Genomic DNA, 144,179 nt, shown 5'->3' on the forward strand with positions numbered 1-144,179 from the left:
CCTTAGGGTAACTAGTATGCATTTTATGTTTTATTTGTTTCATACTTACTTTTCTTTTATTGTTTTTAGCTCACCTTTCCTAATTGCCACGCAATACTCTCAGAATGCTGGATACTATACACACTGGTTTGTGTCCACACTTATTAATTATACTTAAAAAGCAAAAGAAAAACTTTGATGAAAAATTTAAAAAAAAAACTACAGGTGAGCGATTCAGGCTCTTGAGAGCCTCTTGTTTTATTTCATTTATTTCTTAAATTGTTTTTTTTTAAATTTTCATTAGTATTTCACTTTACTTTCATTAGTATTTCACCTTATTTCCCCACTTTTTAATGTTTTTTTTGCAATTATCTTTAGGATTTAAAAAAAATATTTTCGACCCTATCTTTTTTTTAGTACGATTGCAAAAAATTTCCATTGGTATAATGCTATCACGTCGTTGTTGTCCTAAGACATTTGGTTTCAGGACAATAACTTTAGTTTAAGTGTATGGATCTCTATGAAATTTAACCAAAAAGGTTTAATACCACAAAAGGAAGGTTGGGATTGTTTTTGGGGGTGATGGTCCCAACCGTTTAGGAATAAGGGGCCAAAAAGAGGCCCAAAACAAGCAATTTTTTAGTTTCAGGACAATAACTTGTTTATAAGTATTTTTGATTGCTCTAAAATTGTACTACAAGGTTCAATACCACAAGTAGAAGGTTGGGATTCATTTAGGGGGTAATTGCCCAAACCGTTCAGGAATTAGGGGCCAAAAAGGGGTCAAAACAAGTACTTTTTTCTATTTTTCAGACAATGCAACCTGTGTTTAAGTGTATGGATGTCTCTGAAATTGTACCACATTTTACAAAAAGAAAATTTCTTCAAATATTATTTTTTTTAGAAGGGGGGGGGGTAAAAAAACGTTTATTTGGGGAGGGGCAATTTTTTTTCCTCAAGATTTAAGAAATTATCAATTTTCCAAATAAAAAATTTCACAATTTATTTTGCAAATTCTTTGTATATACCAGTAGTCTGAAAACAGATTTACTAAGTATTGAAAACAGATTTACTAAGAATTGCGCAACAGCACAGTGTATTGCACAACAGCAAGAAATCTTCAATTGAATATAAATTCAAATCATATAACCAATTTCAAGTTCTTTGACTACATTTATTCTGTGTCAGAAACCTATAATGTGTCAAATATTTAATTACAATCCAAATTCAGATCTGTATCAAGCTTGAATATTGTGTCCATTTTTTGCCCCAACTGTTCAGGGTTGGACCTCTGCGGTTGTATCTATAAATACCGCATCAGTTGTAAAAGTCACGTGGTCAGGTAATCAATACACAAAAAGAAAAGTATCACGTGTATTGATGATCAAGTTGTACTGCAATTAAAGCCAACATCAACAGTTTCAAATAAGATGGCCTTAATTTACAAAGTGTTAAGTACTCACAGAGAGAAGATAGATTATATAAACAGAAACAAAAACACGAGAACAGTCAGGTACTGAAGCTGATTGATGCAATGATGGTTACTGTATTACGATACACAGAAAAATGACACAATACCGAGGATAATATTTTATTTATTTTTAGAATGAAGAAAACAAAACAGTTATAAATAATTTTATTGCATATAACACTACTAATTATTTAGATACATATATCAATTTATGCATCCTTTCAGTTACATTTAAGTATCCAGCTGATCATTGACCATCAAAAATATTTCTTTGAAAAATGTCCGGCTGTCGTCAGGAAATTTTGGAAGCCCTGATCATGATGGTGATGATAATAGACAAATATCTTGGGGTCTGCCATTTTATGGACATATATACCAATGAGTAATAGGATAACTATTTTTGGTATTTGAGATCCTTGCAAGGACATTCAAGTTCGTGTCTGTCAGACAGGGTTCACTTGACCTTGACCTTATTTCATGGAGCAGTGATCAAGCCATCAAGGTCAAGTTTTTGTGGTCAATTTAAAGTCCATATTTATTTTAAAGCAGTGGCGGATTTACCGGGGGGGCACAGGGGGCACGTGCCCCCCCCCAGTCGGGGTCACCAAAAAATTTTCTAACATAGTTTTATTGCTACTGTATCTGCTTATCTAGATATCTAGATCAAAAATCAAGACACAGCTTGATCTGACTTCCTAAACTGGTCGTTAATTAACCCCAGCTTCAACATGCGTGATTTATGACAACTTATCGATGGGTGTGTAAATATTGACACCTTTGTGTAATGTCTATATCCAAAAGCATTTATGTAAACTACATGTACATCTACATGCTGATTGGAATTAATACGAATATATTTATTGATTTCTTATACAATATTACAGGATCAAGATCGATTAACAAGAGAAATCTTCTGATCAGGAAAGAAATTACCAACTAAAATCGGTCTGAAAAGAATATGTAAAAATAGATGTTTTGTGTCAGGAATGTTAGTATCGATATGAGATACGTCTTTATTACCAAGCACTCACATTGTATACGGTTTCTGGGGAATGTGTCTTTCTCAGAACAGTCTTTTTCGGACTTTATTAAACAACAAACTATTTTTTTTCAATGCATACATCTTTTTTTTAAACTGAATGTCGTGTTTTTTCCCTTTATTTTTTTTATGGAAACCAATGATTTGTCTTTAAAAAAAACCCTTAAGTCCCCCTCCACAAAACATGAATGGTCTGTGCCTTATATATATATCATTAATAAAATGATATTGTACTTTTAGAAAACCTATACTCATATTTGAGATAAAGAACAGCAATAAAAGCGCTGTTCCTTTGCTTATTGTGTGTTTTTTTGCTGTGCATGTACTGATTTTGTGTCGTGGATGGATACCCAATATCCATTCTTTTTCTATTATAGTACAGTAATATGTGTATACACATTTTTTTCTTGTTTTAATTACCATGTATGAGGGTATGAATAGGTTACCATGAATGAGGGTATGAATGGTTTACCGTGAATGAGGGTATGAATGGGGTTTACATATTAGAGAATAATGGTCAAAAAGTAGACTAGAAAAAAAATGTGCCCAAAAAATATAGAAAACAGATTAAAGGTGTGATGAACTATAAAGAATAGAGGACAATTGGCAGCAAATAAAAGAGTAGAAAGAAATGGATCCAAAAATAATGAAAAGATATAGAAATGAAGACCTACCCCCCCCCCCCCTTTCCACGACCACCATCATCCCTAATACATGACACCACCACCACCCACACTCGCATATATACATATCTTAACAAATCTTTAATTTTGGTTTCATGGTGCCCCCCCAGACTTCGAGGTTCTGGATCCGCCCCTGTAAAGATACTATAAGATAAGGTCAACTATATTTGATATATGGAATGATTCTAAGTTGAGCATGTCTGTCTGGTAAGGTTCATCTGACCTTGACCTCATTTTCATGGTTCTTCAATGTGATGTTTTTATGTTTATTCTAAATCCCAACTACTATAAACTCTAGTTGATTTGTTTTTGATTTATGGAATGATTGTAAGGTGTCAAATACATATCCTTTTGACAAGGTTCATCTGACCTTGACCTCCTTGACCAGTTAATGTGATACTTGTAGTAAAACCTTTATGTTCATATATTCATAAATACAATCATGAGAAGAAAAGCAGGTGAGACATTTAAGTATGTTCACTCTCATGGCTCTTGTCTTTGTGAAAATGAAAGCTTACCAATTTCTGCCTCTTTTATTTAGGGTAATGGCTCAAGCTCAAGTACCTGTTACCAATACATGCACTCATCATCCAATGCAAATTTACCAGTTCTACTGTGAAAATGACAATACACTGGCATGCAGATTATGTGTAACTAGCATACACCAAGGTCACACCTTATCTGATCTCAGTGAACATGCAAAATCAAAAAGAAGGGAGTTGAAAGATCACCTTCAAAGCATGAAAGACGAATTACAATTGATTCAAGATGAAGAAAAGCAAAATGATCAGCATCTTGATGAAATGGAACGGAAAAGATCGTTCATTGTACAAACCATTTCGGACAAAGCTGAATATGTAAAAGAAAAAGTTGAAGAAGCTAAGTGTAAACTTGAGGAAGAATTCAAGGCATTGCAGAAGATCGACAAAACTCTTTTGGGTAATTGTAAACAGAAGGCTGCAGCATGCAGAGAAAAGCTTCAAAAACACATGGAAACTGTAGAGAAGCAGCTATCTAATAATGATACTGATTTACTTCATTGGATATCTAAAAATAGATTTGATCCACTTTGTTTTGATAGGTCATTTTTAACTGAAATGGCATTGGGTAAACCATCTGAATATAGATTTGATTCAATAGAGATTGATGAAAAGCGTATGGCACGTATGATTGGTCGTTTTCAAAATGTCTGTTATATAGACCATGTTTGCTCAGATGCTGAATTTCAAGGTCAAATAGAATTGAATAGCTCAATTGATTTTAAAAGCAATTTTCCAAATTATCAACATGTTGGGACGGTCTTTCCTGTTCATGGGGAATTGGCATGGATTGGATTTCAGCGCCCTGAAATTTTACATTTGGTAACCAAAAAAGGCAGTGAAAAGATGAAAATTCTTGTAGGTTTTGATTTCAAAGATATGAAGATCACAAAGTATGGTGATATACTAATATCAGAAGAAAAAGGTTCAAAAGTTTGGAGATTTACCTTTTGTGGAAGGAAACAGGAATTTTATGATGCATCACCATTTATAACTAGATGTATGTGTGTCACAAGAAATGGCGAAGTTCTGCTTTGTCTTCATAAGAGTGGTACTAAAGGTAAAATTGTAAAATTGAGTCCCACTGGTAAAGTTATGGCTGAATATTCAGAGAATCAAAATGGAAAAGAAATGTTTCAAAAACCTGATAGAATTATTCAGAATGTAAATGATGATATTATAGTCATTGATTGGGGAACAAAAGCAATACAAGGATTTAGTCAGGATTTCACAAAGATTAAGTTTACGTATAGTGGATCTCCAAAACCAGCAGGACCAAAGCCCTTCACACCATATGGCATAGTAAATGACAGGATGGGTCATTTATACATAGCAGATTATGAGAATCATATAATCCATGTTCTTCGACCAGATGGAAATTTCTTATCCTTTCTCCAATTCAAGGAGCTGGAAAAAAATTGGCCCAGAAGGGTTGCAGTAGATTTGAAAAGTTTCTTATGGATTGGGTGTAATAATGCTAAATTGTACAGAATTAGTCTCCATAATTTGGGATTACAGATTTAAGTCTCACTGCTCTAGTCAGTTACAAAATGTATATATTCTGTCAAATTTATTGACTAGATGTGCAAAATTTATTCACTTACAGATCATACCTTTTCACTTGGTCTAATCTTTTTAGTGTGAAATGTGTTCGCATTTAATTGCCTGACCTGTCGTAAATAAATGGGTGTGTCTATTCATGTCTCTTGTCACTTTTGTATAACAAGTGAAATTTTTTTATGAATTTACCCGAATTCAAAGAAGTTAATGGGTCAGGCAAGCAAATCTGGTAGCTCGAAACAAACTGACAGATTCCTTATAATGTATTAAAATTTACATTGACATAACTAAATGATGTGTGATGTTTTGAATGCCTTTGTTTTCATTATACCTCAGTGTAAGTTTTATGATTTATATAAACTTTATTATGATAAGTTAGATATTAAAAAGCAATGTATAGTTTTGTTTTTGTTATTTTCAGTATTTCTAGTGTAGCAAGTTTTTTTTCACATGTACAAATGATGTATGCATTTTTCCAATACGAAAAACAAACTTTTTCATTACATTATATATTGTTTATTAGGGTATTAATTTATGAGCTTTGTTCACTTGTTTTTCTAGTTAAAAAATGTATATTTTTAACAGAAAAAGTCATATATTCTGCTGAATCTCCTATGGGATACAATGTGGTTTGATTTTTTTATTGTACAAAAAGTAGAAAAAGAGGTGGAAATATACCATAGGGCATGTAGGGAGAATCAAAATTCATAATTGGAAGAAATATACACACAATCAAGGCAAAAAAAATAATAAAAGCCATAAAAAGACAACAACAAAAAAACCACACCATACCAAAAGCTGAATGATTCTCAGGTGCTCCAAAAGGGTAAGGTATCTCAGCTCCACATGTGGCACTCATCATGTTGCTCATTGTAAGTGCAAATTCGGTGCTAAGTCTAGAATTAAGATTGGAATTGTTTTCAATGGTGGCAGTTGAATTGAAAATGGTGGTTTGACAAGCATTTCAAATATTTATGATCTTATTTTTTAAGAGTGTAGTAATATCATATACAGAACTAGGTATAGCAGTCATGTTGGGAAGAATCTGTTTTTTTTCTAATGATGTTTAGAACAATATTTACGCATTAAACTTTTTATTCATCAAGTATGGTCCTATTGTAACATGGCATCATAGTCACACTAATTAAATCAGAGGCTGGTGATAAAAAATTTTATCAATAAAAATCATTGAACTTTTACAATAATTTGGAAAAATCTCCCTCTGAAGATATGTCTCCTGTTTCTTGTGAATAAATTCATTAATGATTGTAATCCTTTGAATTTTTTTTTATTAAAAATGTATTAATATAATTTAACGGCTAAAAGTAAAAATATTGTAGACAATAAGTTGAAAGATTTCAATCACAAAAAACTGCCAGGGAATTTACTCATTTTAGAAGTTTGTTTTTTATTATATTTTGCAACTTTGCAGATGTGATTACCAGACAATTTGCAATTTTTGTCTGCAAGATCTTTTTTTTTACATATATGATATTAATTTTATATATATACACATTATAGTTCACAATTTGTTAATACATGAACAGTTTACAAATGGTATAATTTCTCATGTTAAATTTTTTTTATTATATTTTAAATGACTGTTAAAAAGCATTTACTTTCAAATAAATAATTTTAATAATAAAAACTTACTTTTTATTTATTTGGTGTCTTTAGATCTGTAATGGCCGAGTTTAAATAGTGGTAACAAAATAAGTTGACCAATTGAAAGCAATTTGTCATAGCATTCAGTCTGCAGAAGGAATTTCTTTCAATATTTGGTTGCAGTTTTGGTGGCAGTTCCAAAAATATTTCAACATTTATTAAACCAAAAATCTTCATATGGAAATTACCAGAAAGTGTTCTGTAGGTGCCCTGATGATATCAGTTGGCCAAATCACAGTCAAAACTGTAACACTCACTAAGGAAAGCACAATTAATCTCTCTGTCATATTTGGTAGTAGTTTGTTGAAAGGTTCTAAAGATTAATTTTTTAATCACATATTTCCATGTGATAGTCTGAATTGGACGATGGAGGCATAGACAATTACAAGTATACAGACCAATTAATTGAAGGTGTGAATTTGTGACTTCAGTTTTAAAATCTCTCCAGCAAATGTTATAATGTTTAATAGTGAACCTAGAGGCTCTAAAGAGCCTGTGTCGCTCACCTTGGTCTATGTGCATATTGAACAAAGGACACAGATGGATTCATGACAAAAATGTGTGTTTTGGTGATGGTGATGTCTTTGTAGATCTTACTTTACTGAACATTCTTGCTGCTTACAATTATCTCTATCTATAATGAACTTGGCCCAGTAGTTACAGTGGAAAATATTTTGTAAAAATTTACAAAAATTTACAAAATTTATGAAAATTGTAAAAAATTTACTATAAAGGACAATAACTCCTTAAGGGGTTAATTGACAATTTTGGTCATTTGACTTATTTGTAGATCTTACTTTGCTGTACATTATTGCTGTTTACAGTTTATCTCTATCTATAATAATATTCAAGATAATAACCAAAAGCTGCAAAATTTTCTTAAAATTACCAATTCAGGGGCAGCAACCCAACAACATGTTGCCTGATTGGTCTGAAAATATTAGGGCAGATAGATCTTGACCTAATGAACAATTTTATCCTGTCAGATTTGCTCTAAATACTTTGGTTTCAGAGATATGAGCCAAAAACTGCATTTTACCCTATGTACTATTTTTTAGCCATGCCGGCCATCTTGGTTCGCGGGCTGGGTCATCGGACACATTTTTTAAACCAGATACCCTAATGATGATTGTGGACAAGTTTGGTTAAATTTGTCTTAGCAGTTTCAGAAGATTTTTGTAAAAGATTACAAAAATTTATGAAAAATGGTTAAAAATTTACCCCTTAAGGAGTTATTGCCCTTTATAGTCAATTTTTAACCATTTACGAAAAATGGTTAAAAATAGATCTTACTTTGCTGAACATTATTGCTGTTTACAGTTTATCTCTATCTATAATAATATTCAAGATAATAACCAAAAACGGCAAAATTTCCTTAAAATTACCAATTCAGGGGCAGCAACCCAACAACGGGTTGTCAGATTCTTCTGAAAATTTCAGTGCAGATAGATCTTGACCTGATAAACAATTTAACCCCATGTCAGATTTGCTCTAAATACTTTGGTTTCAGAGATATAAGCCAAAATCTACATTTTACCACTATGTTCTATTTTTAGCCATGGCGGCCATCTTGAATGGTTGGCCGGGTCACCGGACACATTTTTAAAACTAGATACCCAAATGATGATTGTGGCCAAGTTTGGTCAAATTTGGCCCAGTAGTTTCAGAGGAGAAGATTTTTGTAAAAGTTTACGGACGACGGACGCAGGACCCCAAGTGATGAGAAAAGCTCACCTGGCCCTTTGGGCCAGGTGAGCTAAAAAGCATATAATTAATTGATTGATTTTCAAAGATTTCTCTCCAGTCCATCATTCCCATATCCATTTTCCCCTTATTGTTGATTTCTATAAATCTTTCCATTATTCATTTACACTTACACTGTACAATTGTGACAAGTCATTGTAAAACATCAGCAAAATATTTCATAGTACAAATGAAAGGTTTAGGCATTATTAATTATTCAAAATTCATTTGTTTTCTATTTTATTACATCAGATTTAATATCATTAGCCTGCATACATTTTTCATCTAGTTTTAATTTTTTAACCTCTGTAACATCTTCTGGCTGTCTACCTTCCAAAACTCTTTTAACAGATTTACAGTTATCATTCTCCCTCTTTATGTCTGTATTTCTACTTTCACTATCTGTAAGTCTACTTTCACTTTTACTTGTAGAATTTGTACTGTTTTGTACTTTTTTATCATTTGATACATTTTGTTCTATAATCCATTTGTCTTTTTCTTCTAGCTTTGTTTTATGTACAACTCCTACTGTAGACTTCGTTATTTTTCTGGATTCTACAATGAAAAAGTTTTATGAAAATATTCATTACAATAGTTGTATTAAATGAACCAGAAGTGGGTCCAGCCATTTTGAAAAGGGGGGGAATCCAACCCCTGGAACATCATGAAACATTCACATAATTAATAAATAATTGAATAAAGAGCTGCGCTATGAGCGCATGATACATCCTTTACTCTTTCAACAAATAAAGTTCCATAACTCCTCAATGTCAGAAATTAATAACAAGAGGCTGTCGAGTGATAGAAAACCGGATTTTCCTGCAGAGGTCAAACCCTGAACAGTTGAGCAAGTATAAACACAACATTTAAGCTTAAAACAGCTCTGAATTTGGATTGTGATTGAATATTTAAAATAGATTTTTAATGAAAATTATATGTGCAAATCTGAACCCAAAACAGGATTATGTAAAAAAAAAACTGTTATCACAGAGATATGTCTCGCCTTTTTGTAATTTTGATAATGCAAGTGTTGAAATTAAAATTGCAATACTTTAACATGTAAGTAATGCAAATATTCAAAGTCGATGAACCTTGAATGAGATGTGCCAATGCTAATACAACTGCATACTAAATACCATTGACTTATTATAAGTCGTTCCCTTTAAACAAACCTAAACACAAACATTAACTTGCATTTTGTATACTATGTAAAAGTTTCAAAAGTCAATGAACCATGATCAGGGGTGGGGCTATATAATCTCCATGGAAAAGATACTTGCAAATGCCAATAAATTTGCATACCAAATATAAATGACTTAATAGTAGCAGTTCATCTTAAACTGATCTAATCACAAACTAATACATGTAAACTAATCAAAAGTTTCAAAGTAAATAGACCATGACTGAGGGGGCGAGGCTAAATATCCTCCATGGAAATGAGATGTGCTAATGCTTATACAACTGAACACCAATTAACATTGGCCTACCACTAATGGTTCCCCTTGAACTGACCTAATCACAAACTAATACATGTTAACTTAGCAAAATTTTCAAAGTCTATAGACCATGACTAAGGGGGCGTAGCCAAATAATCTCCATGGAAATGAGATATGCCTATGCTTATACAACTGCATGCCAAATATCATTGACCTACCACTAGTGGTTCCCCATGAATTGACCTAATCGCAAACTAATACATGTTAACTATGAAAAGTTTCAAAGTCAATAGACCTTGACTGAGGGGGCGGGGCCAAATAATCTCCATGGTAATGAGATGTGCCAATGCTAGTACAACTGCATACCAAATGTCATTGACCTACCACTAGTCGTTCACCATGAACTAGACCTAATCACAAACTAATACATTGTTGACGCCGTCGCCGCTATCGCCGTCGCCAGAAACACCTATGTCTCGCTTTTTGACTCCGTCAAGGCGAGACAATTAAACATTAACACACACAACAAAAATAAAATACCGCATAACAACTGTGACATCTACCTTCATAACACACATGACTTAAAGAAAATAGTTATAAAGAAATTTTGACAACTAATGACTAAAATTAATTGAACAGAATCTATATATTTAATTTATCATTACTGGTTCTTCATGGAATAAATTTAAGTTAAATCCCTTTGAACAGAAATATGGTTTAACTAATAAAGCAAACATAGTTCTCTAAAATTAGATATGATTTAACTCTCTAAAATTAGATATGATGTTACTCAATGTATACCTATTTTCAAATTATAATCAAATATAATTAATAGTTCCAAATATTTTTTCTTTCATTTGTCACAAACTAATAGAGATCTGTAACTTATCTATCAATGTCAATAACTTTATCTTCACAATGTAATGTAATGAAATATATCCCTTTCACCAAAAAAAGTTACATATACAGCATTCAGAAAATTAGTTTATACAAAATAACAAACAAACCTACCACAAAATTCTTCAAACAATTTACCAAAGAAAAGAAAAAAAATCAAAAAATCAAAATGGCATTTATCATTAAAACAATGTCTTTTAAAAATCTTTTAAAAAATGAGTTATTTCCCTTTGTACAGAAATGGAATAATTCATTAAAAATTGAATTCTTTGGAAAGGGCTATAACTCAACAACGAGAAAAGCTACAATCCTGAAAATTGTACTTGACCTTCCTTTAGTCACAGGGAACAACATATCTATTTCGTCAAAGCGTTTTCATGTTAATGAACAGACACTGTTTGGCAGCCGCCTGCCCGCCTTACATCCTCAAATCAATAACCTATTTTTACACCGAAAATCCAGTTCAAAAACTAGAGGGAGCTTATTTTAATAAATATAAATCAGTCACCAAAGTTTCATGAAAACAGCTCAAAGCATTTTTGAGTTATTGTCAGAAAACTGGAAAATCCCCCTTTTTAATGAATAAAACCCCATTACTCAGAAACATAAAATCTAAAATTTATAAAAATTAAAAGAGAGCTTACGTCAATAGATATAAACAATTCACCAAAGTTTCATGCAAATTGGTTAAAGCGTTTTTGAGTTATTGTCCGACATGTTGACGACAGATGGACAGATGGACGTATGGACAACAGTATACCATAATACGTCCCGTAAATGAGCGTATAAAAAAAAGGGGGTTCAAATCCCGAGAACACCCCCTGGATCCGCCAATGTGAACCGTCAATACTTTGCAAAACTGCATTTAACAAATGAACCCATCTAACTGATATTTCTCACATGTGTTTACTCAAACAAAATTTAGTACTGCCATATAAAATACTCTAAAACAAAAAAAATATACTAATATACATGTATCACCATAAGTGTCTGAGAAAACAAAACTTCAGCTTACAGGGTGTGAGTTTACTCACTGTTGAAGGTGGTACAGTGACATATAAATGCTTATACATCTACATAATTTTGGACTCTGGTTGATAGTTGTCTCATTGGCAATCATACCACATCTCCTTATTTTTATATTATGACAAAGAAAACGTCTTGCAGTACAAGTTGTGAAGGCAGCTTTAGGTTTTTATCCTACACGGCCACATATACAAAATCATGTAAAATGTGATTGGCAATTTAGCCTATCTTTTTAAAACATACATATCCAATAGTGACTTATAGTGGCAAGTTATAAAGGCTAAAGGCTTTTTTTATTATGATGTTTGATAAGGGGGTGTGCTCTTGTTTAATTCTGTGCCTGGGCATGTCGGACAGCTGTAATATTAGTTTAGGCCTTTCTTTTTGTATTTCCCTGAATGTTACAAAAGTGTTGGACAGTTGTAATACTAGCTTATATTAGATTAGTTTATTGTCTTGTACAAAAATTAGGCCGTTAGTTTTCTTGTTCAAATTGTTAAACATTTGTCATTTCGTGGCCTTTTATAGTTTGCAATGCGGTATTGGTAAGATTTTGCTCATTGTTGAAGGCTGTATGGAGACCTATAGTTGTTAACCATATATGTAATTTGGTCTCTGCTGTAGAGTTGTCTTAATGGCAATCATACCATATCTTCTTATTTTTCTATAAAGCCTATTTAAGTTGACTTACCTGAATGTAACAAAAGTGACTGACAGTTAGTTGAGATGGCAGCTTTCGCCTGTTCCTGTGACATACCAAACAACAAACCTCTGATTGATGTTAAGGATTACATATACATTTATTCTACATAATATTGGGGCCTCGGTGGTCGAGTGGTCTATGTAGTTACTACAGTAATCACTAGCCAGTCAACACTGAGATTGTGAGTTCGAACCCTGCTCTTGCGGGTGCACTCGACTCCAATCTTAATTGACTAGAATTGTCAGTTTTCCTATCGAAGGTCGGAGGTTTTCTCTGGGCACTCTGGCTTCCTCCACCAATAAAAACTGGCCACCACGAAATAGCCCAAAAGCGGTGCTTAAAAGTGGCGTTAAAACACCAAAAATCAAAAATCAAATCTACATAATATTACTGTTTTCTGATGGTCTGACCAGGAGTTACAGAATAGAGAATAAAATGCTTCACAGAACGTATCCTGATACGACTGCAGAGGTTGAACCCTGAACAGTTGGGGCAAGTTTGGACACAATATTCAAGCTTGATACTGTCTGAATTTGGATTGTGATCAAATTTTTGACATAATATAGGTTTCCAACACAAAATAAATGTGGTCAAAGATCTTAAAAATTTGAAATGGGACATTTAATTTACCTAGAATGGTCTGATATCCCAAATCTAACAACATGGTTAGATTCAGCATATAAAAAAACCACCAATAATTTAAATTTAGTTGAAATCAAACAAAGTTTCATTTTGGACCCTTCAAACCTTAATATGAACAAATTTGAAAGCAGGTCCCAAAATAAAAATCTAAATGCACAATAAGATTCAGCAAATCATACAGCCGCAATAATTCAGTTTTTGATGAAATCAAACAAAGTTTAATTTTGGACCCTTTTGACCTCAATGTAGACCTATTTAAAAATGGGGCCCAATATCCAAAAAAATTATACAAGGTAACGCTAACGCTCGGTATAAAGATATTGACAAATATAATGCCTACCCATGTTAAAATGAGCAGAAAATATGGCATGAAAGAATTATTTCTTAATTGAGGTGCACTTTGGGGATTTCAGTTACTGATAAAACTTCAATAAAGGAGTGAAATAAACAATAATAGAACCCTGATATGATATAAATATTATGATATAAGGCCCCAAAAAATTATAGTTCTATATCCTGCCACAGTACCTACCCCTATTTTTTCATGCCTACTTTAATATTAAACACATTTTAAGGACATTTTTGGTTTAAGCAACATTGAAGTCCATAATTTTTTCCTTTATATTCTATACAAAATATTTTAAAATAACATCATTTTACCTCCCTACCTACCCTATTATTTCTGCCAGGAAAAAGGAAACAAATTCAAAAATAAATGGAGAATACATGTCCATCGTACATCATGTACATAGATGATGTCCTCGCTTGTATATAACATTATAAAGGGAAAAATTCAGTGCAACCACCCAAATTCAAACTTGATCTGTGTTTTGTGGTAATAAGTATTGTGTATAAGTTTCATTTATTTGAGGCAAACTAAAGTTAGAGAATGGAAACCAATTTCGGGAAGTACAGATGGACAGACAGACAAGGGTAACACTTAATATCCTCTCCACTGTGGCCGGGGCATAAAAAAGCATAATAATATTGGCGGATCTGGATGTCCTTTATTTCTTTATCCTTTAATCTTTTTAGACCATTTTTCTCTTTTCTTTAATCATTCTGGTCATTGGTCTCTATTTATCTATATTTCAGCATGCTATTATTCCCTATTCTTTAATTTGTTAGCCTATTTTATTCTCTATTCTTTTAATTATTTTGCTCTTTATTCTGCAAACCCCATCCAGATCCTTATATTGTGATGGGTCTTCTAGAATTTATTGTGTGTTGTATCCTGTCATACCTGGATCTATTTATTTTCAACCAAATACAAACACAATACATTTCCTATTCTAAGTTTTTTTTAAAGATTGAAGACATAATTATTTGCAATATTAGAAGGCCTGTTAACTAATAGATGCATGTGAATATGTTTCCTGATCTGATCAGTAGAACTTGTTAAAGAATTTAATCATGAGTTGACTAAACCATTAGAATCAAAATGTCAAAGGATACAAGTTGGCAACATCATGAGGTCCTCTCAAATCCATTGCCTAAAAAATATACAAATTTGTTATATGTCTTGAGAATCCACAAAAAGACTCTTTATTCAGATAGTTACTTCCCTTTGTTGATTTTTTTAAATCTGATTTTTTCGAATTGCTTTCGTTTTCTTACAGTTGTGTTTGTACCATTTAGTTTTATCAATCTGACTGAAAAAGGGATCCTGTGTCACAAAGATCTTACAATGCTCCATTCTACTTTCTGCTTCAGGATCCTCTGGTTTTATGCTACACACCTTATAAAATTTGTAGGCAGTAATATTTCATTGGCTGATGTAATAATTACCAGTTCAGAAAGTAGAACAGAATATGTCAGATCTTTGTAAGCAAGTCGATGACACAGGATCTGTATTTCAATCAGATTGTAGTTATGTTTATTTCTCTTTTTAGTCCCCTACCGACGAAGTCTAAGGGGACTTTAGGTTTGCACTCTGTCCGTCTGTCCATCTGTCTGTCTGTTCATCTGTCCGTCTGTCCATCTGTCAGTCCTGCAAATCAGCTTTCCACACTTTTTTTCTTCGTTCTTGAAGATATTGATTTGATATTTGGTATATAGTTTTATCATGACAAGTTATAGATCGAGTTCGAATTTTGTTCCGGTCTGATGATTTAGTCCAGAGTTATGGACCATAACTCTGGACCATGTCTAATGTTAGAGTACTACGTTAAACCATATTTCTGTACAAAGGGAGATAACTCATTTTTTAAAAGACATTCTTTGTTAAATTATTTGAAGAATTTTTTGGCAGGTTTGTTTGTTATTTAGTATAAATTAATTTTCTGAATGCTATATATATATATATATATATATAATAAAATTATGAAGAGAAATCCTTTAATTAGATAATAATCTATTTTTATTAATGTATATATTTCTATACGTTACATTCTGTAGATAAAAGTTGTTGACATTTTATAGATAAGTTACAAATCTATATTAGTTTGTGACAAATGAAAGAAAAAATATTTGGAACTATTAATTATATTTGATTAAAATTTGAAAATAGATGTACACTGTATTACATCATATCTAATTTTAGAGAACTATTAATCATATCTAATGTTTTTTTTCACTCATATAATCAGTTTTCCACAATGTTTTTAGTCATGCTTGAAGATATTGACATGATATTTACTTTTTGTTTACACCATGACAAGTTATAGAACAAGTTAGCAGTTTGTTCCAGTAAAATGAATTTTTACCAGGTAGGGGACTATGTATTGCCATGCAATACTCTTAGAATGCTTGTTCCCTTTCATGTCAGTCTTAGTCATTTTATTTTTTTCATCATATGTTTACACTGCCATTTCAACAAGAATTATGAGAGTATTGCATGGCAAAACATAGTCACCTACTGGTTAAAAATCATCAGGCCCAAACAAAATTCGAACTTGATCTGTAACTTGTCATGATAAAACTATATACCAATAATCAAATCGATATCATCAAGCATGACGAAAAAAAGTGCAGAAAACTGATTATTTGAGTGCATTTACTAAGTCCAAGGACCATAACTCTGCACAAAATCAGCAGACCGGAACGAAATTCAAACTTGATCTGTAACTTGTCATGATAAAACAATACACCAAATATCAAATCAATATCTTCAAGCACGAAGCAAAAAAAGGGTGGAAACATGATTTGCCGGACTGACGGATGGACAGACAGACGGAGTGCAAACATAAAGTCCCCTTCAACTTCGTCGGTAGGGGACTAATAAAAGAGAAATATTGGAATCACAGAAGTACTTTAACAAAACTTAAATTATTGTACATGTCCTAAACCAAATTTAGGTAAAGTATACTGTTTTTGTCTGTTCAATCTGTGTGCATGTCTTGGTGATAAGAGCAATTCTTTCTACAATTTTTTATGGTGCCATCTTGTAAGAATTTTCTTATCACTTAGAATCTTGCATTTATTTAAGGAATTTCTGCAGCATTTGTGTATTTCATTCAATCAAGGGACAATTCAATAGCAAATCTACACCATGTACACAATCATGATGTGGTTAACAAAAATAAAAAAAACCTTCAGTGGATCATCTTTTATAAAAACAAGAATGTGTCCACAGTACATGGATGCCGCACTTGCACTATCATTTTCTATGTTCAGTAGACCGTGACATTGGGATCAAAACTCTAATTTGGCATTAAAATTGGAAAGATCATATCATAGGGAACATGTGTACTAAGTTTCAAGTTGATTGGACTTCAACTTCATCAAAAACTACCTTGACCAAAAACTTTAACCTGAAGCAGGACAGATGGATGAATGGACGAACGAACGAACAGACGCACAGACTGAAAAAAATAATGCCCCTCTACTATCCTAGGTGGGGCATAATAAGTACTTTGCCTCCTTTAAATGTCAAAGATATGCAAAGCTGTAACCATGATGGTTGCAAGGACTTTTGAATGGTTCAAAAAAATGGTTTCAACCTAGATAGGGGAAACAACTCATCAAAGATACAGAACTGATTTCAACATATACTGCAACTAGTTGTGTTTATTTCCTAAATATAATAATACAGCTTTATCTTTTGCAATGTCAATTTTAACATGGATCACTTTTTCCACAGTCAGGGGTTCATTAAGGGATGAAAATAAGTTTGAAATTTGTGTTACAATTTTAATAGCTATCATTGTATCAATTTAAGTTGCAGTATAAAAACAATATTAGGTCAATGTCAGAAAAATATAAACTTTTTTGTATGAGGCTAAGAAACTGGGGAAAGGTGAGGTTTTACCGAGACATGTACACCTTACAATATATTCCATACACCAGATTTAGCTGACCTTTTGCTATTAATTTTTGTAAATCAGACCAAAACACAAAAACTTAACATTGACCAATGAACCATAAAATGAGGTCAAGATCAGATGATACCTGCTAGACAGACATGTACACCTTACAATCATTCCATAAACCAATTATACTTGAGCTTTAGCTTATAGTACTTGAAAAACAGACCATAACACAAAAACCTAACATTGACAAATGAACCATGAAAGTGAGGTCAAGATTAAGATGAAACCTACCAGACAGACATGTACCCCTTACAATCATTCCATGCATCACATATAGTTGACCTATTGCTTATAGTACTTGAAAAACAGACCAAACACAAAAACTTAACACAGACCAATGAACCATGAAAGTGAGGACAAGATTAAGATGAAACCTACCAGACAGACGTGTACCCCTTATAATCCATACACCACATATAGTTGACCTACTGCTTATAGTATCTGAGAAACAGACCTTATCCCATAACTTTAACCTTGATCACTGATACATGAAATGAGGTCGAGGTCAGGTGAACCCTGTCTGATGAACATCTTGTTGTTGCAAGGAACCCATATACCAAATATAGTTTTTCTATTACTCATAATAAGTGAGAAATTCACATGACAAAAAAACTATTACTTTTTTTCAAGCAGTCACTGAACCATGAAAATGAAGTCTAGGACAATGGACATATGACAGACAGAAACTAACTTTGAAACATTAGGTATCTACATACAAGGTATGAAGCATCCAGGTCTTCTACCTTCTGAAATATAAAGCTTTATGCAAATACTTGACATCACCGTCGCCACCGCTGTCGGATAGTAATAACTATGTCTTGCATACTGAGACTTTGGTCACAGGTGAGACAAAAACAGGGACAGATTAAAAAAGGTGTATCTGACAGCTGACTCCATTATTATGAATATGCATCAAACAAGTTTTGTTTGGTTTCCCTCATTGATTCCATTTACAAGTACCTTGAAAATAAAACTCACCTTTTGACAGCCACTGCTAAAGATCACATTCTGAAATAGAAATTAACAGCTCAAGAAATTAACTTTTATCCATATTGCAGACATCATTGCTGAATAAATTTAATTTTGTTTTCTCTAATTTTCATGATATTTTCACATGTCTCAATTGGTTTGAGAAAAATATTTCTCCTCTCTAGAGAAAACTTTGTTCTCAACAAATGATTGCTCCAAATTTCAATTATGCCAGCAAATTTTCTGAATTTCCTATTGTGACGTCACATATAAAGAACACAACTTTATGCAAATCTTTGAAGAGGAAGGATAAACTTGTTAAGATATCGTCTTAAAATCATTAGAGAAACAGATTCCACCACTATATCTCATGTATTATGATATTTCTCTACTCTCAACAGTTACATTCTTAATATTTAAAAATTAAATAATTAAAAATTAAAAAATTTAACTGTCTCAAGTGGAGAAATATCATAACACACTTGATGCAATGTTGGAATCTATATTTCTCATCTTATATTTCCTTGGTTATTTTTTTCAATTTAAAAGAAAAATATAAAAAAAATTATTTCATTGTCATTACTATAAAACATATTCATTTGAAAGATACATATTGTGTTTGGAGGAACAAATGAAGTGATGAATGAAGACACAAAAATCACCATATGCCACTGCTACACAATCTACATTGTTGAAAAACAAATATCATTAATAGCTTTGGTCCAAACAAAATTATACTGAATTCAATTCAACCTTGAGTATCATATGGATTATCAAGGAAATCTCCATGTGGATATAACTTGTGACCATTAATCCATTATGAAATTTCTGCTCATGGGGATAAATACATGTAATTATTCTGACAAAAGTTTAAAACCTGTATGACATAAATGTAGACCTTACAAGAATCCCATGTATATAACTATCCTTTTACCCAAAGAATCCCATCATGGCCATGTACCAAATATAACTATCCTTTTACTCATAATAAGAGAGAAATTCACATGACAAAAAACAATATTCACTTTTTTTGAGCAGTCGCTGAACCATGAAAACAACTTTGATATTTAGTTTAACTAACCTTTCCTTTGCAAACTCTTATCAAAGTCTGTGCATTTGCTATCATATATTTTCTACTTGTACTATCTCTTATAGCAGGACTATACTGGATTTCAAAGTATATTCCACGTTCTAATGCCTGAAATAAATTCAGAAATGTCATTATTAAGAATAATATTCTATCATGTCTATGTTTTACAAGATATTTAGGGCTATTCCATTAAAATGTATGTGGGAGTGTAGGAAGGGAAGTTTAATTATTGAATGTGGGTCATGGGTCTTTCTTCAGTATGTGTCTATTACCATTATGCAAAATTATCTAAATAAAATGCTCCGCAAGGCGCAGCTTGATACGACCGCAGAGGTCGAACCCTGAACAGTTGGGGCAAGTATGGACACAACATTCAAGCTTGATACAGCTTTGCATTTGGATTGTGATTAAATATTTGACACAGCATAGGTTTCTGACACAGAATGAATGTGGTCTAAGAACTTAAAAATTTTAAATTGGACATTCACCTATTATGGTCCAATATCCAAAATCTAAATACATGGTTAGATTCAGCATATCAAAGAACCCCAGGAATTCAATTTTTGATGAAATCAAACAAAGTTTAATTTTGGACCCTTTTGACCTCAATGTGGACAAAGTTGATAACGGGGCCCAAAAATCAAAAATCTAAATACATGGTTAGATTCAGCATATCAAAGAACCCCATATATTCAATTTTTGTTGAAATCAAACAAAGTTTAATTTTGGACCCCGATTTGGACCAACTTGAAAACTGGGCCCATAATCAAAAATCTAAATACATGTTTAGATTCAGCATATCAAAGAACCCTAAGAATTCAATTTTGTTAAAATCAAACTAAGTTTAATTTTGGACCCTTTGGACCTTAATGTAGACCAATTTGAAGATTCGGCATATCAAAGAACCCCAATAATTCAATTTTTGATGAAATCAAACAAAGTTTAATTTTGGACCCTTTGGACCTCAATGTGGACCAATTTAAAAACGGGGCCCAAAATCCAAAAACTAAATACACGGTTAGATTCAGCATATTAAAGAACCCCAAGAATTCAAGAATAAAACCCCATTGAAATTGGTCAAGAAATAAGCAATTTATATGAAGTATCTTCTTTTGCACAATACTGTGCAATTAAATATTTCTTGCTATTGCGCAATACTGTACAATTGACAATTTCTTGCTATTGCGCAATATTGTGCTATTGGATATTTCTTGCTATTGCGCAATACTGTGCAATTGAAGATTTCTTGCTATTGCGCAATACTGTGCAATTGAAGATTTCTTGCTATTGTGCAATACTGTGCAATTGAAAATTTCTTGCTATTGCACAATACTTATTAGATAATAATTTACACATCCTGTTTGGTGTGTATCTCCTACCATATCATTATTATTTGCTTTTAAATATTAATCAGAAATAACCAACTTAAAATGGAAAATTTTAAAAGAAAAAAAAAAGGAAAAAAAAAAAAATCCCCCCCCCCAAATTTTTTGAACCCCCTTATGATTCATCACCCCCAAACTCAATCCTAGCCTTCCCTTTGTGGTATGGTACCTTGCAGTACAATTTCAGAGAGATCCATACACTTGAACACAAGTTATTGTCTGGAAACTAGAAAAATGTGTTTTTTGGCCCCTTTTTGGCCCCAAATTCCTAAACATTTAGGGCAAAATCTCAAACCCAGCTTCCCCTTTGTGATATGGAACATTGTAGTACAATTTCAGAATAATCCATACACTTACACACAAGTGATTGTCCTGAAACTAGAAAAATGCTTGTTTTTTGCCCCTTTTTGGCCCCTAATTCCTAAAATATTGAAGCAATTACCCCCATCATCAATCCCAGCCTTCCCTTTGTGGTATGGTACCTTGCAGTACAATTTCAGAGAGATCCATACACTTGAACACAAGTTATTGTCTGGAAACTAAAACTAGAGGCTCTCAAGAGCCTGTGTCGCTCACCTGACTCTACTTTGGTTTTAGAAATCATGTAAAGATAGATAAAAATCATAACAGATACCCAAATAATGATTGAGGCCAAATTTTGATTAATATTGGTCCCGTTATTTAATAAAATATCCTGGTGGCCATCTTGAACAGTAAATCGGCAACAAAGTAGCAACACTTGGTCAGCACTTCATAAGGAACATTCATGCCATGTTTGGTTTCATTCCATTCAGTGGTACTCTAAAAGAAGACATTTCTATGTATTTCCCATAGGGTCCTATGTTAAACTAAGCCCCTCCCCCTAGCAGCCATCTTGGATGATGGATCGACTGCAAAGTAACAACACTTGGTCAGCAACTCATAAGGAACATTCATGCCATGTTTGCTTTCATTCCATTCAGTGGTTCTCTAAAAGAAGACAATTGTATGTATTTCCCATAGGGTCCTATGTTAAACTAAGTCCCCCGCTGTCGGCCATCTTGGATGATGGATCGGCTGCAAAGTAACAACACTTGGTCAACATCTCATAAGGAACATTCATGCCATGTTTGGTTCCATTCCATTTATTGGTTCTCCAAACGAAGACATTTTCATGTATTTCCCAAAGGGTCCTATGTAAAACTAAGTCCCCCGCTGGCGGCCATCTTGGATGATGGATCAGCTACAAAGTAACAACACTTGGTCAGCATCTCATAAGGAAGATTCATGCCATGTTTGGTTTCATTCCATTCAGTGGTTCTCTAAAAGAAGACATTTGTATGTATTTCCCATAGGTCCTTTGTTAAACTAAGATCCCTGCTGTCGACCATCTTGGATGATGGACCGACTGAAAAGTAACAACACTTGGTCAGCACCTCAGAAGGAACATTCATGCCATGTTATGTTTGGTTTCATTCCATTCAGTGGTTCTCTAAAAGAAGACATTTGTATGTATTTCCCATAGGGTCCTATGTTAAACTAAGTCCCCCGCTGGCGGCCATCTTGGATGATGGATCGGCTACAAAGTAACAACACTTGGTCAGAACCTCATAAGGAACATTCATGCCATGTTTGGTTTCATTCCATTCAGTGGTTCTCTAAAAGAAGACATTTGTATGTATTTCCCATAGGGTCCTATGTTAAACTAAGTCCCCCGCTGGCAGCCATCTTGGATGATGGACCGACTGCAAAGTAACAATACTTGGTCAGCATCTCATAAGGAACATTCATGCCATGTTTGGTTCCATTCCATTTAGTGGTTCTCTAAAAGAAGACATTTTTATGTATTTCCCATAGGGTCCTATGTTAAACTAAGTCCCCCGCTGGCGGCCATCTTGGATGATGTATCGGCTACAAAGTAACAACACTTGGTCAGCACCTCATAAGGAACATTCATGCCATGTTTGGTTTCATTCCATTCAGTGGTTCTCTAAAAGAAGACATTTGTATGTATTTCCCATAGGGTCCTATGTTAAACTAAGTTCCCCGATGGCGACCATCTTGGATGATGGATCGGCTACAAAGTAACAACTCATGGTCAGCACCTCATAAGGAACGTTCATGCCATGTTTGGTTTTATTCCATTCAGTGGTTCTCTAAAAGAAGTCATTTGTATGCATTTCCCATAGGGTCCTATGTTAAACTAAGTCCCCCGCTGGCGGCCATCTTGGATGATGGATCGGCTACAAAGTAACAACACTTGGTGAGCACCTAATAAGGAACATTCATGCCATGTTTGGTTTCATTCCATTCAGTGGTTCTCTAAAAGAAGTCATTTGTATGCATTTCCCATAGGGTCCTATGTTAAACTAAGTCCCCCGCTGGCGGCCATCTTGGATGATGGATCGGCTACAAAGTAACAACACTTGGTCAGCACCTCATAAGGAACATTCATGCCATGTTTGGTTTCATTCCATTCAGTGGTTCTCTAAAAGAAGTCATTTGTATGTATTTCCCATAGGGTCCTATGTTAAACTAAGTTCCCCGATGGCGGCCATCTTGGATGATGGATCGGCTACAAAGTAACAACTCATGGTCAGCACCTCATAAGGAACGTTCATGCCATGTTTGGTTTTATTCCATTCAGTGGTTCTCTAAAAGAAGTCATTTGTATGCATTTCCCATAGGGTCCTATGTTAAACTAAGTCCCCCGCTGGCGGCCATCTTGGATGATGTATCGGCTACAAAGTAACAACACTTGGTCAGCACCTCATAAGGAACATTCATGCCATGTTTGGTTTCATTCCATTCAGTGGTTCTCTAAAAGAAGACATTTGTATGTATTTCCCATAGGGTCCTATGTTAAACTAAGTTCCCCGATGGCGACCATCTTGGATGATGGATCGGCTACAAAGTAACAACTCATGGTCAGCACCTCATAAGGAACGTTCATGCCATGTTTGGTTTTATTCCATTCAGTGGTTCTCTAAAAGAAGTCATTTGTATGCATTTCCCATAGGGTCCTATGTTAAACTAAGTCCCCCGCTGGCGGCCATCTTGGATGATGGATCGGCTACAAAGTAACAACACTTGGTGAGCACCTAATAAGGAACATTCATGCCATGTTTGGTTTCATTCCATTCAGTGGTTCTCTAAAAGAAGTCATTTGTATGCATTTCCCATAGGGTCCTATGTTAAACTAAGTCCCCCGCTGGCGGCCATCTTGGATGATGGATCGGCTACAAAGTAACAACACTTGGTCAGCACCTCATAAGGAACATTCATGCCATGTTTGGTTTCATTCCATTCAGTGGTTCTCTAAAAGAAGTCATTTGTATGTATTTCCCATAGGGTCCTATGTTAAACTAAGTTCCCTGATGGCGGCCATCTTGGATGATGGATCGGCTACAAAGTAACAACACTTGGTGAACACCTCATAAGGAACATTCATGCCATGTTTGGTTTCATTCCATTCAGTGGTTCTCTAAAAGAAGTCATTTGTATGCATTTCCCATAGGGTCCTATGTTAAACTAAGTCCCCCGCTGGCGGCCATCTTGGATGATGGATCGGCTACAAAGTAACAACACTTGGTCAGCACTTCATAAGGAACATTCATGCCATGTTTGGTTTCATTCCATTCAGTGGTTCTCTAGAAGAAGTTCAAAATGTAAAAAGTTTACGCCGACGACGGACGACCCCGGACGACGGACGCCAAGTGATGAGAAAAGTTCACTTGGCCCTTCGGGCCAGGTGAGCTAAAAATGCTTATTTTTGGCCCCTTTTTGGCCCCCAATTCCTAAAATTTTGAGGCAATTACCCCCAAATTCAATCCCAGCATTCCTTTTGTGATATGGAACCTTGTGGTACAATGTCAGAGAGATCCATACACTAACACACAAGTTATGTCTGGAAGTTACAAAAATGCTTAATTTTGGCCCCTTTTTGGCCCCTAATTCCTTTACTGTTGGTACCAAAACCCCCAAAATCAATCCCAACCTTCCCTTTGTGGTATTAAACCTTGTGGTAAAATTTCATAGAGATCCATTCACTTTAACTAAAGTTAGAGTGCGAAAACCAAGCGTGCTGTATCAGCCACCCATGATGATATTGATATCAGCACGGTTGCAAAGGCTTTAGCACACCTTTAATCTGTATGACGTCACGTCATCGATTGCAGTCACTGTTGCAAAGGCTTCATCAAACCGCCTTACCTGTATGACGTCATGTCACATAAAAAACATCTACGTGAGGTATATGTATATAATAAAGTGTATATGATATGGCTTTTTCAATATCACACACCGTTTCAACCCTCAACCAATATAATCCCTCGAGCAGAGCTCTTGGGATTATATTGGTGTCTCGGGTTGATAAGGATGTGATATTGAAAAAACCATATGATATTCTCTATTTATCATTATATATACATCAAGTGAATCAACACCTTCAAACGGTACAAGCTGGTAGAGTAATCAGAATGGATACCGAAGTATGCTGCGATTGTCTAAAAACCTCATGAAAATAAAACTATAATAAAAAGCTCCGCTGGGCGCAGCTTGATACAACCACATAGGTCGAACCCTGAACTGTTGGGGAAATTATGGACACAACATTCAAGCTTGATACAGCACTGAATTTTTTAATTTACCTATTCAAACCATATCATTATTATTTGCTTTAATATATAAATCAGAAATAACCAATTTAAAATGGAAAATTTTAAAGAAAAAAAAGGGAAAAAAAAATCCCCCCTCAAATTTTGTGAACCCCCTTATGATTCATCACCCCCAAACTCAATCCCAGCCTTCCCTTTGTGTTACAATGTATAATGCCTTGCAGTACAATTTCAGAGAGATCCGTACACTTGAACACAAGTTATTGTCTGGAAACTAGAAAAATGCTTGTTTTTTTGCCCCAAATTCCTAAACGTTTAGGGCAATTAATACCCCCAAACTCAAACCCAGCTTTCCCTTTGTGATATGGAACCTTGTTGTACAATTTCATAAAGATCCATACACTTACACACAAGTTATTGTCCTGAAACTAGAAAAATGCTTGTTTTTTTGCCCCTTTTTTGCCCCTTATTCCTAAAATTTTGAGGCAATTACCCCCAAAATCAATCCCAGCCTTTCCTTTAGTGGTATGGTACCTTGCAGTACAATTTCAGAGAGATCCATACACTTGAACACAAGTTATTGTCTGGAAACTAGAAAAATGTGTATTTTTGGCCCCCTTTTGGCCCCTTATTCCTAAACGTTTTGGGCAATTACCCCCAAACTCAATTCCAGCTTTCCCTTTGTGATATGGAACCTTGTAATACAATTTCATAAAGATCCATACTGTGTGTGAGTGAGTGACTTACACACAAGTTATTGTCATGAAACTAGAAAAATGCTTGTTTTTTGCCCCTTTTTTGGCCCCTAATTCCTAAAATTTTGTGGATCCAGCATTCCCTTTGTGATATGGAACCTTGTGGTACAATGTCAGAGAGATCCATACACTAACACACAAGTTATGTCTGGAAGTTACAAAAATGCTGATTTTTTTACCCTTTTTGGCCCCTAATTCCTTAACTGTTAGTACCATAACCCTCAAAATCAATCCCAACCTTCCTTTTGTGGTATTGAACCTTGTGGTAAAATTTCAAAGAGATCCATTCACTTAAACTAAAGTTAGAGTGCCAAAACCAATGTGTCTTCGGACGAAGACGCCGGACGACGACTACAACGACGACGACGACAACGACAACGCCAACGTCATACCAATATACGACCACAAAATTTTTTTTGCGGTCGTATAAAAATATATCAACATCATGGATTACTGCAAGGAAATGCTTCACTCTTGTCTACATGTTTCGCCACTTATGGTGGCATCTTCAGGACAATTCAACAATAGGAAACAAAAAATGAGGTTCATGTTGGGTATACAAAAAGGTTAAAGAGACGTAACGTCACAATTATTGGTTTGACAACGTTGAAATGAAAGTGAAAGTAAAAGTCAATAATAAATTGTCAGTATCTTTTCCAAAATAGACAACACCTCACTGGACATTCCGTACCATTTCAAGTGGCTTCACTCTGAGGTACTTCATCCAATTGCATTGGGAATATTGTGAGATGTATGGTAGTTGCACATGTAGGGCATTGTGAAAATTTTGGCAAGTCTTTTGATATTTGCGGTTTTGGTATGCTGTCAATGTTTGAAGTTTATTTTGAAAATAATGTCTTGTGGTTCTGAGTTCATTAAGTTTTTCTGTAATCTTCTTTGGATCTTGTGTGTGGTAGGTTACTGTTTTCTTTCTAGAAAATCAGCAATTTCGGAAGGGGTCTGTGATGTTATCCATGCGGTGTGGTTGTATAGCACAACGCTTGTTTGGCAAAGGTGGATAGTATGGATGCAGGGGTTCACAAACACAAAGCAAAAAATATACATCAAGTGAACAAACACTGAAAATAAAACGACAACAACATCCAAGGAAATGCAGTAATCCAGGATGTTGTTGTCTTTTTATAGTTTTATTAATCATTATAAGTTAATTTCAAGTCCAAGCAAGCCAAGCTGTTCATAATGTTTTTTGTATAACCTTTATTTTCAGTGCTTTTCTTGAAGCTTAAGCATGTCTTTGGAATATGCATATGGATAGAGATTTCTCAGGTAAGTTTTGATAGAATTTTAACAAAACTTTACCTTAACGTTTATTATAAGCCATTGTGTTCACCGATGAATGGAGGTCTTTTCAAGATGTACATTTCTACCTGTGATCTATGAGAAACAAACTTACATTTACCACAAAAAGTATAAGATTTTAATAGGATAGGATTACTCTAATACTGAGGATTTTAAGGAAACATAAGCATACAAATTTAATAACATTTCTTTTTTGACTTAAGTTAGTACTAGTAAATGATAAAAATATACATATATTTTTCTTTAATTCTAAGCCAGTTTATTCTTTCCACCACTGGTTGATTATTATTCTATAATAAAGGTGTAGTTTGTTTGCTCTCAGTTCTTGAACTTTTTCATTGATTAAGATGGTACATAACACTACAGGGAGATAACTCTGTAAAAATCAGCTGAACGTTTTAATCATGTTCTATTGTTAAGGATATATTAAGCTTCAATTCTCAATGATCAAAATTAGTGCTATATATCCAATGAAATTTTTCCGATAAAGTGTGTGGTTGAAGTTTTTTGAAATTTTTATATTTTTTCAAAGGGTTAATGTAAAAATATTTTGTCAAAATTTATGAAATTGAACGAGCCAAATTAATTTTAGTCAAGGTGTTTGGTACCACATTAAAGTTAAATAATGACCTAAATTTTCCTTGCTTACCTCTACATTTGCTATAATGACATCATGAAAAAGTTACCATGCCTGATGATGTCAAAATCAAAGAAAAGATCTTTTAGCAAATCAGTGAAAAAGAAAGTTTGCCTATATAATGTCTCAAAATCATAAGAGAAACAGATTCCACCACCAAATCTCAGTACAATAAGATATTTCTTCACTATGGAAAGTTAAATGTTTTTAAAATATTTGAAAAAGATCAAAAACCTTGTGTTTTTAAGTTAAATTTAACTGTCTTGTTTGGAGGAATATTGCACTATATATACTATAAAATTTTGAATCTATTAAATGAATATTAAGTCTTCCATTTAAAGTATATAATTACCTCTATGTTATAACATGTATAAAATGCAAATACTTACCACATTAATTAGAGGTCTTTTTATAGGATATGGTAACTTCTGTGTTACATCTACTGTAATTATGTCAATCTTGAGAGAACTCACTGCAACCTAATGAAGAAAACGTTTAAATTTGCATACATTTTTTTTTATTTACCCACTGATGATCTACTTCTCGGAGAAGGCAATGAAAAAAAAATATCTGAAAATAGATGTATCAGAATGTCATGTATGCCCTAAGACTGTAACCTTAAATTTCTAAGCTTTTAACTATGTACAAAGTAGGTCATTTGGAAAAAAATGTTGCCTGAAACTCACCATTATACATTAATGAAAAGTTGGAACAAGTGTTTGATTTTTAAAGATGAACCAACAGACTTGTGTAACATTTACTGTGTGCCCTGGCCACTGAGTTTGGCATTAAAATATATCAAGACTAAAACACATAATTGGATCTTATTCTTGTCCACAGAGTTGGTAATGTTAAGTATTTTATAAACTAGAGGCTTTCAAGAGCCTGTGTCGCTCACCTGTATCTACTGATGCTTTGGAAATCATGTTAAATAAGGTTAAAATTATAATTAATAATATTAGATATTATAATGATATCTAAGATAATAACAAAAAACTGCAAAATTTTTGTAAAATTACTAACTCAGGGGCAGCAACCCAACAACGGGTTGTCGGATTTGTCTGAAAATTTCAGGGCAGATAAATCTAGATCTGATGAACATTTTTGCCACCTGTCAGATTTGCTCTAAATGCTTTAGTTTCAGAGATATAAACCAAAAACTGCATTTTACCACTATGTTCTATTTTTAACCAAGTCGGTCATGATGGTTGGAAGGCGGGGTCATCAGAAAATTTTTTAAACTAGATACCCTAATAATGATTATGGCCAAGTATGGTTAAATTTGTCTCAGTAGTTTCAGAGAAGAAGATTTTTGTAAAAGATTACAAAAATTTACAAAAAATTGTTAAAAATCGACTATTAAGGGCAATAACTCCTAAAGGGGTCGACTGACAATTTTGGTCATGATGACTTATTTGTAGATCTTACTTTGCTGAACATTATTGCTGTTTACAGTTTATCTCTATCTATAATAATATTCAAGATAATAAGCAAAAACTGCAAAATTTCCTTAAAATTACCAATTCAGGGGCAGCAACCAAACAACAGAATGTCAGATTTGTCTGAAAATTTCAGGGCAGATAGATCTTGACCTGATAATCAGTTTTACCCTTTGTCAGATTTACTCTAAATGCTTTGGTTTCAGAGATATAAGCCAAAATGTACATTTTACCCCTATGTTCTATTTTTAGCCATGGCGGCCATCTTGGATGGTTGGCGGGGTCAACGGACACATTTTTTAAACTAGATACCCTATTGATGATTGTGGCCAAGTTTGGTCAAATTTGGCCCAGTGGTTTCAGAGGAGAAGATTTTTGTAAAAAGCTAACGACGACGGACGACGACGATGACGACGACGACGACGGACGACGTTTGACGGACGCCAAGTGATGAGAAAAGCTCACTTGGCCCTTCGGACCAGGTGAGCTAATAAAAGGAGATGTGGTGTATACAACCTTCACACAGTAATCTGACAATACAATATACAGACTTCTTCATTGTTTTTCTGTGTGCTTCGTTATATTGGATGATCTTTTAACAGAATAGTAATCATGTATGTTTGTTGTTAGGGGCCTCGTGGCTGTGTGGTCTAAGTAGTTACTACTGTTATCACTAGCCAGTCAACACTGAGGTTGTGAGTTCGAACCCCGCTGGTGCGGGTGCACTAGACTCCAATCTTAATTGACTAGGATTGTCAGTTTTCCTATCGAAGGTCGGTGGTATTCTCCTGGCACTCCGACTTCCTCCACCAATAAAAACTGGCCACCACGAAATAGCCCAAAAGTGGTGTTTAAAAGTGGCGTTTAAACACACGTTTATCTCCCCTTATCTAATGGTAAACTATTAAAAGCAATGCTAATAAAGGTATAAATAACCATTAATGTGACTTCAGAATTAAAAATGTCTTGCATGAAATATTTGCAACTGGACATTAATCATAATGGAACAACAATCAATAAATCAGTATAAAATTATTTTTGTCATGTTTTTTTTTATCACTTGATTCTTAGGCAACCAAATCTCTTTTATCTACTGTATAAAATCATCTATAAACACACAATCTGTTCCACTTTATACATTTGTAAAGAAAAGACAACAGATGTACTGAAATCAATGTATCAGTGAAAAGATTTAAAAGAACTAATTAAGGATGTTTGCTACTCTGTTTCAAAATAACAAGCTTTTTAAAAGACTATTATAAATTGATAATAATAAATAAAGAAACTAAAAAAGCAGAAAAAAATGACGGGTCCGTGTGCTTGTATTCGAGATATAAGCCATTGAAAATTTGGCGGGAAATAAATCTCTCTGGATATTTCATACATTTAACATTGACACCTTTTTTCTTTCAAAAACAATGGAAAAATAACAAGGATTTTATAAGATTTACAAAGATGACATTTTAAACTATATGAAATCAAATTATGGAAAGAAAAGTAGGGGTTAGTGGGCAAAATTTTCAATGGCACTACATGGATACAAGAGTGCATACGCTGAAATGTCTCCCCTTCTTTACTAATCATTGATATTATGTTGATAGTCCTAAATATAAAGCTTTATTACAACTGTCACATAAACTTAACATTAACCAAGTAAACTAAACATTGACCAATGAACCATGAAAATGAGGTCAAGGTCAGATGAACCATGCTAGGCAGGCATGTACAGCTAACAATTCTTCCATACAACATATAGTTGACCTATTGCTTATAGTTTAAGAAAAACAGACCAAAACACAAAAACTTAACACTGAGCAATGAACCTTGAAAATGAGGTCAAGGTCAAATAAAACCTGCGTGACTGACATATAGATCATTAAATATTTCCATACACCAAATATAGTTGAACTATTGCATATAGTATTAGAAAAAAAGACCAAAACTCAAAAACTTAACTTTGACCACTGAACCATGAAAATGAGGTCAAGGTCAGATGACACGTGCCAATTAGTCATGTACACCTTACAGTCCTTCCATACACCGAATATACTAGACCTATTGCTTATAGTATCTGAGATATGGACATGACCACCAAAACTTAACCTTGTTCACTGATCCATTAAATGAGGTCGAGGTCAAGTGAAAACTGTCTGACGGGCATGAGAACCTTGCAAGGTACGCACATACCAAATATAGTTATCCTATTACTTATAATAAGAGAGAATTTAACATTACAAAAAATCTTAACTTTTTTTTCAAGTAGTCATTGAACCATGAAAATGAGGTCAAGGACATTGGACATGTGTCTGACGGAAACTTCGTAACATGAGGCATCCAGATCTTCCACCTTCTAAAATATAAAGCTTTTAAGAAGTTGGCTAACGCTCCCGCCAGATCACTATCCCTATGTCGAGCTTTCTGCGACAAAAGTCGCAGGCTCGACAAAAACCAGAGGACTCCAAATATCTGGCAAAATTTCAAAAACAAAGAGGAGAAAACATCCTTACCGGTAATTTCTTTTTGAGTCTCAAATAACAATGATCAGTATTTCTGTCCATGTGTTGCTTGAACAAAAAAATTATTCAATCCACTTTTACACATTTTTTATGGCACATATAAAAACAAGGAATTGTGTTATGATTACCAATTACACAACTATTCAGTCTAAATGATGTGCATGTAAGCAACTATAAGTTAATTTTCAGCCTTCAACAATGGGCAAAACCCATACCTCATAGTCACTATAAAAGGTCATGAAAGGCCAAATGTGAAACAACATTCCATTTTGAATTCTATCAGGTTAAACTATACTTAATAAAACATTATGCAGATAATTTTAATATCCCCTTTTGCAATCAAAATATTACACAAAAATTTATTGTTCACTTACATGGAAAATCTTTTCTGTTAAAGGTTGTACTGCAACAAGATCAAATGCTTGTATTTCTGGAGTATTCTGTAAATAATATTATAACTGTATCCATGGTAACAATTTTTTAATCAGCTTTAGATAAAATTCAAGTGACATATAAATTGTTAAAACAGATATAGTTTACTGACGTCAAGGTCTTAAACACACGCATCATCAGTTTATATTGTAAATAACTTTGTATAGCTCTTCAATTTTTTTTTTAACGGGAATGATTCCTTCTCAGCATAAAACATGTAAACCACAAAGCATGTCTGCATGTTATTCTATAATATACAAGTATTAAAAGCATTTTCTTCTCAAATCATGGATATTGATATTCTTCTTTACTGAATCATTGTTCATTATAATCAAACTGTATGGTAATTATTTTTTTCTGTTTTATATCAATTGCTGTACCGGTAATTAAACTTACTAATTTTTGTAACTGTGCTACATCTTCCATTATGGTGCTAAATCTTGATAACTGTCTGAATTTTTTTGTTCCTACCTAAAAAGCAAGGTATATTTTATTATCATTTCTGATTCTGGACTTTGTGTCATCTTATTGGTAGATCTCTCAGACTCTGAGTGTTTGTTTATTCTACATTGGCTAGAGGTATAGAGGGAGGGTTGAGATCTCACAAAACTTGTTTAACCCCGCCGCATTTTTGTGCCTGTCCCAAGTCAGGAGCCTCTGGCCTTTGTTAGTCTTGTATGTTTTTATAATTTTAGTTCATTTATATGTTTTGGAGTTGAGTGTGACGTTTATTTTCATTGAACTAGTACACATGTTTGTTTAGGGGCCAGCTGAAGCCCGCTTCTGGGTGCGGGATTTTCTCGCTGTGTTGAAAACCCATTGGTGGCATTCGGCTGTTTTCTGCTCTTTGGTCGGGTTGTTGTCTCTTTTGACACATTCCCCATTTCCATTCTCAATTTTATCTCCTTTGCATGGTCTTTATCATATGCTTAAGGTTTTCAACATACAGTCTCAATAGGTAAAGGGGAGGGTGGAGTGCACTCAAATCTGGTTAATACCACCACATTTTGTGCTTGTACTCAGTCAGGTTACCTTGAATGTGTGTGGTTTAAAATCAATTGTTGTTAGTCTTTGTTTGTATGTCTGTTGTTTTGTAGTGGTTGGGATTTGGTGATTAATGTGATTTGTTGTACTATTAAGGTTTTTTTTGGTGATTCCTGTTTTTCTTTTCATTTTCTTTTTTTTTATACTTTTATACTTATGAGTTGAGTATATTTTTTATTCTTTATTCTTTTTAAAGTAAATAAAATGTGTTTCAATCTAATCTGTCTAATTGCTGAAATAATTTTGAGTATAACATATAAGGAATAACACTACTAATTCATAGCCCCATTGCTTTCAATATTAAATTCTGCAACTTCAGACACTCACAACTATTTTGTCTTACGTTCAAATAAAGTGACATTCATTTCATGTCAAAGAGGGACGAAAGATACCAGAGGGACAGTCAATCTCATAGATCGAAAAAAACTGACAACGCCATGGCCAAAAATAAAAAGACAAACAGACAAATAATAGTACAGATGACACAACATAGAAAATTAAAGACTAAACAACACGAACCCCACCAAGAACTAGGGGTGATAACTATGCCTTATGCTTTAAAATTAAACAAGCCTTTAACTGCATATGTATTAGGTTGCACTGGTTCCCAGAAGTTGGGAAGTACAAAAACAGGTACTTCTGATCTGAGCAACAGGGCAAATATGAACTATTTCAATTTCATAAATTTGTTTATAATTCATGAAACTTTTAACAGGGGTTCTGCAGTGATCCCAAGTCCTTAAGCTTTCATTTTATACCATAATTAACCAAATATTTTACTTGTTGAGAAAGTTACAGTTATGCGTAGGAACTATTTTGTTTAAAGTATGTACTACTTTTTTTGTATGTTCTTTCTGATGGGGCCAAATAAGTACTTCTATACCATAAAGAGCTTTATCTCCTTTACTTAAAAAATTGGGATATTTTGGTTTATTCTGTGCTTTAGTAATCTGGTAATTAAAGGAAAGTGCCAAAATTAAACACACCAATTTGAAAATATCATCAAAACGGTGCAGTAAAATTTTTACCGTTTAATGTGATTAAAACATGTAAAACAAGATCTTCTTATATTACCGGTATCATAAGTATAACATTACCAGCAATGATAATGATAAATTTTATGGCATGATTAAGGCTATCTTAAATAATCAAAAGCAGCAGGCAACCAAAAAATGTAATGCAATCACAGAATTTTAACCATATACATGTATCTTACCATGATATTCTTTAAAGTTTCTGCATCAACTTTCAAAGCTTCTGGTAATGGAATTGTATGCTACACAAACAAAAAAAAAGAAGAAAAAAAGAGTCATACAAAATTAATATAGGAAAAAATGTGTAGCCAAAGTGTACAAATGCAAGTCAAATTCCTTCCCACTCATTTGCACACTGGCAAAGACTCATATCTGATGTATCTTCTTTTGACTTGTACAACACATAATAAACATAATGTTAGCACTTTAAAGTTTTAAGATATTCATATTTATAGCCAACATTAAAAAAAAATGAGATCCAGTTATACTTACACCAATTATCACATATCTATGTACATGTAAATGAAATAAAAAAGACTCAATTCTAAAATCCATCATTTCTTAACAAGAATATATATTTTTTATGCATATAAAACATATAAAAATGTTATTTTCTACATATATACATATATATATATATAAAACTCAGTACATTACTTACATAACCTTTGTCTTTTTTCTTTTTCTTCACGATACTGTCTATACTTGGTGCACAATGATTTACAGCTACAATACTATAGCCCACTGTTAAAATAAAAAAAACAATACCATATTATATTTCAATGATTCAGAGATTTACAATATTATAATTGTTAACAGATTTAGGGCTGCCATATTGTGCTGGTTCTTGATCAATATTGAAGACAAAATGAGGAGACTAAGATATCTTTTTTAGGTTGAGATGCTGGGTAACTGTCTTATGGTCATTACCATTTATAATTTTGTTCTGACATTGATCATTAACACCTGCCTCATAAATACATGTAAGCTAACAGTTTTACATTGTATATGCTATCATTTCTATGCACAACTCTCAGGTTGGAGAAGATGGGACAACATCAAAATCTTTTGATTGATTGGTATTTCACACCACTTTCAGCACCATTGGCTATTGTGTGGCGGTCAGTTTTTATTAGTGTAGGAAGCAGGAGAGCCCGGAGAACCACAACCTTCAGGACATGGTTGTTCATTTATTGGTTAAATTTTAACCAAGGTTTAAAAATTATAACCCTTGGTTAATTTCTGTTGTTCATCCTGTGGTTAAATTTAACCCTTTGTTAAATCCTTGGTTAAATGATTTAGATTTAACCTTGCTTCTGACCTAGGTTAAATGATTCAGTAGTTGGACTTATTAGACCACTTGGCCACCAAGCCCCTGATTCACTGATTCAAGTAACATTTTTCAGAAATGTTGGAAGTAAAAGTTGTCTTTCTTTAATAATCACCTATTCAAGTAGTACAAATAAATCACTAGACTAAGTGATTTAATTTTATTGTAGCTTTAAATATATCATACTAATGATCAAGGCACTAATTATGTTGCTAAAATTTTCAGAACCAACATCTGTGTTTATAGGATGACTGGTCATGTCAGGTGATGATCTTGTACTGAATCTGGGATAATGACATGAAAATCACTTGTTTAAGTATCAAACCTCTATTTTCTTCCAAAAAATCACTTCTTTAAGTATTATCATTTTAATTACCCCACTAATTTCAACACCCTCTAGCAGTAAAATTTGGGTCACGAACAGTAAAATTATCAAATAATCTGTAACATGAAACCTTGAATTTTACACGAAAAATTCTTCCACTGCTGAATCTGTTAAGAAAATATAAGTTCATTATGTAAAGCCTTCACTAAAGTATTTTTTTCAACAAATGTAGAATTTACAGATGAATGATTGCATCAAAGGCATGAACTTCGTTACTTAAAAAAGAGGAAAAAGGTTCATTTTTTTTTTCAATTTTACTTATCATGCTTATAATTAGATATAATCATGATAATCTAAACCTAAAAATAAGAAAATGACAAATGTAAAACAATTCAAACGAGAAAATTAAACTAACAGCCTGATTTATGTACAAAAGTTTACCTTTTTATTTACATTAAAAAAATCAATACATGAATCTATAAACTCGTGACCTTTTATTATAAAAAAAGATGTGTTTCAATTAAGGTTCATCATAACAAATGGACAAATATGGCCATATTTTTACCTCAAAAACTACTCTGTGTACAGACTTACCTGTGCAGTTTGGAAAGTTTTAAGGCCAGTGGCATCAACTAGATATATAAAAGTTAAATTTATTTTGCATATCAGAAAGATAAAATCTTTTTTGGATTATGATGGGCATTTTTTTCCGTTCCTGCAGAAGGTGTAAAAATAAACTAAGTTGGGATATAACTTTGAGATGCTCCCTCTCAGGTAACAACTGATTTGTATTGTATTGATTGTCCTTGATTGGCATGGACAATAGATATCTACACATCTGTAGGTGAGTTAAAGGAAGTAACTGAGTGGACAGTATCAAATGCAATTCAGGTGTTTGTTAATTTTTACACCTTCTGCAGGAAGGAAAAAAAATGCCCATCATATTCAAAAAAAGATTTTATCTTTCTAATATGCAAAATAAATTTAACTTTTATATATCTAGTGGATGCCAGGCCTTAAAACTTTCCAAACTGCACAGGTAAGTCTGTACACAGAATAGTTTTTGAGGTGAAAATACGGCCATATTTGTCCATTTGTTATGATGAACCTTAAAAATGACAGCCAACATTGTCATTGAACCATATGAAGGCTAACAGACCCAATACCTTAGGCATTAAGCAGAATGTTTAGGAGCTCAAATCACAGAATTGATTATAAATATGATATACAAAGCTGGCATATATCAATCTAGAATGTATACCAGTCGATTGACAGTGAGTGACACACATTTCAGACCCAGGAACTTCAGGGAAATTTTATTTAAGATTTGAGTTCAAGAAATCTAAGTCAGGATAACTGAACCGATGCATAAATATATGTTAAAATTTGAAATAGTGTGGCCAAATTGACTATGGCCGAACTGGTTGTGTGGCCGAAACGACTGTGGCCGAACTGGTACTGAGGCCGAACTGTCTCGAAAGCAACTGAACTGGAGTAATATGGCATTGATTTCATGAATACACAACTTTTACCATAGAAGTAAACGTTTCATAATACCGTATATTGATTTAATCAAAATCTGATATTTACGTTTTGCTGCCATAGCAAGTGTTTTGGCTAAAGATTGCTTTTCGCTAATCTGCACGTTGAAATCCATGAAGTTAGCCATTTCGGAAGTCAATATTGCTTACTGCCCCTTGTCAGAAAAATTTACTTCCGGAGTTTGTAACCACGGAAATTGTAAACAGTGGGAGCCTGTGAATTTACATTAATTGGTAACTTTAGCTTTGTACAAGAGTACAAATTCCCATGATTAATTATTTTTTGAAGAACTGATTTGAATACTTAAAGCATTTTTCAATCATGCAAGTATTTTCTTCTTTTGACTTTTCTAGCTGAAACTTTAAATAATTTGGTGTAAATTGAAGTGATAAAGATAAAATAAATAGATTTGTACAAACGATGAATGATACTCCTTTACAAATTGCTCAAATAATATGAGGCAGGTATTCTACTGATCTCTTGAATGTTATATTAGTTACAAATTATATTTTAATAGTCTAAATAGACGACTTTCAAATTCATGAATTTTCTGGATAAATATATATCATTTATATGTTACAATGCTTGTGTTGAAACCTCACAGTAAGAACTGTTTGTTCAATGACATCTTTCATGTCTATTGACCTCAGGTCAACTGATGTAAATCATTCATCATAAGCTACTAAAGATTGGTCTTCACATACTTTTTCGTTAATCAAAATATATGTACCAATTTTCAAGAAATTGTATTCTCTATTCAGGGTCCGACACTCACGGTTGTCCGATTGCCCCCCTTCAATGCATATATTTCGTCATTTGTTCGCACTGAATTCCCCATTTTACCAAAAATAGATCAAGTTTAAAAATATTGGCCAATCAGGCGGCCACGGCGTTGCTTAGTCATTATTGTTATCAATCGGGACACCACTCTGGCGTTTCTGACGCACATGTTATTCCCACCGACCAATGGAAAGTGGAGGTCTATTTTCGTTGTTCTAACTTTAGAATTTGACATCGGATGTGTATTTCCCTAAGATGGAAAAACGTAAAAGCTTGAACATGTTGAAAGAGAAAATGAAATTAAACTTTAACAAATTTGTCAGTTAATGTCAGTTTATCAAGAAGGTTTTTTTGAAATGGCATTTCTTAGATAAATTATTATGAAATAAATATCTCTATGTAAATGATCCAATTTCCGTATATTCGTCGATCTTTTCCCTCCCTTTGAATTATATTCTCGATTCAACTATAATTAAAAAATCAGTTCATGACACATCCTGCTATTTTGGTGTAATAAGATACAAATTTCCTGGAAATTGGTCACTCCAGAAAGAAGCAAAAATGAATGGAGTTTTTAATTAATAAAGTTGCATTATCTAATTTTCTTGATCTGTATAATACTTCATAAATAGGTTTTTTCATCGAGCAGTAACATCAGTATACTATAATTATATGTGACATCAGAACATAAGATCAGATCAAGTTTGTAACAAAGTCTCATATCAGATTTTCAGTTAAACTCAAATTGTATCTATATATAAAGAAGAAATGTTTATGATGTATTATGCACATTGTATTTAGAGCAGAGTACAAAAGAATATACAAACAAATCCCCTAGGAAAAGAGATTTCAAGGAAGTAAAACTGATGACTTCATATTTTATATTGTATAATTTCAGATTTAATACAAAATGGGAGACTCTCCAACAGGCGCCCCTTCTCCTGACACAGAAGCTTCAGGGAAAAAGTCTAGTAAGTAGTTATTTAGTTCAAGCATTTAAGCAGTAAGCAAGAAAAGATTTGAGTATGTTACACATAAATATAGTCTATTATTAGGTTATATCAAATAGATTTGTCTTTCTTTATTGACTATAAAGACCAGGGGATGAGGATAGATCAATATAAGAAAAGACACTAACCATTCATCCTTTGGTGGGGACATGTTTTTTTTATTTCTCTCAGGCCAACTTTTCTTTTTTAGTACATTTGTCTATTCAAAAACAAACTTATTTTTAATGAAATACAGGAACAAGACATTTTTTTAACCCCCCCCCCCCCCCCTTAAATTTCAATGGAAACATGAATATTCACTTCATTCAAAAACAGTTTTTCAAGAAATTTAGTGTCAAAACAATTCATTTATAAATTATGCCCCCCCCCCACCCCCACAAAAAATGAATGTTTGGTGCCTAAGGATATAGATAAAAGAAAAAGTACCTCAATGACACTTTTTGAATTCTTTCCTATATGAATTTTGGTCATAAAGACATTTTCCTTGAACAAATTATGAAAAAATATAAATTTTGGGACAATAGAATTTAGAATGCATTTGTATAAATCCAATAATTATCTGAAATGGTCTAAAGTTCTGGTTTCTTTAGTCCACTTTCAGTAGACACACATCATCTATCAATTGGATAGTTGTCTCATAGGCAATCATACATGTACCACATCTCCTTACTTTATAATGTTGTGACTTATTTCATGGAATGACTAGTAATAAATGAAAAGTTATTGTGTTGATATTAAAATTATAAATATTTGCTTGTAGGACAGGATGGTTCAAGACAGTCAGGCAGAGTTACTTTCCCTAATTCAGCAAAATCAGGATCTAACAAATCGGTTTTATCAGGTAAAAAATTTGATTTTTTTTTTTGAATTGTTACGATGTTGGATTTTAAACAATCGCTTTGAATATCAATAGAAATATATTGTTGCTGTTAATGTTTGGAGACAGTAACCCAACCATAAGATAAAAAAGCACAATTCTAAAAGGTTATGAAACTGTCTTTCCATGATTAAAAGTATCTTACACTAGTGGTATAAAACATTTTCATAGAATTTTGTTATAATTGTTTTTGTGAAAAAGTTTAAAGAACTACAATTGGTTAATATTCATTCTAACATGACGTTCTTCAAACGCATTGAGTACACACCCGTGGTAAAATATGAATATTATTTTTTGGCTGTTCCGATCGTACTCCCGCGTCATATGCTTTTTTATGAATGAGCTACCCGACGTCATAGAACGATGACGTAAGAATATAAGCATTTTACAGGAAAATACACGCTTGTGAAACCGAAAAATCATCACAACAAGGAAACGTAAACAAACGATGCTTAAATGTGTTATATCAGCCATTTTTTGTATACATATAAGACATATAAGTACAATTATCATTTAGATTCATCCAAACCTATCTAAATATGTTATTGTAAATAGTTTAACCATGTCATTTATTCAGTTTGCTCCGGTCTGTTACATCAATTTAATAGTGCGTTTATTTATGGGAACGGCAAATAATGCCTTCATCTAGAGCGCTTCGATCCAAAACAATTGCCGTATTTGTCCTATTAGAATCGAAATATTCATGGGGCTTGAATATATCGTGATTTTATAAAATGTCTATTTTTTCAAAGAAAATTAAAACAACAAAAGAAGGTTTGGGGTTAAAGGTCAATGAGATAGGAATCCTATAACATAAGCAACCAAATATCATCTAGAGGTCACCATATTGTCTTCAACAATCAACGTTTTTCTTTTTGGTAATATTTTTTATGAAATTGGCACAAAATGCAAACTTATTGAGTTTTTTTCTTCAACTATCGTGTATTTTCAAACTAAATTATTGTAAATTCAGAAATTTTTATGATGTTGTGATTGCAAAAAAATGTAAATGAAGATGTACGTACATTGTACATGTACTACTTTAATTGGAATTCACATTATGAATTTAGAAACATTAAAAAGTGAAATGACCAAAAATACCGAACTCCAAGGAAAATTCAAATCGGAAAGTCCCTTATCAAATGGCAAAATCAAAAGCTCAAACACATCAAACGAATGGAAAACAACTGTCATATTCCTGACTTGGTACAGGCATTTCCTTATGTAGAAAATGGTGGATTAAATTTAAACCTGGTTTTATAGATAATTGTATGCATTTCTTCCATTATTCAACAAATTCCTGAGCAACCCAAAATGTAATGACAGGAAAAATATTACCAGAAATATTAAGATATTGACAAAAATGTCAACATGAAACCTGCTGATGGTTGAAGTTACAATCTAAAAAATTTTAAAAAGATGATTTAAGACCAGTAATTTTCAATACCATTAAAATGCAATATGCATAAGCAATCAGGGTGCTGTATTATCAATGTGACATGTATAAAAGTTTAACCTAGTTAAAAAAAATGTAAATATTCTATAGATGATATGGTTCCACAAGGAAATCCCTTTAAGATGCCCCCAGAGGTTGACATATTTGTCCTTAGAGACAAAGAAAGACAGAGAAAGAAACAGGTATGTTGTAATATTATCATTATTTTTTAAACGCCATTGTTTATTGTAGTTAAACCAGTATATATGACATTATAAATGGCATCCTGGTTTACATTCTCAAGAATTTTTGAAGCAAGGGCATTGCATAATTGTTATTCTAGCAATATAGAATGGGTATCTTAGAAAGTAAAAACTGTTTGGACAGAACTCAGAAAAATCCCTAAATTAAATCAATCTATTTTACTTGGCCAATTATGATTTTCACAAATTTTCATTTGAAATATGTTTGTTAATAATCTAAACAGAATAAATTTACGGCCAATTTTGTTTCTGACATTTGATCTGATGCATGTGCATATGATTTATATGGCATTATGCTAAATAAATTTGAATTATTTTTGTTTGTTTCAAGAAATTATGTTTGAGATTAAAGAAAATTCTGCATCCATGCCTCATAATAATATTTCTATAACGTTAACAACATATCTTATTTCCAGGAAAGATTGAAACAGCGAGAATTGAAAGTACACGAGAAAACAACATATGCTTCTAAAGTGAATTTCCGTACAGCATCTATGATCAGACCAGCTGACTCGGATGAAGATGGGGAGGCAGAGGATTCAGACAAAGCTGTAGCAGTTAAAGACGATCCCCAATTTACAATAGCTGTCACAAGAGGTAGGATTCATTAGTGTTAGAAATGAATTGATTGGCTATTGCAAAATCTTACTGAAAATAAAAGAAGAATGTGTCTGAGGACACGAAGGCCCCGCTCAAACTTAAAACAAATTAAAATGGGATGGAAAGACGGAAAGACAGATGTTCAAGGGTACCACTGAATGCCTCTGATGCCTACGGTGCCGTCGCTTATGGATGGGGCATACAAATAATTTTTTTTTCTCAAAATCATACAAAAGTTAACTATATAATAAAAAACTCATCAAAGATAACAGGCTTATAATTTTGTACTCCAGACACTCGTTTCCTCTACAAAGACTCTTCTGTGATGCTTGAATCAAAAAAGTTAAAAGACCAAATAAAGTACACAAGGAATTAATGACTTACAAACTATTGGTATTCACAAAGCAATTTCCAAGGCAACATTTTGGTTTTATCAATATCACAGTCAGATTTACCAGTAGTAGTTCTATGTAAATTATGGCTTCATTATTGAATGTCATATGTTTGATTAAAAAGAATTGCAGTTTTGTTACAAGCTTAATTTTTTACAATGTGATTGTGTATTCATGTTTTTATCAATTGTTATACTTACTTTCCAGACCGACATGTAGAAAAAGAATCATTAGCAGAATATATTCAAAAGAAAAGAGAAATGTTTTTAGTGCAGGTATTTATATTTAGATTGTTAGAGTTTAAGGATAGACATCATATTTTGTATATTATTCTGTTGCGTAGCAGCTACTCAGTGCTAGCTCAACAAAAAATAGCATTCTATTAAAGGAGAGATAAATAATTACATTTTACATTGTAGCTACCGAATGAAAATAAAGTAACCAACAAAAATAGACTCTAATTTTGCAGTAAAAGTAATTAAACATGTTAATTTTTTCTGGAGTTTTTATGCCATTGAACATTTAGGCAGTATCACTGTTTTATAAGTACTAAACATGACATGCCTTGTCTTGGTATGTGTCTACAGATTGCTATCTGAGGGGCGGAAGGACCTTTTTCAGGACATAGAAATGAGGCCTTTATTTTTGTTTGGATTCTAGATTTACTCTTATCTTAAAGAATTCTTTTTAAAATAAAAAAGCAGTGATACCATTTACCAGGAAAGGAGAACAGGATTGTGGGTACTTCAATTGGAACAAATGCATGGTCATCAGTTATACAAATATTCAATTTAATTTTTTTTGTGGAATTCGGGATGACACCCCCTCCTACCTGCCTCTTATAATGATTATGAAAATTTAGTTTAAACAAAACATTCATTTGAGCTTTGTTTTAAAGTTGTGTCTGTATTCTAGTATTCACTAGGGGTTAAAAGAGACGAAATTAGGAAACTTGAAGAAATAGCACAGGCTGAGGAGAAAAAATTAGAACAGGCAGAATTGTACTTAGAAGAAGATGCCAGTATGTTTGATGAATTCTTAAAAGAAAATGACACTGGTTCTGTGGAAGCTGTTAGAGAGTAAGTAGGTTAAACTGATCTAAAAAAAAAAACAAACCAAAATGCTGTTACAGAAAAATCATGTTAACTAACTTTCTGCAAGAAAAAATTTGATTTATGATATTGAAACTTATTCAAAATACTTATTGCTGTAAATTCAGAAATTATTGCAAGGTTTTTATTAATGCGAATAATTCGACTATTTGAGTATCGCAATAATAAAAACTCGCATTCTGATATCAAATACATATATCTGTATGTAGCTTTTCCTAAAATCGCAATAATTTCTCAATTTACAGTATTTAAATTTCTGTTTAATGGTCATTCAACTACAACAGCTTTTTTTCAAGATTATGAACTACTCTATAATTGTACACAGAAAATGTTTATGGTTTTTTGTGCATGTCCAAATAATCAATCAGATTGCATATATTTTCATGAATGTATTGAAAGAATCGTTTTCAGTGAAAGCCTATATATTTAGGTATGAAGGTCAAATGAGAGAAAAACAAGAGAAGGTGGCAATGATTAAAGCATTTTCAACAGAGATGAGTCTAATTAGATCTCAAATATCTAATTATGAAGACCTCCTCAGAGAATTTAAATTGTTCAAGAAATTTCTTGAGAAAGTCACACCACAGGTTGGATTTCCTAGAAATGATTTTGTGAGGGAATTGAACATCAAGAGGAGCAATATATATATTTGTTCATACTATAGTAATTCTATGTTGATTGTAATACAATTGAAAATTTAAAAAATGATGAAAAGCAGTAAAAAACAATTCTTTTTCTCATGTTTGCTTTACGATTCAAACATAAATTATTAATTGCAAAGTATATGCTTGATATTTTAACTTTGTGCTACAAGTGTGAGCACAATATTCCAAATTACCTATTCAATGGAGACAAAAAAGGTTTTCTCTATACAATTTTATCGGTTGACCAAAATATTTTTAGACCCAACCACATTATTTTTATGTTGAAAAAAAATTCAAATTTTATAATGAGTCTTTAGTTTCGTTCACAAAATGACTATTTCATACCTTGGTTATCGGGTAGGTTCAAATGAATCATTCCATAGCATGGTTGTTAATTTATGTGTATATATATCTCAATGTGGTTTACCGTTTTAGTTTTCTAAAATCATCTATTCATTTCAAAACCTGTCTCATAATATAGGATTGCTATAGTATGTTCTTTTTACACACTTGCAAATGGTGAATGAAGTTTGAGGCAATAGTAAACAGCAGAAAATCACATGTGTTGATGTTTATGAAGTCTTTTCAGTGGTATTCATTTTGTATTTATCAATATCAAATAAAATGGTTATATACCCCTTAAGTGTTACATATAAAGAAGATTAAAAGAATGGATTCATAAAACTTGAAATCTTCAATTTTCTAAGAAACTTCAACAATTTGATTTATGAGTAAAGTATTCTCGTACTTAAATTTTTATCCAAAATGTGAAGTGAAAATGTTTGAATTTTTATACAGTCGGCAGTGATTTGAATTTATGTTCACAAAACATGTAGATACGTTGTTAGATAGGAAAATGAATACTTCTAATGTTATTAGCATTTTTTTTAATTTTCTCTAGAGCTGAGAATGAAACCAAATCCAAACTGGAAAAAGTCCAAGAAATAAAGAGAGTGAATGCAGACATAATGACAATAAAATCAGAGATCTCTAAATTTGAAGACATTTTAAAAGAATATCAGATGTACAAAAAATTCTTGGATACTCTTACACCACAGGTTTGTGTGATGGGGTGCACATATATGACATATTTGTAAAGTTTATAAATTATTGCTATAATTGAAATTATTTAATACTTAAGATACTGTTTATGCTAAATTTTAAAAGAATATCAGATGTTTTATTTTAAATAATCTGGATACTCTTATGCCACAGATTTGCACAATGGGATGCACATATATATACAAGATATATTTGTTTTTTGAAGATATTGCAATACAAGTATTTGAACTTAAAAAATGTGTTAAAAGGAGAAGGCAATATAAATCTGGGATGTTTATAACATAATGTTTGTTTCAACTATGACTTTAAATAGAATAACATTTTCACTTTTCCTTTTTAAACCCCAAAATTAAAGTACAAAGTGTTTTTATAGCTATAACAAATAATTTATTGACAATGTGAAATTTGGTCTCATAGTAACATGCCTGCCTCTAAATGAGAGAGGCCTTTCAAGTTTGATGGGATCCCATATTTGGTTAATACAAATAACTTAGAAGTTGATATATGCTGCTTTCCTGTATTATATAAAATAAACATATATATAAAGTGCCTAGAAAATTAACCTAACAATGTTAGAGTAAATTTGATTCTTTACTTCCTCCCCAAGCGGGGCTGGAACCTGTATTTTTACTTCTCACTTAGAACTACGACATACATTTTATATACGAGAAAAATTGTGTTGTCAGTTCTTCAACAAATGGTATGTGGTTGATTTGGTCTGACAAACTTACATTACCTTAACCATGTGATTGATCATTTTAAAAATCTGACAAAAGGAGGGTACTAAGTGGGATTGATATTTAATATCAAATTGGTATGATACTGTCAAATGTTGTTTAAAGTTTCTCAGTTGGATATTAAATGCTTTCCATCCAAAGCAAATTATTATTGTTTAAAAAATCTAGTGAAGGATTAAAAGTAGGTGATTGAATTTAAATTTTTTTCCATTTTCAATTTTAATACAGCAGAGATACTAATATTCCTATATTATGAAAATTGTTGGTATTAGGTTATAATCAATCAGTTGAGAAACTTTTTTATGCCCCACCTATGGGCATTATATTTTTCGGTCTGTGTGTCTGTTCGTCCGTCCGTACACATGTTCCCTATGATATGATCTTTCTAATTTTTATGTCAAATAAGAGTTTTTACCCCAATTTCACGGTCCACTAAACATAGACAAATGATAGTGCGAGTGGGGCATCCGTGTACTATGGACACATTCTTGATATATTTTATGTTTTGGTCATAAGTTGACAGTGCATCATGTATATGTAGCAAAAGATATTTTGTTTCATTACTTAATTTCATTTTCTGAATCACAATGCACAGACAGGGATTGACTGTTGACAGTATCTTTCTGATCCATATAGAGTTATGTCCCCTTTGTTGATTAAATTTGATTTTTAATTTAAACTAACACTATTAATATTTCAACAGGAAATAAGAGAAGAACAAATTAAAAGGAGAGATAAGAGAAGGGAAGAGAAAAAGAAAGAAAGAGAGGCTGCTAAAAAGGAAAAGAAGGGTAGCATAGATGCAGGAGAAAAATCTGCTGATTTATTGAAAGGAAGGAAGAAACCACCAGTTGGAAGACTTCAGACACAAAAAACTGGTTCAGCAAGCAAAAAGTAAGCAGTACTAGCATTAACTTTATTATATGATGTCTTATACCCTTCAGGAGTACCTGAGATCACTCCTGGATTTTGGCGGGTCCCTATGTTAACAATGCTTAGATTTACGTTTTCTATGTAGTGTTTTAAAGACTGTTGTATGTCTACTCGTCTTTTTTTTCTTTTTTTGACATAGTTTTATTGGTCTCTCATAGACTTATGAGTTTTGATTGTCTCCCTTTGGTATCTTCTGCCTCTTTTACAAATACATGTATGCATAATTTGAAGTGGATTAAATTTCTTTCGCTTGACTCTGAATATTACTTGTAACATTTTCAGAAGACCATTCATACATTATTTAGTTTGAGTTACCTGTGATATTCTTAGTCTCGCTCTAAAATATTTAGCCATTTTTAGATACCATGCTTGTGATTTTCCCAGGCATTAATAAGTTTTATGAGTTTCTAGCAGAAGTTTGAAGTCCTGTTGATTACTTTATCTGTTTTCATTTGAAAACTTGTAAATTTCACCAAAAATTTCAGCTACTGATTCAAAATTACCTCTGTTAAAATGCTTAGATTATAATTCCAAACTGGAGGTTAACATGTAGGAAATATTGTTGAAAAAAATAGGGGGCCATAACCCTCTTCTCCCCTTGGTTCTGCCACTGATTTATATATTATTGTTTATGTTGTAGAGCTGAGCAGGCTGCCAGCACACCAGCAGAGGAATCATCTGATGATGATGTAAGTATATAATCACTGCAATATTTTTTAGGAAAGACTGCATTTGAGTCTATTTTGTCCTTTCAGCTCAAAATTTTGAGATATTATTTAATTTGTAGTTATGCCTTTCAATTTCATGAATACTAAAAAAATCATTAGAAGTAGTTAATTGTTTAAAAAATTCTTCCATTGAGTCTTGGGACTTAAAGGAAGCCATTTTAAAGAAATGAAAATTAATACAAAATTGTTTGATACAATCATGTGGTCATGCATTTCAATTTCATAAATACTGAAAAAGTCATTAGAATAAATGAAATTAAGTAAGACAAAGATATAGCTGGAATTTAAAATTCAGTTAAAAAAATGAGCTCAACTATGGGAAATTGGACACCTACTTGAAGATGAAAAAAATAATTTCTAGGAGTTTTTCCAAGCTCTTTAATTTGTTTATGGTCATTTATAATTGTCATTTTTGTATAGAATCCATCCTGTACAGTGTTAACCAGTTTTATTGTAACTAATAATTTCAGGGTAAATTTTTGTAGGAGCCAATCAAAAATTGGCCTATGGATCGAATCAAAATTTCTTAGTCATAAAAGCTTTGATTTGGTTAACTTTACTGTAGCTCTGCCTTCAGAAAGTAATGCTGGTTTCTGCACATGCAAATTTTAAATAGCTTTTTAGGAATTGAAATTAGAATTAACCACTTATAAGAAAAATGGGTGTACAGGAAAAGATCATTGAGTGTTTTTACTTTTTTGTAGGAACTAGAATTGTTCTTCGCTGGTCCCCAGCAACTGTTAGATATTTTTGCTGAACTTGAGGAACAAAATTTATCTTTAATACAAAATAGTCAAGAAACAGAAGAAAATTTAGAAGAAATGAAAACAAATATTAAACAAACAAAGGTTAAAATGTAAGTATTTATTGACCAACCTACCAGTAGATTTCATGTGCATGTTTAATAGGAAAGGTCTATTGGTCACTTGGGTAAAATTGGGTTTAAAGGCACATTGATCAATGAAAACAGTTAGGGGAAAATGTTTACATGGTTAAGCCATTTATATATTTTATTTCTTAATGGGACTAATTTTGATTGGTATTTTGTTAGACATAAAGTATTTATGTGCAAGCAATTTTCTTGCATCTTACTTGATCACAAAATAAGCAAAAATAACACCAGCACGAAACGATCCATGTTTAATTAAATACTGTCTTTGTATATAAGAATAGTCAGCTTTATTATAATTGAGTATGATTTAAATTGAAAACTTAATTGAAATGCAGTTTCAAACAATTATGAGAACAATACTGATGTCATTTATACAAAGTATCAATGGATTTTCAGTAATTAAAAAAATCTTCTTAAAACAGCAGACAATGAGAAAAAAAATGGGATTAGGTTAAAGGTCAACACAAGTATACTAATATATACACCTGCTTTTGAAGGTAAACAATTTTAATAACAAGACAAATTTTTATTGCATTTGAACACTTTAATATTGATATATTTTTTTAAACTAAAAGATTAATGTGTTTTAACTATATTCGTGTTTGATTTTATGTAATCAACAACTATATTTTCTTTCTTTTCTTTCAGGGAAAAAGAGACAGCCATATTGAAAGAACAAATAAGCAAACTAACTAATCAAATCAAAAGGGAAGAAAGCAAAGCACAAGATTTAAAGATCAGGGCAAAGTATGTATATTTACAAATATATCAGTTTTTATCACAATAAAAAAGGTACTCATTTATCTCATGATATAATGAAATTATGCTCATAAAGTAATTTCCACTTTAGTTATATAAATGTTATGAACCAGTGCAACGTCAAGTTTAATGTACAAATGTGAACTAATAAGTTAAAATTTACATTTGACAATCTGGATGCAGTTATTTTGAAGACAAGTAAGTTAAGTCTTACTGATCACATATCAACTAAGTAATTACACATATACACCAAAAGAAAATCAAACACACCTCCTTCAAGCTTTCCTCCAAGCTATCATCCTTTATTCCCTATTTTCATTTTCAAAAAGTTGTCTCCCATGCATGTCTTCAGTATTTGCATGAATTGTCTCCCTTTTGGGTAGATAGATATAAATTTCTCACTATGAATTTTAGTTGATAAAATAGTTCTTAACTATATATGAAATTATATGTATGAAATTTTATAGAATGAATAGAAATATTTAGTGGTAAGGACTACTCTAAAACTATTTTGGAAAATGATAAAAAGAGTAAAAAATTCTTTATCATCTGGAAATTGTCTAACTTAACTTGAATTAGAAAATAGGGAATTGCTATCAAGAAATTTGCTTCCCAAAAAGCTTGATCAACAGTCATCCTGAATATGCATGAAATTTACCAGTGAATGTTAAACAAACAACAATCAATCAATTCATCACCATCCATGGAACTTTTTATAAGAAGCTGAAACAACCTGAACTTGACTAGATGTGACCACTGAACACATTTTGAAATAATACAGATTTAATGAAAATATGCATTTCTGGTTTCTTCTTGTGAAAAAAATCATGTGACAGCAAAAACAATTTCTGTGTTAACCAGTTTTTCCTGGAACTGGTCAACTCAATTTGAATTTTATCATATGTCATTAAAAAATTTTGAAAATGCTTAAATAAATTCCTTTTGCTTTATAATGCAAAGATCCTGGTACTTGATTCAAGTCACTTTAAATATACCTTAAATTATGTTAATATGCCATAATTGAAACATACAAGATTCAATAATCTAAAAGGATACAAGATTCTATATTTTAAAAGGATACAAGATTCAATATTTTAAAGGATACAAGATTCAATGTTTTAAAAGGATACAAGATTCAATATTGTAAAAGGATACAAGATTCAATGTTTTAAAAGGATACAAGATTCAATATTCTAAAAGGATACAAGATTCAATATTTTAAAAGGATACAAGATTCAATATTTTAAAAGGAAGGTCTTGACTGCATAGTTGATGCATAGTTGAGCTGACTATTTTAATGATTATATTGTATTATCCATATGACCCCTGTTCTGTTATATGGGAGCATGGTAATGTTAATGTATAGCATGTTAAGATTATGCACTTATTGAACCTAAGCATGAGACACGGACCCTAAAAATATGCAGTTAAACTATTTTACCTGTTAAAGTTAATATCTAACTTTTGGACTCTGCATACAATAAATTTGACCTTTGAACTCCTTATATAATGTTTATCCCTGTAGGAATATGAAACGGGTTCTTATTATGTATAAGTAATGTATTCCTTGCTTTTTATAATTAGTCAATTTGTTATTTTATTCTTTATATATTAGTGATGTGAAAACTACAGCAGATGAATGGGGGTAAAAATATAAAGGAAATTTAAACATTTTAGAAACTTTTCAGGAATATTCACTCATTAATTATATTTTATTCCCCTTTTATATCTATTCTGTTTAAAGTATATCTGTTTTTTTTTTATTATATGATAAATTGTTACTTATTTTTCTTGATACTGAATATCAATAAAGGTTTAATTGAAATTGAAAAATTATGATAATTTTTTGAATACAGATTCAGAGGCTAAAAACTTATTCTTCTTGATACTGAATATGAATAGAGGTTTAATTGAAATTAAAAATGTGTGATATTGTTTTAAATACTGATTCAGAGACTAAAATATTAAGTTTGAAACATACATTTAATGTTAAAGTTCTGAAATTGAATTAAACTTAAATCCTGAAAAGAATCTACCTCAATATATCCTAATAAATAAAATGTTTAGACTTTGATACACTATCAAACACTCAAACTTGTGAATCAGAAAAAAAAATGGATAATTTCAAGGTTTTCATCCAAATTGTTTTTTATGAAACATGTTTGAAGATTATCATGCACAGTCAAATTAAAAAAATAAGTGTATTGGAATGAAATAATTGCTGAAAATGTCGATATGTAATTTTATTGTCTCAAATAATGCATTCTGACAATTAGTCAGAATACCATTAGTTATTTTGACTTTAACATAGTTATTTGAATTTAAATCTTTTAAAAAAAATTAGTTTTTCCAAAAAAAAATTCTTTTATTTATTTTTCTCTTTTTCATATTAATTAAAACTTTACTGTTGAAGCAAAGAATGTTGCAACTGGTAAACTTTAGTTTTTATCTACTCAAATTTTTTCTAGTACATTCCGTGAAAATACCATTACAATATTGTTCAACCAATCAGATTGAATCATACATGTTTGATAGTGTATTTTGGTTTGAATTATATATTAAATAAAAAAAATATGATATATATGTTTTTTAAGGCAAACATATAAAAATGTTAAACAGTGATGATTGTTGCTTCTTGGTTGATGGAAGTACATTATTAATTTGTATTTAAAGTAATATTCAAGTATTGTAAATTCAAAACATTTTGCAACTTTTTTCTCATTGTGAAAATTGCAATTATATGATATCGTTATCGAAAAAAATAAAAACTTGCATGTTTAAATTTTGACTGCATTATTTATATGCATTATTTATGAAATAGTGATAACTAATCTCACATTTTAGTCCAATGTTAACAATCAAGTTAATAAATGCATGCAATAATTTCTGAATTTACAGTATTTAAGGTTAAACAATACATTGATAATATTGATATTAAAACTAAACATTTATTATATCCAAACTATAAAAAAACAACATCCTGGGTATGGCAAGGAAATTATTTAATTGTGGTCGACATGTTTCACCACTAGAGTGGCTTCATCAGGACAATATTGGATAGTAAAATACACTGAAGTACATAAAACGTGGTTCATCTGGGGGAACATTTTGACCACAATATAATAATTTCCTTGCAGTAACAAGGATGTTGTTGTCTTTTTATAGTTTTGATTTATGAGGTTTTAAGACAACTGCAGCATACTGCAGTGTCCATCCTGATAACTCTACCAGCTTGTACCACCAGAAGGTGTTGGTTAACTTGACTTATTTATAATTTTATATATTAAAGGGTACATTATGGAAGTAACAGTGATTCTATACCTCTGATAGATTCTTGAAATGTTGGACGTTAAAGGGCCATCTGTACTTTAAACCTAATGTTTCATATTTTATGAATGAAATGTATTATATGAAATCCGAAATCATTATTTTAAGTTGTTTGAAATTTAAGCTTATGATGAGTTGAATTGCATCCATTTATAAAGGTATTCATCTTATTTTATGGTAAGCGTGAAATGTTTAACCTTACATATATTCTCTAGCTACCAATCAAATGCATTGTAATTTCAGAAAAAAAAATATTGCTGTATATAGATATAAGAAGATGTGGCATGAGTGCCAATGAGACAACTCTCCATCCAAGTCACAATTTGTAAAAGTAAACCATTATAGGTCAAAGAACGGCCTTCAAACAGCAAGCTATAAAGGGCCCCAAAAATGACTAGTGTAAAACCATTCAAACAAGAAAACCAACGGTCTAATTTATATAAAAAAACGAGAAACGAGAAACATTTATGAACCACATCAACAAAAGACAACCACTGAACATCAGTGTATATATCTATGTCTCATTTAAAGATAATTTTATAAGTTTATTTTACCACAGTTTCATTGTAAATTTAAGTTAAGCTGCTATGATTTTTTTCAATGCCTTAATAAGATAAAAGTACATCTAACCAGTTAAAAAAAGAAAGCAATCATGGTAATAGGTTGAAACATATTCACTTAAATAATTAGTTGTCACAAAGAAAAAAAAACAATGTATTTTGCTGAAGCTGGATGTTATGTTTTAATTCATGGGAGAGGAGTTACTGTAGATTCATTTATTATCAAGGGTACAATTACCAATTTTCGTGGATTGTGGAAAAATTGTACTTTGTGGATTTTTGGTTTTGCAAAGTCTGCATACAGGTATATAAAAAAAAAATTTTCAATGAATATTTAAATTTGTGGTTCACCTTTAAGCACGAAATCCACGAAAATTGGTATCCCATGGGTAATAATGAATTCGCAGGAGTACAGACAAGATGATAAAGTTAAAAATCACTCTTTGTGGTGAATTTTCACAGTGAATGCAGGTGATTGTTGTTATTCTCTCTGAAATATCTATTTATTACATAGGTAGTATATAACATGGTCATAATTCAGAAGATGTCCCTCAAAATCACCAGCAATCACCCTGATTTACTCAACACCTGCAACAGTGATTTTTAACTGAATCACCTTGTTTGTCCTGTATGTGGTTATCAACTTTTTCCAATCCTTGAATCAAATTATATACTTTATGTTGTCAGTTGTCTATTTCCTAAATAATGTAACAAGGTGATATATTGTATCATGTCAATTTCATGTCACATCACTTGTCTTCATAATCTGAAGCTCATTTAGGATTGAAAATAAATACATTTTTGTGTTGACATTTTGATGGCTATTATTGTTGTCATTTTTGTCGAGCCTGCGACTTTTGTTGCAGAAAGCTCGACATAGGGATAGTGATCCGGTGGCGGCGGCGTTAGCTAACTTTTTAAAAGCTTTATATTTTAGAAGCTAGAAGACCTGGATGCTTCATACTTTGTATATAGATGCCTCATGTTACGAAGTTTCCGTCAGTCACATGTCCAATGTCCTTGACCTCATTTTCATGGTTCAGTGACTACTTGAAAAAAAAGTTCAGATTTTTTGTTACGTTTAATTCTCTCTTATTATAAGTAATAGGATAACTATATTTGGTATGTGCGTACCTTACAAGGTCCTCATCCCCGTCAGACAGTTTTCACTTGACCTCAACCTCATTTCATGGATCAGTGAACAAGGTTAAGTTTTGGTGGTCAAGTCCATATCTCAGATACTATAAGCAATAGGTCTTGTATATTCGGTGTATGGAAGGACTATAAGGTGTACATGTCCAACTGGCAGGTGTCATCTGACCTTGACCCCATTTTCATGGTTCAGTGGTTATAGTTAAGTTTTTGTGTTTTGGTCTGTTTTTCTTATACTGTATGCAATAGGTCTACTATATTTGGTGTATGGAATGATAGTAAGGTGTACATGTCTAGCTGGCAGGTTTCATCTGACCTTGACCTCATTTTCATGGTTCAGTGGTCAAAGTTAAGTTTTTGAGTTTTGGTCTTTTTTTCTAATACTATATGCAATAGGTCAACTATATTTGGTATATGGAAATATTTTATGATCTATATGTCGGTCGCACAGGTTTTATTTGACCTTGACCTCATTTTCACGGTTCATTGCTCAGTGTTAAGTTTTTGTGTTGTGGTCTGTTTTTCTTAAACTATAAGCAATAGGTCAACTATATTTGTTGTATGGAAGAATTGTTAGCTGTACATGTCTGCCTGGCATGGTTCATCTGACCTTGACCTCATTTTCATGGTTCATTGGTCAATGTTTAGTTTTTTTGTCGAGCCTGCGACTTTTGTCGCAGAAAGCTCGACATAGGGATAGCGATCCGGCGGCGGCGGCGGCGGCGGCTACGGCGGCGGCGGCGGCGTTAGCTAACTTCTTAAAAGCTTTATATTTTAGAAGATGGAAGACCTGGATGCTTCATACTTTGTATATGGATGCCTCATGTTACGAAGTTTCCGTCAGTCACATGTCCAATGTCCTTGACCTCATTTTCATGGTTCAGTGACTACTTGAAAAAAAAGTTCAGATTTTTTGTAATGTTAAATTCTCTCTTATTATAAGTAATAGGATAACTATATTTGGTATGTGCGTACCTTGCAAGGTCCTCATGCCCGTCAGACAGTTTTCACTTGACCTCGACCTCATTTCATGGATCAGTGAACAAGGTTAAGTTTTCGTGGTCAAGTCCATATCTCAGATACTATAAGCAATAGGTTTAGTATATTCGGTGTATGGAAGGACTGTAAGGTGTACATGTCCAACTGGCAGGTGTCATCTGACCTTGACCTCATTTTCATGGTTCAGTGGTTATAGTTAAGTTTTTGTGTTTTGGTCTGTTTTTCTTATACTGTATGCAATAGGTCTACTATATTTGGTGTATGGAATGATTGTAAGGTGTACATGTCTAGCTGGCAGGTGTCATCTGACCTTGACCTCATTTTCATGGTTCAGTGGTCAAAGTTAAGTTTTTGAGTTTTGGTCTTTTTTTCTAATACTGCATGCAATAGGTCAGCTATATTTGGTGTATGGAATGATTGTAAGGTGTACATGTCTAGCTGGCAGGTGTCATCTTACCTTGACCTCATTTTCATGGTTCAGTGGTCAAAGTTAAGTTTTTGAGTTTTGGTCTTTTTTTCTAATACTATATGCAATAGTTCAACTATATTTGGTGTATGGAAATATTTTATGATCTATATGTCAGTCACGCAGGTTTTATTTGACCTTGACCTCATTTTCAAGGTTCATTGCTCAGTGTTAAGTTTTTGTGTTTTCGTCTGTTTTTCTTAAACTGTAAGCAATAGGTCAACTATATTTGTTGTATGGAAGAATTGTTAGCTGTACATGCCTGCCTAGCATGGTTCATCTGACCTTGACCTCATTTTCATGGTTCATTGGTCAATGTTTAGTTTACTTGGTTAATGTTAAGTTTATGTGACAGTTGTAATAAAGCTTTATATTTAGGACTATCAACATAATATCAATGATTAGTAAAGAAGGCGAGACATTTCAGCGTGTGCACTCTTGTGGTTAATGTTAAGTTTATGTGACGGTTGTAATAAAGCTTTTTATTTAGGACTATCAACATCATATCAATGATTAATAAAGAAGGATAGACATTTCAGCATGTGCACTCTTGTTAGCTAAAGAATAAAAACATTCTATGATCAAAGTCAGAAAAATATCACTTTTTCTGTTCATCTGTAAACATCTCCCAAGTTTCCAAGCCTCATAGGAAAAAGTTTTATTTTTTTTCTGTCATTTTCTGAGAAAAAAAAATTGTTAAACACTGATATTTTTATTCAGGTTTATAACTTAGCTAGTCCCAAATGAATACTTTTTTTATTATTTAATTTATTTTCTGTATTGACTAATGTAAATTTATACTCCATTTTCAGAATGTTTTCATTTGGAGAATTCAAACAGGAAGACCAGGAGAAAATGTTACTAGAATTAAATAGAAAAGTAGAAGACGTATATAAAACATGTATAGGAGACAATGAAGCACAAATTAGGTAAGGTTAACCTACATTCAGAAGGTACAAATCACAAGTCCTTTAGAGAGTCCTCAAACTGAAAACTGCATATTGCACTATATGTTTATTGAAAGCACATGTACATATATATGAAATTAAGAAAATAGAATAAATATCGAAAATTCAACTTTCTTAAATCCATACGCAAGTTCAAACCAATGCACATCTGAAAGGGGTTAAAATCTGATGCTTTGTGTTGAGAAAGTGTGACACTCTCTGCACATTGAAGAACCCATACAACAACTCTGATAAGTTTGTAGTTGGTCTGCATTGCATGATCTAGATTACTATCTCTATCCAACATGCTGTGGATTCATTTATTTTCGTGGGTACCAATTTTCGTGGATAAAGGAAAACTTGCATGTTCGTGGATATTTAATTTCGTGGTTTTGATGCAGTCTACATACAAGCCTATAGCAAATTTGTCATTCAGGAACATTTAATTTCGTGGTTCACCTGTAACCACGAAATCCACGAAAATTGGTATCCAACGAAAAAAAATGAATCCACAGTACCCTTTTTTCCCAGTGATAGTGCAACTTTTGTGCCCTTCATCCCAGTCAAATCATTTTGCAGTTTGTATTCATTGTTTATTTGTTCTCGCCCTGAACTAGCCTATGAAATCTTTCCATTAGAAATTAAGCAAACAACCTGGTTAAGAAATTCAAACTCCAGCTGAAATTGTACATATTTCATATGGATCAGAAGTCTATAACATGTAACCTGTACTTATTGGTAGCAGGTCATGAATTAGAAAATTATTAAGGGAATTAAAATTTCATAGTTGTAATTTAAGGAATATGCTTACAACCAAAAAAAACAAGCTACAAATGATTTATACTGTGAACTTAAAGTGTAAAAGATCAGTCATGAACTTGAAAAGTCAAGTCATCAGTTGTGCTGAAATTTCTTGTATCATTTTGTTTACCTTTAATTCAAACAAAATGAAACAAGAAATTTCAGTTTTGAGTTATATTGTTCTTTTTGTGAGGCAGTTTCATTGAAGTTTACCTCACAATCTACTTCTTTTATTAGTTCATCCTGAACAAGCATGAAATATTTGCCACTGGATGTGAAGCAAACAACAATCAATCAATCTTTTATTCATGGTTGACACTTTTACATATAGTGTTATTGAAAGTTCACTTCCATGTCTTTTAAGTAAACATTGAATTTTTAGATATTCCAAAATAGTAACAAAATTGTTATGACAAGTACGGTATTTCACTGTGAACCTTGAAGCTTAGCAGTCGACAAAATTTTATCTGATCACGTGATTAATTCTTTGGTTTGACCAACAAAACTTGTGGGTTGATGGATATGTTTATTGTTTAATTCAAATTTCACTTTACCAAAATACTTGAGTTTTACTGTGCGTATTGCTATGTGTTTCTTTATTCTACATTGGCTAGAAGTATAGGGGAGGGTTGAGATCTCACAAAACATGTTAAACCCCGCCGCATTTTTGCGCCTGTCCCAAGTCAGGAGCCTCTGGCCTTTGTTAGTCTAGTATGTTTTTTAATTTGAGTTCATTTATATGTTTTGGAGTTTAGTGTGATGTCCATTTTCACTACCACACAATTTTATTTAGGGGCCAGCTGAGGACCACCTCTGGGTGCGGGATTTTCTCACTGCATTGAAGACCCATTGGTGGCCTTCGGCTGTTTTCTGCTCTTTGGTCGGATTGTTGTCTCTTTGACATATTCCCCATTTCCATTCTCAATTTTATATGATACAAATGTTTTTATTTTGTTCTTCAGTACATTACAAATGTTAACAAATTTAGAAAACCAGTTAGTAGGATTGTTAGAACAGATAGAAACAATGCCAGCAGACAAAGTAGAAGCTGCAGAAAAGGTGAGGATATATATTCTATATTTGTTACACACTAAAGTTTGTAAATTTAAGTTGAAAGTTTGATTTTTAGCTTGATATTTCAAAGGTGTTTTATAAATCTGTCAAATGATATCCTTTGCACATTCACATGGTGTTAATTTTTCTGACATTAGTAATACAATATTTGACTATTGTTTTTCAGGCCTTTAGACTTTTGAAATTTATGAAGAACTATATATATATAAAAAGTGTCAAAATTTTGCTAATTTTGAGATTTTCCATTAAAGATTTTGATCTAAGTAACAAGCTCACCACAAAATGTTTTGCCAAAAAATGGCTTGTACAATAATGTTTATCTTTGAAGTATATAATTTTGGGTAATGCTGATGCACATATTTAATTTGACTAAAAACTTAAATACTTGTACGGTTTTTGTATGTGCAACATTGTTTTAGAAAATTTCAGAATTATTAGTGCTAATTGGAACATTGTTTAACTCACCATTTTGATTTTTTTTAAAAGTAGTCTGTTAAGTTATTCTTACACCATATAATCATGTGTATATTGCATTTAATTTGTTTCTTAATTTTTAAAGGCTAAAGAAAAAGAAAGAAGATTAAAAATGAGAGAGGAAAAGATGGAAGAACAAAGATTAAAGCAAGAAGAAAGGGTTAGAAAGGCCATGGAAAGAGCAAGAGCTGAACCAAAGAAGCAGGTAAATATGATAAGAGAACTATATCAACTCTGTAATATCACTCAGAACTACCAGTATATCTGAAAAAAATACACGGTACTATTTCTTTCATAGTACTGACTGAAATCTAAATAGTATGACTTCACGTAGAATTTTGCAATACTAGCAGGTATTTGCTTACCATTTTGAGGCACTTGGTATCACATAACATAAATTTTGAATGTAAATTAGAGTTTTTTACACTTCATTGAAGAGGGGCGAAAGATACCAGAGGGACAGACAAACTCATAGATCTAAAATAAACTGACAATGCCATGGCTAAAAAACAAAAAGACAGACAGACAAATAATAGTACACAAGACTCAACATAGAAAACTAAAAACTAAGCAACACGAACCCCACCAAAAACTAGGGGTGATCTCAGGTGCTTCGGAAGGGTAAGCAGATCCTGCTCCACATGTGGCACCCATGGTGTTGCTCATGTTATTACAAATCCGGTAAATAGTCTAATTCAGTAAGTCACATTTGTGGTGTAAAAGGAAGTGGATTGTAATTACGACATAAGGAACATATCCGATATCAACTGTGAAACGGTTATTCCATAACGGTCAACCAACTCGTGATGGTGTCCGTAAAATTTACGATTGGAAGATTTCAACTTCACCATTGGAACTCTTGGTTTAATAGCTTCCTTCTGAGCAGCAACCCTCTATCAAGGAAATCATGATAGGAAATACAAGCCCGGGAATATTGTATCAATTGGGAGATATATACTCCGTATGCAGGTCCTGCTGAATGTATTGATATTTTTACTTCCATTTTATCCTCTTGTTCAATCACAATAAAGAGATTAGCACACTTTTCTAGAGCACATAATATCTTATAAACATATTAGAGATCTGTAATTTTTTTGCACAAATATTTCTATCTAACTTCTTGGTCCTCTAGAAAATTGTTTACTGTGTTAAATTTAGATGCTGCTTATTCCAAAGTTTAATAGATGTATCTTGTTTTGAAAAAGTTAAATATTAAACACTGCAAAGTTTCAAGCACATAGAAGATTTGGTTCTATATTTATTGAAAGTCTGCTTTAAGATCATATACAATTCGTATGTTTATATTTCAGACTGGAAGGAAACTTGTGTTCAGATCCGAACCACCAAAACAAAAGAAAAGAGAGGACGATGGCGCTGGCCAAGACAGTGCTTTGTTAGAGGAAGAACAATACTTATATCATTATTAAATAAATGAGGACAATGATTCAAAAGGAAGGAGGAAATGTTGTATATGATTAAATTTGGATGGACTTTAAACTAACATGACTAAGCCAGGTCAAATAGACATAGCATAAGTGTTCAGAAAAGCCAAAACAATCATGATTTCTAGCCATTGATCTTAGTATGGCAGGTTTCATATGTAACTATAGCAAGGTGATAGTACACTTCAATTTTAATTTACAAACTGAAAATGTGTTATATTCTTCTACTTGCACTTGGAGGAAACACAAGTAGCATTCTTACTAAAAATGCATTTTATGTATTGTGATAAAAATAGAATTTTTGTGAAAGTTTTTTTTATCTTTCACTGGTGTTTATAAATTGTTGTGATATTGAAATTTATTTATCTTACATTTGTTTTTTATTTGAAACAAAATACAATATTTAAAACTTTTGATGATAGTGTGTTGGTCTCTAGTGCAGGACGATTTGGTTATGATCCAATATTGCATGAAACCAGATTTGAAATAATATAAAAATAAGGAGATGTGGTATGATTGCCAATGAGACAACTATCCTCAAAAGTTCAAATGAAGTGGATGTAAGCAATTGTTGGCAACAGTATGGCTTTCATCAATGAGAAAAACCCATACTGTATAGTCGGCTATAAAAGTCCCTGACATGAAAAATATGTAACAATTCAATTGAGAAACGGCCTAATTTGTAAAAAAACAATTTAAGAAAAACAAATATGACAGAAATGAACCAATGACAACCTCTGAACTACAGGCTCCTAACTTGTGATAGGCAAATAAAGAATGTGGCAGAGTTAAACATATTTGCTGGCGCTTTCCAACCCCTTAACCTGGGACAATAGTGCAATGGCACAACACAATATGAACAAACTATACAAAACTATAAAAGGAAAAAACAAATATGAGAAACAGCAATAAACAACAACCACTCATTTACAGGCTCCTGCCTTGGGACAGACACATATAGAATATGAAGGGTTAAACATGTTTGCAGGTGCCCAACCCTCCCTTAACCTTGAACATTGGTGTAACAGCACAACATATGAACAAACTATAAAAATCAGTTGAAAAGGGCTTTGACTTATAATGGTTTACTTTTATAAATTTTGACTTGGATGGAGAGTTGTCTCATTGGCACTCATACCACATCTTCTTATATCTATTAACTCATCAGATCAATACAAGACAGAAAACAAGTAACAAAAACCCAGAACAGACATTAACTGATAACAAAATCAATATTTATACCTATACAAACAATATTCATAGATCTAATTACAGTGTTGAATTGGCAACCTTTATAATAAGTTTATTCAAACTATTGATAAGTTAACAGGATTGTATATAATTAAAAATTGCTCGGTAAACAACATCACAGTAAAAGGATGTGCTATTCCGTTAGAAATAAGTTTTCTACAGCCAAACTTTCAATACAAATCTTTGTAATGGAAGAATTTAGTAAATGTTGTAAGTGATTTGGGATAACGAAATTCCTGACTTAATAATTCACCAGTAATGCATACTATTCTCATTAATATCCAAAATGTAACTACAGACACGGGCATAGCGAAAAAGTTGGGATATATAAACACTGTAAAATTGGTGGCAAAGGAACATCATCATCCCGAAAAGGAAAATTAACACTAAGGAAAGACAAATCGTCCCTTTTGTCGTAAATTTTTGTGTAGAGTTTCTCGGGTTGAACTGAAATATCTAAATCTAGAAAAGGACAGTAATTGCTGTTAATATTTGATTTATTGAAAGTAAGTTCCTTTGGGTAAATTTCGGCAGTAAGTTTAGAGAATTCTTGATTATTTAATGAAAAAATAATATCAAGATAACAGTTAGTGTGGTTTTGTCTATTAAATGGAATTATGACGGGTCTTTACTGAGTTTGGCCATAAACTGTGATTCATAACAGTACAGGAACAAGTCTGCTTTTAAACGGGCCCACTTGGTGCTATAGGAATACCTACAACCTGTTGATGAACTTTATTGCCGAAACATACATAAATGTTGTCAAGGAAAAAAATTACAGCTTTAATCATCTCATCACAACACACATTAAAGTTTGGTTTTAACGTAGATTAAAGTAATGTTTTACAATGAATTTGTGGTCAGATCAGCTTGAAACTTGGAAGAAATTTCCTTATGATGTGAACGTTTGGAAATGTATGTATGATTAGGATTGGAACCAGATTTCACAGTTAACTGTAAATGGAAATATGATTATGTGAGCTCAACATGGTGTGTTATGGTAACATACTCTTGTTATTGCATAATCCAATCAGCATTAATAATTCTGATTTACATGAAGATTTATCAATGCAACTTCATTAAGATCCACTATCTTTGAAATTTTTGGATGTTAAAATGTGCATAAGGTCAGTATGGTCAGTGCAGCAAGAACCACACTTTCTAAGTCAATGATATGCAGTTGTATTAGTACCAGTACATTTCATTTCTTCAAAGACAATTTTATCTTATCCCTCACTGTTTACTTATTGAATTTGTAAAAGGGTCCCTTGAAACAAAAAAAGTAAATGGATACTTTAAGAGGGGTTGTTTTTCTACATTAATCTGCCAGTTATGGTCCTTGAATTGATTTTTTTTTACATTTTTATACGCCAGTCAAAATTTTGACGGGACATATTATGGTATACAAATGTTGTCTGTCTGTCTGTCCGGCGTAAACATGTGGTACTGTAACTTGAGAACGACTTATCCAAATTTCATGAAACTTAACATAGTTGTTTCTTATGATGGTCAAACGATCTGTATACTTTTTGGTGAAAATAAGATTAAAACTTTTTGAGTTACGAGACTTAGTAACTAAAACATGTGTGTGTTTTTTTTCACATATCTCAAAAACGATTTATGATTATTGCTTAAAATTTTACACACTTCTTAGTTATATTAATCTTATGATCTGTATACTTTTTGGTTTTGATTCAAAATTTTATTTTAGAGATATTGAGTTTTTTGTAAAAAAAAAAGTGGGGGGTTTTCGCATGTGGCGCCGTATGTCAGAAACTATTTACGATTATTGCATAAAAATTCACACACAAGACGACGGGCGTATCATGCGCTCATGACGCAGCTGTTTATTCATATAAAGCCTTCATTAACCTTCTTAACTACAGAAGCATCACATTGGTTTTCTTTACTTATTTCTGTATGTTTTTGTGTTGAATGCAGATCTTCGATAGTCTATACTGTTTTTTTTTCTTTAAAATAAATTTTTTAGATTCACGATGAATTAGAGTTAGACATGTTATTCAGACATTCATCTATTGTTGACAATATATATTGACATCTCCTTTTATTCATCTCTGATTATAGACCATTTGGCAGGTGATATTAACCTCATGCATAGTTTTGTTAATTGATTTAGTTCAGCTTTACTGCAAGAGAGATAAATGTTACTCAATATTAACAGTTAGTCATGTTAAATGTAGGATTTTGAGTTGTCAAAAAAGCAAGATGATGGGAAGCTTGAAAACAACATATAAAGCAGCATGCTAAACCTGATTTATTTTTCACTTGTTCCGATGATTGATAGTGTTTGCTTTTTGTCAGATTTTATGTACTTCCCATTTATGAATTTGCCTTGACGTTCTGTATTTTTGTTATACTTTCTTCACTTCATTTTTTCTCAACAGTTAAATTTTTTCAAAACTTTAGTTTTCAGTTGTTTCCAAGTGCACACGACTATGATTTTGTACAAGTATTTGCCTCTCTTTTGGTCTTCTCACTGTTGTATGTTAATAGATTTTTCATAGTTACAAAATATTCAGAATCTCTTCCAGTCTATTTGAAACAAAAAACAACGCCAATAAAAATGTTTGTTAGGACAATAAAAAGTTGTTCAATATCGATAATGAAATTAAAAGCTACATTGTAAGCAAGATAGGCAATAAAGAGAGACTGTAACCAAACCCAAATAAATTGTGACAGTTTTGAATTTTAAACATGTTATTTTCGTAGTGGTAAGTTTTGTTTTAGTTTACCAACATTGAGTGTTTATGCAAAACTGGCTGGAGTTTTTTTTTTCTTGGGCTGTGTATTTTGTATAACCATGACTAGCAAATACTAAAATGGATCATAACATGTTCTTGTATATGTTGATCCAGTAGGCCTCAATTGAAAAATGTAAATAAAGTAAAAGAGGCAAGTATTTCAACATCTGTTAATATGTATTGTCTGTTGTGGAACACAACTGCTCATATTTCCTGGAAAAAAAAGTATAACAAAAATACCGAACTCCAAGCCGCTCCTTTTTTGAATCTTTACTTTTCTGTGTAGTGTAATGGTAGAAAGTTTTCCGTCTTGTTTTACCATATTTATTTATCAGTTCTGACCAATGAAAACTAGAGGCTCTCAAGAGTCTGTGTCGCTCACCTGATTCTACTATGGTTGTGGAAATCATGTAAAAATAGATTAAAATCATAACAGACACCCTAATAATGATTGAGGCCAATTTGGTTTAATATTGGCCCCGTAATTTAATCAAAAGCAGAAGACTTTTGTAAAGATTACAGAAATTACCAATAAATTCATTGAAATTGTAGAAAATGACTTTATAAGGACAATAACTCCAACAAGATGTCAATTGACAACTTTGCTCATGTTGACTTATGTGTAGATCTTCTTTTCTTGATATTTTTACAGTTTACAGTATATCTCAATCTATAAAGATACATGTAATAAGGTCTTCATCAGCATCTCATAAGGAACATTTATGGACTGTTTGGTTTCATTCCATTCAGTGCTCCTCTAGAAGAAGCATTTGTATGTATTTCCCATAGGGTCTTATGCTAAACTAAGTCCCCTGCTGGCGGCCATCATGGATGATGGTTCGGCTACACAGTAACAACACTTGGTCATCACCTCATTAGGAACATTCATGCCATTTTTGGTTTCATTCCATTCAGTGGTTCTCTAGAAGAAGACATTTGTATGTATTTCCCATAGGGTCCTATGTTAAACTTACTCCTCCTGTTGGCAGCCATCTTGGATGACAAATCAGCTACAAAGTAACAACACTTGGTCAGCACCTCAAAAGAAACATTCATACCATGTTTGGTTTCAATCCATTAAGCGGTTTTCTAGAAGAAGACATTTGTATACATTTCCCATAGGGTCCTTTGTTAAACTAAGTTCTCCGCTGGCAGCCATCTTGGATGATTGATTGGCTACAAAGTATTAACACATGGCCAGCACCTCATTAGGAACATTCATGCCATGTTTAGTTTCATTCCATTCAGTGGTTCTCTTACAGTAAAAATTTGTATGTATTTCCATAGGGTCCTATGTTTATCTTGGATGATTGATCGCCAACAAAGTTTCAACACTTGGTCAGCACCTCAAAGGGAACATTCATGTCATGTTTTAATTCATTCCATTTAGTGGTTCTCTAAAAGAAAACATTTGTATGTGTTTTGCCATAGGGTTCTATGTTAAAATAAGTCCCTCTCTGGCGGCCATCTTGGATGATGGATCGGCTTCAAAGTAACAAAACTTGGTTAACACCTCATAAGGAACATTCATGCCATGTTTGGTTTCATTCCATTCCGTGGTTCTCTAAAAGAAGACATTTGTATGTATTGTTCATATGTTCCTATGTAAAACGAAGTCCGCCGCTGGCTGCCATCTTGGATGATGAATCGCCTACAAAGTTACAAAACTTGGTCAGCACCTCATAAAGAACATTCATGCCATGTTTTAATGCATTCCAATTAGTGGTTCTCTAAAAGAAGACATTTTTATGCATTTCCCATAGAGTCCTATGTTAAACTAAGTCTCCTGCTGGTGGCCATCTTGGATGATTGATCGCCTATAAAGTTACAACACTTGGTCAGCACCTCATAAGGAACATTCATTGCATGTTTTATTTCATTCCATTTAGTAGTTCTTTAAAAGAAGACATATGTATGTATTTCCCATAGGGTCCTATGTTTAACGAAGTTCCCGCTGGCGGCCATCTTGGATGATGGATCGGCTTCAAAGTAACATCACTTGGTCAGCACCTCATAAGAAACATTTATGCCATGTTTGGTTTCATTCCATTCAGTGGTTCTCTAAAAAAAGATATTTGTATGTATTGTCTATAGGGTCCTATGTTAAACGAAGTCCCCAGCTGGGTGCCATCTTGGATGATGGATCAGCTACAAAGTAACAACACTTGGTCAGCACCTCATAAGGAACATTCATACCATGTTTGGTTTCATTCCATTCAGTGGTTCTCTAGAAGAAGTTCAAAATATAAAAAGTTAACGACGACGGACGACAACGGACGACGGACGCCAAGTGATGAGAAAAGCTCACTTTGCCCTTCGGGCCAGGTGAGCTAAAAACTGATGATATTACACCCACTGATTCATACTTTTAAATGCAAAATACCATACATCTTTTTAATTGGAAATAATCTTGTACATAATACACCAATTTCTTGACAATTGGTTTTTACAAAAATATTATTTATCGTGAACTTTCTCATTCACCCATCTTCTTTTTTCATATTTCCATCATTTCAGCTGTATGTAATTTTCAAAGAAACAAATAATAATCATATAAACTCCATGATGTTGTCACACTTTCTGGTACACTATGTCACCATTTCTTATTACACAGTTAATTAATTTATCATGCGATCCCAGCTGGTATATCAAATGCTCCCATCTGCAAGTACAAATTTCAAATGAATTTAAAATAATCAATATATTTGAGTAATAGATGTATTTACAAAGGATATTTGATGTTTAAACAAAAAGAAGTACGAAATTGTTTCCTGCTTATTGACACGCCCATCATTTGATTGTCAGAAAATGAAGAATAAGGTATTGTTTTCACATACTTATTTTGCCGCAAAAGCGAGACATAGTGATCCTACATTCCGTCATTGTCAGCAGCGGCGTCCACAAATATTCACTTTGTGGTTAAAGTTTTGGAATTTTAATAAACTTCTTAAAGTATCCTGGATTTCTACCAAACTTGTACAGAAGCTTGTTTATGATCATAAGGTAGTATCCAGAAGTAAATTTTGTAAAAAAAAATCCTGTTTATCCGTATTTTACTTGTAAATGGACTTAGTTTTTCTTCCAGTTAACATTACATACAGTCTGCAGTTAAAGTTTTTAAAACATTTATTAGATTCATAAACCATCCTGGATTTTTACCAAACTTGGACAGAAGACAGAAGCTTCTTACAATCAAAAGATAGTATCTAGAGGGAAATTTTTAATACATTTTTTGCCATTTTTGTTGAGCCTGCGACTTTTGTCTTCCAGACAATCTATAGATTTGATTGCATGCATACTGTATTCATTTTTTACAAGCATAACTTTTTTCATACATTTCAAACGTTTGATTTCATTTACTGTAAATCTATTATGTGCATTACCCTATCACACTGAAAACATAGACAACAGCAACAGCAACAGCAAGATACTGGGTTCCGCAGAACCCTTACGAATTATTCTACTTTTTCTCTTTTCATTTGCTATTTTCTGATCATATCTTCCTCAATCAAATGATATTCAACAAGATATTATTGTAAACAAGTCGAAGTATCAAGTTTTATTAGCTTCCGGCTTACTATGTTTAATATACTAGTAATATCCAGTATAATAAATTGCAGTTTAGTAAATTGATATATGACTTTTCTTATCAATTGCCAACAGTTTCAATTTTCAAATTTTCACAACCTCTATATCCTGTACTTTTATGTGTACAAATATATCAGGTAATTTCCTTTAGATAACAATGTTAAATGAAGATAAAAAAAATCGAAGCAAGTTTACCTATAAGCATCAATGACAACCATGTCTCCATATTTCCCCACTTCTATTGTGCCATGTGTTTCTGATAATCCCAAGGCCGCAGCAGCATTGAGGGTAGCAGCTATTAAGGCTTCTGGCATTGACATATGCATCAACACACATGCTAAATGCATAACCATTGGCTGCCAAGACAAAAAACTAAATGCTTTAAGTGAGGGTGACATAAGGCTGTTCTTTTTCCAAATCCCGTTTAATTTTGCAAATGTTTCCCACATCCAACTTTTTCCCTTCTTTTATCCCCCAGATCCCACATTTGTTTACCCCCGTTATCCCACAACACAACCCCAATTTTTCACCCTATATATCCCGCATCACAAAAGAGTGTAACCACCCTCTTCATATAATTTTGTATCCTAGATCCCAGCGGTTTATAACTATTCATTAAGGTATTGGTATGGGCGAAGTAATAATTTTAGTCTTACCACCCATACATATTTGCATTGATATATTTAAAGGAAAGCAGTTCCATATTTTCTTTTTTGTTATAAACATGATTAGCCGTGCAGTAGAAACCTAATATATTAATAATATTCAGAATTATTTTTTTACTTACCATTGATGAGCAGTGAGCATTAGGGTTATAGTCGGATCCAAGAGCAACTGCCATACCCGAATCTATCATCAACCTCACGGGTGGTGGTTTTATTCTGAGAATGTAGGCAGTTGTTGGTAAAACAACGCCAACACTTCCAGCTTCTACCATTGCTTTTATTCCTTTCTCTGAAATTTCCTCTAGATGACTTATGGCTAATGCTCCCAATTCTGCTCCCATCTAAAAAAGGAAAGCAGTTCTGGAAAACTTGGGCAGTTGCACAAAAATGTCGGCATTCCGGATTGTATCATGCATATGAGAGCACTAATTAGGGATTTTCTTTTAAAATTGTTGTCCTCTGTGTGGTTTTTAAAATATTCTGCACAAAAGAATAATCCACCAATTTACATAGGCTATAAGGTTTAGTTACGATGGATCGGAGACAAGTACCTTTGTATCTGGTAACATACGACCAGTGGTAATAGCAATGTTGGTCTCTTTTAAGATGTTAATTATTCAGTTTATTGCTGAAGACCTTCAAGCAACCTTCAGCGTGATTTAAAGTAATATACGCGGTTGTTTATGTGTGATCGACTGGTACATTTATCTGAAGGTAATTATTCAAAAGAGTTTTTCACGGATTCCTGCTCATTTCCCAATTCCACTTCTCGTGTAATGTTGTCGCACTTCCAACTTATTTTCTTCTTTTCCCCAGATCCCAATTGTTTACCCTCTCGTTTCCACATTCCCCAATGTTACCCCCATATACCACATCCCATTCTTTTAACCTCCTATATCACACTTTTCCAAAAGCGTGTCGTCCCCCTCTTTCCTATTATATCCCACGAGCCACTAAAGTACCATAAAATAATTGCCACATTCAATTTATCTCATTAAAGAGTCCAATTAAGGCTAACAGCAACAAAAGGATGACCTGTATATAACGTTCGTATATTATTATGTATACCTCAGCTCCTTCTAATGGATGGAGTTCATCACCATGAAAATTTATTTGTAGACCTGCATCTTTTCCAGCCACTAGGATTCTTTTCGATTGATCAACATCAAATACTCCTTTCTCACAAAATACATCAATATTGTCAACTTTCAATAGACCATCCGACATCAGTTTGACTATCTTGGGTAACTGAACGGATATAACATCATTTGTTGCTTCATTTGGTGTTTTTCCTCTGCAAATTTAATAAACAAAATATTGCAACTTGTTTCAAAGACTGTGCCCTACAGTATCATTGAAGCGCCCAATAACGTTCGTCTTGATTTATAATAAACAGTTATCGCAATGGAAGTAAGCAATGCTACGGAACTGAAAAACAATCACTTTGTATCTTATTGATAATTAGTTACTTGTTTAAAGTCCAGTATCCAACATTTCATGGTTTTTAAGAGCGAGAAAAAACTAACCATTAATTCAGTAGGTAGGTCTACTGGGATGAAGAGCGGGAAATAAGGACTGTTACTGGAAAATATGAGCGTGATGGATAGGAGCCGAAATGTTGTTTTCTATGCTGACTATGCGGTAAAGATTTAACTCATTGTTGAAGGCCGTACGGTAACCTATGGTTGTAAAAACTTCAACTGCGTTTGCTTCTCGCTTTAAGTTGATCACCGTCATCATTGTTGTTTATCCGCCCTTCATCTATGTAATCCCATCTTACAGAACCTGCCTATTGTATTAATTAGTTATTAGTTTTATGTCCTCAATATGCACGAAATAAACATTAGTGAAGCAACAATCAATTTATCAGTCATTGAAATTGCTTTCGAGCTAAATTATGACATAGGGGATATCATATATCTATATTTCATCTCAGAAAGTCGGTGTTCTGGATTATTTTATTTTCAAATTCCATGCAAATGATAACTTTATTACAACATAAACGGTACCAATTTTCTGTATTTCTGTGCAAATGCGCATTTCGACAATCAATGTCTCTTCAGTGTTGCTTGGGTCCAAAATATTTGAAAATCCAAAGCTTTTTTAAAAGATGAAGAGCTATAAACCAAAATGTTTTAAAAAGCATAGCCAAGGTCGGGCATGGAATCAGAGCTTTGCATGAGGGAGATATATTCTGTGTAACCTGATTCCAACCACAGAGTTCAGTGCTTGTACTAACTGAGGAAAACAAAACTCAATTGCAGCTTAATTATTGATATGAGGCAAGGGTTTTTTCAAACACAAGCCAATGTATTATCTAAACTGTAAGGGGATACACTTATAATCATTAATATTTCGAAAGATTTGGATTGTTCAGTTTTTAGATATAATAGCTCCCAATAAAAAATATAATAAACTGTTCTATAGAGATACAAGACTGTGTTGATTTTCATTTTCATTTCTTTATAAAAAAAAAAGCAGGGTTTGTCAACTACCACTTGGTGTTTTTCTTTGAAAAATATCACAACACGGCGTAAAAGAGTAATCTGAGATTGAAATCAAAAGATCAAGTATGTCAGGACAATTTTGAAAAATAAAATGACGGATGACAAAACACAGAAACGGAGAGTGTAAAAAGTCATATCTCTTTACGATAACCATTGCATAATTGAGAATTTCATCCAAAATATAGAGAACGTAGATTTAATCTTTATATATAGTTTATAAATTCGAATGAGTTTTTTGGAAACGAAATAAAAAGGAAGTTATCTCCAAATTTTGCATGATTCGATTCATGCTTTTATTCTGTATACTAAATTTAAAAAAAAAACAATATTCAATTCTTATATAAGCAGATATTCAAAGTAGAAAGATATATGCGGAAAGAAATTTTGAATCCGAAAGTAAAACTAAAACACAAAACTTTGACTGAAATTGTCTAGTGAGATGAAAGCAGTATCATGCCACGTGAAATCAATGATTGCACGTCATAAAGCTAAAATTTGCATTATGAAGATGTCGATTCAAAGAAAGTTGCCCATCAAATAATCACCAAACTTCAATATAGAATTGAATACTGTTTCTTTTGAATAAGAAATGAAAGTAAGTGACCATCACATTTTGTATAAAGCGCAACAATGCTTAATTCAGTCTTGTTAAAATCTGATGGTTACTTGCTTTTATTTCGTGCAAATTTTCAAAAAACTCAATTCTTATTTTCATAGATTTTCGAAACAAAACAATATATGTTATTCACATTTTGAACTGAAAGTAAAACTTTAAGCACATACGTCTGCAGAAATTGTTTAGTGAGATGAAAGCAGTGCCATTCCACTGTAAATATTAATTAATAACGTCTCTGCAATATAGGATAAACATTTATTTTTCATTTTTGTTTAAAATATTCATATCTGAAATAAATAATGTTAAATACTTTTTAAATCAATAAAATATACATAACATTTTGCTCTGTAAAAATCAGCTGAACGTTTTAATCACGTTTTATTGTTAAGGAAATATTAAGTTTCTAAAGGATCAAAATTAGTGTTTGTCAAACTGCTATATATCCAACGGAATTTTTCCGATAAAGTGTTGGGTTCAAGTTTTTTGAAATTTTATAAATTTTTGTCAAAGGGTCAAAGTAAATGTTTTGTCAAACTTTTATGAAAATTAAACGAGTCAAATTAATTTTAGTCAAGTTGTTTGGTACCATCTTAAATGTTTTTGCATGAGAAAAGGATATCCAAGTTTTTACTACTGCACACTCCACTGAACAGATAAGCCATTACTATATTGGAAAAGATAACTCTAGAATGAAGATTTCCTTTTTGCTAATGAGAACAAGTTCTCTGCAGTTTTTAAAACATAAACTGTATGTTTCGGGTGTTCTAAAGTTAAGATGAATTGTAGTTAGAAGTGTTCCATCACAGCTTAGAACTCTCAACGCTTTTAAATATCTTCCAGATACGATAATATTACCAACCGATGTTGTCTCTATATCATTTGCCAAACAAATCGTGTATTTCCAGTTGACCTTTCCGGCCTTGCTCAAATCTATAACTTCATCTTGTTCTACACACAATATACAAATATGTCCATTAGTATTCTCTGTCATTCTAAATCTGTTTACTGAAGATATATTCCATTTGGCAGGAAAATCACACTTGATTGTTTTTTTCAATATCCCAGTTTTTGAGATTATATCAATTCTAAGTTTTACTAAAAACTCGCTCTTGAGTGTGGTGGATGAGACATCTTTGACGTAAAGAACCAATACATTTCCATTTTCACAAACACAAAGTGCTAAAGGTACATTTTTGCTGTTTAGAAGTGAGTAGAACGCCATAACATCAGAACTTTGACTTCTTATTCGAACAGAATTGTCTCTCTTTGTAAGAAATAGCAGTTGTGATTGTTCCGATGTGGCCAAATCTAAAATATCTGACTGATCGCAAATTCTTTTAGGCTTTTCATGGGGCTTCAATTCAATAGAAACACAAGGATCGGAAACAAATATTGTTCCATCTTTAGCAACCGCTAATGAGCTATTATCTTCAATCTGTTGTGCTAAGTAAAATTTATAAATAGGATGTCTAATATGCACTTCAGTTGCTATATTGTGATATTCTAAACATCCTATAAGTGCATTCACGTCATCTATAGTAATTTGTTCAGGAGAAAACGTGGTCATTTCCCGTGGAAAATATACTGGTGGATCACTGTCCTTTTGGATACGACTTGAAATGTTTGCAACCTCTAGTAATATGTCTCTTATGTTATCGTTCATTTTTGTTGTAACTATTCTTTTAATTTCATTTTTCAACTCTTTCTGTATTTGTTCCAGCTGTGATAGTTCTTCTTTTATTAGATCTCTGTTCCTGATCAAAACATTTCCTAAAGACTTTATTAGATTGCTTGTACATATTGAAATAACCTCTTTCAACTTTTCTGTCTGCTCTTCAATTTTTTTTCTTTCGGCTTCATATTTTTCTTCAAAGGAGATGTCCAATGAAATTAATAATTCCATTTTACTCTGAATATTTGGAAAAACATCATTTTCGATTTTTTCCTTCAAATTTTCAAGTTCTTTCAAACTCTGTTCATGACACTCAAATATTGTTATATTGTCATGTTTGAAATGTAGCGAACCTAACGCTATACATTCGGGACAAACAAGTTGCTTACAACTCAAACAATAGTTAGTATTGTAATAGTTTTCGTGTTTAGTGCAACATGTTTCGGCAAGTTCTTCGCTATGACTTAATCCCTGTGCAAATGGAGACCTGGTACATATTAATTTATGCTCTGTCCAATTAATATTCCATAGATGAAACATTTTGCACTCATAACATAGATGCTTATCGCAATCTATACATTTCCATTCTGTATTTTTTTCTAGTTTACAGAATGAGCAGAGCGGAATTTGAGCTTTTTGTAATGATTCAAATAAAGCCATGATGATCTATACTCAACTTAGCTTCTCAAAGCCAGTCATTTATATATTTTAAAACCTTTACTTATATATAGCTAGATTGTTTGTTGATCTTAAAGTCCCTTAAAACACAAATATTCAAGATAAGATTATTTTATCATAGATAATAAAAACGCAATTCAGATACAAATGTAAAGTGTTCTTTTGGTGTTTACATTTAATAAAGCAAATCTCATAATTCAATTCACAAACAATGCCTTTCCTATAAAATTAAAATTCTTCCAGTTGTCAAAAAATTTGAAATATAACTACTGTCTTACTATTAAAATGTCATCATACGGGGAGATAGTAGCTTACCGATGTTCAAATCTCGTAAACCGATATGAAGGTAACAAGCATTGGTCTTTCGCTATCTTAGTGTCCTTTAGAACAAGAATAATACCACTATAATTGTTTTTATTGGCTAGGAGAAAATGGTCACATATACAGTTTAGTGTCTTTATGGTAAAATTGCAATTGGTTTATATTTTATAAATGAAAAGTCGTAATTCATTACCTTAATGAGTCAATTCTTATGTACACAAAAAAGACTTTCAGTTTGAAATATAAATACTATAACATGTATAATAAATCATTATTATAATAAATAAAACTTCAAAGGATGTAAGGATTTATTGCAAACAACACAACACTCAAATAAAGAGGCTCACTAAATTTTATATAGCTCAGCTAGTACAGCAAGAAACCTCAATATTTCTAAATAGTACATAACTTAATACATTTGACTGAATTTACAGTGATCGATCTTTTAACATAAATAGTACAAGAACATTACGTTCATTTTTTGTTTATAGATCCTGTAAGTTTTAATTGTTATTGAGGTTTATATTCGTAAAACGAGTTGTGACAGATTTTTTGCTGAGGAGCCGTTATTCGCTTTGTTTGAACTAGTAGTAGGAAATGTTCAATTGTAGATGACATGGCAAAAATATAAAAGATAAAACATTATATTGAACTAGGGACAATCAAGAGCATGTGTTGCTTAACTTGGTCTATGTGCATTTTAACATTAAAGACTAGAATATAATTTATGCCTTAGATCTCATTTTTGTTGATATTGTCTTGTCGATAATTTTTGCTGTTTACAGGTTTTCTTTATCACTATTTTTCTGGTAAAAAATGCAAAAATGCTAAATATCGTCATTTAGGGACAATTATTTATCTATGGTATATAATTAAGGAAGCTGCAAATACATCAGTGCAGCAAGTAATATTATGGTTTATGGTTCTTTACATCTCTCGTTAACGCAGAGTACAATATGCCAACATGACATTCTTTTAGAGTATTTTTCATTTATTAAAAGCTGCTTTACGCATATTCACAATTGTGAGCGATTGTGTTCCGTAGGACGGAATAGTTGCGAAAGTAACAAATAGTGTATTCTTTTCTTTCAACAAGATTGGTATTGGGACAGCGGAATATTACGTTACAACTCTTAATTCAAAACAGATACCAAAGAATTGATAGTGTAGGTTATGCTTGCATGTTTTGATTTAATCTTTGTTGTTTGTATGATCTTGTATTGGTATCAAAATTGTGTAAACTTTGTTTAAAATGAAAAGAGCCTGAGGAATCTTTTTGTTTTTGTTTTTTATTGGAACCGATAATATATATATTGCATATAATAAATATAACAACGGGTGAAGCAAACACTAAACGAAGTATTTATAAATAACACTAAATAAGTTAATTATTGACAATTGGTAAGAACGTCTACTGCGTGTCACAATTTCCATCATTGTTCTTTACCCGGTCGCCATCTTTATCGTACCATCTTGCACAACCTACCTATTGTACTTATTGTTAATAGGTTCTCGTCCTGAATATGCATGACATAAACGTAACTGGATGTTACGCAAGCAGCAACCAATCAATCAATCAATCAAGCAATTAATCATTTGTGTTTTAGAGCAAAATTATGGCAAAGGGGATATTATATATTATATATTTGGCCTATTAATGTCGTTGTATGATTATTTTATTTTCAAATTGACAAGTGTTATGTTGTATCACCGAAAAACCTGGTTCAACTCACACTGCTTGTACTAACCCCGGTTCTAATGAAGCTCAGTTATGTTTTATGCAGGGATTCTTTTCACAAAGAAGCCAGTGTATTATCTAACCTATAATGGGATTCACATAAAAAGCTTCCAATAAGAATCATATTAGGCTGTTTGACAGGGGTACATATCTTTGTTTTTCTAAAGAAAAAATCGTGATAAAAAACTCATGTTTTGTCATTTAACACTTGGTGTTTTTCGTGAACACATTTCACAATACAGCATATTAGAGTAATCTGAGATTGAAATAAAGATCAAGTTTGTCAAGAAAATTTGATTCGGATTTTGGAAACAAAAGAAAAGCATGGTTCACTTCGTTCTAAAAATTTGATCATCACTTGCTTTCATTTCATAAATTGAATATAAATAAACCAGCATTCAATTATTTTTAACACCGACCTGTTTAAAGACCTAAATAATCATTCTAATTCATAAGTAGATGGATAGTTATCTAGACAATATTTGAACATCTCTTCTCTTAGATGGAACTGAGAATACAGGACCAAACGAGTAGAGAAGGCGCCTAGTGGCTATACAATTAAATTAAGGGTTTTGAAGCGTAAAAGTAAGTAAGTTGAGAGTACATGAAAAAAGATTTCACAGTTTAAATTACTGGACACTCCAGTCAATAGACCATTGTTGTATTGGTAAAACTAGCTCTAGAATAAACATTTCCTTACGGCTAATGATCACAAGTTTTCTGCAATTTCTTAAACATAAACTGTAGGTTGCCTGAATGTTAAGATCTATTGTAGTTACAAGTTTTCCATCACAGTTTAGAACGCCTAACACCTTAGAATGTCTTCTTTTATCCTGCAATTGGGTGTCTTATCATACATATACAGCCCAACAGATATCGCTAGGCTGTATCTGTATACTATACAGATATCGCTTTAAAGCTCCGCCCACTGCCGGACTACGTTTGTGTATTGCTGTTGACGAGTGTTGTATGAACCTGCGTGACCTCAGAATGTGTATTGCAGTCGCATTCCAATGACGTATTGCCTAGACCTTATGCGAACTATAGATTAATTTACGTTCTGTGCGTTTTCAAGCATTTCTTTAGAGCAATAAGAATTAACCGTATTTTCTGCTAACAGTTTTGTTATTTAATTTTACTGTTGAAATTACTAGTAGTTGTTATGTTAGAATAGATAATTATTTACTATAAGCGATGTATTACTGTTGACCATTCGAGATTCTTTTCTGCGAACCCGTCTTCAACTGAATGTGTGATCTTAACATTACTACGCGGGCCTCGGGATTTTAAATCGAAAATAAATGCAATAAATGTGAGTTTTTCTGTCTTTCAAAGCACAAACATATATACAGAATTAATTGCAGGATAAAGACAATAACTGTTTAGTGTCTTTAAATATCAGCTGTATTTGTACTCGGCTCGAAACAGGATGTATCTCAGCCTCGTACAAATACATCTGATATTTAAAGACACTAAACAGTTATTGTCTATGTTACAAGAATATTGACAACCGATGTTGTCTCGATATCATTTGGAAAATAAGTCATGTACTTCCCGTCTACATTTTCATCCTGGCCCTAGTCTATAACTTCAACTTGTTCTGCACACAAGATACAGATATGTCCATTAATGTTCTCTATCATTCTTAATCTTCTGATTATTGAAGTTGTAGATGTATTCCATATGAAATGAAAATCGCATTTTATTACTTTCATGAATACGCCAAAACCCATTGTTTAACAACATATCGATTCTAAGTTTTATTGTACACTAACTCTTAAATCTTGATGACGGAGCTTTCTTAGCGTAAATATCTAATACTCTTCCATTTCCACAAACACAATGTGATAATGCTATATTGTTGCTGTTTCGAAGTGTGTAAGATGCTTTGGTTTCACCATTGTCAATATTCGTCATGACAGAATGCTCTTCCCTTGTTACAAAAAACAGTGTGATAAGTCTGATGTAGCAATATCTAAAACTCCAGGTTTAACTCTTATCTTTTTGGCCTTTTATTGGGCTTCAATTCAATAGAAACACAATTATCGACGGCGATATATATTGTTCCATCTCTAGCAATCGCTAATGAATTATTTGGTTTAATCTGATGTATTATATTATTATAACAAATCCGACCTTTCATCTCACCTGACATATTGTGGTTTTTGAAATATCCTATAATCGTACTTATGCCAGCTGTAAAATTTTTATTAGGACAAAACATAAAACATCCTAATGTCCTAGGGGAAGCTGACTGGTGCATAACTATTCTGTTGAACACGACTTGAATTGTTTGAAGCTTCGTGTAGAATTTCTTCTTCGTTACTTTTCATTTTTATAAACATTATAATTTTGATTCCATTCTTCAATTCTATTTGGATTTTAATAAGCTGCGATTTTCCCTTTTCTATTAGACCTTTGTTCTTTTTCAATTATTTTTCTAAATACAAGACATCCATTTGAATTAATCCATCACAAATTGGATAGAAAAGGTAAAAATGACCAAAATGATATGTTTGGTTGGTTTTCATCTATTTCTATAGCCAATAAAAGTTCATTGAAGCTGCATTATTTTAGATTTTTTGATTATATTATTAAACGCAATTAAAAAAAATCTTTGTATTAAGTTAATATATATTTAATACATCTTTATATATAGGCATATAACAACTGATTTTGAAAAAGTGCAATAATATGTTGATCCTCATGTTTTCTTTAAATTTTAAATTGAATAAAATAGAGAAAATGGAAAGCTTGATAAGATAAAAACTCAATTGTTCCATCTTTAGAAATATATGATACTCCCAAAATCATTGTCTAATCGTAAAAGTGTTGGTCTGTGTGTTTAAGGCTACTAACAGTAACATACAGAAATAAATACAAACTTAGCTTTACAACCCATTATTTCAATGTTTAAGGCTAAATGTTGGTTTCAAGTTTTTAAAATTCACATTACATGAACCAGATATAGGCTTAAGTGAAATACTTGCATTTGAATATCAAATCATCGTTTCAGATTATGTATTATATTTAGTGGAGTGACATTGATCATTTTCAATGCACCATCTAACACATGGCTACATTAAATATCAGTTGAAATGTTATTATCTGTATTTTCTGTTTTGCTCAATCGGGAAAAAAAAAATCGTAATGTGCAATTTCCGTCAAAGATTAAGCACGGACTATTATTTATTTTTCAAGCTGTCCTCATTATTGCAGATTATGTCATCCTAATAATAAAATAATGTATGCAAATAAGGAACAGATTAAAAGTCACTGTGAAATATTTCTATCTGAATGTCTATTATAGATAAAAGGCAACAACGCCTCAAAAACAGAGGTAAAAAGGGTAATTACTCCAATAAGGAATCGACTGATGATTTCAACTATGTTGACTTATTTGTATATCTTGTGATAATTTTTGCTTCCTTAAATTATGTTTATCTATTATAACTTCAAGAAAATAGGCAGAAATGAAATAATAATCGTTAAATCCGTAATTTGAGGTCAGGAAGTCGTCTGACAGTTTTGATGTAAAAAGACAGAAGGTAGATCTCGTGATTCTAAACATGTTTGCCTTGTCATATTTTCTCTATCTATAGTGGTTTGCAAAATGATAGACAAAACATACATTAATATTTAACCACGACTGACGCAAAATGATGGCATAAACTTACACTGGATTTTGGGCAAGCTAAGATAAAAAGGCGCTCAAGTCCCCCAGCGCATGTGGCTATACTCCCAAAGCGCATGTGGCTATACTCTCAAAAATGCATCATATCGTTATTTAGTAATAATAATTAAATTGACAGTGTTGTGGTGATGCACCAACTGGTTAGTATCAAAAGACATTAGAGTGCCATATAATAATTGCAATGTTATCAACATAATTAACAATCAGATGGAAAGATACACAAACATTATGTCCCAACAGACAGATTGGCTATAGAAAACAATAGTATACAAACCATTTAAGTGTTCTTTTTTTTAAAGAGACAATGCTTTTGGACAACAGGATAACTTGTCACGATCATAAAAGAAGACACACAAGAAATGAGGATTGTAATTGAAAGCTTGCCACCAATTTTGCTTTTTTTTTTTTAGAGAATGGAATTTGTTGTCAAATCGTAGATCAGGCCGTATATGTATATAGTGTCTATAGATCGCGCTTTGCGCTGATAATAGAATATGAACAGAAAATCATACAATATTTGACTACATACCAGTAGTTTATTATGCGTGGCCATAAAAGTTTCAGGTTTATGAAGTTCACTTGCGTGAAATTGTGATTGTCATTTGATGAGATTATGTTGGATTATGCTCTGTTGCAAACCGCCCATTGATCCCTCAATAAGATGGTACAAATGACATTTAAGGTGCATAAAGCGTGGTATTTTCTCCCTTCACTAGACATCTGATTTGACGTTCTCTGTTCGGGCGTTATTGCGATTTTCTACATCTCGCATGAACAAACGGATGCCTATCTTAAGGATGGGGTTTACTGCCGGATAAAAGTCCAGGAGATGACCATAGTTATAAACCAGTTAAATGCTTAACAAATACAATTTGATAAGGATACATTCTTAAAGATGAAACGGACTAGCTAAAGGACTAGCCAAATTGCATGACAATCCGATTGGGACTATAGGTTGCACTTTGTAAATTCAGCTGTTTCACCAGCCACGCCTCTTTTGGGGAGATATATAATATTCAAAGATATTTTGTTTTGTTTACGTTCTGGTTCCCAGATTTGATCTCTATGTTTCATCTCATAGAAACATAGCTTGGGAATGTTACCAGTATAAAAACACATGGTAGCAGCTATAATTGAATTCTGAGGAAGGTCCAAAGTGAAGGTAGGGATAGTACAGAATTTTAGTATAAGTAAAAACTCTTAGAAGTTCGGGGCATATACATGTTGAAAATATGCCACTCAGCCCTATGTTTTGACCTTTGAATAAAATAGTAGTGCATATCAACTTTCCGTTCTAGGTTATAATTTCTAACGTTTCATAGTAAAAGTGGCACAGTATTAGCCGCAAAGGGAGTTTCTATGGAAAATTGCATTGTCTATATTTACAGAAGTGCAACCTTAATTGCCTGCTTCCAATTAATCTCTATTGGCATATTTAGCTCTGGAACATTAAGCAAGAAAACAATCACATTCAAAAGCTTCCTACCATCGATTCAAATAATCTATACAATTTACAATATCAATATGTTTCTATTGCACGACGTGTTGATGGGCTGAAATATTGACAACGTATACCATAATTCGTATAAATATAGCATGCTGCACATCTACTCTAAAATTTGCATATTCATGACAAGAAAATTTGGGATGGTCTGATCTATCAATATACATGTCATATTTACCAAACGTTTCATTAATGCATAATCATATGTTGCTATCTTCAGTTTACAACTTAACCCCAAAAGCATTCTATGTTTTGTCAGACAAAGGCTATGTGCACATGTTTGCAAGACAAGGGCTACTTTTACATGCTTTGTTTAACAAGTGACGCGTTTATAAGTTTTTTCAGACAATTTATAATATCAATTTTATTTTGCAAAGATTCCCTTTAAATCAAGCCTTTTGGTTGTTTTATATGCATAACTTTAATGTTTTGAAGACAGCATGTGCAGTCATCGAGAAACAAATTCAATAAGTAAAAAAAAAATATGTAAAAGAAAATGTTTAAAAATAAATTCTAAGAAAACATATTTTTAAACAAGAGTGCATCCGCTGAAATGTCTCACCTGCTTTACTGACCATTGATTTTATGTTGAAAGTCTTAAAGATAAATGTTTTGCTGCAAGTATCACAAAAACTTGACTTTTTTAAAGATCCATGACAATGTCAATGTCAGATAAATCCTGTATGTACACCTTACAATATTATCATATACACAAAATATAGTTGACCTATAATTTATGGTAATTGAACAACAGACAACACAAAAACTTAATATTGACCAATAAACCATGAAAATGAGGTCAGTGTCAGATGATACATGCCATACAGACATGTACACCTTACAATAATATTATACACAAAATAAAGCTGACCTATTGCTAATTGTATTTGAAAAATATACCAAAACATAAAAACTAAACATTGACCAAAGGTCAGATGATACCTGCTAGACAATCATGTACACCTTACAATCATTTCATACACCACATATAGTTAACCTATTGCTTATAGAACTTGAAAAACAGACCAAAACATAAAACATTAACATTGACCAAAGATACTTGCCAGACAGACATGCACACCTTACAATTATTTCATACACAAAATAAAGCTGACCTATTGCTATTTGTATTTGAAAAACAGACCAAAATACAAACTTAACAATGACCAACAAACCATGAAAATTAGGTCAAGGTCAGATGAAATTTGCCAGACTGACATGTACCCCTTACAATCATTCCATACACCACATATAGTTTACCTCCTGCTTATAGTATCTGAGAAACGGACACAATCACGTAACTTTAACCTTGATCACTGATCCACGAAATGAGGTCGAGGTCAGGTAAACCCTGTCTGATGGACATATAGATGTTGCAAGGAACACATATACCAAATATAGTTATCCTATTATTCATAATAAGTGAGAAAATCACATGAACAAAAAACTTTTTTTTTTCAAGCAGTAGCTGATCCATGAAAATGAGGTCAAGGATAATAGACATATGACAAACAGAAATTGTTTAACTTAGGGTATCTGCATACAAGGTATGCAACATCCAGGTCTTCTACCTTTTAAAATATAAAGCCTTATACAAACACTTTAAATCGCCGCAGCCGCCGGATAGTAATCCCTATGTCTAGCATGATGTGACTTTCGTATCAGGTGATACAAAAATCATTTCAAATCCAACAACCTACTGGATAAGTATTAAATGCTTATATATAATTTAATATAGGGTGATGTAATATTCATCCATGCACTTAAACATTTGTTCATTAGAAGAAAACAAAACCATTCCTCTACCAGATGCCGAACAATAGAAATGAAAATGCTTTAAATGAGATATATAAACCTATGACCGAAATTGTCGATCTTATCAAAACTCTACATACAAAAGGCGTCGGGACCTGATGTAAAAAGATAAAAATAGATGAATCAAAATTCTTCCTGCAAAGGTTACCTCACACCTTCAAATAATAAATTGTTTTTCTCTTCCTTATCTTTATATATATCTTGTTTGTGTATATATGTCTCTACAAATGCTACAGTAGTTTATGTTTGCATGCTATGAAATTCTGTTGATTATTATTGTATCTTAGAAGAAGACCATCAAAGTTGTATCTAACCCTTTTTGCGATATTTTCAAATCAAATGTGTTTCAGGCAGTTAGTTTTCTAGTTTGAATTGTTTAACATTTGTCATATATTATGCTGTTTGGTCACACGATTAATTAACACAATACCACTTTTTGTTTGGCATTAAACTCACGTTAAATGATTTGAAATACAGAATATGCGAAAATAGGCACAAGTCAACAAGAAATAAAGTATAAGCCAACTTAAAAAAACTTTTTTGAAGAGCATTAAAGTAATATAGTTGATTCAGCAAAAGACGGTGGGAAATGGCATGTTGTATTTTGGCTGCCCAGTCCATAGACTAGTCATACAACACTTATATTGCAAACGATAGCTTTACAATACACACATCGTTCCTGTTAATAATCACAAGTTCTCTGTAGTTTTTAAAACATAAACGGTATCTGTCAACTTTTGACAAGCCTAAGTTTATCACAGCAACTAATTTTCCATCACAGTTTAGAACTTTCAAATCTTCTTCATATTTTTCTAAGACAATTATATTGCCTACTTGTGTTGTGTCTTTATCGTATGGCGAAATATAACTTGTGTATTTCCAGTTCAATATTCCATCCTGGCTCAAGTCTGTTACTTTTCTTTGCTCTTCTCTCAAGATACATATATGTCCATTAATGTTCTCTCTCATTTTAAATATGCTTTCTTTTCACAATGCATTCCATTTGGACGCAAAATCACATTTTATTGTTTTAATAAATGTTCCATTTTTTGTCAACATATCGATTTTAAGTTTTATAGGGCACTCATTCTTAAATCTTAATGATGGGACTTCCTTGACGTAAAGAACAAGTACTCTTCCATCCCCACAAATACAAAGAGCTAACGGTACATTATTACTGTTTGGAAGGGTGTAAAATGCTTTAATATCATCAGTCTTGTCTTTTGTTTGAATCGAATTGTCTACGCTTGTAATAAAAAGCAGCTGTGATAAGTCCGATATTGCCATATCTAATATACCACGTTTGAGTTTTTTTACTTCTGGCTTTTCGTTAGGCTTAAATTCAATACACAAAGAAAAGCCAGCAACATATATTGTCCCATCTTTGGCAACCATTAATGAATTTGTGAATGAAAGCTCCCGAGCGAAATTAAACATGTTATATGAAAGAATCCGACATTTCACTTCAGTTGCCATATTGTGGGCTTTAAAACGTCCTAAAATTGTATTGATGTCAGCTGTGGTATTTATACAGGTTGAAACGTGATCATTTTCTGTGGAAAATTAACGGGTGGATTACTGTTCTTTTGGATACGACTTGAAATATTTTCAATTGCTTGTACCATTTCTTCTACGTTATCATCTTTCATTGTTTTGGAAATAATATTTTTAATTTCATTTATTAGTTCCTTCTGTATTTTCCCAAGCTGGAATCTTTCTTTCTCTATGACATCTTTGTTCTTTTTGAAAACATTTTCTAAATTCACGAGTAGAATGTTAGTGCTTCGAGTAATTTGGTCTATTAACATTGTTGCTTGATTTTCAATTTTTTTCCTTTCGTTCTCATATTTTTTTTCAAAAGAAATATCCAGTTCTATTAATGATTTCATTTTATCCTCGATGTTTGGAAGAACTTCTCTTTCAATTTTTGTCTTTAAATTTTCGAGCTCCTCTAGACTTTTCTCACGACACTGTATGATTATTATTATGTTATGTTTGAAATGTATCGAGCCTAAAGCTATACATTCGGGACAAACGAGTTGGTTACAATCCAAACAATAGTTTGAATTGGTAAAGTGTTCAGTGCAGCAGGTTTCGGTAGGATCTGGCCTATCACTTAATCTTTCTGCGGATGCTGACTTGGAACAAACGATTTTATGATTAATCCAATTGATCTTCCACCGATGAAACTTTTTGAATTCATAACATATACGCTTATTACAATCTACACATTTACATTCTGTGATTTTTTCCAGTTTACAGAATGAGCAGAAGGGAATTTGCGCTTTTTGTAATGATTCAAAGAAAGCCATCGTTTATCAACTTAGGTTCTCAATAGGTATCCTTAATGCATGCTATATAAACTTTTAAAACATTTGCACATACAGATGGATTTTTCGTTTATCTTAATATCCTTTAAGAATTTACCTTATATAATAAATAATTTCTTATTCCGCTAACTGATATGTTAAAGTCATAGCTAGCCTCGTTGTTAGGGTTTTATAAATCCGTAGTGTCAGCCAATAATCCCTCACTTCGAACATTTATAATAACGAATATTTGGTTAAAGTTAAATTTATGACAACTTGGAGTATGACTTATTTATCAAACATGCTACTCTGTCACCCTTATTATAAAATAATGAATGCACACAAGGATGCTAATGCTAATGAAACAGCCAATAATAAGAAGTCATACAGTTGCCCAAAATACCGACTTCTTCGAAAACATAACTACGTTAAAATATTGTATGTAGCCAATATAAGGTACAGTTAAGGAATCACAATTCTAAAAATGTGAAAACATTTCAAGGAAAAAAAAAACACCCTGGCGTCATGCTTTTTGTGGGTATTTAGGGGTGAAACTTTTTAAATTCCAATATGCATTGTAACTGTCATCCCAAAAGAACATTTCTTTCGACTTTTTTTATTATCTAGTTTGTAACTTTATAATAAAGTTTGATATGATTAAAGGGCTTTTAAAAAAATAGTCAGACAATAACAACAGGATAAAAACTAAAAAAGAAATCTACTGACCGAAGTAAGAAACCGTATGATAATACGTAAGTTTCAAGTAACAGATCGACTTTCATTTTATATATTACCTTTTTATAATTCTCAGTTGATAAGTTGAGAAAGTTTTAAGAGACTAAGAAACATAACTCCCTCAAGCAAAGTTGACCTTAGACGAATTTGTAAATCTCCGTCATGTTCAAATAGCTCCTTGCTTATATGCTAGTACACGGCCGTCACTCGGCTAACCGATAGATTGGTCGGTTAATCTATATTGAGTATGCGGCTATATGGGCGGTTGGTTTGTTAATCGGGTCGGTTATACGTCTGTTAAGAGTAAAACGCACAGTTTAATGTTAAACTCTGTTAATTATACAGTTTTTTTGCATATTATAAGATCCAAATCAAAAAAAGAAAAGTGTCTAACAAAATGATATCTATCATAGAACATTTTCCACCTGTAAAAACATTTCATAGCCTGCGTAGTTTTCAGTAAAACTAAAAGGCGTCGCGCAAGTATGTGGTATTTCTGCTTATACGCATAGCAATTTTTTGGATAAAAGGCGAAAATCATTTTTTTAGATATCATTTAAAGGACACAAAAATAGTACTTTTCATAAATTGGTTCTAAAAAATAAATTGACATTAGTAAATATTTCATAATTGTAATATAACTTGAGTGATACCACATTTTAGTGAATATTACGGGAATAAAGTCTGTTAATGGGTTGGACAATTAAAATTGTGTCAGTTAAGAGTTATTTAGGCACGACAATAGTTTTGCTACCTTTATATTTTCCCATTGAAAAAGTTAAGAATAAGATGTACTTGTGTAGAAAAAATGACAATACGGTACAACAGTATCCTTCTAGTAAGAGCATATTTATTTTGATTTTCTTTGGATGTTATTGAAGAATGTGTCTCTTCAATAGAGCGTGATATGGATTGGCCGCTGGAATATGCATGAATTTATTATTTACGTTATCAATCAGCCTTATTTTTTGTGTCTGTTCAAAGTCTGCAACATCTATGAATCTGTCATGTGTTGCAATGCAGCTGGTTAAATTTCATGCGTTTTCCGATATGCATTGTCTTTTCTACCTAGTCATCATTGTCATTTTCTGCCTTAGGAAATGTCTGTACCAAGTAAGGAATATGACCGTTGTTTTCCATTCGTTAGTAAGACATGGTTCTAAGGTGCTGATTAACTTTAATGTGTAACAAAAAGAATGTTTTATTTTCCTGGAAATCACAACAAATGCATAATATTGATTTTATTTTTCGAGTAATGATGTATTTCCATTGTAAGTTATTCAGCCGACTAGCAGTCCGCAAACGTGCTTGTTTTTGTATCGAGTGACCTTCAAGTTGGTGTAGTGAAAGGTTTGTTTATATTTGTATGAAATTATAAACATATGTCAGTCCATTTGATAAAAAAATTTAAAAATGAAGACTAAATTTTGTATATGTTACACATGGTATAATAATTTTAAATGTTTAATTTGAATATTCCGCGATGTTTAATCACTACAAAGTAACTACCAATTTTTTTCTTCATGCTAAAATTAAAAAAAAAACAGTTTACTAACTGATGTTTAGTTACATTTCGAAGTTTCGAAGTTTTTCTCTGATTTATATACTGGTTACGAATGTAGATGACAAATTGGTGTCATTCATGACAATAAAACAAAATCCATATGATATATGCGACCATTCTTGTATGAAATTAATATTACTTTAATGTTACACTTTTTGAAACCATTTTTATCAATTTTCCATTTCCATTGTATACATTTATGTTCCATTGTTCATGTGTTGTTTCCGTATATTTTAGCCACTCGTCTTGAGTCTACCCATTTGTTCCGATAACACCCTATATAGCAATCAAATTATACTTTTATTGCCATTCATAACTCTTAACAGACCAATTAACAGACCGAGTTTTATACATCCGACCCATTAACAGACCAGGTTTTTAATAAAAATTAATTTATGTCACCAAAATACAGATTTTCGTGTAGATTTTTCACATAATGATATTAATATGGTTGACAAACATAATGCCTGTCTTTTTGCGATGTTCAAAATATTGCATACAAGTAAATTCAACTAACTTGTCATTTTGTGTACATTTTGTGTGTGTAAAATGTGTATAAATTTATTGATGAGTAACCCGCCTTCTCATTTTATAGAACGTTTGTCGAAGCTAGAAAAAAAATAATTACACCGCTGGATTTAGTACACTGAATTGTATTGCCAGACATGAATATTTTTTAAGATAAAAATATATTTAAAAAGTTATACAATGAAACATATTGACCTTGCAATGATTTTCTCGATAACACCTGATTAACAGACTTTAGCCAACCCGATTAACAGACCAACCGCCCATATAGCGCACACTCAATATAGATTAACCGACCAATCTCTCGGTTAGCCGAGTGATGGCCGTGTAGTACTTATACATCTTTTACTTTAAATTTTTTTTGGTTCGAGGATAAATCCAGAAGAATAGACACACACAATTGATAAAGACTCATATTCAAGATTTTTGTTTACAAACTTCTAAGCATTCAAAATAATCCCTGTTATAATCAAATTTCCTAAATTAGTATGACGAAAGTTACTGTGTAGATGTTATTATGATTTTGTTTTATAAATTGTTCATTTAATTTTCTAATTTTGAGAAGATCTCATTACTTCTATAAGTAGAAGAAGAGGATGACAAATGGGTAATCTTAAATAATGATCCTAATGATCGAGCAAAACAGAAAGTGCAGATAAAACGCTTTGAAAATTCGAAGATATACTTGCATATGTATAGCAACAACATATTTAATACAGAACGAAATAAAATTTAACGTAAAATAAAGTTTCAAACAAAGCTTCATATTAGGTACGTCATCAGTAATTAAATTATGTTTGAAACAGTTTTATGAACTTGGTTATTCGTGCAATAAAAGCATGATAATTTGCATGAATATTGATATATATCATCCCTCATTGAATATATATTGCGCGCGCAAGATCGTGATAAAAATCTAATCGGGGCAATATTCACCAATATTCATGCAATAACCCTATATTACTGTAAGAATAATAAAAAAAACCCGTGCTACCGAAATTATTAAAAAATTAAAGGACACTTATTTGCCAATTTCTTTTCTTTTCTTTGTCATGTTATCCATGTAAAATTAAGGCAGTCTAATTATCTTATTCATAAAAAAGGTACTACATACATGACATAAAGAAAGTTTGACACAAGGTCAATCTTTCTAATCTTTTACCGTAACCCTTAACGATAAACTTGGAGTTATGGATTTTGAAAATATGTTTGTTTCCCCATGCTTGATATGTATGCTCTTCTGTATCTTTAAAGTTATTGTGTATTTATTCTTGAGATAACTTCTTTTACTTATGTGTGCCACACCATTCTCTCAATTTTGGGACAGTTTATTTGCTATAATTTCAATAAGACGCACACCTACTATTCTTGGCCCTCACTCCTATCCACGTTAAATTTTTCACTTCAACCCATTTTATGGAAGCGGGATCAATATGTATACCCGTATTTATACATCAGACCGTGCTGCACTGGTTACCGGAATTTTGGATACACCAAACCAGGCACTTCATATCTAATAAACAGGCTATATATGCCCTCAATTTTAGAATTCAATCGTACATTTTTGCATTATTCAAAATTATCAGTAAATTCTGTATTCTACAAGGATCACCAGTCCTTCACTTTTCATCTGATACCTTAATTACTAAAATATATGCTACAAAGTTTAAGATTTACACCTGTGCGTAGGAACTATTTTGTTTTAAATATGTACTACTTTCCAGTATGTTCTTTTTCGACCGGGTCTGATTAGGTGGTGTTACATCTCACAAAGTCTATCCAAATGTTTTTTTGTTGTACATTTACTGATTTTGTGTCATGGATGGATACCTCATATCCTTTGTTTTTCTATTGTTGTACTTACGAGACTTTTTCGGCATTTTTGACCTCGACTGATCAAGCCAACTTTTGTTACATATTTCCAAAATGTAAAACAACAAAAATACCGAACTCCAAGGAAAATTCAAGACGGAAAGTCCCTTAACAATTGGCAAAATCAAAAGCTCTGACACATCAAACGAATGGAAAAAAAACTTCATATTCCTGACTTGGTACAGGCATTTTCTTATGTAGAAAATGGTTGATTAAACCTGGTTTTAAAGCTAGCTAAACTTCTCAATTTCCAACAGAATCGACTAAAAAAAATCTGCATCACGCAAGGACCACGGCTGGTCCTTCGCCATTATTTAACACCGTTTTACAATCATATGTAATTTTCAACCAATTTGTAGAAACAACCATAAACATCATTCACATGTCAGTTAACACCTGTCATTGACAGTCATATGTATTAAGTTTGACAAATACTTTTTCACGGATTCTCGTTTGACGTTTTCTTCCAAAATATATTTATGACAGATTTACGACTTCATTTTAAATTGAGCTGCGTCAGATAGAAATCGACCGTTAGCAAGTGCACATGTACATGTTTAAGACTTTGATTGATTTTAGAACATTCAAATACGAAATTAAAGATGAATTTTGGTCTGTTTTATATGGTTCTTAAAACAACTCAATTTTCAACAGTTAATTACTTTGCATAAAGGTTTTTTCAACCCGAAATATGATAACGGATGTATTGATATTCTTTTGCATAAGGTCGATTTCTATCCGACTCAGGTCATATCATATAAATGACGCTTATAAATTGCATTTTTTTCCAAAATTCTCTGTAACCCCATGATTGATTGTCGGTTGCTTAACGTCCAGTCGTAAATATTTCACGAATGCTCAGGACGAGAACAAATCAACAATAATACAAAAGGTAGGTCCTGTAATATGGACCGTCCGGGATGAAGGTTTGGGAAATATGGACTGCCACTGGAAAATGAGGGAATATAAGACAGCAACTGATATTTCGCCTTGCAACAGGCCACCTACAGACCATCAAGGAGTTTTTTCAAGGGTTTTTAACGTGCAGAGAGGATGGCAATCTCTTTACACGAAGCATCAGATTTACGTGGCTGCTTCTTGAACATCCCACTCAGCCAAACAGACGCCTCACTTTGACAAGTGTGTTAATGCCGTTCGAAAGAAGACCAAAATGACCATAATTCTATTCCCAAGCTACTCTTGGGAGGTATGTAACCTCAATATCAAAACTACCGTGCAGTTAGTTCCTAAAATTTTGCAAAAAAGAGACTAAATTGTCATGTAAAAATTAAATACCTCGGAACTGAATGTGCACCAAGAAATGTTGACGATATTGTGATTGGAATTTCCTTGCTTGCTCTGTCAATGACCTTTAACATTTTAACCTCTGTGTCAACTTCTAATCCATATCCACTCTTACATTCTACTGTCGTGGTTCCTGTACTCATCATATTCAGTAATCTCTGTTTCAGACCTGTATAGAGCAGGTCTTCTGATGCAGCACGGGTGTGTTCGACTGTAAAGTTAATACCACCCCCTGCTTTATGGACATCCATGTATGTCGCACCTGCGAGCTACAATAAAAAAATATTTCTACCAATATTGTGTCAATAAAAAACAAGGAAAACACACATTCTCATCACGTAACTGGCATGACTTGTGTCTGTTCCATGCCTGGAGTCCGAACAATACTGTTTTGTAAATAAATCATGACGTTGGGTTTCTCGTTTGAAACTAACGTCCTGATTTGTGTACAAAACAATAAACGAAAATACACCAGTTTGCTAACCTTCAGAACTTGGAATTTAATGTAAAAAATGGGAAAAGTATAAATAGTTACCTTCATAGCAAACTCGTGTACTCTGTCACCAGCCCATACCGGATGAGTATGGGCATCCACTAGTCCTGAAAAATGTTATAAACAAATAAGATCAATTCAATGATACGTGATGTAACATTCTAATAAGAGCACAGATTTTAAAAAGAGTAACCTCAATAACAAATTTCATTATACGACATATATAAGTTGGACGGAAGGATTTAATAGCTGCGTCTGTTTGCATTAACCATTTCCGGTTAACTTTCAGTGTCAATACTTGGATGAAGAAACGAATGACAAACCCTGTAAGATAATACGTTTTTTTTTAATCATAATTCAAGAATTCTTCACGTGGTATATTACGACTAAAATTGATTTTATTATTCTAGTTTCTCAAAGTAAGTTGATCCCAAGAGTTCCTGGGTAAAGGGATATGGTGAACTTAGTTTTCCGATCGGCAGCAAAACCCTTGCCACAGTGGGTAGTCCGTTTTGGCTTTGCGGGATGTATAAATAAAAGGCCACGTCCCTGTCAGAATATGGACGTTAAATCAGATGCCCTGCGTTCAGTGAGTGTCGCGCTCTGTGTACATTTAAGAACCCTTGATTGATTATGTTATACTATGTGTCCAGTGACCAAAATTTTATGCATATATAGGACGAGAAAAATGAATTAAAAAAACCAATAAGTAGTGTTATCAAAGTTGTTGGAATTCCTGATGGTTATGGTTGATGTGTATCAATGAAATGCAGTAAGAAAATTCTGGATTTATGATGGATGTACATATAACGTAATCCAAACTTTTAGATTGGTACTTTGTGTCCGTCCCAAGTCAGAAGTCTTCAATTCAGTAGTTGGCATTGGTTGCTGTCTTTTATATTTGTTTTTCGTTTATGTTTAAACATGCCATTGGTTTTATTTTGATTTTTTAAATTGTTTTACATTTTGTTATATTGGGGCCTTTGATAGTTTCTAACTATATAGTATGGGTTTTGCTCATTGTAGAATGCCGTATGGTGGCATATACTTGCTTAAATCCAATATTGTAGTACTACATGTATGAGGTTTACATTTATGCTCACCTGGAATAACACACTTTCCTGTAGCGTCGATTTCCACATCAACAGTAAGGTTTTTATACTTTTCTTCAAACTTTGATTTTTTTCCCACAAACTCAATTTTTCCAGATCTATTCGAAATTAAAACTTCAGGTAAACTATGCTGAAATGTTAACCTATCATACTAAAAATATCATGTTAGCTTTTCTAAAATAAGTATTACCGATTAAATGAAAAAAGTAAATTCGGCATACATCAATGACACAGCAATCTAACGACACAAATAACACAAAGACATCTGCAGGTCAACGTAGTACCGTCTTCAACTATAGACATTTGTCAAATCGCCCAAGTTAAAAAAAAATGAATAAATCTTCATTTACTACGAATGTTACGTTTAGGAAGATAGGCAACAGATATAATTGTTGGCTGAATTAAGAAAAGACATCATCAAATCCTCACAAGAATTAAACATACATGGATTGTGGTTATTCACGTCCTTTTTAGTGCCTTTGGTTTTTGGTGGATAGTTGTCTCATTGGCAATTACACCACTTATCCTTATGTTTACTATAATGTCCAATATGCTTGATAATTCTCTTCCCAAGAAACATAGAACGTCATTTAATACAAGTAATTTATATTTATCATCCTTCCCTACGGCTATATCTGTTTCCTCAACGTATCCGTAAAACTCGTATCACGATAGCGCGTGCTCTGAGGAGACATTATCAACTTGAGGAGGAAATATCAACAAATTCTCCCAACATTTATTCCATCATTGTAATGATATCATGTCACTTACAAAGATGACTTGACCAAATAAATTACACTTGCATACCAATTTTTTCATTGTGCAATTTTTATGTTGCAAAATTTACCTTTTATGCTTGAATAAGCAATAGTAAAAACGTGTCCCACCGGATTCTTAATAACGTCTGCCGGGACTACTTTTTTTTTAAATTGAACTCTGTGACCTTACATGAACTCCTGAATATTTATGTAGTCTCAGACTTGATACAAACAACATTTTGATGCGATATTTCTGGATTTTTTGTTGTTCAGCGTATGCTTAGAAGTTGTTCAGCAGTCAGCGAGTAGAAATTTTCTTCGTCTGGTGATATGAAATACTTCGATCTTTCAATCTATCATTAAGCCTTGTTTCTTCTTTGTTTGTATTATCCTCAAATATTATACATCCATATATGCATTATCATGTACAAAAACATTTTTCTTCATGTAGTTAATGGGAATATTTTACCCTGCGTATTTTGACCGCAAGGTGTTCCGCGGTTTAATATGTCGATGACGTGTGTTGCCTAGTAATAACAGAGACTCTCCGGTAATAACAATTCCCGCGAAATTATTAAAAAAGGAAATTTTGATCAAAAACAATGCTTTGAAAGATGATAAAAATGTTATCTGAATGTGGATTGTATAGATATTGATAAATATCAGCCCGCTCGACAGAATATGAAGCTAAATGGCTCGTTCGCTACGCTCACTCGACATTTAGCTTCATATTATGGCTCGCGGGCTGATATTTTTCTATATCTATATATCCACAACCATATAACATGGACGTACACGCATCTTGAATGGGGGAAAAGAATTTGCTATATATAGAAAAACAAACGTAAGTTATCAATCTATTTGCATATGTAATATTTGTTGAAAGATAACGAACTATTACAAGACACACGTTGTGTGTGTGTTCCATATACATACTTGTTGATAAGAATATTGACGCCATCATTGTCATCCCCATCTATGACATCAAGTACTTGCATGTCTTTTCCACACACCACTTTGACGCCATTGTTGCGTACTGTGACAACTTGTTTAGCTGACCGAACTAATAATTTATACTGTGACATACTTAAAAGTGGACAAGATAAAATACGGTCAACAATTTTATCAGATATTATTCATGTTTATCTCTATACGTAAACGTGAATTGTTTATACATTAGGCGGGATCTTAATTATTAATTTAAAAGATACAGCATATTCTTCCCGCGATTATAATGCCAACAGACTAGCGTGTGCGTCGATTGGGATATAGAAACGCCAACGATTCGGCACAGGGTATATTTCTCTGAGAAATGACATGTTGACAATGGGATAGCTGAAATCGTCACGTTTGTCATAAATCATTGTTTGAAAGTGTCCATCTTTGTAAATCTTAAGAAAAGTTTTAGATATGAAGCAGGACTTCAAGTGTCGGTAGTATTCTTAAGATTAAGTTTACCGGGATGTATGAGATGCAAGCGCTCACTGAAATGTGGGCTATTGTGTGAAAGGACATTCTTGTTTAAGGTCACCTAAAATGAGGTGGCAGTCCAACTTTATACTAGTATCTCCTTTCATCCCGATGGACCTACTTTACAAAACTTTGTACATGTACTCCGACATGTCCACGTGGCTGTTCCAGATCAGGAACCACGTGAGTGTCGTTTAATTTGTCGTTTTGTAATGTAATTTTTCATTCAAGTTGAAAATAGGGTGTTATGAAGTATCTTTGATAGTTTTGTCTGATTTATTCAAAAATGAGGAGAACATTTAGCTTGAAATAGTGTATAGTTATTTATCTGTTGTAGAAGACTGTATGTGGAATCCTTTACATTTGTGTCATTGTGCTCATTGTGCTGACTTGCTGTGGCATTGACGTTGACTCATAATTCTCCCTTTCTTTAAACTTGTTAGATTTTTTCTTGAAATTAACTAGTCCGAGCTCGTCCACAATATTTATACAAAATCTGACATTGCACGTTAGGTAGACCGAAATTAATCAGTTCAAGAAGAGACTACACGTGTGTCATATGAAAAAAAAATCAACATGTTACCAATACCAGGTTTGGTATTAAACTTCCAGATTTTCTAAAGCTCACTTGGAAAACCGATGGTGAAAAAGCAGAACAAAAAAGAAGAAAATAAGAATCCAGTGAATAGCATCGAAAAGTATCATATTTACTCGCAATGTGGCAAACTTTTAATCTTAGAATATATTTTAAAGTGAAACACTGACCAATGCATGCAATTTACACAGCAAATCTCGTTTATACATATATGTTCGAACACTTTATTTGAGTCTTTATTGTATTGTAAAAACAAAGCACCATTACAATTCCTGGAAAATACGCGATAAAAAAATCCATGAAAATATGCATTTGCCATTATTTGTAAATCTCATTAAATGTCAACAGTGTTTTCTTTTTCTAGAACAAAATATTCCACATTTCTGTTTGGTTGTTTTATAGTATAGCCAGTTTCTCGCATATAGCGGTTTTCTCTATCATTACTATCCTTCTCAAGAATGAAGTACTCATTCCCAGTGATTTTCTTTTTATCCATGTCGGGTATCTTAACATCTACAGGAACAAAATAACCTGCCTGTTCTTCCGATAATCTGCCAGTTAGTTTTCTTCTTGGTAGTGGAATTGGCCTGTCAGCTTGTCTGTCAGACTTTGTTTTGCTTATATCTCTTTGGGCTGGTACTCTTGTGTTCGGATGAATTGCATCTCTCTCCAGTACGTAATAATTAGCATTCGTCATTTTTTCTGCATCTGTATTAGTGTCCATGTTATCACCACATATGTTGTAAATTGGAATTTGACTCTTTCTTTTATCCTGGCCGGAAGTTTGGTTAGGGCGAATCTCATCGTACACGATATCATGATCTAATGTTATGCTCTCCATGTAAGGTCTGTCTTCATCTGTCTGTAAAATATAAAAGTGTTGAAAATGCATACATTATATTCGTACATATAAATAAGATGTGGTATGAGTGCCAATGAGGCAACTATCCATTCAAGTCACAATGTGTAAAAAGTAAACAATTATAGGTCAAAGTACGGCCTTCAACATGGAGCCTTGACACACACACATTAGCAAGCCATAAATGGCTGCATGGAAAATATAAAGTGGCAGTTAGTGAAGTGAAATGCAAAAGTAAAGCTTGCAGAGCTTTTCAACCGTTTCCTAGCGAAAACAAATTTGACGTTGTTTGAAATTGTTCGTAACTATTAAGTATTCTGTATTCGAGCATATACAGCATTTTTTTTTTAAATTCCTAGACTTTATACTTTATGTTGTCATAGAAATCATCATTGCGGACGTACATTTGTATTACCCATTGACCTGCGATAGGATTAAGACACCATGAAACGTTATTCAAATGCATTTAAAGGAATTTCTCCTCTGATTTGTACATTCAATCTTATTTGACTTGTACAGTAAAATTGCTGATTGTAGGAGGAAATTTGAGAATTTCGAAGTTCTCGGTATATATGAAATGCACAAATTGACATAAATGAAGCTCTTGTAATTTTTATTTGATATGCTTTACATTGAACAATTTTTTGTTTTAATATAATGATATCGGAGATGATTGTATGATTGTTCATTACATGGATGGAACTTCTCTCTCATAAAGGCATACCCTTATACAACCCTGGCTACGCGATGAATCGACACGGAATTCTGTACACATCCGTTCCTACACTGGGAGTATGGTAACGTGAATAATTACCTTCGTCTTATTTTTCACTGCTGTCTTTTTACATCTTAACCTATAAATAAACAATAAAATTGAGAATGGAAATGGGGAATGTGTCAAAGAGACAACAACCCGACCATAGAGCAGATAACAGCCGAAGGCCACCAATGGGTCTTCAATACAGCGAGAAACTCCCGCACCCGGAGGCGTCTTTCAGCTGGCCCCTAAACAAATATGTATACTAGTTCAGTGATAATGGACGTCATACTAAACTCCAAATTATACACAGGAAATTAAAATTAAAAATGATAGAAGACTAACAAAGGCCAGAGGCTCCTGACTTGGGACAGTCGCAAAAATGCGGCGGGGTTAAACATGTTTTTTGAGATCTCACCCCCCCCCCCCCTATACCTCTAGCCAATGTAGAAAAAACAAATGCACAACAGTACGCACAGTAAAACTCAGTATAAGAGAAGTCCGAGTCCGATGTCAGAATAGGAAACAAAAAATAAACAAAATGACAATAACACATAAATAACAACAGACTACTAGCAGTTACTGACATGCCAGCTCCAGACCTCAATTAAACTGATTGAAAGATTATGTCTTCATCATATGAATATCAGGCATAATCCCTCCTGTTAGGGGTTTAGTATTATACCGTCATAAAATATATGAAAAGAACATAACCCGTGTCATGCCAACAACTGGTTTTAGAATAAATGTGTTTAATTCCGATGCAAAGACCCTATACGTGATTCAATATTAAAGCCAAAATATCCAATCTTTAATGACCTGACAACAGTATCGTAACTATATCCCTTCTTGATAAGTCTGTTTAAAGGTTTTGTTAGCTTTTGAGGTGAATACTGACATTTTTGTGCTTTGTAAAGAATATTATCATAAAAGATTGGATGTGAAATACCCGAACGTATAAGATGTCTGCATGATATCGAAAACCCTGGTGTAATAATTTTTCAGTAATTACATAAATTTCTCTCGCTAAAATCTAATACGTTGTTACATACACGAGCGAATCGTACAAGTTGAGATATATAAACACCATAAGATGGTGACAAGGGAACGTCACCATCTAAAAATGGATAATTAACGATATGAACATTTAACAACTTGTTTGGTTTGCTAGAATATGTTCTAATGAAGCTAAGTTTAATGAACGTCACATTAAATATACATGTATCAACAGATATCAAGTGAAAAAAGTAAAATCTATGGAAACGTCGAATACAACGTCCAGAATAAGTCAACTCCTAAAAATGAGCAATTAAAATATGTCACTAGCATCCATTTAAAAAAAATGTGCATGGTTATCATAGACTACGGTCAAATTGATTTAAAAAAATTGAAGAAATAGAACAAAACATTAGTTATTCAATATTTACGGATGTAAAGCTATGCATAGATAAAATTGAGAATGGAAATGGGGAATGTGTCAAAGAGACAACAACCCGACCATAGAACAGACAACAGCAGAAGGTCACCAACAGGTCTTCAATGCAGCGAGAAATTCCCGCACCCGGATGCGTCCTTCAGCTGGCCCCTAAACAAATATATATACTAGTTCAGTGATAATGAACGCCATACTAAACTCCAAATTGTACACAAGAAACTAAACTTAAAAATAATACAAGACTAACAAAGGCTAGAGGCTCCTGACTTGGGACAGGCGCAAAAATGAGGCGGGGTTAAACATGCATTTTTTTATACTCCTTATTACAGATTTCAGGTCGTTTGGAGGTCGGTTCAAACTACATTTTACTATAATTCAGTATGGATTCGAAGTTAGATTTGTGGAACTTTATAGTAAATTAGATAAGGAGAAATCTACAAAATAAGCGTGCGAAAAAAAGGTGAACAAACTGTGAACATAGGTATAGTATTTACAGATACCACATAGATCTACTTTTGATGCTTTCATAAAATTCAATAAAAATTTTCAGCCGTTATCAGCATCTTATCTGTAAATATACTTGTTTTCGTAAAATTAGAAATAAGACGGTATTTCTGATCATGCCTTTTGTTGTGATGATGTTAATAGAACTGAATCTCTGATCAATGTTATATCTTTTTTTATATAAACTCGAAATGATTTTTACATTTTTCAACAGCTAGGGCTGCAGGCATAACAAAATAATTAATTCAGTTAAACTAGTTGTTTAACGACGGTCCGACGATTTTAATTACTTTCTTGCTTTTCACATTAATATTACCTCCGATTTCAATTTTTATAATGAGACTTTATGAAACCAGTAAAAGTATTGCTTCTGATTCTGTGGCAGTATCCATCCAAACAGATATTGATACCTTAGCAAACTTCCTTTAGTAGCGACCAAATTCTGACTGCATGCTTTCCAAATTATATTTTTTTATTTTCAAGTTTAAGGTGGCTCACCCCAATAAGGACCCCCGGTAGAATTTTTTTATTTTCACATATTTTGTAGATTTTTTTATGCTGAATCCAAAAATGCAAAGAAAAATGGAGGCGAAATGTGCGATTTTGACCCTATTTCCAAACTTTTACACCCTTTCAACAATAACGACTACATCAAATTCAAATAACTTTTAGAACCATTGCGTCATTGGCAAAATATTTTCATATAGATACTAATACATCTAAAAGACATCTTTTGATATATTCAACCAGTATTTAAATGAAAATAGGGTGCGAACGGATCCAAGGGGCGAACGTGTAGAGTGAGAATGTGTTTTTGGAGCGAACGCACCAGATACCGTCGTACAACTACAAGTCAATATTTATATTTTCTTTTTTTTTAATGTTATGCTTTAATATATCATGTATAATTCTGTTCTTTTTATGTGAAAAATGAACAAACCACTCTGTAGTCCTGACCGTACGTATTTCCTGTTTTGTGGCTTTTGTAGAACGTTTTGCATGGTTTGTTGACATCGGGAAAGGGTGCTTTCATACACGCCCGCGTTTCAATGTCGTCAAAACTATTTTTGAGAAAACCCCTCAAAGCGACCGTTTCCAAGGCGCTCGTCGTTAGTAACATGCGTTTAAATATGCGCACTGTTAAAGGGCCGAGCCACCTTAAGTTAGTGCTCATTCAGCTGTACTGTGTATGTGTTTACGTTTAGCGACACATGGTCTTACGGTCATAAAACTTTCGAGTACGACATACTCAGAAATCAACCAATCAAAACACTGGATTTAGTGTTTCGAGGACAAATTTTGTACTCCGAGTACTGAGTAAAGTTTTATGACCGAGAACCATGGTCTTACTAGGTAAAGGAGGAGGATTGTGCGTACGTAAGAATGGTTCTGTACCAAGTCAGCCAAGCTGGACTATGAGTTTTTCTTTTTTGTTTGTCTTTATTTGAAGGTCTTTTTATGTATTATACTACGAATCTTCAAAACATTTCTATTCATTTTTCTTGCATTTTACAATCAATGCTTATTCCAAATAAAAAGACAGGAGCAAAGTCAGAATGGTTTCATATACCTCTTCCTGTTGTAAACTAGTAATATCACCGCTACCATGACTGCCAATATAACTAACGGAAGTACTATAATCAACCCTTTGGAACTGGTTGTAGCTTCCTGTTTGGTTGATAAAACTGTTGTTCTTCCTGAATAAAGTGGTGTTGTGCTACTTTTGTTCGTTACACTCTGTGTATTCTTTCTAGTTGGTCGTGGTGTCCTGTGCGTTGGTTTAAAGATGTTATTCCTCGACAGACATTGTAAGTTGTTATGGGATACTGTAACGAGGAAAAGGAAATATTTATCACTTGTAAAAACACTTATTTTGTACAGATATTACTTTTGATGCACTAGAAGATACGAATAAACAATTGGCCCGTCAATCATGAGCTATCCATGCATGTAGCATAGATAGATACCGTTGCTTTTTATTTTATATCGAGCCATCTGTGAAGATATCGGTATGTTGATAGAGCCATCCATGTATCCCTTCGTCTTAAACATGCATGAAATATTTGCCACTGGAAGTTTAGCAACCAACAATCAACCATGTAGATACCGGTACGTTAATTTAGCTATCCATGTAAATATTGGTACGCTAATCGATCTATCCAGATTATATAATCTTTGTGTATTTTGTTGTCGTCAGTGTTTTTCAATGAACTAACTTTGTTTATTAAGAAGAGTATCTCTGTGCTATTTTCATTCTATGATTTCTTTACATGTTCTGTTACCCTTGACATATATCAACAAGATTGATTTTTGCATCTTTTAAAACTTTATGACAAATTGAAATACAATCTTTCCTTTCAAGTTTTCTAGTAGAGAGCGTTATCGAACAAAGTTCTTTCAATTTAATTATTTGAAAGTAGAATTGTTTAAGCATCACTACACACCGAAATCTATTGAATTCAACAATAAAAATGACATTCCCAGATTATCTTCTTATATAATCGTTATTTGTAAAACGTTAGCCATCCTGATGTATTAAAATGGGAAGACAATATTAAATGCTTGTTGTCTTTATACTGATCTTTCAATCCTTAAGAGATCCAGAACATATCAATAAACGTACCTTGTTTACTGCAAACTCGAAATATTCCATTGCATCCACCATCAACCCATAAATAGTGTTGATCTTCGTCAATGTCATATCCAAACAGATCTTCCTCAATAAAACAATTTTGCTCGTGTATCACGCAGAAACAATCAATAGATTTGATATTTATAGGAATTATACAGTAACGTCTATCTTCTATACTCCAACATGACATATCAATGCACTGGTTATAATTTACCGCTGAAATAATTAATTTAAAGGTTCAGTGTAACAATAACTCATGAAGATAAAGGGTTTCATTGATCATGACCCTCGCTTACTCAGTCAGCTAGGGTATATAGGGATCGTCGAATACGATTAAAGTTTCAAAACATTTTTGTCGTCTAATGGTATTGTACATTTTAAAATTTCTTTAAACCAAATGATTTTTCAAATTCCAATAGCGAGGCATTAACTATGACATAGCAATCTGCATGTATAAGTGTCTTGTATTCACAACTCATCCTGAACAAATGACAAAATCTGAATGAAACCTTCATAAAATCTTTCCATGGGAAGGTCGGAATATGCAAGGCCAATCAAAGTTTCTGTAGATTTGTAGATTTCCGTTTGCATGAATTTATGCATTCTGGCAACGTTTATCAAGTTACTTACTTTTTATTCTAATTTTAGCATCGTTTCTTGTATCGCATATTTCATTGATTCTGATTCAAACAAGAAATTATCCAAAACTGACGTTATCAATTCTTGATTTTTTTTTTGTTGGCAACGTATTACGTTTTTAGGACAAGCACGCATTTTTAAACAAACACTTGGCATTCCCATTGGAATCAACTATGCTCATCCTTTACTCGACTTGTTCCTTCATTCATATGAGGCAGACTTTTTCATGACTTCTCGATCCGCTATATACGAGGCCCCTCATGGGGGTGTCCAAGTAATCACATAATCACATTTTTTTGCCAACATAATCGCATAATCATTAATTTAAAAAAAAATAAGATAATCAAAAATGCTATCTTAGATTATCAAATAATCAAATAATCATGAAATATTTGGCCTGGTAATCAAATAATCACAATAAAAAACGGCCAAGTAATCAAATAATAAAAAACCACACGAGGAGGCTCATATATATAAGGATGATGTCTTCTCACTTAATAATTTAATAAGTTTGGTGATTATGTTAAAGACATAATTCCATCGAACTTGAAATAAAAAAAATACCACAGATACAGTTGACAATTACTTTACGATTTCAGTTCCCAAGTTGTGAACTTCCCATTTCTATTTAGCAACATTCCAGCAGATCCTGCATATATCTGCCAGTTGATACGATATTCAACAGCTTGTTTCCGGCATATCATGATTCTTTTGATAGAAGGATCGATAATGCTGTCACGGATGTTATTAAACCAAGGCATACAGTAGAAGTCATCCCTTCGAACGTTTTATGAACGCCATCACGAGTTTGTTGACCGTTATGGCAGATCTGTATCACAGATGACCACATATATGTTCCAATTGTCGTGACCACAATTCTATTTTCTTTTCATGGACTGTAACATCACAGAAAGAGACTTATCGTTGAATTTGTACTTGGCGCCACAAGGGGGGGGGGGGGGGGGGGGGGGGGGCAGGAAATGCTTACTCTTCCGAAGCACTTGATTTAACCCCTGGCTTTTGTTTTTCAGTTTCTAGTTTCTACATGTATGTAGTGATTAGTGGACTTGTTTGTCTTTTCGTAGTTCTTCGTTTTTTGTCATATCTTCCGTCTCTTTTTCTTCCTCAAAAAGAGCCATTGCTTACTAGTTGCATTTTCAAATTCAACACTCATTGCAATACAAGTCAGCTGTAACAAGGTATGATTTGTGACAAAAAAAAAAAAAAAAACAAAACAAAGGATACTTATATACAATATAAATGTAAAAAAAAAGAAAGCATACATGATAAAGATACAACCACATGTATGTATAATAAGTGTTTATATTCAATTACGAGTCCCTTGCCTCAAGTATAATGGCTGAATTGGAACCAGTGGTCTCATCTCCCTTTGTACTTCACAACTGACATAACGATTTTCTCTTGGAGTTGTTGTATTTTTTTCCCTATCTAATTGAATAAAAGATAGGTTTCTATTTTATTTAGTTTTGTTTCAATGCGTATTACAAAAGAATTTAACAATAATATTAAACTTACGTTTGCAGCAAGGCTGTTGATCACATTTTTTAGCAGCCATCTTAAGTCACGTCTTAGCTATTGTTTTATCATATGTCGTTAAATTTTATGTACATTGTTTCACGACATCGTGTAAGGTGTATAACTATGATAAATATTTACTTGTTGTGACTCCTCATCTTTTCATGCTTCACTGCATTGTAAACAATGTGTTGGCCATTTATCTTTTGTAGTTAAAAAAAAATAATATTAGTCATTATCATACAGTATCTTAAGAAAATTCTTTAAAAAAAATGCTCTTCATGCATAGATGTATGAACTAGTCGCCGAAGAATCGGTTCATCTTTTATGTGTACCTTCCCTCATTGTATTTTAACGGGATGAACAAAATCTGTACACGGGAATTTATAATGTAATTAATCTTTTTTCATTATAAACCTTATAAACCTATTGCCATAAGGGTTGAGTGAACTAGATGTAATTGAAACAAACATTTATATTGGAAGACAAATATTAAAATCCTTCAGGCGAAAAATTCCTTTGTTATTTAGAGAAAAGGTGCTGTGAGAGAATTCCGGACATGCGACAAACTAAATATACTTTATTATCCAAGTAGAGGTAAATTCAGTAAAATATATTCGTCATTAAGGACCGCTCTTTTGGGAAGAAAGCTTTTTAGATAACACTGAAGTCCTGTGCTCAACTGATTGGAAGATAATGTTTGTAATAAAAAAAGTATATGTGTGAAAAGTAAAGGGGGCCAGTGAAGGGATTTAATGCGAATGTACAGTGTTTGTTAACAAAGCCATATAAACGCTCGAAACCGCACGAGCCTTTGTTTTGGTTGTTGCAAAAGTTGGGACTAAATTTGTTCTTTAAAGAATGAAAGGCTTTGATTTCTAAAAGGTAAACCAGGGATGAATTAAATTCCAAGAATAGGTATGAATTTAATTCCAGGAATAGGTATGAATTTAATTCCAGGGATACGTGTGAATTTAATTCAGGAATAGGTTTGAGGTATAAAATTAAATCAAGGAATAGGTTGGAATTTAATTCCAAGAATAGGTTTGCATTGAAGTGAATGGGATATTTGTTTTTTTTTTACTAAATCTAATTGATTGAAATATTAATTATTTTCGTCAACGGGAGACAATCCAATTAGAATTATGTTCGATCTCTCATTACGCAAAGTCGCAAGTAATGACTTCTTTATCAATAGAAATAAAGATTCTACCTATGCATCGAGTGTGATACGATATTTTCTCAATTTGACAGTTAAATTTTCAAATATTTACATAAAAGTTATGTAAAATTGAACGAAATATCGTATTGCACGACATTCCGCAGTCAGTGGTTAAGAAGATATGTAAGCAATTATTATCTTTCCTTTTTCAATAATCTACAAAAAAGATGTGTGTCTTCCTATGTGACGTCATGAGGCATAGTCGACTTTTTTCGTGCTGTCACAATTGTTGTCATTAGTGAGGATCGATTATAATATCAGTCAACCAGTCGTTTTGACCGCAACACAACTAGAGAAAAAAGAGAAAAAATCATATGTTTATTTAAACCTGCATTTTGGTATCACAGCTTTCGTTCTTGCAACATAGCAAATAGGTAAATTTACTGTACATTACTTTTAAAAACAAAAAATTGTGAGTTACCTTTTTCTTATATAAAATTATAAACTTTAGCCCAATGTTAACATTTTCCTTTCATGTTAAGGTGGCTGGGGTGTATTCCTCCATCTTGGATTTTGAAGTAGCAGATAACAATTGGTCTAGATTTTTTTTTAGAGTAGTATGTAATTCATGTTGTAAGACTTATCATGTCAATATAAAAAAAATATGTGTTTTATCATATTTACGGCTGTATTTTCTAAAAAAACACAATATTTTTGTTTGATAATTTTTTTTTCAGCTTTGCCACACAAGGGGAGATAACTCAGATAGTAGGGGAGATAACTCAGATAAAGTAATTTTCATAATAGAAAGTGTTGTGAATTTACCTATTTCAATATGTCGCTAGAAAACAAGTCCGGTGACCCCATTTTTTCTTTTTCTCATCTGAAAGCATGTTATAAGAGCTATCTTCTCACATTTTATCATAAAATTCTATGTTGTAGTTTTCTTTTTATCACACATAATTGGATTGTCTATGCATAATCTATACGAAATCTGACAATTTTGCACAACCCGTAGCGTGAAAAAAAGTCCGATGACCCATACTTTTTATTATATTTTGGAAAAAAAGCATGATAAAAACTACATTTTTACAAATTATTTTGAAAAATTCTATGGATTTTAATTAAAACCCCCCATCCTTCCTCCACCTAAAAAAAGATTGTGCCATAAGATCAATTTTTTTAAAAAAATTTAATAATAAATCTCACAAATAAATTGCCTAGACCGATAATTTCTTAACTATTTTAATCGAAAATAAGTTTAGAATCTTTATCTACAATAGTCGATGGTACGCCATATAGATCAACGGATGAGACTGTGTATGCAACAGTCATATTGTAAAACTAACTGTTACGTTACATGGATTTCATTAGCGACCACAAACGTGCGACATCATTGATTAACAATTTTTGGTTGTCTTATTTGCTGTGTTATTAGTTTGCGCCATGCTTGTTTAAAGTTTGTTATGAACTGAGCCAGTTTACTCGGGATTATGTCCCCCTTGTTATACCATATGTATTTACGTAACCTATATCAGTTATTCGGAACTATATTCACCTACAGTTGTTTGCCATGTATCAAGTATATTCGGAACAATCACTCTAACATTGCATGAAACGATTGACGAAAACACTACTGTCTTGAGTGCGCCTGATCCTCTGTTGTCTCATAATATCAATGGTACTGCTGTTGTGAGTTAGTCAGATCCTCTGGTGTCACATAATATCAATGGTACTGCTGTTGTCAGTGAGTCAGATCCTCTGGTGTCACATAATATCAATGGTACTGCTGTTGTGAGTGAGTCAGGTCCTCTCGTGTCACATAATATCAATGGTACTGCTGTTGTGAGTGAGTCAGATCCTCTGGTGTCATATAATATCAGTGATACTGCTGTTGTGAGTGAGTCAGATCCTCTGGTGTCACATAATATCAATGGTACTGCTGTTGTGAGTGAGTCAGATCCTCTGGTGTCACATAATATCAATGATACTGCTGTTGTGAGTGATCCTCTGGTGTTTCACACAGCCAGTAATTTGATACTTTGAATTCTATGGTGTATCAGGCTACACCAGAAAAAGAAGATAGAACAACTCTATCCGACATAGAGACATATCTGAGAAGAATATCATCGAAGATCTAAGGCAATTGTCTGGAGGCATTCACACTTTTTTATACTTAGTATAGATGACGATAGTGTTGAACCTGACATGTCAAGCAAGAAAAGGCAAATAAAGAAGCCAGCTTTATCAGTTGTTCAGAGGTTGTCGTTTGTTGATGTGGTTCATAAGTGTTTCTCGTTTTTTATATAGATTAGACCGTTTGTTTTCCTGGTTGAATTGTTTTACAATAGTCATTTTGGGCCCTTTATAGCTTGCTGTTCGGTGTGAGACAAGGCTCCGTGTTGAAGGCCGTACTTTGACCTATAATGGTTTATTTTTTACACATTGTGACTTAGATAGAGGTTTGTCTCATACCACATCTTCTTATTTTAATTAATAGTCAGATTAAATAGAAGATTTATGTGTTTATGAAATCGTTATGTTTGTGTAATATTGTAATATAGTCTTGTGTATTTTTGTTTTGCATTGTTCTATGTTGTATAATATTATATATTATAATTACTTTTTGCGTTACTGAATTTTTCCCTAATTTTTTCTTTGATTGTGTTATATATTATATGACGTTTTTCATTATGATTTTAATAAATTTCTATAGTATGTATGAGGATGATAATTTTGAACTTGACTATGAACCTTTCGACGACGAATTGCCAAAAGATGAGGAAAATTACGTCCGTGGTAGCACAAAGAGGAATGGTAAGGGAAGGAAGTGTCTGTAGTGGACGTTTTACTAATGTCAATAGACATGTATTAAGAACACATCTACCGTGGTTTGTGGCTACAGAGACAGCTTGTTTGCAATGCATTACAGTTTACACAACTTATTATATTAAATGCGCACATTTCAGTATGTCACCAGTCAATTGTTGATAAAGGAATTTGTAAATTTTATTTAATGAATGGTTAATTAGATGCCATTTCCAAGAAACTTGACATCAATTCACTTCAAGATCTCTGCCTTTTTGCTGACAAAAGTTATGTGTTTCAAAAACATTCAGAACCAATCTTCCAGGGAAATACAGTCTGACTTAACGAATCATCAACTATTCATTTTAAGTTGTTCACGAGCAAGTGTCTAGATATGGCTAGATTTAGACACGCTGTAAATCAAAGAGAAAATAACACCACATTTGTAACTAAATTCCAACTCTTCCTTAACTAAATGTAAAGATGCCACGAGTGGGTAAACATATTTACTCTCAGTTTAATCAAGAGGTACTGGTAAATGCTTTGGCAGCAGTTAGAGGGGGATGTCAATAAGACAAGCCTGCATCGATTTTGATGTGCCCCGATCTACATAACCGATCGAGTATCTGGCAATAACTCAATCGACACCCAACTTGGGAAAATAACGGTAATACTGAAAGAAGTGGAAACAGCAATGGTTAAAAATACCATGCAGTTGGCCGAACAAGGGTTTGGTATAAGTAGAAGGCAAAGGCTGGTAGAGCCGGTACAGTTTGTCGTTAGTTAAACCTTAAGAACAACTTTAAGAACGGGGTTCCCGGATTAGATCTGAGGAGGCGTGATCTAAAGTTAGTATTAAGGAAAACAGAAAAGCTGATCACAGTCAGATCCAGAATATTGAAGCCTCTAAAGGTTGGGAGATATTTCATCGACTTATATAGGGAGATAACCACAAACAAACTATCACCACCGGAGGTATGGAATAAGGATGAGGGAGCATCGTCCTAGTAAAGCCTTGGCAGCTGAGGGTACCAGAAGTGTCCCGGGAAGAACGGGTAATAGAAGGGAAGGTGTTACCGTTCTTCCGTATATTAACGCATGCGTCAGTGAAAATGGCATGAAAAAGTTGAATCGAGAAAATTTTTATTGTTTTCTGGGATTTATTGCAAACTACATACAGTAAAACAGGAAAAAATGTATTTGTTAGTGATAAAACATTTCTGGAATGCCTAGAGGAAAAAGGAAACGTCCACAACGAAATTCTAAAAAAACTGAATGATTCTTCGTCATCAGACCAGACGAGTTTCCTCGACAAAAGAAAATGTACGAAGGTAAATAAAAATGTACAGTCTAATTTGCATTCAAATAAAAACAACTCAAGTAGTAGTTTCAATCAAAACTATACCATGAATAATTCCAATCAACAATACACAGGCCCAATGGCTAGTTCACCGATAGGATATCAACCTATTCCAACATATCAACCGTACCCCCCACCGCCTTTAGCTCACGTAATGCACCCGCCTAATACACAGGGAATAGAACTTTCACTTAAAGAACTTTGTCACAGGATGGCCAACATAGAAACAAAATTAACAACACTTGATAAAATAGAGTCCCGGTTGAACAAAATGGAAACCAAATTTGGTTCTGTGGACAACGAAATCATAGACTGTAAAATGCGCATAAGCACTTTAGAACAAAATGCACAATTTTTGTCAGATGCACATGACGATCTAAAAAGTTTGAAATTAAAAGTTAACACTATCAATGTTGGTGTAGAATTGTCGAAAAATGAAAACAAAGAAGTCCGTGATAAACTTGTCGATATTGAATCCCAAAATCTAAGGCAAAATCTGTTATTTTTTTTAAATGGATGAAACTAGTGAAAGCGAAGAAGGAGCTGAGGGTGGTGCAACGGGAGACAAGGGCGGTGTAACGGGAGAGGGGGGCAACGGGACCAAAATTCAATCAAAACTGTATTAACAAAATTTTGGAGTTCTGTGAAAACAACCTGAAAATAGAAAATGCAAGAGACAAGATCATTTTGGAAAAAGCTTACCGTTTAGGAAAAAGGAAAAGTGACACAACTTAAGCAAGACCGATTGTGGTGAAGTTTAGAAAATTCGAGGATCGTAAAATGATTCGTAGTGTCTCAAATCGATTGAAAGGCAGCAAATACGGTATAAGCCCACAGTATCCCAGAGAGGTTTTAGAAAGATGGAAAAAATTGGTACCCATTATGCTCAAGGAAAGGAAAAATAACAAAAAGCTTATATTGTTGGAGACAAATTGTATGTTAATGGTGAGCTATGGAAAGAATAGGAGGTAGCGGATAGTGATATTGCTCAAAACAGTGGTTTTCTGAAAATTTCTTCTTGGAATAGATCAAAAGGGTTGATTCGGAAATTATCGGATAGAAATTTTTTGAATTTAGTGAATAAATATGATATATTGTGTCTTAATGAATGCTGGCTGAAATGTCCAGATGAATTTGATTTGAAAGGCTACGAAAAAAAGTTTGTGTATAGAGAAAAATGTAGAGGAGGAGGTGTAGTTATTTTTTATAAGAAATGGTTAATTCCCTATACTACTATATTAAAATGGTGTGCAGATAGTATGATTTGGTTAAAAATTTATAACAATATATGTCTAAATGATATAGATTTGTATATTTGTGCTGTTTATATGCCGCCTGATAGAAATGTTTTTTTTTACCGTAAATATGATATAATAGATGTTTTTGATATCCTGCAAGAAAATATTGAACATTATAGTACATTAGGAACTGTTGCTGTGATAGGCGACTTGAATGGACGAGTAGGTCTAAATGCGGACACTATAGTTAATGATACACTAGATAAAGAACTGATAAATAGTATTTCTTTTATTGACTATGTTAATGATAGTTATATAATTATGTAATAGGAAATCTGAAGACGTTAAATCTCCAAACAGTTTCGGCCAACGTATATTACAGTTATGCCAGTCGTCCGGACTATGTATATGTAACGGTAGATTCGGAACAGACAGTGAAAAAATTACATTTAACAATAAAAACGGTAGTAGTATTATTGATTACTTATTGTTTACACATAGTGAAATGTTTAAATCTTTAAAATCGTTTTTTGTTGAACCATTTTATATGTATTCATGTCATGCTCCAATAGTATTTGAATTGTACCTTAAGGGTAATAATCAAACTTACGGCAAATGTCATTGTAATAAAAATAAGTTCAATGTTTTTAACTGGAATGAGGGGTCAGAAGATGATATCAGAAGTAAATTGATACTCAACACACAAAAGTTTGATGATCTACTTGTAAACTTTGACGAAAACAGCGATATTGATACATGTGTAGAAAGTCTAAATAATCTTTTTAACCGATATATATGAACAGTACACGAAATCTGAAGTAACATACAAAGAACAGTGCGAATTTTGTGAAAATTGTGATAAAGTACACAACTTTAATGCAGACAAGCCTTGGTTTACTGATGAATGTAAAACATTATATCGACAATATCAAAATGCGCTAGACAGTTTCAACAAATACCGCTCGGATGAAAACAGAATTAACTACAACCTTGCAAAGCAAAAGTATAAGTGCTGCGAAAACAGACTTAAAAGACAATATAAGAACCAACGTGGAAATATGCTTTCGTCATTAAGGAAGAAAAATCCAAAACGTTTCTAGAAGAATTTAAAAAAACGTAAAAAGCACGTTACAAATAACATTTCATTTGACCAATTCGAGGAACATTTTCAAAAACTAATGGCTAAACCTGAAGTGAATGTTGGAATAAATGATACTCCGGAAACCATTTTTGAGGAACTAGATTGATTGATTGATTGTTGGTTGCTTAACGTCCAGTGGCAAATATGTCATGCATATTCAGGACGAGAACAAATTAACAATAAATACAATAGGTAGGTTCTGTAATAGGGGCGTCCGGGGATTAAGGTCGGAGAAATTTAGACTGCCACGGGAAATGAGGGTATATTGGATAGGGACAGAAATTTAACCTTGCAACAGGTCACCTACGGACCCCTCAAAGAGTTGTTGCAAGGGTTCTTAACGTGCAAAGAGCGTGGCACTGTCTTTACACGAGGCATCGGATTTAACGTCCCCATTCTGACCGGACGTGGCTGCAAATTTGTACATCCCGCACAGCCAAACGGACGCCCCACTTTAGCAAGGGTTTTACTGCCGGTCGGAGGAAGACCAATGGTGACCATACTTCTATTCCCCAGTCACCCTTGGGGTTTGAGGAACTAGATCTTCCGTTTACTGAAAAAGAACTTGATTCGTGCATCAAAAAATTAAAAAGAGACAAGTCCACTGGTTATGATGATATAATGAACGAGTATATTCTTTTTGGTAAAACTTTATTGAAACATGTTCTTTGCAAACTTTTCAATAACATTTTATGTTCCGGAAATTTTCCTGAAATCTGGGTGAAATGTATTTTAATTCCAATATTTAAGAAAGGAAATCCTGACGATCCTGGAAACTACAGAGGTATTTCATTGGTGTCACATCTAGGAAAACTATTTACGTCGTTGATTAATTCAAGACTTATAACATGGTGCAAGATTAACAACACTCTGACAGATGCACAGTTTGGATTCCGTCCTGGATACGGCACTTCTGATGCCATCTTCTGTCTTCATTCTTTGATGTCGTTAAGAAAGGGTAAACGCTTGTACTGTTGTTTCATCGATTATATTAAAGCCTTTGATAGTGTTTTTTCATGTTAAGTTGTGGTCTAGACTAGTTAGATGTGGAGTTACTGGTAAACTTCTTACTGTAATTAAATCTATGTATTCAAAATTAAAAACTTGTATAAAGTGTAATGGAAAAATTTCAGATTTTTTTTCAATGTAATACTGGCTTGGTGCAAGGGGAATCTTTATCTCCATTATTATACTCATTGTATGTTAATGATATGGAAGTAGAGCTAATTAGTAATGGCTGTCAGTCATATGAATTGAAATCTTTAAATTTATTTTTACTTATGTACGCAGACGACACTGTTTTATTTAGCGAGAACATAGATGATTTGCAAAATATGATAAATGCTGTAAACTCTTCTTCAAAGGAATATGGTTTATATATCAATATGTCTAAAACAAAAAGTAGTCGTGTTTAGAAATAGAGGTAGTGTAAAAAGTCAAGAAAAATGGTTTTTAAATAATAAACAACTTGATATATGTGACAATTTTGTATATTTAGGTATCCTTATTAATTATAATGGTAGCTTTTTACATAGTTACACAAAAAATGTGAGCCAATCAAGGTAGAAAGGCTGTTTTTGCTTTATGTAGTAAAATTGTTGATGATTATTATAATTGTGAAACGTTACTGTCTTTATTTGATACTTATGTATCTAGTATTCTTAATTATAGCTGTGAAGTGTGGTATAATCATAAAGCTGATGATATAGAGAAAGTACATTTGTATTTTTTAAAACGAATTCTAAATGTTCGAAAAACTGCTGTTAGTAACATGGTTTACTGTGAATTGGGACGTTACCCAATGTATTATGAAAGACGAAGAAAAATGATTCAGTTTTGGTTTAAATTATTAGATACTGATAACTGTATATTAAAAGCATGTTATGAAGATATGTTGGAGAGTTCATTTAAAAAACCCAAAGACAAATTGAATTGGGAATGTTCAGTCAGAGATATTTTATGTAAATATGGTTTTCATGATTTATGGCTAAACCAAAGCGTAAATAATGTTGATATATTTATACATGAGCTAAAACAACGAATGAACGATACCTTTATCACTGATGTTAATGCGTTTTTTAACAATTCATCTAAATGTATACTTTATAGATATATATATGACACAGGTATATTGCAATTTTATTTAGATAGACCTGTTAATCAAATATATAAACCTTATAGATGTAAATATCGTATCTCTGCCCATAGCCTCATGGTCGAGAAAGGCAGTTATTACAATGTTACAGAAGATAGAGAAAATAGATTATGTACTATGTGCAATAGCAATATTGTTGAAGACGAATACCATTTTATTTTAGAATGTAATAGATATAATGATGTAAGAAAACAATATATTAAGAAATATTATTGGCAAAAACCATCCACTTTTTAACTTATACAGTTGTTATCAGTTCACAATTTGAAAGAACTTAATAATTCAGATAAATTTTTGTTCAACATCTAAAAAATCCGTAATACGTACATTTTGTAGCTGTATTCCTTATTTGTCATATGAATTTGTTGTCATTCTCCGCCATATGTGTATTTTGTATAATTATTGTTATTAATATTACACTGATGCATTTAAAAATTTGATGTAAAAATGTATATTCTATAAGCTGTATTGCTTCTGAATAAAAGTATTATTATTATTATAACGCAGCTGGGGAAAAGATGCCTCCGTTGGTAATAGTTAAAGGAAAAACCTGAGATTTTTGTGATCATTTAATACTCATGAGGGACCATCGGGTTCAAAATGGACTTTCCAAGAAAAAGCTTGGATGAACGACATGATTGGGATTGAATGGTTCTCTGAGATTTTTCTCAGAAACTGTCGTGCAAAACGACCACAACTGCTAGTCATTGACTTGCACCACTCCCAATAGACACTTGGGGTTCTTGATCTTGCACTTGATAACAGCATGATGATTATAGCTATGCCTGCCCATACTACCCTTTTTAATGCCCACTGGATCACCGTCTTTGGTCCAGTTAAAAGGGAATATGACCAAGTATGCTCAGAATACACGTCTTCAAGTGTAGACAATGTTGTTAATAAATTAACATTTCCTAAACTCATGACAGCAGCATAAGATAAGATTGTAGATCAGTTTTTACATCATTGTTGTATTAAAACGGTATTAATTATAATTGTTAATTGTACTAAGATGATTTTTATGTTCCGTAAACACATCGTTTACGTTTTATTGTACTCAATTCTAGCAATCGGGGATTCTTTTTCGTACTTGTCAAGTCCGTTTCCAGTTTCCTGTTCGTTTCCCCGTTGCAACCCCGTTTAAACCGTTCGTTGTCCCGTTGAGCCCATCGGAGTATAAAAACCTTGCACCCGTTTGCCGGGGGCTATTCCTCCTAAGTCAGACCTACAGATACGTTGCCAGATTTTCGGTCAGTTTTTACTGTCGTATATTTCACATTCGCTGAAGTTCTTCATATTTTTATCATTAATTTCATGAAATTTTAAGCAGTTTCACTGCAGTTTAGAATATTTGGCTTTCTAAATACACATTGGTGTAGTTTTTCGATTGTTTAGTGCAGTTGATTTTTCTAAATTACCAAATATTTTGACATTTTCTGTTCACAATAAGTCTAGTATTTTGGAATCAGAATCAAAAATGGATTTAATTCAATTGTAGATATAAATAGCGGGTCTATTTATTCAGGCTAGTTTGCTAACCTGTTTTCTTTGAGACAAACGGAATAAAGTTACATGTCTTCCCCATCCCCCATTTTCTCTCCATTTTTGATTAAGACATATTGTTAAGTATCCTGTTTGTTGAGTTGCTCCAGTAATCAGAGAGAACATAAATAATTTCTGTACTCTTTCTAAGATAGGAAAAGTAAGAAGCTAGGACAATTAAATTCACTTTTAAATACTCTCAATCTCAAATGTGATTGAAGTTTGCCTTCCTGTGCTTACTCCAGGAGGCTGAGGTTAATTAAATAATAAAGTACAGTTATTTTAAATATATAATTTATTAGATGATATATGTATCTAAGCAAAGATTTGATATATAAATTATTGGGTAGTTGGTTGAACACTGTGGCAAATAACTGGATACATTAATAGTTAGGAATATATTTATACTTCCAAAGTTGTTAAAACTGTAATTTGGTTCACTGTGATATCTGTATGAAATGCTTTACTAATAATACAAAATTATGCTCTTAAATATCTTATTTATTCATCAGTAAACTTACATAATAGTAGTCCAACTTGGTCTCTGGTTGTTGGTGTCATAACACTGTCTCATAGGAGAATAGACCCTCTTGCTACGCCTAGACAAGAGACTATTTGATCGTCAGACAGAAGATAATCATTTGTGAGATAGTCTGTTTGTACCGTTCCTAGCGTTTCCACTTCTTGATTGGTAGTTTATATGTTGACAATCTAGAGGTTCATCCTCTACCTTACAGAGACAATCTGTTCTATAAACTACACGACAGGAGTGTGTTCATTTCCACAGACTAGAGCGTATTTGAATATTCCTAACCCTTTTCTTTCCCCCCTATTTGAGTTATTCACTCGTTTAAATATTGAGATTAAATATTTCCGAGGTGTTTTGACCCCTTTGACCTAGTTATAAATCCCTCCCCATGAGATAATTACATCTGAAAAAATAATAAAGATAGGACACCGAGTTTATACCATTCTCTGTCTTAGACTAGCTATTTCTAGTCTATTAAGGTCCCCTGTATACCTGTAAATGCAGGTGGTGGCAGCATAGTTAAAGAGACACCTGTCAGGCCAGTTATTACAATTGGTTGCAGCGGTGGGATACTCTGCATCTAAAGAGTATCCAGTGATACGAACCCATACCTAATACAAATTTACAGAAATGGTGAAAACAAGGTCAACCAGAGACCACAGTGGTGAAGACACTTATAATACAGAGATCACAACTGAATATAGTGAAGAATTTGAATCTTCTGATGAATACGATCAGGCATACGCCACAGTCATAAAAAGACCAAATAAAAGCCAGAGTGCACCTGCCCTTAGTACTAAATTGAAAAAGAGTTTCCAGAAACTTAAGGTCCTCAGCAACCGTCCACAGAGAAGAAATGCCATCTTCCCCTACCTTGCATGGTGCACCTGATAGTCCAGATAAAATTATACAGAACAATAATATGGGACTTCTTGAAGGCATTACAATATATCATGAGAGGTATGATGTCAGAAGTTGTTCAGGTAATAAGAAATATGACTGAAACTATTATATCCAGCATACATGGTCACCCTATTACCCCTGTGAAGCCACTGACGAGGAAGAGCCACAGAGACAGGTCCTCTGTCCCATCAGCGATAAGACCAACCCGTAAAATTCATAAAGACCATCATCTTAGTCCTTCAGACAGTGACAGTTCAAGCAACAGTACTATGTCATATAAATCTAGCAGTGATGAGAGTGAAAGCCCTAGAGCCTCTAAGGGGAAACAACTCAACAGTAATCGGCTACCAGTTTTTACTGGGAAAGAGAAATGGAAAGTATGGTTCAACAGATTTGAAGCTGTAGCCAACCTATATAATTGGTCCAAGAAAGAAAAATTGGCAGAATTATTGCCAAGATTGCAAGGAATAGCTGGAGACTTTGTTTATGACCAGCTATCCAGTGAAGTAACTAGATCATATAGAAAACTGATTAAAGAACTTAAGAATAGATTTGGTGAAATAGATACCACTTAAATTTATATTTCAAAATTTAACAATAGGAGACAGTACAATGAGGAATCTGTCCAAGATTTTGCTGCTGAACTAAAAATGTTATATGACAAAGGTTACCCCCACAGAGATAAGAGAACGCGTCAAGAAGATTTAGTGAGAACCTTTCTGCTAGGGCTTCATGATGAAAATGATAGGATGCATGTCGAGTTGAATAGGGAGCCAGATTCAATAGAAGAGGCAGTATATTTTACCATACACTATCAAGAAACATGTCGTTATCCTGATGAGGACAAATATTTTACAAAAGGTTTTAACAACAGGAGCCGAAAAACAGTTCGGCAGATACAGCAACAGAATAATAATGTACCTCAGAAATATGGACCGCAAAAGATGTTTTAATTGTGACCAAGTTGGTCATTTTTACAGGCAATGTCCCAGGCCTAGAAAGTTTAGAAACTCCCCAAACCAGACTGGAAGTCAGAGGACAAATTTACCGCCTCCCTTTCAGCCAAGGCCAAGCAATAATAATTACAGACCGGAACCAAGTTTCAACCTGAACGCCCCTGATTTTACAAGTAAACCAGACCCTTTAAACTAGAGACGGTCAATTCTATTGGCCGAGAAGAGACCAAAGACGATACAGAAAATGGCCATAACATGATTTTAGCGGATGAAAATAGTCCAAATGATTTTTCTATTGTTGATGTAGAACCAAATAAACCCCAAATTAAATTGTATAATGATGTCTTGATGGACCCCCAAACTGAAGAGACCCATAATATTGTATTGAACCAAAGTCCTAGTACCAGACCCCATAATTTTATAGAGAATAAAAATTTTATCATTGTGGAGTTAGTTCCACCAATGAATTTAGAAAGTCCAGCGAATATAGCTAAACCAGAAATTGAGAACCAGGAAGACATAATTATGCCCCAAGATGCTGATTACAATATTTTAGAGATTTTTGAAGATTCTGAGATGCAAATATTACTTGGAACAGATAAACATATATGTAAACCAGTTTTTAAGGTTGAAAAGAAATCCAGGCAACAGGATGGACTTTATATTGATGGGTTTATAAATGAAATACCCACTGTTTTTACTGTAGATACCGAAGCTGCTAGAACTGTTCTATCTGAAGAGACGTATTTAAGAATACCAGTAGAAGTCAGGCCACCTTTAGAGCTGATGGAAACCCACTCAAGGAGTTGGATACAGCTAATTTTGAAGTGAGGTTGGGAAATTTTAGTTTTAATATGGAGCTAGTGGTAGCCAATATAGCGGACAATGTTTTGCTGGGATTGGATATCCTTGTTATGGGCAAAAAGGGTCCTGTTGAGATAAGGTTGGCTGATGAAGTTTTATGTTGGAACGAACAGAATATTCCTTTTAAATTTGTTGGTGAATTTACCAAAGTTAGAAAGGTGATAGCAGCAGACCATACAGTTGTACCAGGATATAGTGAAGTTATCTTGGAAGCTTATATAGAGAAAACAGATTTAGATAGCTGGTTTTCACACCAGGAATTTTTAATTGAACCTTCCCCAGATTTTCTGGAGAAATCCTGTTTAATCATTTCTACCTGTCTAGTTGATCTTGCCAGTCATGTGACTGGTACGATTAGACTTTTGAACCCTTTTATGAATGAGGTAATCATACACTAAAACACTGTTATTGGTACTGCCCATTTGAATGAATTTGAAATTATACATTTAATGAATATCGAAGATAACTCTGAGAATGAAACATCCAGATACTCGAGTGTTCTACGATTACCACTAAATCAGCATGAAGGAACCACGTCAGAGTCTAAGATTCCAGAATTTAGTGAATCAGTAACTAGGTCGAGACCAGAGCCTAAACCTAACATTGGTACCAGTAATTGGGAACCAGATGAAGTCCACAACATTCCCCCCATCTTTTAGAAGCTTTTAAGAAGGCACAGCATGGTAGAAATAAGAGAAATTAAAGACATAGCTTCCCTTTTACGTGACTTCGAAGATATCTTTTCAAGGAATGAAGACGACATTAGGTTGACCCACCTCATTGAACACAGTATAGATACTGGAACAGCCAAGCCTATAAAGCAGCCTCCTAGGCGAGTACCTTTAGCTTTTGCAGATAAAGAAAGAGAAATTGTCCAATAGCTGGAAAGACAGGGTATAATTAGAAAGTCAACATCACCCTGGAGAAGTCCTTTATGTCTGGTTTTAAAGAAAAGTACTGGAAACACCATTAAAGTAAGACCAACGATAGATTTCCGCTTGGTCAATAAACTATGTCAGGACGACGCTTTTCCCTTGCCAAGAATTCAAGATTGCCTTGATACCATTGCAGGCTCCACCCTTTTGACCTGCGTTGATTTGTTGTCCGGTTATCATCAGGTCCCTGTGAAAGAATCTGATATCCCAAAGACTGCTTTTGTTACCAAATATGGATTATATGAATTTACTAGAATGCCCATGGGATTGAAATCATCCGCTCAAACTTTTCAGCGTTTAATGGAGTTGGTCCTACAAGGTCTACAATGGTCGATATGTCTTATTTACTTAGATGATGTAATAATATTTTGCAAATATTTTGAAGAACACATGGAGAGACTACGTTTAGTGTTACATAGATTAAGGGAAGCAGGTTTAAAGTTAAAACCAGAGAAATGCCAGTTTTTACAGACTGAAGTTAAATTCCTAGGGCATGTTGTGTCTGGGGATGGTGTTAGACCAAATCCAGACAACCTGATGAACGTTAAACAATGGAACGCTCCTCAATCCGTCACACAGGTCAGACAGTTCCTTGGACTAGCCAGTTATTACAGAAGGTTCATAAAACATTTTTCCCAGATAGCTTCCCTCATGATAAATTTAATCAATAAAGGTGAACATTTTGTTTGGTCTCAGAATGCCAGGAATCTTTTGAGAAAATAAAAGATTTGTTAATGACAGCCCCAATAATTGCTTACCCAGCAGACCATGGTGAATACATTTTAGATACTGATGTCTGTGACACTGGAATTGGTGCTGTATTAAGTCAAGTACAAGAGAGTCAAGAGAAAGTAATTGCTTATGGCAGCCGGACCCTTAATAAAGCAGAAAGAAATAACTGTGTCACTGATAAAGAACTGCTAGCTCTACGCTATTTTATAGAATATTACAGACAATATCTATTGGGTAGAAAGTTTTCAGTACGTGTTGACCACCAACCGTTAGTTTGGCTTTTTAGTCATAAGAAGCCAAAGGGGCGTATTGTCAGATGGATCGAAATATTATCTGCATATGATTTTTCAATTATACATAGACCCGGAAAGAAGCATGGAAATGCAGATGATTTATCCCGTTGCCCCCAAGAACAGTGTTTATGCTCTGAAAACGACACTCTAGAAAATTTAAAGTGTGGACCCTGTAATAAATGTATAAAGAGATCCAGAGAAATGGAGAGTACTCTCATAGTAAATAACCCAAAATTTATGGCCCCTGAAAGAGCAGTTACCAGAAGTGAAACTGCTAACCTAGAAAAGAAGTATTGGACAAAATGGAAAAAGAAATATAGTCCTTGCAAACTGTCCCAGTTACAGGAAGGTGATACAGATATTTACCTTATTCTTGATGGCTTGAGAAAAAATGAAAAGCCCACTGATTTGACCCTTAGTAGTCCAGCAACTAGGCATTATTTTAACCTGTGGGACTCCTTAACTTTATTAAACAATGTCGTTTATAAAAAGTTTTATCAGAGCAATGGCTCTGTTCAACACATTTAGTTGTTGACCCCATCCCGTTTAATACAAGAGGTGCTAACGTTAGCTCGTGACTCCCCTTTATCCGGCCATTTTGGACGAAAGAAAACCCTTGCCAAGATTAGGCTTGAATTCTACTGGTATGAAATGAGATGTAGCTGTTCACCTTTTGAAATGTGACCGGTGTGCCTAGAGCAAGTTTCCTATCAAGAAGCCAAAAGATCCATATCTGTAGGAGCCCCCTTGGACAGAATATCTATTGATATTGTTGGCCCCCTACCCAGAACATTACAGAATAACAAACACTTTCTGACAGCTACGGACTATTTTACTAAATGGACAGAAGTTTACCCAATCCCTGACCAGACTGCTGAAACCTGTGCACAAAAGATTTCAGATAAACTTATTGGTCGTTTTGGTTGTCCTGAATGTCTGCACTCTGATCAAGGAGGCAGTTTTGAAAGCCACATTTTTTAAAATTATGTCAAATGATAGAGGTCAAGAAAACCCGTACTAGTGCTCGTAACCCCAAAGTAAATGGCCAATGTGAACGTGTACACAGAACCATACTGCAGATGTTGCGAGCATATTTAAAAGGGAACCAGTCGGACTGGGATAAACATAATGGTTGTTTAATGCCTGCTTACAGATCAAGTGCAAATGAATCTACAGGTCTTACCCCTAACATGATGATGCTTGGACGTGAAGTCAAGACCCCCTTAAATCTAATGTTTGGATATAACCAACCTGAGGAGATAAGTGTCTCTTTTGGAGACTATGTTTCCAAATTAAGGCACAGAATCCATTTAGCACATGAGATTTGTAGACGTTTCATGTTGAAAACTGCCAAAAGAAGAAAAGACTATTATGATGTTAGATTGTTCCTAGACTGTTATAAATCTGGAGATCCAGTTTGGCTCCTCAATGAAATAAGGAAAGAAGGAATTTGTTAGAAACTAAAACCTGTCTATATCGGGCCCTGTATTATTTTTAAGAAAATGAACAGTTTAAACTACTGTATTCAGCTTGACAAAGAAGGACCAGTCAAAGTGGTTAACCGTGATAAGTTGAAACCCTACCAGGGGAACCAGTATCCAGAATGGGGCACCAGTGCTGTCAGAATTTACAAACGCCAGAATAAATAATTGTCATTTTGATGCTATAAATATTGATTGTAACCATGTTTTAACATTAAATATATGTATCCAGCTGATTGTTGCACAGTGAACAAGATTACCTATTTAAGCCAGTCTTCCAAATTTATGATCTCCTTGATGTTAGTCAAAGTTAGTGGTTCTTCAACTCTCATATTCCTTGGCCAACCACCGTCCTTTTGTTAATAATCCAGTAACTGCCAGTGTTCAACCAGAACTTAAAAGTTTTATTTGACATTTGTCTAATGATTCTCCCTCCTATCTTTCAGCACCATGGATTACGACAGATGAAGGGTATATCAATGTACTACGTGCTGTTTTGCCGATGAGAAGAGGGCAGCAATTAAGCATTATGCTAGTAAACATTTTGGTGTGGATGAGCATATGTTCTCTTGCGAGCTATGCATTTTTTCAACAGACAATTAACAACTGATGAAGAGGCACCCATCCTTTTACGCTCCACATAGTAAGGCAAGACTTTTTGCCACTGAGCAAGAATATACCGAGGCAGTGATGAGGCATATTTAAAAATTAATCCCAATCCACAGTAGATTGATCCTGAACTTTCCAAGTGGAAACAGGAGGCATCTGTGTTGTACTGGATCACAAAAAGGAAACCTAAGCCCTTAACCGCAGCTGGATCTGCACAGCAACTTATCTCTTCAATCAATCTTCCGGTTTTGTAGTCTGCTCTTACATCTACATCCTATTTTGAAACTAACCCTGTCTACAATTCTTCACCTTTGAACTTGCCATCTGTACCATCCACAACTGAATTACAACCAACTGGCGCCATGTTTACTGAAACTGAGATCTCCACTGAGCTTGTGGTTACGAGAGTGGTGGTGGCTGAGGAGTCTGACCTAGCCGACCAAACCATACATCTCTCCGACCCTCCAGCCACGCCATCGCCGCTTAAATGTCCAACAAGTTCAGTCCCGAGACCATCACTACCAGATTTTGTCCTGTCGTCTCCTGATGATGAGGAGGAAAACTTGATGCCCCAGTTACTTGGTATAAGTCCGATTCTATCTCCACCTGAACCTCCTGTTGAAAAGCTTTCGTCCGTACAAAATGATCCTCATTCCCTACAGTCGGCTCTCAGGGAACTGATCACTGCTGTAAATAAAGGTAATAAATATCTTGAGACAATGAACAAACAACTGGTAAAAAACCACGACATGTTAGAAAAAGTGGAAATAGCAATAATGAGAAGTAACATTGTGAAACCTAGGTCACCCGTAAGACCCCGTTTTCCATCCAATACCCATAGACGTCCCCGTTCCCCTCTAAAGAGGAAGTTCATCCCCGAGAGAACCATATCCCCGTCCAAGAAAGTGAAGTCCTGCATAACAAGTCCACTAAAGAAGAAGACCAGTGGTAACAGAAAGTGGTAGACATTAATGCCCTTGATATGTAATGTAAATTGTTACTATTATTCCTTTTTAATTGTAGTTATTTATATACAGGTAGATGTTGTAATCAAAATGCTATGGTATAATTACTGAGGTTTTCCAGTAAAGTTTACCATTTTAGCACTAGCATATATCTAGTACTATATACTAAGTAGTTTAAAGGTTAAAATTTAAACTTTTCAAAACTTTTATGAAATATAAGGAATCCTTGACCTTATATTCTAATTCCCGATTGTTAATGTTAATCATGTTAATATTAGGAAATTTATTGGTTAACTTTTACAGGATGAGACATTCTGAAAATGTAAGTCCTGCCCCGGGTGGTTTTTAAATTTAGACATTGGTGTAATTAGTCTGTAAGTGACAGTCATAGTGTTGCTTTTTATTAGCAATATGTTTATTGCTAATAGTTGTGAATCAAATTTTTATGAGATATAAGGAATCCTTGGCCTTATACCTTAAATCCAGTATTGTAGTGGCTAAATTACAATTTGTTGGTGGTTAATTTTTGCAGGATGAGACATTCTGAAAATGTAAGTCCTCAGATTGGTAGATTTTGAATTGATATTGTTATATAAATGTTGATAGTGACATTAATGTGTTGCTATATTTTTGCAAGTTGTATCTTGTAATTCTCATTATATTTTGTGAAAGTACTCTAGAAATTGAATGTTTTGAGAGAATGATTATTTTTGTATTGGCAGTTAGATAAATTGATAAGTTTATTTCAGACTATACTGATATAACATAATTACCTGTAAATTTTTCTCAACCTTGGAAGTAACATTTGTTTCGTTACAGTAAATAATGTCTGTTACCTAAAATAAAAGTAAATTTTCAGACTAAGCCTTTAAACAGATTATATTTAGAAAGTGGAAAAGTTTAATAAAGATTTTTTTTAATGTAGACATTTACCCTTGGTAATTACCTTGCCATGCTGCAAAATGTTAGTTTATACAGTTATATGCATGTTTAGAAAAGAAAATGCATTTGTACAGTAAGAATGAGATAAATATTGAGTAATTTTGATGAATGTGCAGTATGTATTCATACTAATATTGTATAGTATGAAAAAGTGAGTGATTGTGGATGTACATGTAGTTACCATGTGCTAGTAGAAATGCCAAATGGAGATTAAATTCTAATCAAGGTTATTGAGTTTTTAAAGTTTAAAGTTTGTTATTGTTGAAGTTATATTTTTCTATACAATATGAGCATAATTATTTATAATGAATGTATGTTTTCGTGAGGACACTGAAAACTAAAGTGGGGAGCCAATGTAATGACTTGGCCAGGCGAAATTCCTTTGAAAAACATGTGTTTCTTTGTACTTTCAAGCACCTGCTTTCGGCTACGAGTCGATTTTTGGCTATTTTAAAGTTTGACACCGGTTCTCACCTTTCTAATTCAATTCATTATGCTTTCAGTGATCTATTCATTCCGTTTTCCCAGTGTTCAACCAATTTTATTTATGTATAATCGAGGTAACTTATGAAGTTAACTTTCACTTTCGTACATCAGCAGCCATTTCCGGCACATTGATTTTTGTGTATTGATTATGCAAATTAGGTTGACTGTGTGTAACCTCAGGTGAACTTTATGTACCACAACCGCAAAACAGTGTATGAATACTATAGCGATTGTAGATCGGTTTTTACATGATTATTGTATTAAAACGGTATTAATTATAATTGTTAATTGTACTAAGATGATTTTTATGTTCCGTAAACACATCGTTTACGTTTTATTGTACTTAATTCTAGCAATCGGGGATTCTTTTTCGTACTTGTCAGGCCCGTTTCCAGTTTCCCGTTCGTTTCCCCGTTGCAACCCTTACTATGTCAAAAGCCGATATATCGGCTTTTAACGATTCCTTCTGTAGTGCCAAGAGCCGATTTATCGGCTTTGTTATTTTCGGCTCTGTCGTTAACGGCGATGACGTCACAAAGCATTGACGGCGTTTTCATGATGGCCGCGGAAGCTCCGTGGTTCCGTGTTTACATTCCAGAACCAGTACAACCACACAATGTTCATGGTGATGTTCCAGGAGTAAAAAATATGCCACCAAGAAATTCACTACCTATTGCCTATTTTTATCTAATGTTCTCCATAAACATTTTAAAAAGAATAACAAGAGAAACAAACAGGTAACTTGCAACAGTTTGGACTATATATTTTGTATCCTGCAAGTATTTCATAACTAAATTTCTTTTTACATTTATTTTCAAAGCTTTGCGTAAAAATTCTCTGTACACATAGTTCTTTACAAACCAATAGCAAAACCCCATGTGAACGTTTCGACCACTGCTGAACATAGAACGTCAGCTCTTTGATTTTATGTTTTAACACATGCCATACTCATAACCGTCAATCAGAATACATTTGTATTACCTTATTCCGTGACATAAATATATCAATTTTTAACACAATATTATAGTATTAATTATCCAATTTTCTTATTGAAATTACTTCAAAGTACGATATAAAACAAAGGTACAATCCACAAAAAAAACCCCGAAATATTAACGAATAAAGATAACATATATAGGCCTACATATAACAAAAAACAAAAAAAACCGAAAAAAAAACCACATGCAGTTGAATGATTAAGCAGCGCGATTTAGCGCAGTCATATCAATAATAAATATTTAGCCAAGCTACAATGTTTTGCACAACTTAAATTGAAGAAGCAACTCGAATAAAACACAGTACTTAAATTGATCAAGAAATTTTAAGAATCAAATTTTTGTTAAAAAAAATTAAGCTTACGTAGCACTATTGAAATGCAGATAGAACTCGATTTCGACTTTTTTTCTACTTATGGAATTATAGTAGTTATACATGTATAATAGTATTAATATAACTAATCTGATTTTAATGGATTTTTGTGCAACTTGTGTCATTTCTTATTCCTTTTAGATATGCAAAACAGCTACTTGCAAGAAAACGCCGAAATAATACACTACATGCATCTTCTATACTCAAAATGTTTGAGTGGAATGGGAAATTTACTGTTACTGAAATAAAAGGCTTTTTAGCGACAATTTTTAACATGGGTCTAATTCGAAAACCAAGTATCAAAGATTATTGGTCAAAAAAGTTCAAAAGTAAAAAAACACCATGGTTTTCAGGAATGTTTTCACGAAATAGATTTCAGCTTTTACTTCGATGTCTTCACTTAGTTAACAATAAAAACACCCCACAAAGAAACAGCGAGTTTTACGACCCGTCCGCATGGTTGAAGCCGATAGTAGAACATGCTAATATGGTTTTTAAGCTGTATCTTACCCCAAAACGAGAACTTTCAATTGATGAATCTTTGATAGGAACCAAAGCTAGAACTGTCATGACTCAATATATACCATCGAAGAGTAGCAAGTTTGGTATCAAGCTTTGGATGTTGGTAGAGGCTGCAACAGGATACATTATCCATTTTCTACCGAATAGGGGAAAAAGGTATGATCCCATCCCAAATAATGAGACGCAAGGATGTAATGTTGTCTTCAAATTATTGAGATCTGCGGGTCTCTTAGGTAAGTCTTTTGTGATAATTTTTTTACTTTGATATCACTTACTACTCGTTTGTATACTGAAAACACCTATCTAACTGGTACTATCCGAAAAAAAATAGACATTTACCCAGATTAATTAAAGAGGCAAACCCTAGTGCTAACCAACCAGACGAGGTCCGCTATTATGCTGTGCATTTCGAGAGAGGCCAAATAGAAAAGTTGTACGTTTTTTTATCTACATTTCATAACGGTATACACAATCAAAATGAAAAACCAAGCCTTGCTATAAGCTATAATCAAAATATGGGTGGAGTTGATTTGAACGATATGATGTGTGGTATATATGAAGATAAAAGAAAAACAAAAACCATGTGGAAAAGAGTCGCTATTAATATTTTTCACAGGATGCTTCTCAATGCCTATATACTGTATAAATATAATACTGACGAAAACCAGCAAATATCACGATATGAATTCATTGTCTGTATCATTGACTCGCTTGCAAATGAACACAGACAAAACCGTGATCGTGGTGGCGTAGACAGAAATGAAAATACAAGGCCCCATGTATCCTGGTTCCCGGTACTACGTTCCAGGTATTAGCTAATAGCCATACGCTGGTATATGTGTAACATACTGAATATTGCGATCGGGAACCAGTCTAGGCCCCATGTTACATTACAGAGGTTACCTGGTAAACGCGAAAAAAACTGTGTCGTATGTTCGACTGTTAACGGCCGTAAACGATCCAAAACTGTTTGCTTGAGGTGCGGAAAAGGAGTCCACGGACTATGTGTACATCGACACCGTTGTGAAATTGAATTTTATTTAAATGCGTGCATATCATTAAACGATATACATTTATATATTTCAGGATAATGTGTTTACCTTATTTATTAATTGTTGCTTACTTGTAGTTTCATTATAATCATGATAGGTTTGTCTCAAGTTGCCTTAGTTTACCCGTAACCGAACATGAACTAGTTCTTTATTCCCACAAGTTTTTACTTTCTGTGTGGTAATATTCTTGGGTACGATTTGTCCGTGACCAAAAATTTCCCACTTTTTTCTTCTTTTTCTTACAGCTTTATATCATCATATATAGTATGAAACTTGGTGTACACGATGATGAACAAGAATTTAGTTCACTTGACATTATTTGAAAAGGAACATCGGGCATAAACGATAACTTCACAATGAAAAACTAAAACAGAAATTTCTTATTTGCTATGAAGTTGAAAGGACTTGCAATTTTCAAAGATTATTTTAGGTTGGAAGACAGTTTTTATAATTTTATGTCCTCTAACAAATACGAAGTCAAAGCAGGGTTCGTATTCTTATCACTTTTTAAAACATGTTCCGATATCGATATACATGTAATATTTGCTACTGTATGTTTTAAAACAATACACACACAGCTTATCTCAATGTTACAGTTCATATCATTTTATACGAACAAATGCAACTCTAATAGTTAATGTCTGTGTTCAATATATATGCCGTCTTCATCACTTAAAATATACGATATTTCGTTATATATTCATATTTCACATTTTTTAACAAAATTATTTCAAAGTCATTTACTATTTGATTTTAACAATTATATGTAAAAAAGACATAATGTCTGAGATGTTTTTCTCTCTATTGTTCACAGTTTTTTTTTAATCTTTTTTGTTTATATAATAGTTGTGTTATATCATCATAAAATGAGAACACCGAACTTCAAAAATTGAAAATCAAGTTGAGTAAAATCCATCCAGAAATTGCGCGCACTTCACATAAAGTTTCCTGCTGCATTGTTACGTCAAACAATGGTTGTTACTTACGACGTCACTGTACTTCTCAGATAACTAATCTTCTGAAAACCCTCTGGCACTCACCAGATAAAAAGCTTGGCACTCAAAGGGTTAAACCGTTCGTTGTTCCGTTGAGCCTATCGGAGTATAAAAACCTTGCACCCGTTTGCCGGGGGCTCTTCCTCCTAAGTCAGACCTACAGATACGTTGCCAGATTTTCGGTCAGTTTTTACTGTCGTATATTTCACATTCGCTGAAGTTCTTCATATTTTTATCATTAATTTCATGAGATTTTAAGCAGTTTCACTGCAGTTTAGAATATTTGGCTTTCTAAATACACATTGGTGTAGTTTTTCAATTGTTTAGTGCAGTTGATTTTTCTAAATTACTAAATATTTGGACATTTTCTGTTCACTATAAGTCTAGTATTTTGGACTTTGATCAGAATCAAAAATGAATTTAATTCAATTGTAGATATAAATAGCGGGTCTATTTATTCAGGCTAGTTTTCATTTGTTAACCTGTTTTCTTTGAGACAAACGGAATAAAGTTACATGCCTTCCCCATCCCCTATTTTCTCTCCATTTTTGATTAAGACATACTGTTAAGTATCCTGTTTGCTGAGTTGCTCCAGTAATCAGAGAGAACATAAATAATTTCTGTACTCTTTCTAAGATAGGAATGGAAAGAAGCTAGGACAATTAAATTTCACTTTTAAATACTCTCAATCTCAAATGTGATTGAAGTCTCCTTCCTGTGCTTACTCCAGGAGGCTGAGGTTAATTAAATAATAACAAAGTACAGTTATTTTGAATATATAATTTATTAGATGATATATATATATGTAAGCAAAGATTTGATATATAAATTATTGGGTATTTGGTTGAACACTGTGGCAAATAACTGGATACATTAATAGTTAGGAATATATTTATACTTCCAAAGTTGTTAAAACTGTAATTTGGTTCACTGTGATATCTGTATGAAATGCTTTACTAATAATACACAATTGTGCTCTTAAATATCTTATTTATTCATCAGTAAACTTACAAAATAGTAGTCCAACTTGGTCTCTGGTTGTTGGTGTCATAACACTGTCTCACGGAAGAATAGACCCTCTTGCTACGCCTAGACAAGAGACTATTTGATCGTCAGACAGAAGATATTCATTTGTGAGATAGTCTGTTTGTACCGTTCCTTGCGTTTCCACTTCTTGATTGATAGTTTATATGTTGAAAATTTAGAGGTTCATCCTCTACCTTACAGAGACAATCTGTTCTATAAACTACACTACAGGAGTGTGTTCATTTCCACAGACTAGAGCGTATTTGAATATTCCTAACCCTTTTCTTTCCCCCCTATTTGAGTTATTCACTCGTTTTAATATTGAGTTTAAATATTTCCGAGGTGTTTTGACCGCTTTGACCTAGTTATAAATCCCTCCCCATGAGATAATTACATCTGAATAAATAATAAAGATAGGACACCGAGTTTATACCATTCTCTGTCTTAGACTAGCTATTTCTAGTCTATTAAGGTCCCCTGTGTACCTGTAAATGCAGGTGGTGGCAGCATAGTTAAAGAGACCTCCCTGCACTCCATATATGTTCATTTTAAGCGTCAAGGTAAACAGAAACAGTCGGGAGAACGTTTAGATATTGAAAAATCAGAAACTGTCCGAACATACCACGTCATACCTAGGTCTCAATGTAAAATATTTGGTCTTTATATTTTTAAAAAATTCTCACACTGTGTCGAGACCTTGTCGAGTCGGGACACAGCTGTAAAGACAATATATTATATTGAATAAAAGCTAACAGATTTCTTTATGAGGAAAAATTAATGCTTAAACAATGTTTATAAAATGTTTCGAATTTATTTTCGACAGTAAAATTAACTGTTTCGAATTTATTTTCGACAGTAAAATTAACTGTGTCCACTTTAACGACAATAGGAAAATATTATCAGCAAATACTTGTGGGAATTTCAAGTCTGAAATATGTCGCCCAGCAAAGACAAGACTGAACACGAGAGAAGCGAAATTCCGTATCTAAACATCAGTTGCACATGATGCAACACATAGTTCAATGAAGACATAATGTAGATAACGTCTGTGACGTCATGCCACCTGCTCTATCCAAAGATGCAATACAATAACCTCAACCAGTAGGACAACCGGAAGCGTCTGAGTAAGAACTTTGGTGCTCAGTGCAGTAGGACAACCGGATGTGCCTTTTTGGCCAAAATGTGATTCGGCGGCGCTCAGTAGTCCTACGCCGAAAATTGGACTATTATGCGTCGGCCGACGTCAACTGAAAAATGGCGCGCTTTTGTTATTTATTTTCTATCATGTACTGCATTGTACTGACGGAAAGAAATGTTGATTGTAAGCATTTTTGTGTTAGAAAAATATATAAACTTACATATTATTTTTATTCTCATACATTAAAATAACAGGAAATATATATTTTTTTTCATCTAATGATAGAATTTCGGATTTTGATTTTCTGCACTGTAGAATTAAATTGTGATATTCAAAATGAGTACAAAAAAATACATATCCTTCGATTATATAAATTTTTTTACAGCTAATTTTCGCTAGTATTTGGAATCGAAATTCGATAAGAATAGGAGTGTTCAAGCCAGGGCAGAAATTTGTACCCATTTGAAGTAGGGGTCTTATATTTTCCATGTTTTTCATTGTAAGTGCGGAAGATTTAGAAATTATAAGCGTATTAGTGTTTATATAAAGTATCCACTGCTCTGAAATGAAATAGTGAATCCTTGGTACCAATATTCCTTGAAATAAAACCATATGTATTGATATATTGATTTTTATTTTTTTTTAATATGGAAAGCATGGTGTAATTTTTTTTTACCTTTTCTCGCTAACGTTACGGCTCGGCTTCAATTATTAGTAAATTCAAAAAATTGGTCGCCTCAAATTTTTTCATACATTTCTGTAATAATCTTTGGTATATATTGTATGCTGTTTTAGAAAATTAGACAGTTCTATCGATTAGATATGGAGAAACACAATATTGATTTTGAGGGTACCCATCACGGAGGGGTGACTTGGGTTTTTTCACCTTTTCATTTTTATTAATTTTTTGGAATTAAATTCTTCGCCTCAGTTTTTTTTCCAAATTTTAATTTTATGATTCTGAATATATAACGCATGTCTGGTTTAAAATTTGACTAATTCTATCGGACAGAAAAAATGTAATGACAACATGAATTTTGGGTTCCGACCAGTCACAACGCAATAAATTGGCAGCGGGCGGACACCATACACTAGACTACTATTACATTCCAGCTGTAACTACTTTGTTTTTTTCAAAATATTCAGCAAATTATTTTTTTCACTTTTCAAATCAGATCAAATCTTAATAATTCGGCACCCTTTAATCAAACCGGAATTATTTGGTATTCGCACCGCAAGAGAACTGCATTGTACATTTCCCTCATTTCCGGCAAAAAAAAAATATTGTTGGTGGCTGTATTTTTTTAGAATCAAAATCCCAATTGATTGCACTATCCTAAACTTCATCAGTAAAAAGAATGCGTCAGGTCATTTGTCAACAGCGTTCTTGGCAGTAATTTTATCTGCTGGTTGTTCAGACTTGTATATTTAATCAACTCTACGCCTACGGCATTTTTTCTTTACCTTTCAACTGTTACAACACGTTTACACTTAAATCAGATTACTTCATTTACAACTTATTGAAAATCTGATTGAATAATAAAGATACCTTTTGAATTATTATTTAATAGTTATAAAATTTACATATATTTAAAATGAGCTTTCAGTTAAATGGGGAAGATTTCCCAGCCCTCATTGACCCAGTTGACAAAATGGGCATCCAAAAATTTCTGAATAATTTTAAATTCTCCTCTAATAAGTTACCAAAAAAATATGTTGATATTAAACCTGTTACAGTATATACTAATAATGCTGAAACAGAAACTATCAGAAAGTCTAAACCGATTTTGAGACAAAAGGCTAAAAATTGTCCAATTATAAATGTATGTCTTGTTCTAATATTGGTACATGTGGTAGCAGCTCAAAATATGTTCCTAAAATCAACATGAATTATTGAAGTATTGTTCCTGACTCGTTCACACTGTCTTTAAAAAATTCCTTTGATGTATTATCTTTTTCTGACAAGAAAGAAAACTGTCATAGTGTTAAAATACCAGATCCAGGAGAAATTCCTCATGAAAATAGAGATAAAATTCAAGCAAATTATAATAACAGACTCTATAATACAACTGATAAAAGAACAAGTCTTCATATCCAAGCCGTTGGTAAATCTCTGACATACAATACTTTTCATAAAACTGTATCAATAGCAAGCCTTAAATTATTTGTTGAAAAACACACTGGAATAAAAAAAACCCCAACTTTTAGGTTAAAAAATAGTCTTTCATTATCTGTCATGAAGCCAGTCATCTGTGAAGACAGTCTGAAAATATATTTATATCAACCTGGATTGGGGGGTGTTAAAGGTTCAAATGTTCACCCTGAAAGAGAATGTGGTTCATGCAGTATAAGCAAAAAACACAGTCATTATTCATATCGCCACATCAAAATTCTGACATAGTTTTAAATTATATTCAAGAAAAATATGGTCTTATGGATAATGACTGTATTTGCATTAAGTCAGATAGAGCAGTCAGTAGCAAGAGAAATGAGCAAGATGTACCAATTATTAAAAAGAAAAAGGTTCAATGTACATAACATTCCCTTGATATGTGCTCCCCAGACATATCTCATTTACGTCCCTCGCCCATTTCTCTGGATAAAATAAATTCTGTTTTTGATACAAATATTACTGATTATGAAGGATTTGAGATTTTTCTCTGTGATTCCCATTTTATGGAGGCTACATTTTGTTTTGAATCCACACATGACAAATGGAAAATCGGTTGCTCTAATTTAAAGAGAAAATACAAATTGAGGTTTGGCAAGATGGACAAATTACTTTACTACTTTCAAGACAAAAATTTGACCCCAGTTGATTTATCTAAAAATTCAGATATATGCAAACAATGTTTTTCTTCTATAACAAACTTTTTTTGACAGTGATGCTTTTGTTGAGATATAAAACCGTGAAAAGATCATAGAAATTTTGACAAAAGCCAGTAACAGCTCCCTTCCAATTTATTTTGATAATAGTACTAAGTGTTTTGAAAAACTTGTTATTAAAATTTGCAATGATCTTCTGGAGAGATATGCACTTCTTATTTCAGACGTTGTGCAGTGTTATAAAGATTTTGGGGGAATTTTATCTCAGATCAGTTGAGAAATCAAAATCGTTTATTATGTAACAAATTAAACACATTATTCGGTGATTCCATCAACTGTAAATATGACTGACAAGGTACTATAATACTAATGAAAGGACTTACTATTGTTTCCTGTCTTATTGATTCATTAGCTAAATTGAAGAAATTTAAAACTTGTACTTCACATGATGAAAATACACTTGAAGAAAAAGTACAAATTGATGATGCAAATGTTTTGCAAAAAAGCTGCAGATATTATCAAATTAAAAATACAAACATCTTGTAAAAATATTAAAATTAGTACAAATAGAAACTTGTCAAATTTTAAATTTCACAACTTCATAGAGAATACTATTGACCCAATATTGTGGAATTTCTTGTGTGCCTTAATAGGACAAGAAACAGAATTACAGCTTCCTTTTGGAGAGAATTCTATAAGTGATGATTCTGTTGAGTTTTCTCAAATTTTTAATATTTGGTGTTGTTTAATCTTCAACAGAGGTTTCTAAATGTAACAAATTTCAAATGGTAATAACTGACATCATTGACAAGTTTACAACTGCCTCTACTGATTGCTTTAACCTTTTAAATAAATTTGGTATATGTGTTTCTAAGCAGACTTATGAGAGATATCAAACTCAAATTGTTGAAGGAAGGAAATCCAATTCAATAAATTCCTCAAAATGTCAGATTCAAATAGCATCTGTAGATAATATTAACAAAAGATCATCTTATTCTGCTGTTAAGTCTACAGATGCACATCGTGGTTTTGATGGAACCTCTATTCAATTGGTTATTCCGAATCCTTCAATAGAGTTATTGCCCGAGGAAAAGCGATAGTATTTAAAAGGAAATATATATTTGTATGGTAAAGACGAGTATCGTTCCATCAATTAATTTCAAGATAATGATTCCAAAAGTATTTCTCTTTACAAATCAATTACCATTTTGATGAATTATGGTCTACTTACATCTGAAAGAGATAATGATGGTATTTGCACTTCTGAAATTGAAAAAATTATGGAAAACTGCCTAACAAATACAGTAATGGATCAATCTCTGAGAGAAATATTATCAGATCCTTATTACTTAAGTGATGAAAACTTTTCTAAAGTTTCAAAATTTTCTCCAGATGAGCACATCAACCATGAATTGTATCTTTTTAATACCAGAAGAGAGGCAGATTTAGTAGATTTAGCTGCTGTATCATTTGCTACAGGATGTTGTATTTATATATATGAAATAAACACAAACAATCCCTTAAACCAAAATCACTTACTCCTTAAGAAGAAAATAAATCCCATGTTTTTAACTAATCATTCTTTCCACATTATGGAGGTTGATGGAAAATATTGTCCTTTAATAAATCATAGGTTATACTTTGACAGTGGTATTTTTCTCATGTCAAAGAATATAACTGATGTTTCAGATTTCAGAAAGTATAATGGTTTTCATAAAAAAGTTGTCGAGTATTGCACCCATTTGCACTGAAGTAATAAAAGATTCTGAAATTCAGCAATTTGCTCGAAACAGAAAAGAAAACCAGAAGTTCTTCATTTCTCTATCAGTCTATAATTAAATTAGAAAATTTTGTTAATAAAGTTACTCTAGAACATTCTAATAATAACAGACAGGAATCTAATTTAAAAAAAAACTTTCAACGTAAATGATTTTGAAAAATTAGAATCTGAAATTGCAGTGGCCCAAAGCTGTGCTTCTACTTTTTTCGAATATTGTTTTTGTAAACTGCCCTGTCCAAATAGCATTCACAATCCCCTGGTATTCAAGATTTTATAAGTAAAAAAACTAACAATACTCTAATTGAAAAATCTGAGGTAAAATATCTGTCTTTGTTAGACGAACAATGTGACAATAAAAATACCCTCAAACATTCAAATGATCCAGATTTACAATGCCTTTAAAACGACAATCATGACAAAATACCATCAATTTTTCAAATGTTGTATATTGTTACTGGATGTGATTATGTATCTTTTTAAGGGACCATGGTAAAACTTCTTTCTATCAGATATTTTTCAAATATCCAGATTTTATTACTTCCAATAATATTGTAAAGGGGTGGTTGGGAATATTAAGTGATAGTGATAACACAGAAAATGCAAGATTTCTTTCACTTTTACGTTTAGTTGGGTGTGAATATTGGAGGAAATGTTCCTCTGCCTTCTTAAAGGATAGGATTGAATGTCCTCATTATTTATTTCAATCTGTTTTTGTAGAAACATTAAACCCGTTAGAAAATCACTTTATTTGGCTTTTAAAAATTAGAGATGCACTGTACTGTCGAGTTCCATCTGAAGAATTTTTTTCTGCCATCAAATGATGCGTTATTCTTACACTGGAAAAGATCTTGTTGGGTTAAACTTGTATGGCAGCAAGCTAATCAAAATTTTGTGCATTATCCAATTTTGAATGACCATGGATGGAAGATTGAAAAAAATGTACTAAGCATTGTTTGGGACTCTGACGAAAATTTAGAAAAAATATCAAACAATATAAAATTATGGACAGCTGGGTGTGGGTGTATAAAATCTAATTGTAGTGGCAATCAATGTGGATGTAGAAAGCAAAGAAAGTCATGTGGTCCTGGATGTAAATGTGGACAGTCTTGATTAAATTCAAATGGCCCTACAATGTTACCTTCAGGTGATGCAAATATCCAACAACCCAACGAGAAAACCCTAGTTGAACACCTTCACGACTCAGAATCAGACACTGACACGGACTCTGATAATATGACATTTAATGACTTTTTTCTTGAATTTGAGAATCTTGGCATTAATTTAGTCGAACTGGATGAATCAGATTTACAAACTGTCATCACAGATTTCAATACATGTTTGAAATAATTCGATTCAAATAATGATATTTTTACATAAACAATTTTAGTTCCAAATATCACATATCACATGTATCAGCAAAACATCTTTCAGTAGGTTGTAGCTATAAAATTGAATTCATCTGTTTTAAATCTGAAAGCAGAATATATTCAAATATATATATTTTTTGGTGAGAAACATTTTATTTACATAATAGTTCCGACTTAGCTGGTAAATAACAATATCTGTTGTATTAGCAGAGTTGGTGAGAATCGTATAAAAATATAGATACAGTATGTGTCAGTATTAATAAGTAATGTTGTATTGTGTGTTCATATTTACAATTATACTGTAAACTTAAATTCCACTTTTTTAATAAAAAAAAAATCTTTCATTATGAAAAAAAAGGTTGATGAATGGGTTGATATGACAAAGTCCAAGTCACACCTCCACGCGGTATCAACTGGAAACTCTTTACTCAGTAAAGTGGCCAACGTGACAGGGCCAAATTTAAATTAAATATTTCATGTAGGCTTTTTATGTGCTTCATGTTGAAAGTTTTCTCGAGTAGTGTTTATGCTTCATGTTGACAGTTTTCTCAAGTAGTGTTTATGCTTCATGTTGACAGTCTTCTCAAATACTATATGTGCTTCATGTTAACAATTTTTTTTAAACAGTTTGTGTGCTTTAGGTTGACAGTTTTTTTTTCAAATTGTTTGTGTGCTACAGGTTGAAGTTTTTCTCAAACAGTTTATGTGCTTCCAGATATATATCTTTTGATCTCATCCAAATCACATTGTAATACTTGCCACTGAATACTGTCCAATTTGAAATAATAACTCTAGCTGCAAAACATTAAAAATAAAATGAATGGAGACATATCAAAAGTTGTTATAAATTATTACTAGGGAATGAATATATTTTCAAACCACAATCTGTAAATAAGAATTGTACGATAAAAAATGCTTATATCAGTATTCCTGATGTAGAGGACAAGAGACAATTTTCAGTACTCATCCATATGCCCTTTGGTCTCTGGTACAAAGTTATCTCATTGGGAACAATGCCACAAGTACTCATTTTACATGTATTATAATATTATTGTAAAATATTTTTTGGTAGACAGTTGAGAATTCTTAGTAAGCCCTATATGTGGGAGAGTACTAATACATCCCTCTTCCTTACATTAAATGACTCTTTTTACTCAATTGCAGAACATGATATTTTTTTATATTGTTTACTTTAAACACTATTTTTCTGAAATTTTATACATTATATTTGGTTGTAAAGCATATTTTGTAACAAGTAATATAAAATAAGGTATACTAATTTCCTGATGGAAATTGACATAAATTTATATCACGGTAATGAAATCTTAAATACATCATAATCAGTCTATTATTTTTAAAAAAGAAATGTTTACTATTTCAAATATTTCCTGTTTTTCACTTTCTTTCCTTATTCTCTTTATTCTATGGGTCAGCATGTGTGCTTCCAGAGATATATCTTTTGATCTCTGCCATACAAATCCCATTGTATTACTTTCCTCTGAACACTGTCAAATTTAAAATAATAACTTTAGCTGAAAACATTGAATATTTAATGAATGAAGACTTTGTTAGATTGGTATCAGAAATGAATGTAAATTCTTACAAGGGAAAATATACTATATCAAGTAGCATTTTTGAAATTTTTTAGGCAATGAATTATTTAAAGGTACAAAATGTAACTCATTCCATTTTATTTGACTTACATGTTGCCTGTTGCCAGTGTTGGAAACTATTTATAAAACTTTGTGTATATACATGTATGAAGTTTAGTCAACTGCTAATGTGAAATATCTTAAGACAATAAGTTACGAGTTGTTTCAATGAACATGTTAGTTCTGAGTAGAAAATAATGTTATAATATTGTAACAAATCTATGGTTGATATACCACTGTTTAACTCATTCAGGAGGAGTGGAATCATCGTTTACCTCAACGGCAGTGTGAAGATACAGATTCGTAATAAACATAACAATAATATAATATTTATTTCAGCAGTATTTTGACTTCTTCTTTCAATAACAACAAATACACATTCATCATCCAACAGACAAAACAATGCATTGGGTGGTCAATATAAAATGTAGTTGACGGTTCAAAGGATTGATTCAGAATGTCATGTTATTCTGCAAGCTCCTATTTACGTATTTTTGCACTAATGATGACGTAAGAGTAAAAGTCAAATCATCCAATCAAAAGCAACGTTTCTTACGTCTTTTGCCTAGTAGCGTTTAGAAAGACAAACATATTTCGTTATTCATAAATAAAGTAACGTTATTAAGTAGTCCTTACTTTGTCCTTCTTGTCCGAGTTATAATTAAAAGCGAATAAAACTTAAAGAACATTTCTACATAATGCTATTTTTAAACGGACAGTAAATTCCTTTCTCAATACGGCGTATGAACTTAGGTGTTAATTCTAAAACCTTACGCATTAGATATAATGCTTAAATGAGATCAATGAAAACCCTGTTCTATCATAAATACAGACAATGTTAATAAAAAGGGAGGCACAAACATAATAAATACGCAATTTATCTGCATTGATAAGATGTTAACTTAAACAAATAATGATATTATATCGCAAAGTGAAAGTACAGACAAGTTGAATCTCACGACAGGATTTGTCAAGATAAATCACTATTTGACATGATGATCAAAGTATTTCATAGGTAACCATTACATAGATATAAATATAAAACTGGCCCTTATCACTTTTAAAGTATAGATGGTTTAAATCATGAGTATGAAAGTCAATGCATTTATCAGTGTTTGTGCACACCCGAGAAGTTGACCAACCGGCAATATTCAAATAAATATATGTTTAAATACAATTAATAACACATTAAATAATAACAATTATCAGTCCAGAATTGTCACAATTTCCCCCACCCAAGTCTAAAATACTCCTGTATTTTCTGGAGGTAACAGTTTAACAGTACTTTTATTCTTTATTCTTTACTCAGATTCTGTGTTCTTCAGTCTTAACGGAATATATTTACACTGTTTAATTATTTCATCCACACTTCTGTCTCTTTGGGCAAAACATCTTTCCATTATCTGGAGAAACTTGTCATCATCCATTTCACTCAAAGCAATTTCTGAAAAGACAGAGGACACATTTCAAAACCATAGAGAAACGCCAGAGTCATTTTCGAATTTCATCTACTTATCTAAAAAGAAACACACAGTATCACATCCACAATATACAATGACAATGTCACATCAAATAATAACTTGTGTTGACTCTGCAACTTTATTAACTACCTTGGAAATATCACAATAAACTACCAATTTCCACCAGATTTTCTAGTAAATGCCTCTTTTAACCAACTCTGGGGTGATCAATCCCACTAGGCAAATCTGGGCTGCGTTTCTAGAATTATCACATAACTAAGGAATGCGTTCACAACACTCTACCAATACTTCTTCATATACGCTATAGCTCAACACATGAATAATCTTACCCATAAAATAAAAATAACAAGTGATACACATTTAAACACATAAACACAATAAATTTCGAATGGCGTCTGTCCTCTTCTTTATTTTTAATTTTTACTACTTGCTAGAATTTGAGACAATTTCTTTTGTCACTTTAAACCATTTTGGAATATTGCTTCCTAATTATATTCAATGAGTCTGTCTATGTGGAACACTTCTCCTGGTTTCTTTGGGTATTTCTTTACAATATAGGTGCTGCACAAACTTTAATAAGAAATCTTGTCCTAAAACTGCATCTAGGGCAATATCACAAATAATCACATTAACTAGTTTTGCCAACTCTTATGCTCATTTTTGTTACACCGTAAGTATTTATGTTCTTGCCATTAACATTTAATACTATATTAGTTTTTTTCTGTAATGAAAGACACATAGTTTTATTTAATTTTCCCACACAAGTTCTGAGACAACAAAGTTACTGTAGATCCATTATCTACTAAGAAAGTAGATGTTTGTCCATAAACGGAACTTTGCATATAAAATCAATTATCTGTTTTTTTTCCTTGCCCCTTTATTAGATCTATTCTGCTATTAATAATTTGAGTCTAAATTTCTTTTCCAACATCTTTCAAATTATTTAAAATAAGATGAGGCGCTTCTGTAACCGTCAACCCCCGACCTATTGAATCCACGGATGGTCGTTTCGCTGAAAAGTTTCCATGGTTGTATTTGGTCTGAAATTTTTGAAATTCTGTGAATTTGAGAGTTTATTTCCTCTAAATTTTGGACCATAGTACATGGAACATTGTCTATGAAAATGATCAGGCGAGTCACAAATGAAGCAGGTCCTTTGTTTCTGTGTATTGCCCCCGTTTTGGTAAGTTTTCTGGCCAAATCTAAAGTTTGATCGGTTGTCCTTATTCTGAGTCTGATTTTCTAACTTGTCAATTCTACTTAAAAGCATTTGAATGGTTCTGTCATTATTTGGCTGTTGGGAAATTAATCTGACATTTTGGTCATCATTATTTTGCCATTCTATATCTACATTATTTAAATACAATTTTCATAAGAAACTGAGCGGACACTAGTTTTCTTTTGATCACTTGACTCCCCTAACAGAGCCTCATATCTTTCAATTATATCTACAGCGTCAGCAACCGTTTTACATTCTCGATCTACGCATCGACATTTCATTTCTAAAGGAATGGACTTGTATAACTGATTGAGCGATAAAACTTCTTGTTCCATTGAATTTAAATTACAATAAGCTTTTTGTACCATCTGGCGGAGTTCATCACCGAGAGCAGCAACTGTTTCACCGGAATTTCGCGTTCTCATTTCAAAACGCGATAACCATCGGTTTTGTTGACGGGCACTTCCGAATCTTTCTTCTAAGCATCGGACAATGATACTATAAGTTCGGCGTTCATGTGTAGGAAGGCTCATATAAAAAGTTCGCGCAGGGCCCTTTAAACTTGCAGCAAGGGTCAATACTCTATCTTCCATACTCCATCTGCCTAGTTCTGCACAATCTTGAAAATGCGAAAAATACTCTTCCCAATCATCTGATCCACTATAAGCATCTGGGCGAATTGTAGCAGAATGACCAACAATTGGCAACTGTTCACGGCAAAAACGTGATGTATTTCCCCATTTTCGTTCATGACCGCTATTATTTTCAAAATACGAAACACCTGGATCACCTTCAAAATTCCGTTCCATCTCGACTGTATTTCTCTGTCTAGCTATGTCGTCTTGTACGTTGTTATTAAATTCACTTTCAATATCACCTTTGCCCTGTTTTGCTGTATTCAATGCAGACTCTTCATTTTTCTCGACCGTTTCATGTTTATCCATATTAAACTCAATTTCCGAATCAGATTCGTCAGACATATACCAGTTCACTCAAAGCATTGAAAATTTAAGATGTTTACTAAAATTTGAAAATCACAGGACAGGTGTTCGATCACTGGATGACAATTATTTTTGTCATCCCACTTCTGACACCAAACTGATACAAATCTATAGTTGATATAACACTGTTTAACTCATTCAGGAGGAGTGGAATCATCGTTTACC

General features: G+C 33.0%; 5 protein-coding genes and 1 long non-coding RNA gene across 10 annotated transcripts; 2 read left to right on the forward strand and 4 right to left on the reverse strand.

The window, feature by feature from the left end:
- Nucleotides 1-3,713: 3,713 nt before the first annotated feature.
- LOC127717990 (uncharacterized) lies at nucleotides 3,714-6,934 on the forward strand. The gene has a single exon (XM_052223870.1). It carries the CDS (start codon nucleotides 3,718-3,720, stop codon nucleotides 5,233-5,235), a length of 1,518 nt encoding a protein of 505 aa, XP_052079830.1. The 5' UTR covers nucleotides 3,714-3,717; the 3' UTR covers nucleotides 5,236-6,934.
- Nucleotides 6,935-8,902: 1,968 nt separating this feature from the next.
- LOC127718045 (ribonuclease P protein subunit p30-like) lies at nucleotides 8,903-38,279 on the reverse strand. The gene is made up of 11 exons (XM_052223948.1): nucleotides 38,155-38,279; nucleotides 35,571-35,653; nucleotides 35,092-35,151; nucleotides 33,228-33,302; nucleotides 32,774-32,839; nucleotides 28,834-28,923; nucleotides 19,744-19,860; nucleotides 18,672-18,701; nucleotides 14,839-14,876; nucleotides 12,730-12,809; nucleotides 8,903-9,234 (listed from the first exon to the last, which is right to left on the reverse strand). The coding sequence occupies exons 1-11, from the start codon at nucleotides 38,231-38,233 to the stop codon at nucleotides 8,915-8,917; spliced, it is 1,038 nt and encodes a 345-aa protein (XP_052079908.1). The 5' UTR covers nucleotides 38,234-38,279; the 3' UTR covers nucleotides 8,903-8,914.
- LOC127718103 (uncharacterized) lies at nucleotides 22,499-24,139 on the reverse strand. Of its 3 annotated transcripts, none has more exons than XR_007989571.1 (3): nucleotides 23,720-24,139; nucleotides 23,222-23,553; nucleotides 22,499-23,055 (listed from the first exon to the last, which is right to left on the reverse strand). It is a non-coding gene; the product is annotated as an uncharacterized LOC127718103 (long non-coding RNA). The 3 variants fall into 3 exon arrangements; XR_007989572.1 differs by having other exon boundaries at nucleotides 22,504-23,055; nucleotides 23,222-23,719; nucleotides 23,886-24,139; XR_007989573.1 differs by lacking the exon at nucleotides 23,222-23,553 and adding an exon at nucleotides 23,554-23,719 and having other exon boundaries at nucleotides 22,505-23,221; nucleotides 23,886-24,139.
- LOC127717958 (cilia- and flagella-associated protein 100-like) lies at nucleotides 38,268-61,986 on the forward strand. Of its 3 annotated transcripts, none has more exons than XM_052223842.1 (16): nucleotides 38,268-38,339; nucleotides 39,785-39,857; nucleotides 40,657-40,737; nucleotides 42,320-42,411; nucleotides 42,888-43,068; nucleotides 43,671-43,738; nucleotides 44,379-44,542; nucleotides 46,121-46,277; nucleotides 47,722-47,912; nucleotides 48,592-48,640; nucleotides 49,384-49,535; nucleotides 50,220-50,318; nucleotides 57,647-57,763; nucleotides 59,545-59,641; nucleotides 60,216-60,335; nucleotides 61,441-61,986. In XM_052223842.1, the coding sequence occupies exons 2-16, from the start codon at nucleotides 39,797-39,799 to the stop codon at nucleotides 61,555-61,557; spliced, it is 1,746 nt and encodes a 581-aa protein (XP_052079802.1). In that variant the 5' UTR covers nucleotides 38,268-38,339; nucleotides 39,785-39,796; the 3' UTR covers nucleotides 61,558-61,986. The 3 variants fall into 3 exon arrangements, with proteins under 3 accessions (XP_052079802.1, XP_052079810.1, XP_052079808.1); XM_052223850.1 differs by lacking the exon at nucleotides 46,121-46,277 and adding an exon at nucleotides 45,006-45,162 and having other exon boundaries at nucleotides 38,274-38,339; XM_052223848.1 differs by lacking the exon at nucleotides 38,268-38,339 and adding an exon at nucleotides 38,408-38,429.
- Nucleotides 61,987-67,972: 5,986 nt separating this feature from the next.
- LOC127718003 (probable imidazolonepropionase) lies at nucleotides 67,973-96,144 on the reverse strand. Its single transcript, XM_052223891.1, has 8 exons — nucleotides 95,996-96,144; nucleotides 94,293-94,399; nucleotides 93,232-93,296; nucleotides 92,688-92,965; nucleotides 70,907-71,132; nucleotides 69,961-70,179; nucleotides 69,369-69,529; nucleotides 67,973-68,247 (listed from the first exon to the last, which is right to left on the reverse strand). The coding sequence occupies exons 1-8, from the start codon at nucleotides 96,142-96,144 to the stop codon at nucleotides 68,157-68,159; spliced, it is 1,296 nt and encodes a 431-aa protein (XP_052079851.1). The 3' UTR covers nucleotides 67,973-68,156.
- Nucleotides 96,145-97,268: 1,124 nt separating this feature from the next.
- LOC127718039 (uncharacterized) lies at nucleotides 97,269-105,682 on the reverse strand. The gene is made up of 5 exons (XM_052223936.1): nucleotides 105,487-105,682; nucleotides 103,303-103,527; nucleotides 102,250-102,505; nucleotides 98,798-98,837; nucleotides 97,269-97,986 (listed from the first exon to the last, which is right to left on the reverse strand). The coding sequence occupies exons 1-5, from the start codon at nucleotides 105,524-105,526 to the stop codon at nucleotides 97,459-97,461; spliced, it is 1,089 nt and encodes a 362-aa protein (XP_052079896.1). The 5' UTR covers nucleotides 105,527-105,682; the 3' UTR covers nucleotides 97,269-97,458.
- Nucleotides 105,683-144,179: the final 38,497 nt, after the last annotated feature.

The sequence above is a fragment of the Mytilus californianus genome, unplaced genomic scaffold (assembly GCF_021869535.1).
Source record: "Mytilus californianus isolate M0D057914Y unplaced genomic scaffold, xbMytCali1.0.p SCAF_1, whole genome shotgun sequence".
NCBI classification, from domain to species: domain Eukaryota; kingdom Metazoa; phylum Mollusca; class Bivalvia; order Mytilida; family Mytilidae; genus Mytilus; species Mytilus californianus.

Bases quoted from the DNA above. Each gene is read 5' to 3' on its own strand.
- LOC127717990 (XM_052223870.1), top strand. From the start codon at position 3,718: ATGGCTCAAGCTCAAGTACCTGTTACCAATACATGCACTCATCATCCA.
- LOC127718045 (XM_052223948.1), bottom strand. From the start codon at position 38,233: ATGGCTAACTTCATGGATTTCAACGTGCAGATTAGCGAAAAGCAATCT. The intron at 18,702-19,743 runs GTTAGTTAAACT...TTTCTATTTCAG, and splicing joins TAAGAGTTTGCAAAGGAAAG to AATGTGATCTTTAGCAGTGG. The intron at 9,235-12,729 runs GTAAGTCAACTT...TTTTCATTGTAG, and splicing joins GTCACTTTTGTTACATTCAG to AATCCAGAAAAATAACGAAG.
- LOC127717958 (XM_052223842.1), top strand. From the start codon at position 39,797: ATGGGAGACTCTCCAACAGGCGCCCCTTCTCCTGACACAGAAGCTTCA. The intron at 50,319-57,646 runs GTATGTATATTT...CTCCATTTTCAG, and splicing joins GATTTAAAGATCAGGGCAAA to AATGTTTTCATTTGGAGAAT. The intron at 59,642-60,215 runs GTGAGGATATAT...TAATTTTTAAAG, and splicing joins AAGTAGAAGCTGCAGAAAAG to GCTAAAGAAAAAGAAAGAAG.
- LOC127718003 (XM_052223891.1), bottom strand. From the start codon at position 96,144: ATGTCACAGTATAAATTATTAGTTCGGTCAGCTAAACAAGTTGTCACA. The intron at 69,530-69,960 runs GTAAGTAAAAAA...TTGTCTTGGCAG, and splicing joins ATGCTCACTGCTCATCAATG to CCAATGGTTATGCATTTAGC. The intron at 68,248-69,368 runs GTAAACTTGCTT...TTGTACTTGCAG, and splicing joins GTTGTCATTGATGCTTATAG to ATGGGAGCATTTGATATACC.
- LOC127718039 (XM_052223936.1), bottom strand. From the start codon at position 105,526: ATGGCTGCTAAAAAATGTGATCAACAGCCTTGCTGCAAAC. The intron at 103,528-105,486 runs GTAAGTTTAATA...TAATTATTTCAG, and splicing joins TCAACAGCCTTGCTGCAAAC to CGGTAAATTATAACCAGTGC. The intron at 97,987-98,797 runs GTAATTATTCAC...TATATTTTACAG, and splicing joins CAGTGAAAAATAAGACGAAG to ACAGATGAAGACAGACCTTA.